At 36.1% G+C, this 141,756-nt stretch overlaps 5 protein-coding genes, 2 long non-coding RNA genes and 1 pseudogene across 11 annotated transcripts in view; 2 read left to right on the top strand and 6 right to left on the bottom strand.

Annotated features, from left to right (window-relative positions):
* The window catches only part of LOC132062977 (uncharacterized), a 14,228-nt gene extending 7,392 nt beyond the window's left edge, over positions 1–6,836 (bottom strand). Inside the window, exons 1-2 of the long non-coding RNA XR_009416290.1 lie at positions 6,708–6,836; positions 5,066–5,790 (exon numbers count right to left, since the gene is read on the bottom strand). This is a non-coding gene — a long non-coding RNA (uncharacterized LOC132062977). The remainder of the gene's footprint in view (positions 1–5,065; positions 5,791–6,707) is intronic.
* A 27,007-nt stretch (positions 6,837–33,843) lies between these two features.
* LOC132065663 (uncharacterized) lies at positions 33,844–83,180 on the top strand. Of its 2 annotated transcripts, XM_059459152.1 has the most exons (35): positions 33,844–34,100; positions 35,010–35,177; positions 35,324–35,413; positions 36,994–37,130; positions 37,233–37,323; positions 37,436–37,518; positions 37,642–37,748; positions 56,370–56,522; positions 59,008–59,072; positions 62,470–62,557; positions 62,656–62,734; positions 62,877–62,985; positions 63,097–63,156; positions 63,288–63,406; positions 64,427–64,805; positions 64,915–65,099; positions 65,214–65,286; positions 68,272–68,422; positions 68,513–68,682; positions 68,896–69,237; positions 70,010–70,177; positions 70,298–70,591; positions 71,041–71,217; positions 73,733–73,996; positions 74,231–74,329; positions 74,452–74,636; positions 75,761–76,096; positions 77,984–78,137; positions 78,286–78,396; positions 78,809–78,976; positions 80,771–80,894; positions 81,018–81,173; positions 81,259–81,368; positions 81,448–81,507; positions 82,690–83,180. In XM_059459152.1, exons 1-35 carry the CDS (start codon positions 33,906–33,908, stop codon positions 82,891–82,893), a joined length of 5,454 nt encoding a protein of 1,817 aa, XP_059315135.1. In that variant the 5' UTR covers positions 33,844–33,905; the 3' UTR covers positions 82,894–83,180. The 2 variants fall into 2 exon arrangements, with proteins under 2 accessions (XP_059315135.1, XP_059315136.1); XM_059459153.1 differs by lacking the exons at positions 33,844–34,100; positions 35,010–35,177; positions 35,324–35,413; positions 36,994–37,130 and having other exon boundaries at positions 37,647–37,748.
* A 1,676-nt stretch (positions 83,181–84,856) lies between these two features.
* LOC132065662 (putative disease resistance protein RGA3) lies at positions 84,857–88,464 on the bottom strand. The gene is made up of 2 exons (XM_059459151.1): positions 87,769–88,464; positions 84,857–87,512 (listed from the first exon to the last, which is right to left on the bottom strand). The coding sequence occupies exons 1-2, from the start codon at positions 88,193–88,195 to the stop codon at positions 84,979–84,981; spliced, it is 2,961 nt and encodes a 986-aa protein (XP_059315134.1). The 5' UTR covers positions 88,196–88,464; the 3' UTR covers positions 84,857–84,978.
* A 4,926-nt stretch (positions 88,465–93,390) lies between these two features.
* Positions 93,391–99,302, bottom strand: LOC132062328 (putative disease resistance protein RGA3; annotated as a pseudogene).
* Positions 96,888–100,453, bottom strand: LOC132062975 (protein NLP3-like). Of its 2 annotated transcripts, none has more exons than XM_059455428.1 (4): positions 99,674–100,453; positions 99,276–99,408; positions 99,130–99,177; positions 96,888–96,916 (listed from the first exon to the last, which is right to left on the bottom strand). In XM_059455428.1, the coding sequence occupies exons 1-2, from the start codon at positions 100,287–100,289 to the stop codon at positions 99,314–99,316; spliced, it is 711 nt and encodes a 236-aa protein (XP_059311411.1). In that variant the 5' UTR covers positions 100,290–100,453; the 3' UTR covers positions 96,888–96,916; positions 99,130–99,177; positions 99,276–99,313. The 2 variants fall into 2 exon arrangements, with proteins under 2 accessions (XP_059311411.1, XP_059311412.1); XM_059455429.1 differs by having other exon boundaries at positions 96,889–96,912.
* Positions 100,454–102,012: 1,559 nt separating this feature from the next.
* On the bottom strand, positions 102,013–106,116 carry LOC132062327 (uncharacterized; the record flags this gene model as incomplete). The annotated part of the gene is made up of 3 exons (XM_059454916.1): positions 102,013–102,517; positions 102,980–103,112; positions 105,860–106,116. Coding segments are annotated over 3 exons (447 nt in total), but the record flags the coding sequence as incomplete, so codon positions are not given.
* Positions 106,117–119,412: 13,296 nt separating this feature from the next.
* On the top strand, positions 119,413–121,189 carry LOC132062974 (uncharacterized). 3 transcript variants are annotated; one of them, XR_009416288.1, is made up of 5 exons: positions 119,413–119,489; positions 119,577–119,853; positions 120,430–120,558; positions 120,631–120,709; positions 120,802–121,189. It is a non-coding gene; the product is annotated as an uncharacterized LOC132062974 (long non-coding RNA). The 3 variants fall into 3 exon arrangements; XR_009416287.1 differs by lacking the exon at positions 120,802–121,189 and having other exon boundaries at positions 120,631–120,756; XR_009416289.1 differs by lacking the exon at positions 120,802–121,189 and having other exon boundaries at positions 119,440–119,493; positions 119,581–119,853; positions 120,631–120,756.
* Positions 121,190–123,772: 2,583 nt separating this feature from the next.
* LOC132065659 (uncharacterized) lies at positions 123,773–128,479 on the bottom strand. Its single transcript, XM_059459141.1, has 6 exons — positions 128,293–128,479; positions 127,697–127,836; positions 126,214–126,566; positions 125,480–125,576; positions 125,106–125,393; positions 123,773–124,950 (listed from the first exon to the last, which is right to left on the bottom strand). Exons 1-6 carry the CDS (start codon positions 128,426–128,428, stop codon positions 123,973–123,975), a joined length of 1,992 nt encoding a protein of 663 aa, XP_059315124.1. The 5' UTR covers positions 128,429–128,479; the 3' UTR covers positions 123,773–123,972.
* Positions 128,480–141,756: the final 13,277 nt, after the last annotated feature.

Here is a 141,756-nt window from a genome sequence, read left to right as displayed (position 1 = left end):
AAAATACTTAAATTCGGATTTTAGGCAAACCCCCAAATTTGGGTATGAACCTTAATTTTCAATCCCATAAATTAGCCACTAATTAGGAAGGAATCATGCAATAATAGATTCTAATCATCAATTCCATGCCTAATGAAGCTAACCCAATTAATAAATCGGGATTTAAAAGCCTAGAATGAAGAACCATTGAACCCACTTTTAATCATCAAACTCTTAAAGAACTAGCATGATAATGGATTCCTAAGGTAATAAAGTAATCATGGAATGGAAAGGAAAGTGAAGGGACTTATCACAATGATTTCCCCCCAAAAATCGCCTTGAATTGCTCCCACCAACTCAGTTTTTAGAATAGTAATGAATGAGGCACTTAGGGCTTTTAACACTCATTTAATGAATCTATCTGCCTGATACCCGCTCCTGCGACAACGATACAGTTGCGGCGGTACCGCTTTAGCATCCCTCAGACCGCGCGGTCAACTAATGAATGCACCAGGCGCTTTTGCGGCATGGCCACCGCTATAGCGGTGCCACTATTGGGGTAATGGTGCCGCTATTGCGGGGCACGTACACCAGAATCCCCCCAAGTTTCACAATCCGAACCTGAAATCCCGACTATCACCCAAGGCCATCTGCTTACCTACCATACATGCAAATACACATAAAAACACACTACGAACGCACTTGTGGCCCAAAAATTCCCAACAGAGGTCTCGTTGACCTAGTCAACCCCCAATACCTCAAAACTAACTTCCCAACCCACGTCTCAAAATGCACCCGAGCTCATTGAGAACCGAAACAAATATATACACACATTCTAAAAGACTATCCGAATCTCTCGGAATCGACGGATTCCCGAAAAAGGTCCATTTACACAAAGTTAACTTTTGAGTCAACTCTTTTCCGCTTTAAGCCCAAATTTCTCAAAAAGCCACCCGAATCATATACAAACACCTCGAGAAGCATGTCAACAGTCCCCTAGGGTTAAATGTGAGATAAACCAGCTCGGGGAATGGTCAAAAGTACCGAAAAGATTATAACGACCCGTTGGGTCGTTACACAAAGCGACATATTATATGTTGCCATATGAAGTCTGTCATCTCCTTTTCGCGGATCTTCTTGTAGGCTCCTGCTTCCACCCATTTAGAGAAGTATTCAGTCATTAGTAGCACGAACCGTACTTGTCCCGAATCGGCAGGCAGAGACCCTAACTATGTACATCCCTCATTTCATGAATGGCCAAGGGGGACGCGTTGGTGCAACATTTCGCATGCCCGACATTTATCACATCTTTGAACGAATGCCTTTGCATCTTCTTCCATTCTGGGCCAATAGTATCCAGCTCTGATTAACTTCCTCATTAGTGACTCTGCACCAGAATGGTAACTGCATATTCCTTCATGGACCTCTCTCATTACGTAGTCAGCTTTGTCAGGCCTTACACATCGTGCCATTGGGCAATAATAGCATCTCCGGTAGAGCAGGCCATCGAAAAAGCAATACCGAGCAACTTTGGTTCGCAGAGCCCTTGACGCTTTTGTTTTGTTAGGAAATTTTTGTGTTTTAGGTAATTCAAGAATTTGGTTCGCTAGTCCCAAACTAAGCTGGTGGAATTAACCTCATCATACCTACCGAATCCAGTGTCGAATGGAGTAGCTGGACTACTGATTCAGAGTTTGGCCTACGGACTCCGTGGAAGAGCCCAAGTTGGTAAGGGCATCCGCTTTTATGTTTTTTTCCCCGGTTACGTGCACCAGCGTCGATTCTTGGAATCTGAAAACCATTTTCAACACCCTTTTTAGGTACCGCAACATGCGCTCCTCCTTTGCTTCGAATACGCCGTGGACTTGGTTTACCACCAGCAGGGAGTCGCATTTTGCCTTGATGACTTCATCACCTAGTCCTCAAGCTAACTCAAGACCTGCAATCAAAGCTTAATACTCTATTTCGTTATTAGTTAAAGGTGCGCTATCTATTGCCTGCCTCAGAATATCTCCGGTAGGGGTATGTAGGACTACTCCCAAACCGGTTCCTTTTACGTTAGATGTTCCATTGGTATAGAGCATCCAAACCCTAGGTGTAGTCCCCGGTACCAAGAAAGCTTCCTTTTCAGCTTGGGGATTTACACTTGAACTGAAATCGGCGACAAAGTCTGGAAGAACTTGAGACTTGATCGCACCTCGTGGCATTTACTCAATATCAAAATTCCTTAACTCAACTGCCCATTTTTCCAATCGCCCCCAAAGTTCGGGTTTGTGGAGCATGATGAGTGCCTTGTGTATATATATTTAACTCACACTTTTATCAAATTATAGGATTAAAATATGTCGATCCCACAGAGATTGGCTTATCTAATCTACAGACTTTTCTTATTTTAGTTTCTATTTGGGAAAATCAGAAAGAGTTGAGTGGTGAATAAACTAACTAATATTTGTAAATAAAGAAATAGAAAAATTATTTTGTTTTGCATAAATTTGATAAAAGGTTTTGGGATCCTGACTTTACTTGATATTCCTGTTATGAAGTAAATTCTTCTATTCTTCAGTTTCTATTTCTCAAAAATGTATAAATGCCTCTCACAATTATATTTATATATATTACTAAAATTGTACAATTAAATGTACTCCTTACGGTTATACAAACTAATCATCAAAGTAGTAATATTAGAGAACCAAAAATATATGCTTAAACCAAAACATGCTCCTTTTTTAGTAAGTCTCTTTTGGTTACCTTACCTGTTATAACTAATTTATTTTATTTTATATATATATATATATATATATATAATTCAAAACACTTACAACTTCTCGAAAATTAATGACTCTACTTGAATTTCAAGTCCTGATGAACCTTGCGTCACTTACCTTGTTTATATCTTCACTTTTATTTTTGCAAAAGTCACTATTAGACATCTATGAGTTTTTAGAAAAATCAAGAATATTAAAATCAATCATTTACAATAAACCATAAGCTTGCCTTTCTTGTCAATCTCCACTAATGTATAAATGTTGACTTTAGAATCTTTTAGGACTTTTATTGGCTTGTAACGTTAAAATTTGAGAGATGGTAGGATATAGGAATATTTTTTAAAATAACTTAACTTTTTCCGACATGATTTACAAACTAGATGACTTTGTACAAAATTAAGAGTAGATCACTGCATTCAACTTACTGCAACTTTCACGGGCGTCATATTGCAACCCGTTTTATTAATTCTCATTTGTGTTTTTTTTTATTTTTTATTTCCATATACAATATCCCCTTTATTTCAAAACTTGTGACTATCAAAGTGTGAAATTCTCATCCTTTCATGCTTGTTATCATGGCCAGGAAATGGATTTCGGCATGGAAACCTTCTTCGATCTTCTTCTTCTTTTTTTTTCTTTTTCTTTTTTTTTTTGTATATTTGCGTGGTGAATACGAAGAAGAAAAAAAAAGGGATAACTACATGATATAACAAACATATAGTGGGTATTTATATTTAGTAGCTATACTTTAATTTAATTACTTTTCATAGCAAACATTTGTGTATTAATATCATTTAGTAACTATATATATATATATATATATATATATATATATATATATATATATATATATATATACACACAAAAAAAATAGAATACTCATCTCCCTTTGATAAATTTCTTTGTTTCTTCTTGCAGAGTCTTCCAACACCATCGATTCATTTCCATGGCAAGCCAAAGTTACTTTGATTCTCCCACGGCGTTAACCACACATTACCCAATTCCATTATCTCCACCATTGCCGACTTATCTAAGGACATAGAAGAATAGAGCATTAATTGCTTCTTCTAATTCAATATCGGATCGGTTGCTAGCAACGATGTCATGCCTCCCGTCGCCGCCGTGGCTCCGTCGTGACCACGGCTTGTGCATCCTCCGGATGGTTGGTGGTGTTGTTGTTGTGGTTCGCGGAGAAGTATGCTTCCGTGATGGCTGTTGTTATTGGTGTTGGTTGTGGTTTTATCTCTCTATTGACCAGGCTGCTTTGTTGTTGTTATTGTGAAATTTCGTGCCGATCTAGCGGAAATGGTTGACGGATACGTGGGAGCTAGTGGTTGATGTTGTTGTATACACGAATAAAGCGGTTGTATTCACGTTTTTGAGCTTTTTTTTGTTAAATGTTTAGATTGTATTCATTTTTTATAGTGTATTTATTAATTTTTGTGTATCTATGTTTTTATGTATTCGCTTTTACTTGTTATATTCATCAATATAGCGAGCTCGTTTATGAATATAGATAGTTATTTCATGAATACAATGAAAAAGTAGCTACAAATGAATACGATTGAGTTTCATGAATACGACATAAAAAAATTGTATAAAATAAAAAAACAATACAACAATTATTGGTGTAATTATTGGTGTATATGTATTCAATTTTTACTCGTTGTATTCATGAATACAACAAGCCAAATTATGAATACGGATAGTTATTTTATGAATACGATTAGAAAAAAAAATTATTGTATTCATGAATACAGTTAAAAAAAATTGAATACACATGTGGAAGCTGGACTGATTTGCTACAGAACGTAAATATTGAAACATTAGCTATGCAGCTTGTTTAACCCCCAAATGTTTGCTATTTATGTAAAATGCCCAAAAAAAAAAAACGGATATTAGGCCCAAACTTTGGAAACTAAGGATACATTTGTTTCTTTTGGTAAGTTAACAAAAGGCTCAAACGATCAAAAAATGGCCTAATTCATTTTCCAAAATCAGCAATTTTTTTAGGATTTCGCCTTGACCAACAATAGAGGCATGTTATAGCTATTGATTGCATTGATTTAAGTATGTTATGACTTTTTCTTCAAACAATCAGATTGTCATTACAGCAGGACACTTAATAAGCAAAAATACACATATACAATTAGAAGCTTTCTTTGCTTTATGAACTTGAAGTGATCCAAGTGTGTTGCCAAAAGATGATCTGAAGTTATGTATATGCAAATTATTTGCTTAAAACCTTTTATGTAATTTTTTTTTCCAGCAAAGATGTAACAAAGATGTAAAAAGAAGACAGCATTTAGAAGTACCAAAACAACATGCAGTTAAACATTCATTACAAGGTTTGTCATTTGACATTTTCACACTAAAACAAACAGGTACAAGCTGCCTTTTATGGCTATTTACAGCAAAAAGATGTTACATGCTGCCAATCAAGCGTTTCTTTCTTCTTTCAACTAGCACCAACATACTAACCATAAGGTTAAACAATGTACAAGCTTCCTCTTATGGCTATTTTCAAAAAAGATGTTACCTGTTGCCAACCAAAAAATCTTCTTCTTCTTTCAACTAACATCAACACATCACCAACATTTTCAAAAACAACCAGCACCAAAAAGGACTACCAACATTTCCAACTACATAAAGTAGACCATAAGATTATCACATAGAAAAAGTAGAGTAGAGTTTTTACCATCCCCACACTTAAATTATTCATTTTCAATAATTCAAGTTTCAATGACTACATGTTCCAGTACCTTCACCAGTGAGAAAGTTAAATGCAGCATCAAAGTTTTCATTTCCCTGATTTTCGGGAGGAACGGAGGGTCCTTCGCCATAGAAATTAGCAGGATTTGCAGTATTCATTTCTGGAATTGTGACAACATCTGACCACATGGAGAGAGGCTACATGCTAAATGGTATGAAAATTTTATTTGACCCACCTTCTTTATGCATATTGAGTGTTGTTGGTGGTAATGGAGCCGACAGAGGAAATTCCGGTGTTGGATACAAGCCTGCACAAATCTGCCACTACTCGGATCTGTAAAAGAATAATGCAGGAAAATTGATGGGTCAGAAAATTTTACAGCATTGCATTAGAAATGTTGCACGTGAGATTTCCTGTCATTTGGATGGTGGGAGAAGTAGACGCAACCTGATTTTGCAATGTCTGGCAAATGTAAGATTGATTATTTTTTGTTACATTAATTTCAGTTAGAACATGAGACATATTAGCCGCTAACATTGCTCCTCGGACTGCTTGTTCATTTTTATAAACCTCCCATTCTCTTTTCATCTCAGCTTGTCCGTGCAGTAGCTGTTGTAAATAAATAAAATTATCAGGTGAAACAACCATAGATGAGGTATCCAATTCTAAATTTTCTGATTGCTGGAGCCTTTTGTGTTTTGTAGTTGGATTTTTCGAAACTCTTTGTTTTCGCTTCTCCGGCCCTCGAGGAGGTCGCAAGCCATTTAAATAGCTCTTACCAAGTGTGGCAGATTCGTTCATTATTCTAACCAACCTATCCATGTTCACACCAAACATACTCGCAAGGCGAGTGATTGTAGTCGGAAAGGGTAAAGCGTTGTCGAACAGGCAAGAAATCATTTCATCGCGAATTATTCGACCAACATTTATATCCATATTTTGCTTAATGGCATACAACAAAATGATCATTTTCATATTAAAGTTTAACATGTTCGAATATGGAGTAAGACGAGAACTAATAAACTCTCCCCATGTTCTTGATTTTTCCAACATACACGATCTAGTTATACTCGAAGGTTTACTTTTCGTTCCAGAAATAAGCCAAACCCCTTTAGGACATAATGTCACAATACATCCTCTAAAAAATATTTTATCCTCATCTTCCATTTTATATTTTAGTTCATCGTCATTAACATCCCTCCAATTATAAACCTTATTTAGAGCAGTTCGGTTAAAAGGGATAACCTTACATTGAACTCTTGAAGTTTCTTCTTGAGCATTCATATTTGCATAAAATTCTAATACCACCTCTCGAACATAAGGCCCTGGACTTGGTACAAATGACTCTCATCCTAATGAGTTGATTTGTTGCATCATCTCTAGTAGGGGAATCATGACTTAAGTAGCACTAAAAATAAAAAGTTGTACCAAACTAGTGCAAAAAAAAAAAAAAAATTCCATTAATAGTATTCACGCACGAATTTCGTGCGTGAAAGGACCAAAGTGCAAAATTTCACTTTGGCCCTTTCACGCACGAAATTCGTGCGTGAATGAAGCCCCATAAATCACCATCTTCCCCACCAGATCGCGACATCTCCCGCCCCCACCCGCCATTAACCCCATTTTTCGGTGGTCCCCCCTTTAAAACTATAATTTCGTGTTATTTTTCAATCCAAAACTTAATATTCTTGGTATATTGAAGTGTAGGAACAAGTTTTAAGGTTGGATTTCGGAATAGAGCGGCGTATAACACATTTCAAAAACTCAAAAAAAGCTTCAATCTAGGTATTTCACTACAAATTTTCTATTACATTGTTAAATATATTATTATCTAAGCATGGTCATTGTATAAGCGTGGTGGATTACTCGTTTTGCTTTTCTTTTTTTTTTTTGCGTTTTTTGGGCGATCCGTGCCATTGTTGGAATTTGCCCATTTTTTCATTTTTTTTTTTTATTTGTTTATCTATTGTTAATTAGTTAATTATTTATTGCTTGTTTATTTAGTATTTGTTAATTATTGGATTAGCGACTTAAGTATTTATTAATTGTTAGACTAGCTATTTCAATTGTTAGGCGGCTAATTATTTATTTTGTTTTTGCTAAGCCAATTGTTTATTTGTTAATAATTTCTTAATTGTTTTGTTTCATTAGTTAATTAATTGTTTATTTGTTAAATATACGATAATAATTTATTAATTTTTTGATTAGTTACTTAATTGTTTATTTATTAAATATATGATAATAACTTGTTAATTATTTGATTTGTTAGTTATTTGTTTATTTATTAATTATTTATACTAATTGTATCCTAACTAATTGTTAATTATTTAACTCATCTTTATATTTTAGGAATGAAAACCCTTAGTTTAGGATTCATAACCCGTAGCTTAGGATTGAAAACCCTTAATATAATTTTCTATAAAAGATTACGTAACTAATATTACTTGTTAATGATTTATTTAAAATACGTAAAACAGATGGGTCACCACAATCTTTAATAAAATTTTCGATAAAAGATTACATAACTAATACTAATACTAATACAACTTGTTAATGATTTATATAAAATGCGTAAAATAGATGGATCACCACCCTCTTGATCGGGGGCCCTTCGACCGAGAGTTCTTGTATCTTCGGCCCCGAGCATAGGTCGCGACATATATGGACATCCGACACACTGCAGCCGAGTCTCGGTCCGTACCCGGTACAGGGGACTCGGCATGGGAGATCTTGGGTGCTCGCCCCACATCCTCGTGTCGGATATACTACGTCGGGGCGGTATCTACCGGTGCGTCGAAGTTGGTCGGGTACAGCACGATAGGTCGCTAGTGACGGCATTGATTGAGAGGTGGCGGCCGGAGACGCACACATTTCATCTCGCACCGGTGAGGCTACCATTACCCTTCAGGATGTGGAGGTCATTTATGGGCTACGGGTTGATGGACGCCCATTGTATATTGAGGAGCCTCGTGTTGCCGCCCTTACGAGATGATTTGATTAGGCTCGCCGGTTTCGACGCTGCGGATGGTCATATTTCCGGCCAGAGTCGGCTTTTGTTGTCGGCCCTTTATGCTCACTTGCGCCTCACAGACATGCAGCATCCGATTGGAGAGGACACGCCTCAGGCTGATGTTGATCGACGTGCGCGTCTATACCTACTCATCATATTCGGGGCCATCCTATTCCCGAACACTTCGGGTTCGCATATGAGCTTGAGGTATCTTCGGTATATCGACGATCTCGCCGAGATAGGATGTTATAGTTGGGGGCGCTTCTTTGGGCTACATGTATCGAGGCTGCCGATGTTCTATGGGCACGAGGGTAGAGGTCCCTGCATTTTGCTCGATCCTTCAGGTTATATATTTAAGTGCGTGTTATTATACACAAAATATTTTTTTTTTAAAACGACGACTGAGACCTTTTTTTAATTGACTATATCGGATATGGGTGTGGACTAGGTTGAGACCTTTTCGGACCCATACCGACCTCCCTCCCGGCCCGACTATCTTCTTGTCCCGATGCCATACGCGCGGAGATGGTCGCGAGGCGTACGCCGGCGTGTGGAGACGCACCACTGACCTTCTCCGTTTAGGGATCGGCTAGACCGCGTGACGGCGCGACGGTATGTTCATATTTTGGATTCACACGCTGAACCACATAACTACTATTTTAGTCTTATGTTGTTAACTAGTTCAATTCTTTTTACGAGGCTTTTATATGGACGCGGTATGATCATATTTTGGATGAGGCTGTGGCGTTTTGTAGGCTGGTCGGCACGTGTGGATGTCGCGGTGTCCATTGATACATATGGATATCGTTGAGTATCACGCGCCGATCGCGTGTTACGGCGGTTGGGTATGTACGAGATATACCGCGGCTACAGATTGGAAGCATGACCACTATGTGAGAGATGAGCGTGCGGGTATCGATGATGCACGGCGTCTCCATATGCAGCAGCAGGTCCAAAGTTGGGATGCGAGGATGACGAGCCTAGCGGTTGTCGGACATGACATATCCATTTGTACATGGAGTGGTACATACGGATCACTCGCATCATTATTGGCAACCCCACTAGGCGTCGTCCAGATGGATTGGGATATGTGCTCTCGAGAAGCGTACGCGCGTATTTGGTAAGTTTTATTAGTCTTAAACTTAAACCATCGTCTTATGTACTACTTTACAAATTTATTAAATTGTTAATATTTGCAAACATATGCGGTACGGACCGTTCGGACGATGCGCTATGAGAGCAACGCCGTACGGAGTCCCGAGACGGCGGAGTATGCAGCACGGATGATTGAGCTTGCCGAGACTGGTATGAGACAGGCACATGACTTTGAGCGTCTCCATGAGCGTGTTCCCGGTGCCCCAGGTAGGCCGTGGTCGCCGAGGAGCTGGTGGCCGTCGCAGAGGTGGTAGGGCTGGCAGAGGTGATGAGGCTCCATCGACTACAGATATCCCATCGACTTCTCATTCCCGGCCGTCGACTTCACAGACACCTCTATATACGCCGGACCTTTTTTCAGGTTATGTGCCCGGCCTTGACTTTCACATCCACCGGTTCGTGATCCACGGGGTGAGCGGCCGAGTTCGTGATCTACGGGGTGGCTACGTTTGCGGTTCGACGACACCATGTTCGAGGACTTCGTGTTTGATATGGCACCATGCATCACCTGCCGCAGGGGCCGCTCAGGAGCCCTCTCACCAGGCATCTCAGGAGGCCGTCGACACACAGGTTTGACTTTTACAACAAAGTAAAGTAATTTATTAATTATTTGTTTATTTAAGGTTCATTTTACAATAAATCAAATCTAAATTATTTATATATTATTTCAGGTTCATTGTTCTACGCCTGTGGGTCCACAGGAGCGACCCATCCGAGAGACTACCTCATATTCACCACCCCACCCATCTCGGAGCCTACGGACCCGTCTCGGGATCTACTCGGGCGCCCGTTGACACACGGGTTCTATTAAATAAATAACGTTAATGTATTCAATATAAATAATGAATGGTACTAATTATTATATACTTTTCGGGTTCATCCTTCGGCGCCGAGGTGGCGACTCCCGACGAGGTAGAGAGTCGAGACACCGGACCTAACTCGGCTGAGGTTCGAGTGTGCCGGTGGGATCGGATCCCGAAGAAGCACGTTCTAGTTAAGGGATCACGGGTCGGGCGAAGAGATGATGATCATGAGTTGGAGCGCCCGGTTATTAGGAGGAAAAAGGGCGATGGAGACGATGACGAGCCGGTGGGGATGGTATGAGCCTTAGGCCTAGGGATAGTCTCGGGCATACTACATGTGGGACCATCCTCGATAGTGTATATACATTAGTGTTGTAAAATTTATCGTAAATAATATATATTTTTTGCATATTTAGTCTTTAAATTTATCATAAATTTTTTGCATATTTTTTCACTTTCACGAACAAATTCTGTGCGTGGGTTAAATATGTTTGTTCCACTTTCACGCACAGATTTCAGGGTTTGGGCGTAAGTTTTTGAACTTTCACGCACAGAATTTGTGCGTGAAAGTGGAAAAACATATTTAACCTTTCACGCACAGAATTTGTGCGTGAAAGTGACAAAAATTTTTACCCTTTCACGCACAAATTCCGTGCGTGAAAGTGTAAAATTTTTTTTCCCACTTTCACGCACAGATTTTAGGGTTTAGGCTGAAGATGGTCACTTTCACGCACAGATTTTGTGCGTGAAAGTGTATAATACGATTTTTGCACTTTCACGCACAAAATCTGTGCGTGGAAGTGCAACTACAACCTGCATTATTTGCGCGTTTTGTATTGCGCACCAATTTAATGCGCACTATAAGTATTGATTTGACAACACACCACGCATGACAATTTCAGGAATCTATGACACATAAAGGATTGATTTGACAATACGTTCTTTGTATTTTTTGACCGTTTTGTATTGCGCACCAATTTAATGCGCACTATAAGTATTGATTTGACAACACACCACGCATGACAATTTCGGGAATCTATGACACATAAAGGCTTGATTTGACAATACGTTCTTTGCATTATTTGCGCGTTTTGTACACCACGCACCATTTTAATGCGCACTATAAGCATTGAGTTGACAACCCATGACAATTTCAGAAATTTATTTAACTTGAAGGCTTGACGAGTGAAAAACTCATCAATTGCATAGGCCTAAGTCTTACAAGTCATAAAAAAAAAAATCAAACTTCATTCAAAAATGTCTCAAAATGCTTCGCGTGTTAAGGTTTCACTATTTTGGGATGGAGATATCGTCGAGGACAATTACTCCATTCGTTATAGTGTCAAACCAAAAGCCCATGTTAAATTTCCAACAACTTTAAGTTATGAAACACTAGTCGGTTACTTGCACGAAAGAATGAAAACTACACCCATCGAGTTTGGAATCTCAATAAGCTGCGAGATATCCACAAACAATATCAAACGGTGTAGTGCGTTATGGCATGCACAATATCAACGATGATGAATCTTTGAGTGATTATTTGGGATCGCCGGAAGAATATCGTGATTTAGTATTCATTAATGTTCTTGAGATGTATGTTGAAAAGATACTCAGGGAACAAGTCCCTCAAGTCAGCCTATTCATGGTAACACTTATGGGGACTTTAGTTCTTATGGAGACATTTTGAGTGGTCAAGTGCATTTGGAAAATCTAAACTTGACAATTTAATCAAGCTCACAATGAAAATTGGTAAATATGGTTTTGTTATATTATTATTATATGTAGTAGCATGTGTTTGTTGTATGAATTGGTAAATAACCGCTTTTCAAATCTTTATAGGAACTATTCTCAAAACTCACCAGTGGTACCAAATATGGATGTTGGTCAATCCTCTCAATTCGGTGGAGTTGATCATTCTCCACACCATGACAGTGCTTATGAACAACAGTAAGTTCATCACCTTGATATTAAATTATCTATATATATGTATGATGTTGGTATTTAAAATATGTTACTTTTCATGTAGGAGGATGAATGCACTTAATAATGAAGATTTTCCTAATTATTATGAGTCATCATCAAGTGATGACGATGAAATACCTAATAATGCAGAGGTAACCGATGATGAAGACGATGATGATGTTCAAGTTGGTATGACCAACAATATTCCTCAAAGCCAAAACCAACAACAACCAATGCACCAAGACGTACCACCACCGATGGCTGAAAACCCAACTTCTGAAAGCCCAATTCGGTGGCATTCTAACAATATCCCTTATCTTGATAGCTGGGGTCGTGATGATGCATTTGTCTTCACAAGAGAAGATTATGATAGTCGCTTAAAAACTGGATTGAACCTAAGGATCTCAACAAAGATCGATGCTACCTTGCAAAGGGAATGTTGTTCGCATCCAAAAAAGCTTTGCAACGGTTTTGTCAAAATTTATTGTTTTAAGGACATGAGAGAGTTTAAGGTTGATCGGTCAACCTCAAAGATATGGAGGCTAATTTGTAGACGACGGTATCAAGTTTCGTGAGTGGTTGCTTCGGGGAATTATTCGCTTTGATGGTATGTGGGCTATCACAAAATTTCGCGAAAGACACACTTGTGATATGGAAGAAAATCGAGCAGATCATTATAATTTAGATACAAACATGATTGCTCAAGTGTTACTTAAAGACATTGCCGAAACGCCAAGGTAACTTATCCTACCTAGTACATTATATGTCTTATATCAATTGAAAGATTATTACTAAAAGTTGTTTGTTTAAATTTGTGCGGGTTCCCCATTAAAGATTGTATTCGAAACGTTCAAGCCGTATATAGTAAAACTATAAGCAACAAAAAGGGATTTCTCGGCGTAGACGCGCTTTTGAGATGGTCTTTGGAAATTGGCATACTTCTTTTCGATTTGCCGAGGTATATGGCGGCCCTACACAACATTTTAATCCGAATACTTTGTTGTAGAGTGGCGACTTATAGAGGTAAAATCTTCAACTTCGTATTTTGGACATTCAAACCATGCATTGATGGTTTTGCTCACTTCCGACCAGTGATATCCATAGATGGTACGCATGTATATGGTGCCTACGACATCAAACTCTTAATTGCAATAGGAATGGATGCCAATGGGTCAATATTTCCTCTTGCTTTCGCAATTGCCGCTATCGACGAGCAACGACACATGGGGGATCTTTTTGACCCATTTGAAAACTCATGTTATTAAGGATCGTACGTACGTATGCGTCTTTGTCGATCGTCATAAAGGCATATTGCACAATATGGATAATTCACGGGGTGGCAGCCTCCCTTTGTTTACCATCGATATTGTTTAAGGCACTTGAAGGCGAATTTGCAATCAATGTTTCACAATGGCACTCTAAACAAATTGATGTGGGGGGCTACGATGGAGCATCAACAACGAAAATGGGCTGCGAAAATGGATCGATCGTCGGTGAGTGAACCCGCGTACGTTTGGTTGATGAAGCTCGATGTTGAAAAATGGACGCTTCATCTTTGATGGAGGAAAAAGATGGGGCATGCTCACAACAAACGGCTCAGAAGTCTTTCAATGGATTGCTGAAATCTGCTCGAGGACTACTGTCACCGCAATGGTGAGAATGACTTTCAAGCAAGTGGTGGAGCGATTTGTTGTTAGGACAAAGCGGAGAGGAAGCGATATTAGCCGACGGCGGGACATGGATGCCAAAGCCTTCAAAACTATGGAGCATTATAGACAAAAATGTGAGCGTCACCAAATGACCGAGTATGACCCAATTCAACATGTGTGTGAAGTTAGGACGGGTTATTATAACGGTAAGGGTGGAAACGTGCATACCGTTTATGAGGCAACAAGAATATGCACTTGTGGTAAGTGGCAAACGTACCACATGCCGTGTTCTCATCTTTGTCAAGTGCTTCGAGAGAATGAGAAAACGGTAACAAATTATGTGGCGGGGGAATACAAGGTCCAAAGTTACCTTAGAGCATATTCCGGCCAATTCCACCCACTTGGTAATGAAGCTTATTGGCCAAACGAGCCGTTTTCGATGGTTGCTAACAAGGATTACATTAGAAAATTGGGCATTAACTCACGGAGTCGTAGACCCAATCAAATGGATGTTAGTGAAAGAACTTACTCTCGCAAGTGCTCTATATGTAAGCAATATGGCCATGACAAGCGTTCGTGTGGGCAACAAGGCCGTGGTAGTACAAGCACGTCTCGAAGTAATAGAGCCTCTAGAACTTGAAGATTGTATTGTTATTGTAATTGTAATTTATTATTGTATTGCTTTGAATTAGTATTGTAATTAAATGGAATGAATTATTTTTTAATTAGTATAAACCTCTCGTATTGGATGAATTATTATTAAAACACTTAAATCAAAACCCTATAAATATTACAAGTTTCAAAACTTGCTTCGGGGCACTTTAGAACCCCTAAAACGACGATCCAAACGTTTAGGTGGACTTGATGTAATGAGCCGACATTATTGTACGCAAAAAAAGATATTAAGTTTTATATAAAATATTGATATTTTAGAATTTTGAAATATGACTAATCTTTGCCCAAAGTATGAAAAAAAAACGTGTTTGGAAAGGTAACGCAAAAAAAAAAAAAAACAGTTCAGCTCCTTTCACGCACGAATTTCGTGCGTGAATACTACTAATGGAATTTTTTTTTTTTTTGCACTAGTTTGGTACAACTTTTTATTTTTTGTGCTACTTAAGTCGCGGACTCTAGTAGGGGTGTACATGGACCGGGTTGGTTCGGATTTTTTAAACACCAAACCAAATCAATTGCGTCGGGTTTTTAAATTTATACACCAAACCAAACCAATAAAATTCGGGTTTTTCAACCTCGGGTTTTCTCGGGTTATTCGGTTTTCTCGGGTTTTTCGGGTTTTTTTCCGGAATAGTCTTGACACAAAACATATAACTTTTACTTCAAATATTTCTTTAGTCCTAGTAAGATACAACTATATAATTAAGGTGTTTCTTAAGAAAATAAAACAAAACGTGAGAAGAGTGATGACATTGTATTAAAATATTCAACAAAAGCTAATATAATCGGTTAAAATAAATATTGCTAATTAACAAGCCATAAAAGAAAATGACCATAATCTAATAATACTAAGTCATGCTAAAATAAGTATTAATTACATGACAAAGAAAAAAAAATTAAGTTATGTATTTTTACTCTCTAAATCAATTATGCAAAACTAAAGAATAGATATCCAACATTATTGTCATTCCTAGTGGTAAATTGAATTTCTTTTGTTAGCATTAGTGTTGAGTTGGTTTTGGTTTGGACTTTCTTTGAGTTACTAATATCCATAGGATATAAAACTTATTGACATTCAAAATTCTAAGTTCAAGCTTGAATAATATGATAATAGATAAAAAACACTACGAAAAAATTTAAGAAATATTTATAAATTACATTACAAATAAATATTTTTATGTATAAAATATTTTAAAAATTGAATACATGTACTGTCGGGATGGTTTAGTTCGGTTTGACTTTTTTTAGTTAAAACCAAACCAAACCAATTATGGTCGGATTTTTTTTTTCAACACCAAACCAAGTCAAACCAAACCACTAATCGGGTTTTTTTCTCGGTTTGACTCGGTTTATCGGTTTGGTGTGGTTTATCGGTTTACTTTTGTACACCCCTAATCTCTAGTGCCAGATCTAGTTATTTTCTACTAGGACTCATACAATATTTACGCTCAGTTATAGTTAAGGAAAAGTCCTAAGTATTATTTAATGATGAGATTAATTCAAAGAAAAGAATAAAATAGCTAGCCACCAATGGCCCTCGTTTCTTTAAGTTAAATTAAAACCTCTGGTAATGGTCTTACTGTCAACAACATTAATTATCTTTTGTAGATGAAGGTTAGATCTGATTTGGTTTATATTTAATTTTTGTCCTAATTGTTTTTGGTACTATAAATCTTCATACAATACTAATAATTAATAAGTACACAAATTCAATTCAAAAAATAAAAAAGAGAAGTGTTTATTATTAGAGGATTTAATTAAATTTACCAATTTTTTAACTTAAAATGTTTAGTTTTTTATTTGAGATTGGTGAGATTTGAAAAAAAAAAAAATAGGCTTGGAGAGATAAAGGAGAAAAAGCAACGGTGAAGAAGATAAGGGCCATCATTCTAATGGTTGATTTCCATATTGAAATTAATAAATGATATCTTTGTAAATAAAAAAATATTGACAGGTAATTTTATCTTAAAAAAAGCTAATTTCTATTTTAGGGAATTGATCATTGTACTTTATACATAATTGAGGATAACAATTATTTTTACAATGTAGAAGCAGTAGACAATTTATATTTTATGTATGCATTTCGTAGCATTTAAAGCAGGATATATTCGTGCATAGCACGAACATAAAAAATAGTATTATTTTAAAGGCTTAAGTGACTAAAACGCCCCCAAACTTGGCACGAATTGCAACTTTAGTCCCCAAACTATTCTTTGCACTTCAAGACACCCCTAAACTTGACAAAATGGGTTTTAATTCATCCAATTTGCCACGTGGCACGGAAAGTGTAGTCATACGCCAACGGGCGCGTGGATGTGCCATATCGAGCTTTTTTTTTTTTTTAAAAAGAAAAATCAATTTTGGAAAATTCATAAAAAAAAAAGTATAAATTTTTAAAATCAGAAAAAATTAATTATTATTTTTTTTAAATGTGGAAAACCCTTTTTTTTTTTAAATAAATCTGGACTGATTTTTTATTAAAAAATCTGGAACTTCTTAAATCTTGAAAACTGAGAGACCCGTTATTTTTTTTAAAAAAAAAAAATCTGGAAAATTTATTTATTTTTAATTAAAAAACTTGGACTTTTTAACAATCTGGAAAACTAAATAAACCCAATTTTCTAAAAAAATAATCTGAAAAATTGAATTTTTTGTTAAAAACCTAGACTTTTTTAAAATCTGGGATACTGATTTTTTTAAGAATAAAGTGGAAAACTGATAATTTTTTTCTAGATTTAAAAACTAATCTAATTTTCCGGGATTATTTTTTTTAAAAAAAAGGGTTTTCTACATTTTTTAAAAAAATCAATTTTTCCAGTTCTTTTTTAAAGAAGTGTCTTAAAGGAATCATGAAAATCTGGATTTTTTAGGACACTTTTAAAAAAATATCAAGTTTTCATTTTTTATATAAAAAAAAAATCCATTTTTTTACAGATATTTTAACTAAAACTGTAGTTTTTCAGTTTTTTTTTTTAAATCAAATATTCCAAATTTAAAATAAATATTTCATTGTTCCAGATTTTTTATTAAAAAAAATCAGTTTTACATTTTTTTTCAAAATAATTTATCTATGTGGAGGACACATAGGATGAAAATGCCATGTGGCATTAATATTTTGCACATGGAGGCCACATAAGCCTTATTTTACAAAGTCAATTGGACCGCGAGTGACTACACTCATGTCTCCGGGTCATGAGCTCGGGGGTGTAATAAAACCCATTTACCCGAGTTTAGGGGTGTCTTGAAGTCCATCAATAGTTTGGGGACTAAAGTTGCAAAACGTACCAAGTTCAGGGGCGTTTTAGTTACTTAAGCATGAATATAAATGTTGGTTGACCAAAATATCCTTCAAATATTGAACGACTTTTATACCCTTAATAAACTGTAATCCTATTTTTTCAACATATACTTCTTATGCCTAAAAACCTAAAAAAAATAAATATAAATATTGATTATTAGGAAGAAGAGTTGATGAAGGATAACGTGCATTGGAGTTGGATAAGAAATTTAATATGACCAAATTCCTTTATAGTATACCGTTACAAGTGAATGAAGAACTTAATAATTAATTGGTCAAGACCACTTAATATTAACAAACAGAAAATTGAGATTTAATTCAGTTAATAAATTATATCAAAAGTAAAATATTATAGCTAACTAATAAAATTTTATGCTAAATGAGAAGCGAATGCATTAAAGGACAAAATATAAGAATTGAAGTAAGATTTGCTTTTTAGTTGATTTGGCCTAAGTTGGATGACTTTTATGTAACAAAAGTTTGAACAGTAATTTTGTGTTATAAACATTAAGTTGGATGACTTTTATGTAATAAATAACAGAAAAATGACTTCTGTGAATAAACTCAAAATTGAATGACCACTGGTTAGGATATTTTTGTGTAATTAATACGGATATACTTAAATAAAATAGGATGATGAGAAAAAACAATAATAGCTAACGTAAATTTGATTGATTATCTTTTGCAGGTTGGGAAGTATAAATTTCCTATGTTGAAGGAAAACGAAATAGTTGAAACGGTTTCTTCGTATAAACATTCCATCGTGAAAATTACTATGAAGTCAGAAAATTTTACGGCGAGGGGAGGACTTGGTTTTTTAAGAAATTTATTATATTTTACTTTATCAACTTAAATTTATTTAAAATAAATAATAAATATTCTTAAAACTGAAAGATATTCTTATAATTAATTTTGTTTATCAACTACTTTCAACATTTTTACATTTGTAAATGACAATGAATAAACTTAATCCTTAATATTAGATTATCTTAGTCGTAACATGATTCCCTATATGAGAAAAAGAAGAAAAACATATATGCCGAGAACAAAATTTTCAAAGATGTTAAGTGAATATAATTGTATACTATAGTAACATATGTAATTATAAACAATATTGCCTAATAATTCTTGTGATGATTGGGGTTGATAGGAAATAACGTGATGTAACGACCCGTTTGGTCGTTATAGTCTTTTCGGCATTTTTACCTTTTCGAGCATTGACTATAGCATTTTGACCCGAAGTTGACTTCCGGGTAAACGGACCCTTTTCAAAAATCTGTCGAACCGAGAGGTCCGGATGGTTGCTTATGACTTGTGTGGATATTGGGTTCGGTTCCCAATGCACCTGGAAGCATTTTGGGACTTGGGTTGGAAGTTAGAACTAAGGCGCCGGGGGTTGACTCGGTCAACAAGGCCTCCGTTAGAAATTCCGAGGCCACGAGCGCGTTCGTAGCATATTTCTGTATGGGTCTATATGTATGGTTTGTGAGCAGATGGCCTCGGGAATGACTCAGGATTTCGATTGAAGACTTAGAAAAATCGGGGGATTCCGGTACGTGGTGCCCGCAATGGCGGCACCACTGTTGCGATGTGTTGGCTGCTGGGGAGGCCATGTGTATTGCTGGCCAGGCCGCTATGGCAGTCTTGAGGGCGCTGTAGCGGCCCCGCTACCGTCATGGCGGTGACGGGCCAGATACTTCATTAAATGTGATTTAAATAAGCCCTTAAACCCTCATTATTACCCATTTCGAAATTAGAGCTTTGGGGAACAGTTCTTGGAGATATTTTGGAGACATTCTTGGAGGTAAATCTTGCTTAATCCTCTACTCTTCCTTAATCACAATCATCTTAGATTTCTCCCTTTCCATTAACAATCCCTTAGTGATGGAAGTTGAAGGACGGTTTTGATGAACTTTTCCTTAAGCTCATGTATGAGGAAATTGATGATGTTTATGTTAGAATTTGACTAATCTAAGCTTATTAATCATATATCTTCCACTTTTAGCGTTGAATTTCGGAATCAAAGACTTAGGGTTTATACCAAATTTGGGGGTTTCGCTTGAAATCGGAAATTAAGCTAATCTTTGAGTTAAATCAGCAATTAGTGGTTGGGTTATGGTCACCTAGTACTTAATTTGGAATTTTGCTACCGAATTTTCCGTTTTGCCGTTGTGGGCCCGTTTCCCCAATTTCTAGGGCTAGAGTTGACCTAATTTGAATAGTAGCAATATTAGTATCATTCTTCATGATTTCTAATCTAGAATTCGATTATGCTTAAACTACATTGGTTCTGAGGTTCAGCGGAAAGGTAAGGCAAAGGAGTGAGTTGTTGATGTTGCGGTTCGGCCATCCAGGTAGGTTATGGCTTACCCTTGGTGAGACTTCGTATAGCAAAGTACATATTTAGATTATATTGTCAGAGACAGTATGTGAACCTTCGGGTATGAAATCGGGTTGGATATTGCCTTAGGTTAGGCTCTGTTGTGTGTTTGGGGCTAGCCACCCCGTTATGTGTGATTTGATTGTTCTATTGTGCCGGCTTAATACCATGAGTCGTTGGTAGATATTGGATTATGTTTTATCATCTTGATTATTATATTATTGGCATACCCACTATTGGTATTTGTACTTGGATATATTGTTGGCGTACCCACTGTTGGTACTTGTGATTTGGATATATTGTTGGCATACCCATTGTTGGTACTTGTGATATTGAGCCTGATTATTGATGTGATTCATGCATTGCACGCACCTTCATTTTCATGATACACTGTGGAGATATTGATGATATTTGATGAGCTGGGCTCAGTTTTACTTGAGTGACGTGAGATGGCCGATGTCCGATATTCATCCCGGAATCATTGATTGAGTGAAATTGATACTTGCTAAAACTCTTTTACTTGAGTGACGTGAGATGGCCGATGTCCGATGATCAATTCGAATCGTTGTTGCACGGGCCGATATCCGATGTTAGTTCGAAATTGTTGTTAGTGTATGGACTCGCGGGTCCCCCGGTGGTGCCGGTGAGAACCCCCGTGGCAAAGGATTCGGGGTCCGTCCGTACGTCGGGGAAAAGATTCGGAATGGGTGGCAACGGACTTAACGGAATCGCGCCCTAGGTTGTGCTATCGAGACGTCAATATTTCCATCCGGAGTACATGTGTACACCTCATTTGCATGGCATTGCATTGCATTCATCCCTTCATTGCATTGCATTGCATTATGACTTTATTGAGATGTTTGGTGTTGTATTGTGATGTGGATTGGATTGGATACATACAGATTTGGCATATTTGAGGATTAGATGCTTTACATAGGTGATGACGGATATTTGGAATTAATTGTATTGTCATATCCTTGTTGGTTTATTTGCTTATCTGCTTTATTATCTGAATTGTGTTAGCTATGCTTAGTCGGCCGATGATGCCTACCGGCATCAAGCCATTTTTTGTCGTCTTCGCACTTAACTTCATTCTTTTATGAATGCGAGTATCGAGTCGGATCTGACCACTTCGATGACGCGTGGTTGATCGTTGCTTCGACTTCTCTTGAGTCTCCAGGGTGAGCATGGCCGTCCGCTGCCTTAAAGACTTTCTATTTTTATGTCCTATTCTATTCGGAGACATAGACACTTTATGTATTCGTATTCCGGATTGTAGTATTTCCCTTTAGATGCTCTTGTATTATTTCCATTCCATTGCTTAATTTCATAAATTTATATATTTATTCATTGTTGGGTTGAGGGTTCGCTTACCGAGGTGGAAAGGTAAGTGCCCGAACGACTTAGGCAAAATAGGTCGTGACAAAGTTGGAATCAGAGCCCTAGGTTAATCGGTTTTTAATACAAGAGCGTGTCTACTAGAGTATCGTGGATCGGTACGATGAGCTCTGTACTTATCTGCGGGAGGTTATAGGACATTTAGGAAATCTCACTTTCTTTTCATTCTCCGTCCTAATTTATTCAATTTGGTATCTGGAAAGATCAAATTGGTATCTGACTATCTTCTCTTCTCTCACAGATGGTGAGGACTCGAGCTACGACCGCTCGAGGTCAGGTGCCAGAGCCCGCAGCTACGGCTGGCACCCGAGGGAAAGGACCCATAAAGTCAATTCCCCAAACGTCAAATATTTCACATACAAGAATAGAGTTAAGGGCATCTCATCCCTTTATGAAATGTTACCGCTTCTCTAGCACTTGTCGCAAGCGGCGACATAATTTCTTGCATCCTTTAACAAAGTAGGCCAGAATAAACCAACTTCAAGTACTTCAGCGGCTGTCTTTCTTCCTCTATAATGTCCTCCTACAGCTCTATCAAGGCAATGACTTAAGACTTTGTTCATTTCTGTCTCTGGTACACATCTTTTGATTATTTCATCTGCACAAAATTTAAATAAGTAAGGATCTTCCCAGTAATAATGCTTTACTTTTTTTTAAGCCTTTCTTTTTGTTTGTAAGAAAAATCTTTTGGGATACATCCGCCAGCCAAATAATTGGCAATGTCAGCAAACCAAGGTGGTTGATTTACAACTGTTGTGATTGCATAGATATCCTCATAGGGAAATTCCTCCTTAATATCTGATGTCTCGGTAGGAGGGTCCTCTAAACGTGACAAATGATTAGCAACCTGATTTTTTGATCCTTTTCTATCTTTTATTTCAAGATCAAATTCTTGCAAAAGGAGTATCCATCTTAACAATCTAGGTCTTGCATCTTTCTTTGTTAAGAGGTACTTTAAAGTTGCATGATCAGTGAATACTGTAACTTTTGTTCCTATCAAATAGGAATGGAATTTGTCAAATGCAAATACTACTGTCAGTAGTTCCTTCTCCATTGTAGTGTAATTCTTTTGAGCTTCATTGAGTGTTCTACTGCGTAGTAGATAGGCCTGAAGATCCTATCTTTCTTTTTTCCCAATATGGCTCCAACTGCCGTGTCATTCGCATCACACATTATTTCAAATGGTTGGCTCCAATCAGGAGAAACAACAATTGGGGCGTTGGTCAATTGTTCTTTGAGGATCTCGAATGCTTTCCTGCAATCATCTGAAAATTCAAACTTCGCATCTTTCATCAATAGGTTAGTCAACGGTTTTGAAATTTTTGAAAAATCTTTTATAAACCTTCTGTAAAAATTGCATGCCCTAAGAAACTTCTAATGCCTTTTACAGTGGTAGAAGCAGGTAATCCTGCTATAAGATTAGTTTTAGCCTTATCCACTTCTATCCCTTCAGCAGTAATTTTATGTCCCAAAACAATTCCCTCTGTTACCATAAAATAACATTTTTCTCAGTTAAGAACTAGATTTGTCTCTTCGCATCTTTTAAGCACCAAAGTCAAATGATAGAGACAATCTTCAAATGTCTTACCAAAAAGTTTTCAGTCATGTCTGAAAAAAATTGTCGACATGCAACGCTGAAATTTAGCAGGAGTGTTGCATAGTCCAAATGGCATTCTTCGGTAAGCATATGTAACTTAGGGGCATGTGAATGTAGTCTTATCTTGATCTTCTTGAGCAATTGATATTTGATTAAATCCAGAATATCCATCAAGAAAGCAGTAAAAATCATGACCTGCCACTCTCTTAAGCCTTTGATCGATAAAAGGCAAGGGAAAATGATCTTTTCTTGTGGCTTCATTAAGTCATCTGTAATCAATACAGACTCTCCATCCCGTAACTGTTCTTGTAGGTATGAGTTCATTATTATCATTTTTTACTACTATCATACCTCCTTTCTTCAGTCCTACCTGCACAAAACTTACTTAAGGCCTGTCAGATATCGGGTAAATGATACGTGCTGCTAGAAGTTTCACTACTTCTTTCTTGGTGACTTCTTGCATTGTTGGGTTCAGTCTCCTTTGGGGTTGGACTATTGGCTTGAAATTATCCTCCATGAGAATCCTATGCATGCAAATAGCTAGACTGATTCCTTTGATGTCAGCAATAGTCCACCCTAAGTCTCTTTTGTGTTCTTTCAACACTCCAATCAATTTTCTTTCTTGTTCTGTAGTCAAAGAAGAAGAAATGATCACAGGAAATTCGGATTCTAGAAAAACATATTTCAAATGAGAAGGAAGAGTTTTAAGTTCAACTTTTGTTTGAACTTCTCCTGGTGAGACTTCCTCCTTTTTATGAACCTTTCTCCAGTGTTTCAGCTTCTTCTTTTATTATTGGGTCATCATTACTTGTGGTACCTGAATTGCCCACACATCTTTCTAATGAATCAGTTATTAACTGATCATCTTTGTATTCATCTGCAAGCTCATTTAGCAAGTAAATAGTAAAACAAGAAGATGATGACTCATCCTCAGGAAATTTCATTATTTTCTGCATGCCAAATATCACTCTTTCATCAACAACTAGTAGTATCAATTGTCATTGATAGACATCAATAATTGTTCTTCCTGTCGCGAGAAATGGTCTACCCAAAATCAATGGTACCTCACTATTTTCCTCCATTTCAAGTACTATAAAATCTACCGAAAATACAAATTTATCAACTCTAACAAGGACATTTTCAATAATTCCTTTCGGTTTTTTAGTACTCTGATCAGCCAATTGAAGAGACACACTAATGTCCTTTATTTCACCAAGTTCTAATTTTCTAAAAATTGAAAAAGGAATTGGATTTATTGAAGCACCTGAATCACATAATGCTTTTTCAAAACGAACACCTCCCAAAGTGCAAGGAATAGTGAAACTACCTAGATCCCCAAGTTTCTGTGGAAGCTTATTTTGAAGTATAACATTCCAATTTTCGTAAGCTTAATCTATTGTGAGACTTCTTCTAATTTTTGTTTACTTGACAAAATATCTTTAAGAAATTTAGCATGTGAAGGCATTTGTGTCAAAGCGTCTCTGAAAGGTATGTTGATGTAAAGTAGTTTTAAAATCTCCAAAAAATTTAAAAATCGTCTGTCCAGTTTTTCTCTATTCATCTTTTAGGGAAAAGGTAGAGGAAACGAGTGAGGATTTTAATCAATTCTTCTTCTTGCACCCTTTTTTCTTTTTGAAAACTCATAGTTGTTTTCATTTTCACCTTCGTCTGCATGCACTACTTTATGTGGTTTACCTTGTCTATTAGCATATGGATCATCAAGGTCTTTACCTGACCGCAATGAAATGTCTTTGAGGTGCTCCCTTTGATTTTTCTCAGTGTTGCTAAGCAGAGCATCTTGGATTTTTCCAGACATAAGGGTTGCTAATTGACTTACCTGAATTTCCAAATTTTTAATGGCTGAATGTTGACTTTCCATTTTCTCGTCAGCTGCCTTGATGTATTTGTATATCATGTCTTCTAGGACTGGCTGATGATTCCTTTGAGGTTGTTGTTGATATTGTTGAAAATTTTATTGCACTTTGTTTTTATTCTGGAAACTAGGTGGTCCCTGTATCTATTGCTTCTAAAACTGATGGGAGTTTTCAGCGCCATTGGGTTGCCCCACTGGAATCGTGGATGTTTTTGAGCCATAGGACTCCCGTAGGGATAAGTTTTGTAACATATTAAGTTTTCCTGCTCATCATTCTGATTATTGGCTTGACATTCATGATTAAGATGACCCTCCCCACAAATGTCACATCCTTCTAATTGATGCAGTTATTGTGGATTTACCGTAAAGGTTTCGAGCTTTTGTGTTAAAGATGCAACTTGTTGAGTTAGAGTATTCAAAACATCCATTTGGTTTACCATGGCTACCTTTTTAATCGCCGCACGACCAACTGGCCATTGTGCTGCATTTTCAGAAATTTCATTTAACAATTGTAAGGCTTCATCAGTGCTTTTTCCCATTATAGAACCTCCAGCAGCAATAATTAGGCTTGCCCGTGATAGAAAATGTATAGTAGCATATGGTCTAGGGTTCCACGATGAGGACATTTTCTTAATAAAGTTTTTAATCTTTCAATAATTAGGCTCTTCTGGAGCCCTTAATTGATTTCGTTAGACACTGCTGGTGTCATGAAAGAAAATTTGATGAGATATTTAACACAAGAGTATTTAGAATATTTCTTCTCAATTATTCTACCTCTTCTGGAGGTGAATTGTGATATCTCCATAATCAAGTACACGTCTGTATTTATTAGCTTTACTAAATGTTGTCGTATTTACTTCAGGGAATATATCTGTATTTGTAAAGTCTAGTAAGAGTTCTCATTCTTCAGGAATGAAACATAATCATTTGAACGTGTCTCAAGCATATCAAATTATAATAGCTTATAGTATCTTTCAAGATATTGCTACTTCAGGAGCAAATCGAAGCATACATAAATATAGAGAGTTTTTCTCTAACGTGTCTTCCACTAATACTATATATAATCATAATAACCCAGTAACAATATTATCACTTCTTGTGATTAACGAAGACATGAAATAAATTACCACTTCTGGTGGTTATAGGCATAAATGAATTTAGCCATAACAAGACTAAGAAAAATATTACCACTTCAGTGATCGTCTTTATATATATTTGCAAACTCTGCTGGAGTTTGAGTATATTTATTAATATAAGATATTTAAATTAGAAAACTGTTGTACAATTAATTCTACATATTGATACACGATCCAAAGTCGAATCGGCCTATAACATAGAATTTTCTGACAAAGCTATTGCAATGCAGATATTAAACAGCACAGATGTTTTGCTTAATTTGAAAATACAATACCTAGTAAACCTTTAAGATAAGCATGTGCTCTGGAAAATTGGATATGCATGAAGTTTGTAAGCTGTATGCTATTTACACATGGATCCCACAATAAATAATGGAACTTGTTAATATTAACAAGGCCTTTAAAATTTAAAGGTCAAATGGAATTGTAAATCTCTTTTTGTAAGCAAGTGATGGTTACTATAGTTGTTAAGTTAGAAGTACTCCATAGCAACAGATTTAAAACCAATCACAGGAGGAACAATTGCAGTAGAGTTTGATAGGAATAACACCTTAAGGATATACTTACTGAGGCGTCTTTGAAAGTAGCCAATAATCTCATTTAATTGAGGATGCCACGACCAGAGATCATGTTTACTTGTTTCGCGCTGATAACGAAATAAGAAACAAATTATAAGTAATCACAAATAATATTAGAGACTCGTCTTTGATAACGTGTTATCAAATAATAAAGCAAGACCAATAATATTAGTAGAGAAGGAGATAAGAGAGAAGAGTTCTTTATTTCTCTTGAGGGATTGTTTTACAGTGAAAGAGAACCCCTCTATTTATAAGGGAAAACTGACTTAATCCCAAAGTTACAAGCCTAATTTCTCTCTTAGAGAGATATTTATCTATGATATGATAGACATCCATTACAAAAGATATTTATTTATAACAACAAGAAATATATACTTCTTAATATTGGTCTGATTTAATAATTCAAAAATATTTAAAATTTTATAGCGAAATGCACAAATTCTCTCTTCTTCATTATCTTCATTATACTAAGATACCAGTAGGGGTGGCAAACGGGCGGGTCGAGTCGGATATGGACTGGATCGAAAATGGGTTGACAAAAAACGGATCAATTACCCGACCCGCCCATATTTAACACTATTAAAAAATGGGTTACCCGATGGATAATGTGTATATCCATCTTATCCATATTATCCAAAGCTACTTCAAAGATGTTGGCTTCATGTAGCCAATATGGAGAAGACTAGTTTACCATTTTGTCCACAAATCTAATCCCTAGTACATAGTAGCGCCTCAACATTTGTGGGAAGAATAGAACTTCGAAACTTTTCAATGATACGACCTCCAAGAAAATCTTTTTTGGAAATTATCCACCCAATCCCACTCCCCAACCAAATCCCAGCCCCACCCAACGACCACCCTCGAACGCACTTCATCTTCACCTACCCACCCCAACTTCACCCCATCACACACCACCGCTCCACCCAACCCTCACCCACCTCCCTCCCAAAGCGTCTATTTCATATATGACTACTTTGCACTTTGAAGACAACCCAAAAGGTGACTATGTTTGTAAACTAGCAACTTTTTAAAAGTGACACAAAAAATGGCTATTTTTGTAAATTGACTATGTTTGAAAAGTCATAAAAATGGTTATTTAAAATGGGTTGCATCGGGCGGATAACCATATTTTTTACCCATTTTGCCACCTCTAGATACCACCATAAGACCGTCATTTATTATAGCTCAACTTCTTCCACCAACCACTCACCACAAAACAGTCCATACCAATGAAAAATAAATTCAGAAGAAGGCAGAACACCAGCTAAGTAACAACAAGAGGAAATGATGTCACCAAAGATAGAGCAACGCCGAAAGATTTCAACTTCACTAACCTGAAAAACTCCATGAAAACAAATACAGAAAACTCCATGAAAACAAATATTGTAAACTCCATTAATTAAGTTTGAATATTGGGATTTTAAAATTCAAAATTCGAAAAGTATTGTTAAAGGTCTTGGTTCAATAGCGTAAAAACATCTTAAGGAAGCTAAGTTGGAAATTTGACCTCATTGGAGTGGTTTTAGAGATTATAGTAATTTTATATCTATGTATATCTCCATGTATCTCATGTATATCCTCTTGTATATAAGAGTATAGTTTTCTGGTATTTCTGTGTATCTCATATATATGGACTAGTTATACATATATCATGTATAATTATGTATATCCGTGAAATTATTTGTTTGATATACAATGATATACACAACTTGACATATAGTCGTCGATGTGATATTTGCTAGGTCAATTTTAGATCTGAAATTTAACTCCAAAGTAGTCCATACCTCAAATCTTCCTCAAATTTTGTATATAACTTCACCTATGCTTTATCAAGGAATTCCAATCACATCACCCCCCCAAAAAAAAAGCTATTTAAAAAGTTCAAATTCAAGTTTAAATGATTTCAAGATTGGGGTTTTGATAAGATTTTATTACTAACGAATTGAGAAGACTTTTGTGGTATTAATGAGAATTTGATGGTTTCAGTGATCTGACAATGGAGAATCAAAGGAATTAGTCCAGTTGGTAGTAGGTGCATAAATTCTACAATATTTCTAAAAACGAGATCTGACTATCCGCTGTTATTTTTATGGGCTGCAAATGCTAAGCTTGATCTTAGCCAGAAAATTTGTCAATAATTCTCTTTTATTAAAAGACAATCTGCTATAATTGACTTTGAGAGTGTAGGATCCTCGTAGGACGATTTGACTTTTCTCCACATGCAAGAAAGCCTTCGATTTTTTCTTTCAAAACTAAAGTTTAAGATGCCAATTTAGGTTTAAAGGAGACATCATTGCCTTAAACTATCTAATGGAGTTTCACTTATGTTACCTTTAATGAAATTTATCACTCTTGACAACTTAGATATCGTCTCAAGTGTAATTGAAAAGTAGGCATTTTTTAATGCAAAAATAAAATATAGAATTTGTCTTGAGCTGTAAATATTTTCATTTGGTAAATAAATCTTTACTTACTTAAAAAAACATTGGTAAATATTAAACATTTGGAATTGTTTAGTGTTATTTTTACGAAGACTAAAATCCCCAAAGAATGGAGGTGGAGTATAATGATCCCGTTGTACTAGGACAAGGCTAATTTTCAAAATTACAACAACTATATAGGTATTAAACTACTAAGCTACTATGAAAGTTTGGAGAGGGTGGTAAAGAAGAGGATGTGTCCATTTATGAGAACCAATTCGGATTCATGCCGGAGCAAGCAACTACGGAAGCCATCCATCTTCTAAGGAGATTGTTGGAACAAGAAGAGAGACTTACATACGGTGTTCATTGACTTAGGAAAGACATACGATAATGTTTTTACGGAGGTATTATGGATATGCTTGAAGCTACAGGTGTACATGTGGCATACATTAGAGCGATCAAGGACATGTATGATCGAGCCAAAATCCGAATGGAAATTGTGAGAGGAGACCCGAAACAAATTCTAGTCGAGATGGGATTTCGCTAGGAATCAACTCTTAGCCCGTTTTCATTTTTCTTGGTGATGGATGAATTGACATAGCATATCCAAAAGGAGGTACCATGGTGTATGTTATTTAGAGATGACATAGTATTGATTGACGAGACATACGACAGAGTTAACGATAGACTGGATGTTAGGTTTCAGGTTGAGCAAGACTAAGACAGAGTACATAGAGTGAAAATTTAGTGACGCATCTCATGAGGCTGATATGGAAGTGAGGATTGATTCTCAGGTCATTCCCAAGAGAGAAAGCTTCAAGTATCTTGGTCAATAATCCAAGAAAATGTGGAGACGACGTGGATGTCGCATACCGTATTGGAAGGGGTGGATGAAATAGAGTCTCGCATCCGGTGTCTATGTGATAAGAAGTTTCCATCGAGACTTGAAGGTCAGTTCTATAAAGTGGTTGTTATACCAACTATGTTGATGTGACACAGTGTTGGCCAGTTAGTAATTCACACGTTCAGAAGATGAATGTAGTGGAGATGAGGATGATTAGATAGATCAACACACTAGGAGACATTAGATTAACAACGAAGCTATATAGGGTAAGGTGGGAGTGACTTTAGTGGTAGATATGATGCGGAAAGCGAGGCTGAGATGATTTGGGCATGCAAATATGAGGATCACAAATACCGCTGTGAGGAAGTGCGAGAGGTTGATAGTGATAGGTCTAAGGAGAGGTAGAGGTAGAGCCGAGGAAGAATTGAGGAGAAGTTAGTAGACATGACATTGTTCATTTTCGCCCTCACCCGGGACATGACCATAGATAAAAGCACGGAGGGTGAAAATTAGAGTAGAGGCCTAGAGGGTTAGTAAGTAGTCGACACTTTCGATTTTTCTTGTGGGAGAGCATGGTTCTAGCTTAGAACACCTTATTTGCTCCCTCTTCTACTTATCATTATCATTATCATTATTATTATTCTATTACTATCTTATTCTTTGAATTGTATTACTACTGTTGTTTCTTTTACATGGGTTATCTTTATTACTTTTGTGTTAGTACTTTTCTTTTTACAATATTTTCACCACGACTTTTACTTTTGCATTTGTCAAATATATTTTTGAAAACGCTTTTCTTGAGCTGAGGGTCTATCGAAAACAGTCTTTCTACCTCACACAAGGTAGGGGTAAGGCTTGCGTACACCCCGCCCTCTCCAGTGCTCACTTGTGGAATCACACTGATTATGTTGTTGTTGTTTATGCATATCATGTTTCTTTCTATATCTTGTTCCAACTTTAATAGGAGGATTACTTTACTCACCGAGTACCGCTATGATGTACCGACGTCCAGTTATTTTTCCTTGAGACCTACATTAATTTATTTCATGTAAATACATGTTATATAGATGAGCAAACGACGAGTTATGATCTCCTCTCTTCAAGCTGCTTTGATGAGCTCTGCTCCAATCATGAAGTTCATGAATCCTTTGCTATTAGTCTTTTCTTTATTCATGCATTTAATTTTAGTTCAGGAATAGTCGGGAATCTGTCCCGAGTAATCTGCCTATTCTTTAGAGGCTTTATAGTAGATAATTTAAAGTCATAAGTTAGGGCCTGTTTGGAAAGCCACCCAAGTAATTGGAATTGGGTGTAATTACACAGTTTGGCCTGTTTGTTTGACCAAGTAATTACACAGTTAGGTGAAAATTAGGTGTAATTGACAGGGTGTAATTACACTCTCCAATTCTCGGGGGGGGGGGCCGAGAATTGGGTGTAATTACAGGGTTACTTTTTAGTTTGTTTATTTTTTTACTTAATTTCTTTTTATTTTTAATTTCTATTATTTTAATATTTTTTTATTTCTATTATTTTAATTTATTTTTTATTTTTACTTTTGAATTATTTTTACTTTTTAAAATGTATTTTTCTTTTTATATTATTTATTTTTCATTTTCCTTCTTCTCATTCCCAACTTTACTTCTTGTGGTTCCATGTAATTGCTCATATTTTTATTTTATTTTATTCATTTAGCATAACCTTGTTATTATTCTAATATTTGAAACTACACCTCTTAATATTGGAAAGAATGAGTCATTAACGAACTTGACATATAACGAGTGACGTTATTAAAGTAGAATTTCATTGTGAATGAGGTTATAGATTTATATTTTTCCTTTTTTTTGAATTATTTACTTAAGTTACGTTGGAACTTACTTATGTAATGTTGGACTTTGACATAAGAGTATTATGTTGAACTTTTTCTTTTGGATTTTGAATTTAAGTTATATTTTCAATTTTAAGTTATTTGCTTTCACATTGCATGTTGTTTATTTTTCACTTACATTTGATGAATTTTTTGTGTCAAACATTTGAATAATGTTATGGCATTATATTTATTAATATTTTTTTTTCAAACATCTAATCCATGACGTTCTCACAAAAAAGTCTTCTTTTAAGTTTTATAATTAATTAAAATTAAATATTAATTTAAAAAATATATATCAATTATTTTTGTTACAATATTAGTTACAAATATATGATTATTAATTAATATATTTTCAAGAAACAATGTGTTATTAAATAACTAATTTAATATCATTTATAAAGGCAATATTTTTTAAATATTAATTTTAAATTTTTTATAATTAAATTTTATTTTTAAATTAAACTGACTGTGTAATTACACTGGTGCAACCAAACAACACGCTTGTAATTACACTGTAATTACGTTATGACAAACAAACAGGTCGTTGTAATTACACTACTGTGTAATTACTAGGCTGTGTAATTACTACCCTAGTAATTACACCAATTCCAATTACCAGGTGGCTTTCCAAACAGGCCCTTAGTTTAGATTATTCATATGATCGTTATCAGATTTTTGAGTTACAAAGTTCAATTGTGCGAAACGATTTGAAACTAAAGTTTTTGAGTTGGAAAAGTTTTTTATTTTATTTTTTTATTTTTTATTTTTTTATTAATTTTTAAATGCTTTAATTTGCATGATAAGATAGAAAGTAAGATTAGAAAGGTACAACTCGATTTTGTTTAGATAGCAGATGCGTGTCACGTCTCAATAAGATAGATATATTCCCTCCGTCATAATTTAAGTGTCTTATTTTTTTTTAATCTATCTCAAAATAGTGTCTCTTTCTATATTTAATAAATTGATAATCAAATATCCTGCATGACAAGTTTAGAATTATAAGATTCAAATGACATTTTAATGCATTATATATCTTTAATTTAAGATCACAAATTTCAAAAGTCTCTTTTTATTTCTTAAATTTTATGCTCGGTGACATTTAAATTAGAACGGAGGGAATAATATTTTTAAAAAACCAAAAATTAAAATTACTGAACTGAAATTTAGCATGAGTACCCCTACCTAAAACTTTAAATAGCAGTCCAAAAAGATACTTCCTCCGTTTCAGAAAGATTATCTTAATTTGTACTTGATACGAAATTTAAGAAATAAAGAAAGATTTTTGAAATATGTGGTCTAAAATAAGTCTTTAAATTTATGTGATTATATATTGATCACATAAAATTAAATTATTTCTAAATATAAAAATATGTCAATCGAAAATAAGGAAAATAAGTAGGCGTTTGGCCATAGATACCAAAAATAAATTCACTTTTTCTTTTGGAATTTTTAGAGTTGGAGTTGTGTTTGGTCATAGTTTTTGAAATTATAATTATAAAAAAGTGAGGTTTTTTTTGAAAAATAATTTTTTTGAGTTTTTGATATTTTAAAATATGTGAAATATTTATTGCCAAATGCTCAAAAGTGAAAAAAGTAAAAAATTTTTTTTTCCAAAAAAAGTGAATAATTTTTATGGCCAAACGGCACCCAAGACATTTGTTGTTAACTAAGGGAGGACTTCCTATGTGTTTGCCAATTTCTTGAGGAAAAGGTTAGGTAATATATACTTTAAACAAACACTTTTAGAGAGCGGTACAATACCTAGAATCAAACGATCTCTCCAAGGTTTTCACAGAAAAAATGGCGGACTCTTCTTCTTCTTCATGGTCAAGTATGTTGTCTGGAAAATCGGATGTTGAGAAAGAGGAACTTCTTGATCGAATGCTGACAAGGCTCGCACTTTGTGATGACTCCAAATTACAAGACTTACTCACTAAGCTTCTTCCTCTCTCCATTGCTTCCCTTTCATCTAATGCCCCTCTTGTTCGCAACAAAGTAACCTTATCATTTTTCTATGCTTTTTACTCAATTTGGTCTCTTCATTTTCTATTTTCTTGATTCTTGATTACTAAATAGGTCTTAAAGTATTCTATTTTCTTGATATCAGTAGTAGGACTAATTTAAAATAGTCATTTTCCCCCAATTGGGTCTCTGAATTTTCTATTTTCTTGATTCTTAGTTGCATCATTAAGCTCATTTTTTTTTTTTGTGATGTTAACCATATTTATACACTACTAAAATGGGTCTTTTAATATTATGTTTTCTTGAATTTCTTTATATCTGTGGTAGGAGTAATATAAAGTAATTAGTTTTTCCCCGTCTCAAGACTTGTACCTTTTCTTGACTCTTAATTGCACCATCAAGCTTTAGTTTTATTGTCATGTGGCAAGAGCAAGAATCAATCGACTAGCTTGTGAACTCTAGTTATTTAAGGGGTCGTTTGGTTGGTGGGATAAGGATAATAATCCCGGGAAAAGATGTGGGATTGTTTTATACTGCGGTTGGTGATAGGTATTAATTATTCCCAGGACTATGTTATCACACCACTGTGGAAACAGCCTCCTGCAGAAATGAACGGTAAGGGTGCCTACTATAGACCCTTGTGGTCTGGCCCTTCCCCAGACCCCGCACATAGCTCCCATCCCACCAACCAAACGACCCCTAAGTACTTTAAACATGGGCAACAGGCTTCTAGTTTGGGATGATTCACGAGTCTTGCACTTTGTATGAATTTGTTTGTATATAATCAGTCCCTCCATTTTTGAACGTGTTCTTTTTCTTTAGTTGCATTCTCAAATATGAGTAGCGTGGTAGGTCTGTTTGTTTCTTAAATTTTCTGATAATGCTGTTTGTTCATTAATTTTTTGAACACGTATTAAGTTGTAGTTGTATTCTTTCCATTAGGTACTTGAGATTCTAAGCCATGTGAACAAGAGAGTGAAGCACCAACATGACATTGGTTTGCCATTACCTGACCTGTGGCAGTTATATATGGAATCTAATGCCTCATCAATGGTTAGGAATTTCTGCATCATGTATGTTGAGATGGCAGTTGAACGCGCAAGAAAGGAGGTCTGAGTTAAATATTGGCTTCACATGAAAAGAAGCTCTCACTTTTTTTTTTTTTTTGGGGGGGGGGGGGTGAGGGGGGTGAATTTGACGTCATTTTGCGAGGCAAATGTAATTAACTTTGCTAATTCTACTATTTGTTGTTCCAGGATAAAGAAAATATAGCACCTAATTTCTTAGCTAACATTTCAAAGCTACCTCTTCAACATCAAGACATACTGTTGAGGGTCATAACCAAGGTAATCACATCTTCTTCATCTTGAATATATATGATTCTCATTCTCCTTTTAGTTGTGTATGGTTGTCAGGATCTGCAAGCAAGATGTAGGGAAGAACAGTAAGGAAAAGGAGAGTGACTCTAGTGGAGTTGTCCGGTTGTCCAAAAATTTGTGCAGAAGCTAGAGACTTAGAGGACTACTTTTCAAATTTAAGCATATTTGCTACACACTCCCACATAGCAGGGTCCGGACCATATGTGCACAAAATCTTATGAATATTCTTTCTAACGATTTTGATGCATATTTTCTTAATACAGAGGAAATGAATATACATACATATATATTCATAAATTAAAATGAATGTATATTATAAGGACAATATTGTTTGTAGGAAAAATGACTAAAGTACACTATTTTTTCTTAAAGACATTTGGCATAAATATTACTGACCATTGTTATCACTTCATGAGTGATTGACAATGTATAAGACAAAGATGCAGCAATAAAAAAGAAGACATGTTATGGAGTAGATAGATTCTCCTAGGAATTTCTTGTGAGTTTTGCAAGGAGAGGTTTTGCTGGTGCATCTGCCGTCACTGGACAACATGGGGAACTAAGGGATAAATTTCTTGCTTAGGATACTGAAAAGTTATTTTCTCACACTTTCACTGCTCTTTTGTGACTTCCAAATATCCTCTTCGGTGTTCTTAGCTTGCGTTTCTCTATGCTTTCTACGCTCTGCTTTCTGCTTAAGGGATATTATTACCATAAAATTAGCTTTCGATTGGAGCATCTCCACAGGGTTATATTATATTCTGTTTGATGAACATGTGCATCTTGCAACTATTAAGTTACCAAAGCATGTATATGAGGAAAGACCAACTATGACTCAGTGAGCTTGTATTAGGTAATGGTCTAGACAGTAGCTAAAGCTTTCTTCAGAGTATAAGTTTTGTTGTAGATGCCGTTAAGTTGCACTTTATTTGCCTAACATGACCATGCAGTTGAAACAGTCAGGAATAGTTCCTGGAAAACATTTGCATGATACTAATGATCTCTGTAGACACTGGTTTCAATGCCTTTGAACAAGTTAAACATGTAAAGAATACATTTATTATGCACCCAAGGGTGTGGTGTAGTGTCAATGAAGTGGGTTAGAACCATGAGGTCTCAGGTTCAAATCCCAGCAAAGACAAAAAACACCGGGTGACTTCTTCCCATGTGTTCTAGCCGTGGTGGACAGAGTTACTTGGTATTTGTTGCTGGTGGGAGGTGGCGGGTCCCCCATGGAATTAGTCGATGTGCCCACAAGCTGGCCCAGACAACACGGTTATTTAAATAAAAAAGAATACATTTTATTATAACTGGTAGATATCAGAAGTTCATATGGTGCTTATATTGGCATCAACATTATTCGGAATCTTACCTCTAAAAGTGCTATTTGAGAAGTGTAAAAATTTCAGACTGGTTACTTCAGTGAAGATCCTTTGATAAATTGTTAGTAAGTGCTTTATCAATCACTTTGGATTTTGTTCACAAGACAAGAAAAAGCGTTGATCATGTCTGTGTTAAGTTCTAGGTGAAATCTTCTCTGATTTCAGGTGATTGGAGAGTGCCATTCTGCTAAATTAAGTGATGAAGTAGCTGCAAAATATAGAAGCTCTGGTGATCTGCCAGACCACAAGATATTTCTGGAATTTTGCCTTCACACGGTTTTATACCAGCCAACTTCTCAAAGGTTGGGCTAGAGTTTATATTAGTATACTATATTAGTTTGGTGATTTTGACACTTGAGAAGCTAATTGACTAATTTGTTGTAATATAAAATTTATCATTACAGCGGCGCTTGCCCTGCCGGACTTTCGGTTACTCAATGTGATCGTGTCACTGGGAACCGACAATTGACAAGTGACTATTTAAGAAATGTGAAGGTGATTCGGTAGCTTAATGTACCATTCTATAAACATTACATGGATAGATTGGTCCCCATCTCTGTTGACGTTCGGAAGAAAACTTATTGTTGGTCGATCTCTCATTATGCAGTTGGGAATCTTGAATATTGTTCAAGCCATGGAACTGCCTACAGAACTTATTTATCCCCTCTATGTGGCTGCCTCTGCAGATTGGTACTTCTTGTTTCTTTGAAGCTGATTCTGTGGAACCTGATGTGTTTAGGTTTTATTTTAGGTAGTTGAATGTCTTTGCTCCCGTTTGTGATAACATCAGCTTCTTTGGTTGTTTTTTGAAAGTCAAGAGTCTATTGTTAAGAGAGCAGAGGAGCTTCAGAAGAAGAATGCCTCCAGTGTGAATTTGGAGGATGCAAACCTCGTGAGCAAACTGTTTGTGCTATTCAATGGTATGCTATGGATTATGTTAGAATGCAACTTATTTTACCCTGATAATGTGATGCTGGTGATTGAGACATTGAATACATCTTATTAGCGTTGGAACTGAAAGAAAATAAATCTCTGTTAGTGAATCTTTGCATGGGGTTGGAAGAGCGGATTTCCTATACTTACAATTCCCTGATTTCCAGACTGTGTTCTGCACTTTGATCTTCAAAGTTTGTGGGGATTTTTCATCAATTGAGTTTTTCTATGTTTTGGACATGACCTTGTTTACCAAGGATTTGTAGAAATCCTTGCTTGTAGTATAATTGGACCAACAACATCAATGTTTTGCCATTCATTTGAGCTTTGTTTTAATAAGTATTTTCACTTTTTCCTTATCTTTTGGGGCATCTACAGAATCTGAAGCTGTTTTAATTCCTTTTGGTTACTTGGTAGCAGAAAGGTTCTGCACTGTTCTCATGTCATTATTCATTGTGCTTTGGTTCCACTGACCTTGTTCCTTAGGGTGTGTTAAAAAAAAATCAACTCTTTGGTTTTGGTGAGGTTTCGACTAACTTCCAACACCAGTATTAGTTTACAAACTTATGGATCGTTATGATGGTTTGTTTTTAGGCTTAGGGTTTTTAGCTTTAATAGCAAATCCTAGAGGTATCTTTTGTGTTACAGGTGAGGGCGAGTGGTAAAATTTGAGCCTCTTGCTGTGTATGTTACCACTAACACTTTGAGTCGATTAGCTTTAGTTATCTCAAATGGTAATGGGATCTACCTCCAAAACCAGATCATTTGGAACTTTGGGAGAGGTCCATGATAAAGACGTTGTTCCTTTACAAAGGGTTGATGCGACTCTAACAAAGCTCTGACATCATGGAGGTATGGTAATTCTTTTATAAGCGTGGGGCTGTAATCTTATATTACAACTCTTGGAGATACTATTTTGCCAAAGCATTCAAGGCTGACGGGGTGACAAACACAACTAGACTGCCTGACATGACTTCTAGTCTTCATTGTGATGTTTTCCTTTCCCAAAGTAATGCTTCGAGACTACCAGGGAATTGAAAGTAGACACTTCTAAGAACCCAAAACATGGTATGCTATTAAAAGGATAGCTTTATCTGTTTTCTAGTAGAATAGTTTTATAGTTCTGCGCAATATTAACTTATTTCATCATAAGAAATAAACAACAATATGCACAATAATAATCTTGGTTCATTGCCTTCGTTAAAAATGCTCTCTGGCCCAGTTCTCAAGGTAAGAAAAGAAAGCCCTAGTCCGTCACTCTTTCTCCTCAAGGTAAGAAAAGAAAACCCTATTCCGTCACTCTCTCTCCTCAAACATACTTTCCGATCATCCCATACCCATCTCCGTCATGACTCAGCACCAATTTCGACTATCTCTCTCTTCTCTGGCCTTTTCCGACCAACTCTCCACTGATTTTTCTTTATTTCTCTACTCCAAAATAGATCCAGAACACTGCTCTCTTCGTCTAAACACTTTCTGGTCGCCGGCGAATTCTGGTCGCCGACGTACTTCTGACCATTTACTGATCTCAACTATTTTCGACTCTTTCTCTCCTCTATAGCCTCCCATAACCAACATCGCACATATTTCTCTCTCTTTCTACTCCAAAATAGCTTCCAACCACCTTTCTCATCTCATTCAGACCTAAGCTATAGAAATCTGAACTCCCAGCAATCACCCACTGTGATTACTGATCAATAGCCTAAATCTTCTTCTATTATGGATTCCTATAAGATTTATTTTGCAGCCGGTTTTAAGTCTTTCGATATTACGAGGAATGTTTCTCGTTCAGAGGTTTGGTATGATTGGGTTGAACGAGGCAGAAACGTAATGAGCAGCTCATGTTTCAACCAGAAGACCATGGAATGGTTGTGTAATGTATTAAAGGAGGCATCACTAGTTAAAGGTAAAGTCGTGAGAAGATGGAGGTCCCAGGAACAGTTTTCTCAGTTTTTTTTTTCCAGGAATTATAATAGCAAGGGGAGATATATAAGTATCATCAATTTGCAAGGAAAAAGCAGGTCGGTCATAATCATTCCAGAAGTTGCGTTCAATGTGGGTTGGTTGGAGCTGGCCAATAAAATTGAGAAGTTCATTTTTCACTTTGCACCAAAGACACTCCCAAACACAAGATGGTCGTTCCTGAGACTGTCAGAAGGAGTAAATGGATTACAAGAGAAATCAACGATGCTGTAGCAATAGAGAAGGGCGACACTCTAGTTATTAAAGGTGGGTCCAGTCCAGCCCAGAACGAACAGTTACGCAGGAGCATTTATGGCTCTTTCCCTGTGAATTGTATAGAGGCTCCGACTCTTTCAGAAATTCGTAAATGGGCAAGTGCTAATTGGAACCAAGCGCATGGTTTGAACATCTACTAAATGGGGAACAACAGTTATCTTTTCGAGTTTGCCTCAATCATAGCTGCTGAACATGTTTTTAAGGGGAAAATGGATGTGGAAGGAACAAAACTTGAACTTGCAGTGGTGGTCGCCGACAATAGGGCAATCCAGTCCAGGAAGACTTTGAAGGAAACGTGGATCAGGTTGGTAGGCCTACCGTTGTAGCTATGGTCGCATAAAGTTTAAAGGCCGTCGGTGATTATTGTGGAGGGTGGGTGAGAACGGAGGAGGAAACTGAGCCCTGTAACCATCTGAAGTGGGCTAGAGTTTTAATCAAGGGTGGTGGAAATCACATTCCGAAGGAGATGAAGTTAGAATTTGAAGGTACAGGTTATGTAATTCAAATTTGGGATGAATCTCTGGTGAGATTTTACGTCGGAGAAGAGAAGGCTGAAAGGACTGCTGGTTTGACCCAATGGATAAAAGGTGTAGCTGGGGTATCCGGGTCCGCAACAGCTGGCGACAGTGATCACCACGTGGGTTGCTCAGAAAAATTTGAATCCTTCAAAAGTGCACGTGAGATGGCACGTGAGGATCTTCCCTAAGGACTGAATAAAAGGGCTTTGGGCTCGCCTCTTTTGGGCCCTGATCCTTTGGCCCAAATTGTAAACTTAAATATTTCTGAGGAGGCTATCATTAGGCCCTCAGATTCTTTTAATGTTGAAAGTGAGGCCTTCTACGATTCGAATAGTCCACTCCCAGTATATTTGGAGATTCAACAACTTTCTCCAGTTATCGACGAAGGAGAATTTCGCCAAGCCCTCGAACAGAATGACATGCAAACACAAGTGGAGTATGCTCAACTGGAGGCTAGTGGTACTAGAGGTGGGATTATCTTATTGTGGGATAGTAGTATCTGGGAGGGAGTAATTTGTGAGGTGGGATCCTACTGTATTACTGTAAGTTTCTGTGGCAAAACACAAGATTTCTGCTGGCATCTATCAAGTGTGTATGCTCCAAATGGTAGAGAGGAAAGGGAAGAGGTGTGGTGGGAATTGGGGGCTGTTAGAAGCTTCTTGGATGGTCCTTGGGTGATAGCTGGAGATTTCAACACCCTACGATTCCCTTCAGAAAAGAAGAATTGTAATTGATTCAACAAAGCTATGGAAGAATTCTCAGAATTTATAGTGGATATGGAACTGGAGGATTTACTCTCATGATATTGTATTGGACAGGTTTTTGATTTCAGTAGAGTGGGAAGTCTCTTTGAGAAACATTAAGCAACACTTCAGAGAGGATCATAGTCCTTTGAAAAAACTGAAAAATCTTAAAAGAACTGGTGGTTAAAAGAATGGTGGGAGCAAAACTGTTCAAGGCAATTTGGGTATGCAAAAGCAAAGTGTCCCCAATCAATTGTCTGACTTAGAAATGGTTCAAGAACAAAGAATGTTGTCTGAAGATGAGGCTTATTTGAGGGCATCTCTAACAGTAGAGTTTGAGGAGATTGTTAAAAGGGAAGAAGTGGCATGGAGGCAAAGATCCAGGTCTCTATGGCTCAAAGAGGGTGATATAAATACCGAATTCTTTCACAGAACTACCAATTGTCACAAGAGGTACAACAACATTGATAGTTTGTTGATCAATGGGGCCATGGTAGATGATCCATCAGAGATTTCAGAGAGAATCACCAACTTCTATCAGAACTTATACAATGAAACCGAACTATGGAGGCCAAAGTTCAATCTGAGAGAACAATCTATGTTAAATGAGGAGGACAATGTTTTACTTCAGAGCCAGTTTGGAGAACAGGAAATAAAAGATTGTGTCATATCATGTGCAGGGGATAAAGCGCCTGCCCAGATGGCTTTTCTATGGCGTTCTTCATCCATTGTTGGGATGTGGTAAGCAGTGATGTGATAGCTGCTGTTCAGAATTTCCATACCCAAGGTTATTTCGAAAAGCGCTTTAATGCTACCTACATAACCTTGATCCCCAAGAAGGTGGGAGCCAAAGAGTTGAAGGATTTTAGACCAATTAGCCTAATTAGCAGTTTCTACAAGATCATTTCCAAGCTCTTGACTGAAAGGCTCAAGAAAGTGATGTCTAAGATAGTGGATGCTCAGCAAATGGCTTTCATCAAGGGGAGGCAGATCATGGATGCTATTTTGATAGCAAATGAATGTGTGGATGTGAGAAAGATATCCAAGGTTCGTGGGATTCTATGCAAACCAGACATAGAAATGGCTTATGATCATCTCAATTGGGATTACCTATGGAAAACTTTGGAGAACATCGGCTTTGGTCGCTGGTGGATCAAGTGGATATAGTTTTGTGCCAGTACAGTCAAGTTCTCCGTCTTGATCAATGGTTCACCTTCTGGTTTTTTCTCTTCTGAGAGAGGATTGAGACAAGGGGATCCCTCATCCCCTTTTCTCTTTATTCGGGCAATGGGAGGACTCAGTGACACGTTGAAAACAGCTCAAATAAATAACAAGATCAGGGGTTTCAAGGTCAATGCTGGTGACATCAAGGTCCCTCAATTTCCCACCTTTTATACGCTGATGATGCACTAGTTTTCTATGATGCAGAGAGCGATCAATTGAAGCAGCTAAGAGTTATCTTTATCCTTTTTGAAGCTATTTCTGGGCTCCACATCAATTGGGAGAGGAGTTTTGTGTATCCAGTCAATGAAGTTCCAGGTATCAACAGGCTGGCCAACATTCTGGGAGGAAAAGTAGGAGATTTACCCACTACATACCTTGGCATGCCACTGGGGGCAAAGAGTAAATCCATGAATAATTGGGATGCAGTCTTAGAGAAATGCGAGAAGAAATTGGTAAATTGGAAGAGTCAATATCTCTCACTCGGAGGTAGAGTAACTTTGATCAACAGTGTACTAGATGCCTTGCCAACCTACATGATGTCTTTATTACCATGCCAGTTGAGGTCATCAAGAAGCTGGACACTTTGAGAAGGAAAGGAATTTCTAATGGCAAGGCAACTGTGAGACAAAGAAGCATCACCTCGTAGATTGGTGTACAGTTATCTCTGGCAAGCAGGGGGGTGGGTTGGGAATTAAGAACTTGAGGTTACAGAATCAGAGCCTTCTGCAGAAATGGTTATGGAGATTTGCTTCAGAGGAACAATCCTTATGGAAAGAAATAATTATGTCCAGATATAGGATGGAAAATCAATGGATAACAAAGGAAGTAAAGAATCCATACGGGGTTGGGCTGTGGAGAACTATCAGGAATCAGTGGCCTAGACTATGGCACAATTCAAAGATAAAAGTAGGCAATGGTGGGAAGATATCTTTCTGGAATGATGTCTGGGTAGGTCAACAATCACTGAAGAGTTTGTTCCCTGATATTTACATTCTGAATCAACAGTAGAAGGCAACAATCTTGGAAGTTAGAGATAATCAGGGATGGAACCTCAGCTTCAGGAGAATGCTCAATGATTGGGAAGTGGAAAGGCTGACACTCTTGAACAGTTTAAGGATTACTCCAATGAGGTGGACAGTTTAGTTTGGTTGAAGGATAAGCAAGGAAGATTCTCAGTCAAATCTGCCTATAATTGCATCAGTAACATCAGTCCTCAACTTGGTTTCTGGCCATGGAAAATGATTTGGAAAGTTAAAATTCCATACAAAGTGGCATGCTTTACATGGTTAATGGCTAAACCAGTGTTTTGGACGGCGCGAGCTCAAAGGCGACAAGGCCTGCCTCGCTCTAAGGCGCGGCGCGCGGCGAGGCGCTCGCCTTTTTGAAGTGCGGCGCCAATAAATACCAAAAAATTAAAATATTTAATTGCAGGCGGACAAATTCCACATTTTTTTACATTTCTGTAACCACCAATCAAATGTTGTTTGTGTCGAGTAATTCCGCCATTGAAAGTTTCTCGACAAAAGATACATGTGACTGAATCTTTTGTTGGGCCTTTGGCACCATAATTCCAACCTATGTCTTTTTTGCTAGCGTCCGACGATTCCATTGAATTTGAACCTACTGTTTATAACTGTGTAACAAAATTTAAACAATTATTGAACAGAAAAAATAGGAGCAAAACAACCAATGCCTCACTGGTCCAAACAGAGAAAAAAAAAACAGAGGAAGAAACAGAGGAGAAAAAAAAACAGAGCAATTAACAGAGGTGAAAAAAAACTGAGGGTAAAAAAACAGAGGAGAAAACCAGAAAACGAAGAAGAGAATAGAATCAGTCAAAAAAAAAAAAAAACCAGAGGTGGCCAGAAATAGGACAGTTGTCGCCGGAAAAAAAAGAAGAAGAAAGAAGAAGAACAGATGAAGAAGCAGAAGTCGAAAATACAGGAGGAAGAAAGAAGAAGAAAGAAGAAGAACTGAAGAAAAAGAAGAAGGAGAAAGAGACATACCTGAAACCTTGAAGGAGAAGAGAGGAGGAGGCAAACAAAAAACCCTAGCTGCTATTTTTATTTAGTCCTCCACTTCATTTAAGTCCTCCACTTTTTTTAATTGTTTTTTTTAAAACCCTAGCTGCTCGCCTCGCCATTTATTCTCGCTCGCCATGGCGCCATCCTCGCCTTTCTCGCCATTGGCGCGCCTTTTGAAGGTCTGCTCGCCATGGCCATGAAAGGCGCAGCAGCCACGCCTTGCCTCGCCTCTCGCCAAAGGCGAGAAGGCGCTCGCCTTTAATAACACTGGGCTAAACAAGCCGTTTTAACACAAGACAATGTGATGAAAAGGGGTTTACAACTTTGCTCCAGGTGTTTTTTTGTGAAACTGAAGCTGAAACAATAAATCATCTTTTCCTTCACTGTAAAGTGACTGAACAACTTTGGCAGTTCTTCATCAATTCAAGAGTGCTTAGTTGGACTATGCCAAGGAATACAGTTGAAGTTCTTGCATGCTGGAACAGAGATGGTAATTTGTCAAGCCATAGGGAGAGATGGAAGATTGTTCCAGCTTGCATCTGGTGGACTGTCACGTCCCAAAATACCCGCTAGACGTGATTGGCACCAAAGAAACACCACCAGCTGTGCGAACCTATATATCATACCCTTAATCATTTACGAAAACACTAAAAGAAAATAAGTGCGGTGTTCAACAACGTTATTAATGATAAAAATGCGAAATAGTCGCCAACCAAATCCATAATCGATTTATGAAAACCAACCAACGCTAAGATAAAAAATCTCTAGCCCACATCCTACACTAAGACATGGAGCATCTAACGTAGTTAGTTATACGAGTTTCGAGTGTCGGGCATGTAAACCCAAAATAAAAAAAAATAACTAGAAATAAACTAGATAAACCGAAACGGCCGCTCTCCACGAACAATGCGCGGCTCACCTCAAAGAAAATCCACTCACGAAATCTTCAACTACCAAACCTCATTCTCATATTTAACCGTACGGACTACGCAGGTAAGGAGTTAGTTATACATAAATATAACCGCAAGATCCCGCTCACCACTTTAAATACCCCTAACAAGTGTTAGAAAAATACAAACACACAACAAGCACAAAATATTACATTACATGAATATATCATTAAATGATAAGAACCAAGGCCCAAACCACCGTTTATCAAGTATATTATATATCTCAACACAATTTACACTAAGGACCACATCGTCATAAAGCATAGCTTAAAGAATTAATCAACACCATGAATCCACTTCGCAACATACACAATGTGCCAAATATGTTGGGAAGCATACACAATGCTAAGGAAGCATACACAATGCCCCAATATCATTAAGAAGCATACATTAATGCTAGGGAAGCATACACAATGCCTAATATCATCAAAAAGCATACACACGCGAAGGGAAGATACACAACGCCTCAATATCATGGCTCGCGGCTATATCACATCACAAAACAATTTATGAAGAGAGTTTTAGATTATTTGAAAATAAAATATACGGGCGGCTCTTAAGGACCACCGATTCTCGCTTAACACACGCTCGCCCCAACACATGGACCAGCAAGACAAAACATATTTTTAAAACAGGTTTTGAAAAGCAAGTACTCAAAGTTTAAAGTCTCACTTACCTCAAATTCACAATTCAAGCACACTTCCCAATAAATCAAAACTGTGTTCTCGAGTCTCCGGATTGCCTCAAACTACACGAAAACGGATTTTGAATGGTCAAAACCCTTAGCGTACACCACTTCTATATTTTTAGAGGCTTAAACGGTTAAAGTCAAATTTTAAAGGACGAAAACGCCCTCCGGTCAATGTATTCAAAATCCGACAAGACATATGTTTTCCAAGGCCTTAACGAGGATTCCAACGATATATGTAAGTCTAAAATCCGACACTATTTGCCCTTTCAAATCAATGATTTTGATCAAGAACCCAGAGCTAAACTTTCTCAATTCCTCAAAATATCCCCATATTTTCACCATAAAGATTCACCCATAATTATGTAACAAACTTAAATAAAAGTTAGAGTCATTACCTTAATGAGTTGGGTGGAAAATCTTTATTTTTCTTCTCTCCCTTCTTCTCTTTTTCTCCCTTTCTTCTTGCGCTTTTTTTTTTCTCTCGTTCGGCTTCGTTGCTCTCGCTTTTGTAATTCACGTCTGATTTTCTTATTCCCTTTTACTCTTTATTTTTTTTTTCTTTTTGTGGGCTTGGCCCATATCTCTTTTTCCTTTTTTTTTTCCCCCTAAAGGACCCTTTAATCCTCATTTTCTTTTATTTTGTACCACTTAATTCTTCTATATTTTTTTATTTTTATTTTGATTAAATACCAAAATAACCCCTTATTTAATATGGGTTATTACATTCTCCACCACTTAAAATGACGTTCGTCCTCGAACGGGTCTAATTCATACCTGTCGCGTTAAATAAATGAGGATATTTATCGACTCCCAAGTAGCCTCCTCGGTTGGGTGGTTACGCCATAACACTTTGACTGAAGCTACCTTTTTCGACCTCAATTGTCGTACTTGCCTATTTAGAATAGATATGGGACCCTCCTCATAAGTCAAATTCTCATCGAGCTCCACATCCTCTGGCTGAATCTTTTGGCTATCATCACCAACATATCTTCTTAGCATAGACACGTGAAATACAGGATGAACAGCAGACAATCTAGGTGATAAAGCAAGTCTATATGCCACCAACCCAATTCGATCCAAAATCTCATAAGGACCAATGTATCTTGGACTTAACTTACCTTTTCGACCGAATCTCATAACTCCTTTCATAGGGGATACTTTTAGAAAGACTTTTTCCCCCTCCACGAACTCCATATCACGTACTTTCTTATCCGCATAAGACTTTTTTATCCTTTGTCTTGTCAGTCTCTCGAAGCCGTTCTCGTATCAACGCAACTTTTTTTCCAAGGCTTCGCCGAACCAAATCCGACCTAATAGTTGTGCTTCGCCGGCCGAACCATCCAACCGGTGAACGACACCGCGACCATATAGAGCCTCAAACGGCGTCATCTGTATACTCGATTGGTAGCTGCTATTATAAGCGAACTCTGCCAAAGACAACTGATCGTCCCAATGACCACCAAAATCTATCGCGCAAGCTCTAAGCATGTCCTCTAAAATCTCGAATAACTCGCTCAGATCGTCCACCGTCGATTTGGGATGAAAAGACTCAACTCGACCTCGCGAACCCAACGACTTCGAAAACACTTCCAAAACTCAGCAAATCGTGCACCTCGATCGATATTATAGAAACGGGCACACCACGAAGTCGAACTATCTCACTCGAGGTAAATATTCGCTAACCGCTCGCGGTATGGGTAACCCGAAGGCATAAAATGAGCGGATTTTGTGAGTCTATCCACAATCACCCAGACTGAGTCATGTTTCTTGAAAGTATTCGGCAAACCAACTACGAAATCCATCGTAATCCTTTCCCACTTCCACTCTGGGATAATCAAGTTTTGCATTACTCCACCGAGTTTTTGATGTTCATATTTAACCTGCTGACAATTTAAGCAACTTTTCACATGTTTCAAAATATCAGCCTTCATACCTTTCCACCAATATAATCCACGCAAGTCTTGGTACATCTTCGTAGCACTGGGGGATGAGTATCGCGACTATGAGCCTCTTCAAGAATTACTGCTTCCCATCACCCACCATAGGAATACCGCGATTCACTATGACAACGTAACACGTCTTCGCCATTAATAGAGAATGACTTTACGCCCATTTTGCACTCGATCTCGTAGTTCAAAAGACGGATCTTCATATGTGCAAGCCTGACTTGTCCCACTAAGGACGATTCGTGCCACCATACCGCAAGTAACCCGCCCCGCACCGCGATCAATCCGAACTCCGTGGTTGGCTAATGCCGAATATCCTTAGCCATGAGTCGTTCTTCGCTAAACCGCCAAGCCGCCCATATACTTTCTACTTAAGGCGTCTGCCACCACATTCGCCTTACCAGGATGATACAAAATATTAAGATCATAATCTTTAAGTAACTCTAACCACCGTCGCTGTCTCAAATTTAGATCTCTTTGCTTGATTATGTATTGCAGACTCGTGATCGTATAGATTTCACCACGCCACCATAAAGATAGTGACGTATGATCTCGAAAGTGCAAATACAATTGCGGCCAATTCTAAGTCGCGAGTTGGATAATTCTTCTCATGTTTCTTTAGCCGCCGAGACGCATCGAGACGCATAAGCTACCACTTTGCCATTTGCGCATCAAGACACAACCCAACCCGACTCGAGACGCATCACATAAATGGTGAAATCACCTCATCAGTAGGTAAGGTCAAAATCGGTTCGTAGTCAATGCAACCTTTAATTTTTGAAAACTTTCTGAACATTCATCTGACCACTGGAATACGACACCTTTCTGAGTTAAACGTGTCAATGGAGCGGCTATCTTCGAGAAACCCTCCACAAACCTCCCGTAATATCCAAGTCCCTAGTCACGATGTCGCGTATCTCGCGGGAGTAGTGGGTTGAGCCAATCTCGAATCGCTTCAATTTTCTTTGGATCAACTTCAATCCCATCTCTCGGGACACTCGCGTGTCCTAAAAAGGAAACCGTGCTCAACTGTGAACTCACATTTTGAGAACTTGGCATAAAGCTTTCGTTCCTTCGTGTCGTAGCACAATTCTCAGTGTTGTCCATGCTCACCCTCACTTCGAGAGTAGACCAAAATATCATCAATGAACACAATCACAAAATGGTCTAAGTATGGCTTGAATACCCGAGGTCCATAAATGCGGGGGCATTAGTCGGCCGAATAACATCACCAAAAATTCAAAGTGCCCATATCTTGTCCGAAAAGCTATCGGGAGATGTCCTCGCCCGATTCTCACCGATGATAACCTGATCTCAAGTCGATTTTGGAAAAATGAGTAGCACCCTATAGCTGATCAAACAAATCATCAATACGAGGCAATGGATGCTTATTCTTGATAGTCGCCTTGTTCAGTTGCCTGTAGTCAATGCACATTCTCATCGTGCCATCCTTCTTCTTCACAAATAACACAGTGCACCCCAAGGCGTTACACTAGGCCTAATGAACCCCTTATCAAGTAGCTCGTGAGCCGAGCCTTCGTTCTCTCAACTCGACCGGAGCCATACGATATGGAGGAATAGAGATAGGTCGAGTCCCCCGGAACTAAATCACCGCCGAACTCGATTTCTCTCATGGGGGTGGCGGGTAAATCTTCGGGAAAAACATCCGCAAATTCGCGAACAACAGAACACTATCAATAGTAACATTCTCCGCTCGAGTATCATGAACGGTGGCAATAAAACCCAAACACCTATGATTAATCATTCGGGCGTGCTTCTTTACATAAGATATTATTTTTTCCTTGAGTCGCACGAGTCATGCCTTTCCACACTAAAGGTTCTCCAGGAAAATTAAAATGTATAAGCTAGCATAGCAATCAACCAATGCATAACATGATGCCAACCAATCCATGCCCATAATCACATCGAAAGTTTGGACATAATGGTAACACACATAGATCAACTACGGTGTCCCCGCCCCGAACGTATATCACACAATCTCTATAAACTCTATCCACTAATATACTCTCCCCACCGGGGTTTCCACCACATATGACACATTAATAGACTCAACTCCCCGTTCTAAGAATATAGCAAAAGAATTAAGATACATACGATTACGTAGAACGGGGATCAAAGAGCAACGCACCACGAGAACCGATAGTAATAATACCCGTGACTACCGCATTGGGGACGCCCGACATCCCGTCCGGTCATAGCAAAGAATCCCGTGGTCCACCCCCTCCCCGAGCAACCCGCGCACCCCCGTCGACCCCGCCCACGAGCACCCCGGCGAGCGGCCCTAGCCGGTTAAATCCGACCCCGCGTAGCTATAGAGTTCCCCGCGTCGGTAAGAGCTCGACTAGCACCCGAATTTCCTTGTGACGCAGTTAGCAATATGCCCCTTTTCACCACAAGTAAAACAAGCCCCATCCGCCCCAAAGCAACGACCATCGTGATTTCTACCACAGAACACCTGATGATAACCCGACCGGGCGAGCCGCTACCCTTCTCTCCGCATCCGCCGGGCCGCCGGCCCCGTCTAGCCGAAAGCCACTAGAAGACCGCACCACCGATTCCCGACCGAGCAGTCCGGACCGCCCACGATAAAAACCGCTCTTGCCCCAGATGGGGCACTACTAAACCCACCCGTGTTACGTGACTTTTTGCTTTCACGCTCAACTTTGTCCATCTCTAGATAGGACTCGTAACGGAGAGCATTGTCAACTACATCTGAATAGGTACCATATCGCACATCTCGTACTACAGGACCACGATAGCGATGCTCAAGTCCATCCACGGATCGCCTCACCTTCTCTCTCGGATCCTCAACCAAAGAAGGCACATACCTGGATAAATCTGTAAACTTGGCCTCATACTCTGTAATGGTCATAGTTCCCTGCCGCAAATTATTGGACTGACGTCTCATGTCATCTTGCTTGCTTAATGGAATAAACCTGTCCTTAAATAGTGCTAAAAATTCTGACCAAGTAATGGGTGGTAACCCTGCTTGTCTACCTCTCTAAATCGAAATCCAACAAGACTCTGCAGACCCTCAGAATAAGAAAGTGGCAAATTCCACACTACGAGTCTCCTTCGCCCCAACGTAGTCAATATCTTTTCACAACGATCAATGAACGAGGTTCAATGTTGGTGAAGCATCGCTCGGTGGCTTAAGATTCATGAAATTCTTAAACTCCTCGATTGCCCCGTAGACCGGACAACCTCATTGAGGGGCTCGAGGTGTCCGATTAGTCGCAACATTCAATCGAACTTGAGCTTGTTCGTGAAGTGACTCCGAGGACGGAAGTCCACCATGATTAGCGCCAATGCCTCCAACACATTAAACAATCTCGGTCACCACATCCGCGGGCAAAGCAATAAGAGGGCAAGCGGCCCGGTGTCGGGAGTGTTTTGAACCACTTGTTCGCACTTGCTTTCGACGCAACTCGGGCCGACCCCATTCACAACTTCAGCCGAGGAGTGGCCCGAGTCCTAGCCCGAGCTCTAGTCCGACGAGCATTAGCTTGTTTACCACCGCGGGTAGCACCGTCCACACCACGTTTAGCAGACGAAGACGCGCGTTTTTAGCCTATCGCGAAATAAATATTACAAGGTTAGACTTGATTCAACTCACGCACGAACAAGGAATGAAAGAAGGGAAAACTTCCTAGATGTCTAGTAGCCTCAAGGTCATAAGTATGGACGCCTACATACCTATGAACAAGACTCTACTAAACACTACTCCATGACCCGGGACTTAAAGCTTAAGTTCTGATACCAACTTTGTCACGTCCCAAAATACCCCTCGTGACGTGATTGGCACCCAAAGAAAATACACCGCCAAAGTAGCCATATATCATATCCTTAATCATTTACGAAAGCACTAAAAGAAAATAAGTTTGTGTCCAACAATGTTATTAATGATAAAAATGCGAAATAGTCGCCAACCAAATCCATAATCGATTTATGAAAACCAACCAACGCCGATAAAAAGAATCTCTAGCCCACATCCCACACTCACAGAGCATCTAACGGAGCATCGTAAACCCAAAATAAAAGAAATAAATAGAAATAAACTAGATAAAGCAAAATGGTCGCTCCACGAACAATGCGGTGGCTCACCTCAAAGACAGTAATCCACTCACGAAATCTTCAACTACCAAAACCTCATTCTCAATAAGATCCGTACGGATACGCAGTAAGGAGTGAGTTATACATAAATATAACCCAGTAAGATTCTCGACCCGCCACTTTAAATATCCCTGAAACAAGCGTTAGAAAATACAAACACACAACAAGCACAAAACATTACGCACATGAATATATCATTATATAATAGCAACCAAGGCCCAAACCACTGTTTATCAAGTATATTATATATCTCAACACAATTTACACTAAGGACCGTCATAAACAAAGAAGTTAAAGAATTAATCAACACCATGAATCCACGGCAACATACACAATGTGCCAAATATGTCGGGAAGCATACACAATGCCCCAATATCATCAAGAAGCATACACAATGCCCCAATATCATCAAAAAGCATACACAATGCTAAGGGAAGCATACACAATGCCCCAATATCATGGCTCACAGCTATATCACATCACAAAATAATTTATGAAGAGAGTTTTAGATTATTTGAAAATAAAATATATGCGGGGCCGGCCTCAAGGACCACCGATTCGCAAGCACACGCTCGCCCCAACACATGGACCGAGCGGACAAAACATATTTTTAAAAACGGGTTTTGAAAAGCAAGTACCCAAAGCTTAAAGTCTCACTTACCTCAAATTCACAATTCAAGCACACTTCCCAATAAATCAAAAGCGCGTTCTCGAGTCTCCTGATTGCCTCAAACTACACGAAAACGGATTTAGAATGGTCAAAACCCTTAGCGTAAACCACTTCTATATTTTTAGAGGCTTAAACGGTTAAAGTCAAATTTTAAAGGACGAAAACGCCCTCCGGTCAATGTATTCAAAATCCGACAAGACATATGTTTTCCGGAAGGCCTTAACGAGAGGATTCCAACGATATATAGAAGTCTAAAATCCGACACTATTTGCCCTTTCAAATCAATGATTTTGATTGAAGAACCCTAGAGCTAAACTTTCTCAATTCCTCAAAATATCCCCATATTTTCACCATAATGATTCACCCATAATTATGTAACAAACTTAAATAAAAGTTAGAGTCATTACCTTAATGAGTTGGGTGGAAAATCTTTACTTTTCTTCTCGCCCTTCTTCTCTTTTTCTCCCTTTCTTCTACTACGTTTTTTTTTTCTCTGTTCGGCTTCTATTGCTTCTGCTTTTGTAATTCACGTCTGATTCTCTTATTCCCTTTTACTCTTTATTTTTTTTTTCTTTTTGTGGGCTTGGCCCACATCTCTTTTTCCTTTTTTTTTTTTTTTTTGATTAAATACCAAAATAACCCCTAATTTAATATGGGTTATTACATGGACAATATGGAAGGAGAGGAATCAAAGATGCTTTAAAGACAAAAGTATCACCTTCCAGAAATTGAAGATGAATTGTCTAGTGTTTTTCTATTTTTGGTGTATTCATGAATTCCCCCAAGAGGTAGAGGATATAACTAGTATTCTAGATTGTTTATAGGGCTTTAGGTGGTAGGTTTTGCTTTCTCTAACTACTACTTGTAATTACTACTGAAAGTACACTTTTGGTGTATTTTCTTTGTTGATAATAGATATGTTAACTGTTCAAAAAAAAAACAAAAAAAATAATCTTGGTTCAAACCATTAAAAGTTCTGTATTCCTTGGCTTAAACCATGTAATAGACTCAGAAAATCAAATATTCACAACAACAATTATGCCTCAAAGAAGTTGGGTTCAGCTATATGAATTTTCACTTTTCCACTAAGTTGAGCGGACTCTTCGTTTTTGATGTTGCACTCGTCTTGACACGGGACGGGTGTGGGATACGTCTCGGATACGGTCAACCAACTTCGGATTCTTTGACCAAAGTCTATGGACAAATTTGGTGGGAAAATTGAGATTTTTGAAAGATAAAACAAATTTAAGACATGGGAAATGACATACCTTCAATATTATAGTCCTTTTGTCCCATATTCATTGCTTCATGTTTCAGGCCAAACAGAGAGAAACCAAGAATTGAAGGGGTCGTGTTCTTTATAGCTCTATTTTTATAATTTTGAATTTTCTTGGCCGAATCCCCGCACCCGTATCCACACCTGATCCCTACTCCCGAATCTTAAAATTTAGATTTTGTCGAATCCGACACTCAGATCCATGGCGGTATCATATACTTGCACCCGAGGCCGAGCAACTTAGCTTTTCCATTTGAGCTGAGGGTCTTTCAGAAACAATCTCTCTGCCCCACAAAGATAGAGGTAAGGCTTGCGTACATCTTACCCTCTCCAGACCCCATTTGTGAGATTATCTTTTGGGTATCTTTGTTGTTGTAACTTTTCCATTTAAGCTCAATTCATGTAAACCATCATATCAAATAAAAACAAAAGTGAAAAATAAGTTAATTATATATAAATTTTAGTAATAATAAGGCGAAATACATAGATGGCACCTTTAAGTTGTCCACAACGACCAAATAGACACCTTAACTTTGCCTGGATAGACACATTTACTTGACACAGGTGTGTCTCGTGGATACCTCAAGCTGATATGGCTAAATATATGTCTTTCCCCCAAATTTGAGCCTGTGAAATGTTTAAATTCTATTTTCCTTTTTTAAAATTATACGGGCCCCACATTTTCACCATCTTCGTCATACTTCTTCAAATCTCCATTCACCATTAAAGTATCATGAAAATTTCAACCTCAAAGAAAATATATAGGGTCTAAACAAATGTTTAGCTAAATTTTGACACACCTAAATTTGACCCATAAGAACTAGATAACCCCCAAAAATAAGATATAAAAGAAACAAATTTCTGCTCTAGAAAATAGAAATAGAGGGGAAAGGAGGGGGGAGGATGCAGGAACAACGACGGGAAAGGTGGGGGAGTAGCATCGGAGGTAAAGAGGTGTTGAGGGAATGATGAGGATGGAGAGGTAAGGAAGAGCAGATTCAAGAAGAAGAAGAGGGGTGGAGGGGAGGGTTTTTCTATAAAAAATGGAAGTTACAATTTCTTGAAAGAGATGTACAAAAAATTGCATTTTTCTTAAAAAAATTACTATTCTATTAAAAAAACACGTATCATCCGCTGATTTGTCCATTTGGTACGTTCTGCGATTGCAGCTCACGCGTAAGGTCTGCTGGATCCGGGTGTCCACGGGACACACCTGTGTCAAGCAGAGGCGTTTATCTAGTCATTGACAACTTAAGATGTCTATCCGGTCGTTGTGGACAACTTAAGGGGAACATCTGCTATTTCACCTTATAACAATATTGGAAGTCTCTTACAAGACTAAATCCTATCCCCTAACTATCTTTTTCTTCCATTGTGCCCTATCGTTAGCTAAGTCTGCATTGATTAAAAATCAAATATTCACTAGTATCAAAAATTGTAGGGAAATCTTTTTCTTCCGAATAACATGCTGAAAAATATTAAACAATTTATGGAAGCAAATCGACTTCCAATACAATAAGGCAAACTCTCATTTCTCTAACATAAATACTTTTAGCTTACTTCAGATACCGTTACTACCATAAGAACAATATCATTTGCACCCAAGGGTGAGTGGTCAATGAAGTGGGCAAGAACCATAAGGTTTCAGGTTCAAATCTCCGCAGAGGCAAAAACACTAGGTGATTTCTTCCCATCTGTCCTAGCCTTGGTGGACATAGTTATCTGGTACCTGTTGCTGGTGGGAGGTGGCAGGTATCCCGTGGAATTAGTCGGGTGCGCGCAAGTTGGCCTGGACTCCACGGTTATTTAAAAAAAAAAAGTAGAACAGTATCATTCAGAAAGTAGAAACATACACGTGAAGTTAAGTTCGTACCGCCGAAGTGCAATGTCCAACAAAGAGTTGCACAATAAAGGGAACTAGTCTAGTTATTAACAAGTTATTAACACCCCCCCTCCCCCCCCAAACACACACAAAAACACGCGCGCGTCCACCATGACCTGCAACTACTGTGAGAGGAACATATCTGCAGAGGTTCTTGTCACCATTCATTCACTGGTGTTACTGAAAATTATTTTTTAAGAGCTTATATCTTTTCTTGCCTCATATTTTTCTTCTGATGCATGTCTTTGTCAGCAAGAAATTATTTTGCTCTATCAGTTGCAAATAATACTAACGACGCAGCTGCTTTTGTAGGTACCGCTGGAACTGACCAAATTCCACCAGAGTCGAGAGTCAGTCCTGGAAATCCATCTTTGAGAGCAAAACTGATGTCTATTTTTTGCCGATCAATTACAGCAGCAAAGAGTTTTCCGTTGACTTTACAGTGTATTTTTGGCTGCATATATGGTAAAAATCCTCTCTTTGTGTGCATTAGTCATTTCTGTAAGGGGCCTATAAAATCGTGCAAAGCTTCATTTATGGTTTGCGTTGTTTCTTCAAGATCGTTTGCTGGTATTTTAGCTTCTTTATACGCATGAAATGTAGGATTTAAGCTCATGTAGACTCCTACACTGAGATTTCTACTGGCCTAGAATGATTATGTTTCCCATCTGTGATGTGTCGTTAAATTATTTTGGTCCTGATATGGATAACATATGTTTTTTTCTTTATGCTTATGATATTCTCTAGAGTGGGATACATAAAGGATATGTTTGTGCTTGCTTGGTCTGGTTCTGTTGCAGAAGAGGTACCCTTTCCTTTGGCCCACGGGTTCAGTCTTGGTTCTCAGCAATATAAAGGGGTTCCTCATACAGGAGTTGTCATCTAATAAAATAAGATAAGACATTATTCTCCACTAACGATAAGGGAAGTAATTATTCTCCTATAACAAAGTGGATATTGAAAATCACAATAGAAAATTGGAATAATTTCAGAGGCTTTCCTTGTCTGTTCAATTTATTGTATTTACTAATAAAGTATATCTATTTAGTGTTATTATCCGCAATTTTCACTGTATTCTCTATTCTTTCTATCAACGTGATAAGTAGACAAATGAAACTCTCCGGTGAGTTCCCATTAGAATGTCAGTTTTCCGTCTTCAACGACCATCATCCCGTGAAGCCATTGGCCATATATGTACTGAACATCTCTTTGAGCTCTCCACGTTATGTTTGATTTTTGAAGCTCATATTGATTTCGGCATTGAGTTATATATAATCGAAGATCTGGAAGCAAAAAACAAAAATAGAAGGTGAGTGAAAGTTTACAATAGAAAGCAGCGTTTGCAAAAGAGCTTATAATTTATTCTTTAGTTAACTCGTACACAAACTCCAGGATAAGAATTCAAGGTTTTGCAATTAAGAACTTCAGGATAATGTCCTGGACTTCGAACTCTCCTGATTCTCTGATTCAGTGGGTCTCTGCCACTCCTTAAGTTGAGGTAGTTTTGTCAAATATTATTTCGATTCTAAAAATAACTATTTTTAACTACATTTGAATCTATGGTTAGTTCAGTTAAGGGTCCGAAAAATGGCTATTTGTGAATTTTGTCCCAAGACGAGTAAGCTGTTTCTAGCATACATGTCAAAGTGGGCTGGTCCGGGCTGAGCATGGTCCCTTTAGGGGGGGGACTGAGGGCCACCGGTCGGGGATGAGGCTTAACAGGCCGCTACGAAGGGTGCTTAATACCACCCGTGGTCCATTAAGTTAATAGGCTGTGCTGGTTTTTTTGGGGCTTAAGCCTGGCTTTATTTATTTTTTTGAGTTTTATGTGATTTTTAATGTTAAATGACAAGTGTTGGACTATAAAAAGTTAAGTGTTGGAGACAACAAATGTGAAAACAAAACCTCTTTTTTTTTTGTTTTTTTTACTTTTTAACACTTGCAGTTTTGTATTTCTAGTGTCAACTTGCAACCTCAAGACTAACATCTGAAATTAGATAAAGAAAATTCTAAATTACAGTAGAAAATAAGGAATGCCTTAACTTACTACATCAAAAGAACCATTGCTTTTTGACTAATTGTTTGGTATAGTTGGTCCTGCATCACAAATATCCTCAAATTCGGACGTTCAAAACTATTTTATGAGTCAGAGTGATCTTCCTGTATTCCTGGATTTCTTCACTTCGCCTTAACCCCATCTCTGTAATCCATTGTTCTTTCGGTGATTATCTTTGTTCATTTAGCTGCATTCTTCATTGTCTAAAAGTACTTTTTGAGACCATGGTTGAAACAGGAGTATTCAGCACACCCGAGGCATAGTGGAAAGAACTAGATATACCAAAAGTTAAAGAATTTGTAGAGAATTATGATTCTCTATTATAGACACACAATCTTCTCTACAAATCAGAACCTCATTGGTGGACCAAAAACACATTAAAATTAAGGAGTCTATTCTTAGAATGTACAAAATCAAAATCAAGCTCTTTTGCTTCAAAAGTACTCCTATTTCTTTCCTTCCGTACTGCTCATATAAGTGTTAACTTCCTCCTAAATGTCTGCTCTAACAGTAGGAAATGTTTCTTGGTTGTAAATCTCTCAAGGTCTCCATGTGAAGTGCTCCCATAAAAACTTACATCAAGTAACTAATTTGTCAAGTTTCAAAAGTTGACCTGCATTAAAGAAACTTCCCTTGTTGTTTTGTAATTCTTCTATACACCGAGCCTCTCAATCAATTTGAATCTTCAAGTGGTGTGCCAAGAGCTTTATGTTCCAGCTTTCTACTTATGCTACCTCAAACTTGAAGCAGGTTTTGTGATTTGCATGTTATAAAATGCTGCATCTTACTTTTTTATTGCAATAGTATATCTATTTAGGATTTTTCTGTCATTTCTTCGAAGTTCCACTCTTACTACTGTAGAGGAAAATTCATTTATACTTCTTGCTTTTATAGGAAGTAATACAACGTCAAGGTTGAAGCAGTTGGGAATGGAGTTCACTGTATGGGTCTTCAAGCATGTAAGATTTCATTACCTATAAGTAGGCGTTTGGACATGCGATTTCATCTCATGAGATGAAATTCCAAATCATCCAAAAAGGCATGATTTGGGATTTCAAATCATGATTTCAAAATTTTTAAATGTAAAACTTGACCCATAAGTTTATATTTTGTAAAAAAAGACCCATAAATTGGTGGATATATTTACCAACCATTTATATCAAATATCAAATATGCTCAGCGTGAAGAGATTGTTCGTGCCATGTGGGAGGATTATATTAAAGAGTAGTTATATTACTATTCATGTTAAATGTTCCTTTTTATTGAACTAAAGTTTGATCAATTGATGTTGTATTTTTTAGAAAGGCCTTCTAGTAGCGTATTAATTTTGTTATGAACTATGACTTGCTCATTTGGTAAAATTGTATAAGAATTGGGAAAGTTTTGATGGTTTTCACAACTTGTGGGACTTTTATGTCTATAAGAAAAAATACAACTTAAGAAATCCAAATTGCATGTCCAAACATGATTTCATCTCATGATTTCAAATCATGTCCAAACGGCTCCTAAGAATCTCCCACAACATACTGAAGCTCAACAATCCTGTCATGTGCTACTAAAGGAGCTCCAGCATTGTCCAACATAGGTTAAAGAAACATGTGGGAAGTGCGATAACAATTAGGGGTACTTAAGAACATCTTTTTCTGAAAATTAAGACTCCTTTTCATGATTATATAGGATTGGAATTCCTTTACTAGATAAGTCGAAGTTCATTTCAATAGTTCACCATGAAGGTGCCAAAGTATATGCGCGACGTGGCTGTGAGTACTCTTCTTGGTTTCCTGACCAGTCTATGCAATTATATTTGCAAACATGATTTCTTTTTACACCAAATGCATAAATGGAGAATGAAAGAACTTTATATTCCTTAATTTCTTTCCATTGCATTGGAACATCCTCCTCATCCTATTATTCCAAATTGTCTAAGAAAAGGCTACCTTTGCATGCTGCTTTCATCTGGGGTGCCATGCTTCCTTACTCTTCAACTCAGAACCACATGATAGTGCAACAATAAGTAATGTACATCTTTCTTGAACTCGTTGCATAAATAATACTAACTTAAATTAACAATCTGTTCCCTGTGTCTAAGATTTGCTTGCTCTAACTATTGTATTCCAGATAGCTCTCTATGTGGAGGAAAAGTGACTTCCTTTTTTACTGTTACACTCCATATCTTCTACCCGTCATCCCGTCTTTCCCTTTAGTTAGACATAAGTAATAAGGTCACCTAAGCCTACTTAGACTTGGTCCTCTCTGTACCTAGTGTACATGTAAATCTTTGTATAAACTCCAGTTCCTACCAATACTAGATAACTATTCTGAAGCATAATTCTCAAGTATTCCCTGAATGTTTCTTGTGATGATCTGCTAGAGTTTTTCTTTTTAAAAGTTAAACCTAGAAATTCGTTGTACTTCAGTTTTGAAACTTGGTGGATAATGAGTCCATTTGTATATTTTTTTCCACCTAAGTATCAGATTTGGTTCACTAGTTAGGGTTCAAATTCGCGTTACACCTACGACATAGTTAGCACAATACTACCTTTGTTGTTGAACCAAAACTTGAGAGAAGATCTCACTTAGAGGCATCCTATCATTAGCACTTGTGTGCAGCCGTGGATATGACAAATAATATCCAATTACCATTATGAAAAATCGAGCCAATGAACCTCATGGATTCATCTTTCTCCTTCATACAAATAATATCCAATTACCATTATGAACAATCGAGTCAATGAACCTCATGGATTCATCTTTCTCCTTTATAATGCCTTTATGGATACATTATTCTAAAGGCTCGTTGTTTAATGTGATCATCCATAACATGATGTCCTATATATTGCACTAAGAGGTTTGTTTAAATTGGCTTTTTAAAAGTAGCTTATAAGCTAAAAGCTAAAAGTCATAAGTTGGGAATGCCCAGCTTTTTTTATTTTTGTACTTTTTTGGCCTAAAAGTAAGTGCTTAAAAACACTTTTTATCTTTCCCAAATACCACAAAGAGTAGAAAAGAGCTTACAAGCCACTAAGCCCTTAAAATAAGCCAATCCAAACACCCTCTAAATGCCTTCTTCCATAATGCATCCAACATTGGTTAGTATGTTAAGTGTTAGTCTTAGAATCGAGTTTTAAGTTATTAGTTACTGTCCAACAAGAAACAAGTATAATATGACTCTAAGGTTTGACACTTGCAAATAGGTGTTTTTGTTCTATTATTATTAGTCTTCCATCTATGTCCGCCTCTCTTTTATTTCTTCGCATGTATTAGAACTTCGCTATGTTGGCAAAATGCCTACAAGAACTTTGTTATCGGCCTTATTAACATTTTGCTAAGTTATATGATACCCTGACACTGCAATCAAGCCTCAAAGAATAACTAAGAATGTGGTGAAATTAATAAGAGGAAGTCAGAAATTCTCGAATGCCTAGCACTAGACGTTACAACTGAAAATTGCATATTGTCTAAGGGGGATTAGAGAAGAATGAAACACTAACAGGAGGATTGAGAAATATCATGGAGGCAAGATACAAAGGAAGGTGGTCGAAATACAGTTTTTTTCTTTCTTCAAAAGAGGTACTAATGCTGATAAAAGATATTCCATCATGGTGTAACAACCCAGCCCGCTAATGATATTGTCCACTTTGGGCCTAGGCTCGCACGACTTTAAAACGCGTTACTAGGGTGTAAGGCTAGCTTAGTTATATATCCAGAATCTCTCTTGTGTTTTGCCGATGCGGGACTTTCCTCCTAAGCTGGGGTGTCACATACACCCCCTTTTATGGACTCAATGTCCTCGCTAAGGTTTGCCCCCGTGTATGGGATTTGCCTAGACTTAGCACTGAGGTTTGCCCCGCCTACCCGGGATTTGCCTAAATTCAGTTGAACTTTGACCCACCATCGACAAGGCTGACACAAGAGTGGCTCTGATACCATATGTAACAGCCCAGCCCGCTAATGATATTGTCCGCTTTGGGCCTAGGCCCGCACGGCTTTAAAACGTGTCACTAGGGTGTAAGGCTTGCTTAGTTATATACCCAGCATCTCTCTTGTGTTTTGCCGATGTGGGACTTTCATCTTAAGCTAGGGTGTCACACATGGACAGTCATGTTGATTGGAGAGGTAATTGGTGATTCTTTGGTGATCAAAGTGGAGATTTTACAATTTCATAGACCTCTTCTATTGAACTTGGGAGTTGGTGATCCACTTTTCCTTACGCTGAAAATGCCATGATTACCTGAGGAAGACGGTCTTTGACTTCCAACGACAATTGCTTTCTTCTTATATACACCAATTCTGATGGTTACTGAAGCAATGTCTTTGAACTTATTTTCTCTGACAGTTTATTACCAATAAATGCAGGGAGCAATGGACCAATTGAGGCTTATGGGCCCTGTTATACTGACAGGGATTCTGAAATCTCTTGATGGTTATTCAGCATCAGAATCAGGTGCTATTGCTTATATAAAACTGAACTTTGTTCGGCTAAGCCATTTGAGATTGATATAATTGGTTTACTATAATTTTTAACAAGTAATATCTGTCCAGATGTTATTGCACGCGAGACGAAAGCATTTGCCTTCCAAGCAATTGGCTTGCTTGCTAAGAGGATGCCTCAACTTTTTAGGTATGCACATTTTCTGATACCTGTTTACTTTTCACTCCCTCCCCTCTCTCCTCTTCCCCGGGGCCTTTTTTTTTCTTTTTTTCTTTTATAGCTAAATTAGATGTTATTTTAATGTGCCATTTTCATTTTGAATTTGTTACAGAGATAAAGTTGATGTTGCTTCAAGGCTGTTTAATGCCCTGCAATCTGAGGCCCAATTTCTTCGTCTTACTATTCAAGAAGCAACAAATTCCCTTGCATTTGCTTACAAGGTTCTACATTCTGAGCTTTTTATTTATACCCTTTTCAAAAAAAAAAAACACTATGTTTTTTATTTATGTTTTCTACAGTCTCCACCCTTTTGATGGCTATTTGGTTTTCAGGATGCACCAAAAAATGTATTAAATGATCTGGAGGCGCTCCTTCTTAGAAGTTCTCAAGTGGTATCCATTTGTAGCATTGATTCCTTTATTTTTGTTGTTCCAGTGTTATGCTTGTTCCTGTTAACTTGAGGGGCTGTATCAAATACGGATGCGAGCTGTTATATTATTCTATTTGTTTTCTTTTTCACAAGGAGGAAGGCGAAGTGCGCTTTTGTGCTATGAGATGGGCAACCTTGTTGTTTGACATGCAGCATTGCCCAAGCCGATTTATTTGTATGCTTGGAGCTGCTGATCCTAAGCTCGATATAAGGTTAGCTTATGAGGTTTACTGTTTAACATTAAGTGGACATTCTTGTTTATTAGCTAATTGTTGGATATCTTTCTAGAATATTCACTTACGACCATAGTAGTACTTTTGCATATTTAGTAGGCGTTTGGCCATAAGAATTATTCACTTTATTCCGGAATTTTTTTCACTTTTTTCACTTTTCAGCGTTTGGCCATAAGAATTCTGAATACAACTTGAAGTTGTATTCCGGAATACCAAAAACTTGTTTTTCAAAAGTTTTCACTTTTTTCACCTTTTTACAACTACATTTCACCAAAAACTACAATTTCAAAAACTATGGCCAAACACAACTCCAACTCCAAAATTCCAAAAAAAGTGATTTTTTTTTTTTTTTGGTATCTATGGACAAATGGGGCCTTAGAATATTTGATGAGACAGGTTCCCTCGTTCTGTAGCTTCATTATGCTTCAATTGTAAGTCTATTCAATGCAGTGACATCATTACCTTCTCTAAAATTTCTATTAATCATTTAGTGATGTTGTTCCTTCTGAGTGAAGAACCTATTCTGTTTTAGTTACCTTATCAAAAAAAAAAAAAAGAAAAAAAAAGTGGGATTCCTTTCCTAATGCTGAAAATGAGACCGCATGGAGTGCAAAGGCATGAAGTTTTTCCTCCACTGAAAATAAAGCTAGCCCATAGGTCTGAAGATTCTGAGGTCCAACATTGCAAAGATAAGGCCAGAAGAAATGGCTCCCTTATTTCCCTAAGTCTTTATCTGGAAAAACTGTCTTAGACTTCAAATATTTGGCTGCTCATCTTCTTTGTCCTTTCAAATGGGTACTGCATAATAGATTAGTGGTAGTGATGGAAAGAAAGCAGGAATTAACTCAAACAGAAGACATGGTATTCCTCATTGTTGAAATAGTTTCTGATCAAGTTATGTGCGATTTATTTGTTGCGTGATTTCTTGCATGGGTTAATAGTGCTATCATCTCCTCTTTCTGTACACGTCTTCAAATGTGCAACTTTTGTTTTCTGTAGGGAAATTGCATTAGAAGGTTTATTTCCTGATGAAGATCAAAGGAAAGCAGTAAGCAAAAGCCTCAACTTAAAGTACCCAAAACTCTCTGACATGCTAGACTGTATTATCCAACAGCAGCCTTCGGTTTTGGATTCTGCTAGTGTGGGAGGATCAAAGCTTCTTTTTCCATCTAAATCTTATGTGGCTATGATCAAGTTTTTGTTGAGGTGCTTTGAGGCAGATATGAAACAGTATAATTTGGTAGAAGGTGCCCATTTTTCGGCTGCAGTTGAGAAATTATGCTTGCTTCTAGAACATGCAATGGCTTACGAAGGCTCTGTTGACCTGCATGCTAATGCCTCCAAAGCGCTTATATCTGTTGGATCTCATGTGCCCCAGGTAGGCTCACATTTCCCTTGAATGGTAGAAGAAGAGGACTACACTAAATTCTCATTTTATATCTGATTTATGGATTCAGGAATTTTTGGTTTTCTAATATTACTGACAGGTGATAGCTTCTCGATATGTCAATAAAGTCGCATGGATGAAGCAATTTCTGGGACATATTGACTTTGATACACGTGAATCTATATCTCGCTTAATTGGAATTGCTTCCTGTTCACTTCCTCTTCACAGTTTGTGTGATCTTATTAGTGAATTGATCGCCTTAATCGGTACAGCACCTAAGTTAAGGTTGTAGCTTTGAGTTTAAAACATTCAGCTGTCTATCACCTCTTGTGGATCATCTCCCTTGTTGGAGCAACTGCATTAGTTTCTGACGGTATAATCCGTTATCAATTCTTCCAGGTTCGAGATGCAGCATGGCGTGCTATGTACTTTAGGATATGTTACTGCAAATTGCATGTCAAGAACCGTTTCTGTAAGTTTTTATCCTTCGGGATTTCTCCGATGTGCATCCAATGCTTTTGTGAAAATTCATCGTCAATTGATGTAAAATGCATAGTAGAACAGCAGTGTACTTGGTTCAAAGGGATACCTTGTTAGCCGAGTTTAGTTGTGCATTACTATTATATATAAGCCACAATCCAAGAACTTTTGCCCTCCTCACTGAGGGCAATTTGGACCTTGCAAGAATTTTAAGGACCATCTTTGAAACCCCACGTGTCCTTAGATATCAATCAGGTTGATTTTTTTTTTTTTTCCATTCTAATGTACTAAGAACCCGAATAATACAAATTGAGAGAAATGCAAATGGGCTGTTGCCTATCTCCATGGTACTAGCTAGATTTTGAGGACTTTCTACAGCCACATGCCCTTATTTTACTCTGCCAGTTACATTTATTATTATCGGCTTTTACCCATGTCAAAAGAAGATATATACAAAACGTCATTCAATAAACAGAACAGTGATCTTATCTTTTAAAAACAGCTTGTCCTTAATTAGGTTGTGTGTGATTTTAGTTCTTTTAGTACTAAAAGGTTAGTGATGGTCTACTTTTTAAAAACTCCAAAATGTCTCTCATGTGTTTCTAATGCTCTGTTTTGAGACTTGCAGCTCCTTTCTTCGGTAAGTTTATCTCCTTTGTTACATTATTTTTTCTTGTGGATTGTTTGCAGAGGCGGATGGAGCACAATAATTAGGGTTTCAATTTGAACCCCAAACTTTCGATGCAGGGTATAAATTTATGTGTAAAAATTTACTAAAATTACAATAATAGTAGATATGAATCCATAACTTTAGAAATATAATGGTTCAATGCTAAAAAATTTAAAAGTTTGATAGAGTTTAAATCCTAGATCCGCCTCTGATTGTTTGGTGTTATGAAATTATTTCAAACAGAGTGAAAAGAGGAGAAAGATGGGAAATCTATCACTCTCTTGTTCTGCATCTCTGAGTCTGTATTTATATGCACTTTTAGTGAAAACTTTGAACATTTCAATATTTTTTAACGCAAAAGACTTGGACAGGAAAATATATTTCACGAAAATGGATAACAAGCTTGAAAACACCAAAATGGCGTGGTGGAGGGAAAAAAAAAAAAAGTGCACACCAAAGCATCTAATTCCAAGCTTGTATAATTGATTTTGATATGTTGTAGATACTTGAAATTTTTTCCCAGTTTGTTGTGTTGATGCTAGTTTTAAGTAGATCTTTGTTTGGTACGAGGGATAAGGGATAATTAATTTCGGGATTAAATTTAAGATGAGTTTATCCCATGTTTGGTTGGAATAAAACCTCGGTATAACTAATCCCAGAATTGCAGTGTTATTTGTATCCCGTGAGAGGGTAGGATAAGAATCCCGGGATAACTAATCCTGACATAATTAATCTTGCGATAACTTGTTCCCCAACCAAACGATAACAACGACATACCCAATGAATCCCACAATGTGGGTCTGGGGAGGGTAGAGTGTACGCAGACCTTACCCTTACCTTAGGTAGGGGTACATTTCCGGAAGACCCTCGGCTCAAGAAAAGGCATAGGAAAGGTTAGATACGGGCAAACAATTCAAAGCAATTATGCAAATGAAAACAACGAAAGTGAATAAGCCATGATAAACTATTCTGTGCAAACAGATACTCGCAGAAATCAAGGGACAAGAAACTAAAGATCAATGCAGCTACTCGCAAGAAAGGATAAACGCGACTACCTACTAGCCTTCTACGATCCGAGTCCTCCATATCCTCCTATCTAAGGTCATGTCCTCGGTAAGTCGGAGATGCGCCATGTCTGTCTAATCACCCTCTCCCAATACTTCTTCGGCCTACCTCTACCTCTTCTTCGAAACCGTCCATGCCGACCTTTCGCACCTCCGCCCGGGGCATTTGCGTCTCTCCGCATCACATGCCCAAACCATCTCGACCTCGCTTCCCGCATCTTGTCCTCCATCGAGGCTACTCCTACTTTGTCTCGGATAACTTCATTCCTTATCCTATCGCTCCTAGTGTTCCCGCACATCCATCGTAGCATTCTCATTTCCGCCACTTTCATCTTCTGAACGTGAGACTTCTTGACTGGCCAATACTCCGCCCCATACAACATAGTCGGTCTAACCACCACTTTGTAGAACTTGCCTTCCCCAACCAAACGATAAAGACATAAATATGAGACATGCTACATCAATTCGGGATTCACAAAAGAGGAATACAGGATTTAAAAATGCGTTGGAGGATTTGGAATTTGACTCGCAAGAAAAAACAGGTTCTTAGAAAATATATATCCTTGGTTGTAATTCTAGTTAATTTGATTGTTTTCAATAAGAAGAAATAAGAGATTTGGTGAAAATTTAAGAATGTGATGCAAATAATTTTTAATTAGAATTATTAGTTTTATAGCTTGAGTTGGGCCCGGGCTTACAACAACTAGTATATACTTTATGTATTATAAATCTGGTTGTTCTTTTATTCAATATGACCTAAAGCAGTGCATCAAGAGGTTGTGGCACACTGCGTGTGCATCATTAAAAAGAGAGTCATTTAACTTCCAATTACTAATCAACCTTCTGTAGAGAGTCAAAGTTGGCACTGAAATATGCTGATCTCATAAATGAGTCAACCAGTTATGCAGTGCCATATTTTTCAAAGTTTTTCATACTTAATTCTGCGTGTTCTATAGTGTATTACACCTATTTATAGGTGAAGGTGTATTGTGTAAGAATTAAGGTAGGATAAACAAAATTAGTTCTCTCTATTACTTTCCTCCCCTCAGGTTTTCAACATGACTAGAGCTTATTCGAGCTCTATAGAAATTTTGAAGTTGCTTCCGCTTTAAGCTTCTTGTGGGTAAACCTATGCACTAATTGTTTATTTCATTATAAATCTTGTATTTATTGATTTTGTTTCGATAAGCTTTTCCGTTGGTTACATGGATCTTTTCCTTGCTTTCCTTTCTACGTGTGACAGATCCCAGAAGCTTTACTCCAGAGTACACTTAAATGTCTGGTCGATGTTGTCAATTCGGAGACTGCCACGTTGGCTTCTTTTGCAATGCAAGCGCTGGGCCATGTCGGACTTTGTATCCCATTGCCTCTTCTGCTGGTAGACTCTAGTTCAGGTAAGTTTGTATTTTTTTGAGGCCACTATAGAATCACTGTATGAAGCATGTTTGTAGGATAATTTTACTTAACCAAGCTTAAAACTGCAGCTCCCATATTGGTAATCTTGCGTGAAAAATTAAGCAAGCTGCTTGCTGGTGATGACGTGAAAGCAGTTCAGAGAATTGTTATTTCTTTGGGACACTTGTGTGTCAAGGAATTATCATCTTCGCATCTAAATATTGCTCTTGACCTGATTTTCAGTCTAAGCCAGTCAAAGGTAAGTGAAATTCCCTCCATTGATGGCCCTAAAGGTCTTTCTCTATGTTCGTAAAGTGCACAAACTCTCTTTTTCTCAGGCTCGCAGCTCGAGGAAAACACCTTAATTTTAATAATATCACTGTTAAAACATCTTTCTTGTGCTTCTGCGCGGCATACATTGAGTTGTCATTATTTCTTTTCCATCTTGGTTTCCTATTTTGTTATTGATTAGGTAGAAGATATCTTGTTTGCTGCTGGGGAGGCATTGTCATTTCTATGGGGTGGTGTTCCTGTTACTGCTGACATGATTCTTAAGAGCAACTACACTTCACTTTCCATGAGTTCAAACTTTTTGATGGGAGATGTGTCTTCTACAAGTTCTAGCTGTGTGGACTCTGAAGCCAATGAAGAAGGCCATAGTACAGTTAGAGATGCAATCACTAGAAAGCTTTTTGACGATCTATTGTACAGTAGCCGGAAACAAGAGCGCTGTGCTGGCACTGTCTGGCTTTTGTCACTGACAATGTATTGTGGTCAGCACCAGGCTATCCAGAAACTGCTTCCCGACATCCAGGTATCTTCTATTTAAGTTGACACTGACAGTTCCATAGCAAAAATTTATATAACATTCCCGGGAAGAATTTCGAACTGGTGTGGGGTTTATAAGTCGTAATTGTTGTTGGATATCTGGGAGAAGTACTATGACTATTGCTTTTCAGCTCTATTAGCCTTTTGTATATTTAGCTAACATGATAAGCTGTAAAGTGTGTTGATTCTGGTGTCAGTCAATCCTTTGGCTGCCAGGAATTTTTTCTTTTGATTATTGGAATTTATTATTAGTAAAATCTAGAAACTATTACAAGCTTTGACCTTCCTAGGGATTGGATTCCCTATTTGGCTCACAAGTAGATAATACAAAAGATGGCAATACAACATAGTACAGAAGTAAACCAAACTTGGATTTTGCTTCCATGCTTAGCTAGCCTGTATGCCAACTGGTTAGCTTCTTTCTAGATGTACTGAATCCTTGAGTTTCCCAATCTAGTTAGGGATAACCTGCAGTCATCAATTACGTTTTGATAGTAATTATTCCCGTTAGAGATTATGTTTATTGTTTCAATAGCGAGTCTCAATTATGATAGTCACAGTTTTGTTTTAAAGAGCAATGTCGAGACAGCTTCAAGTATTTGGCTACCAGGACAGCTTCAAGCATCTCTTCCCCTGATAAATGCAATTTCAATAACTAACCAGGGGGGTGCCTTTTAAACTAGCCTTTTATTTTGATGTTTGCGAAGGAAAACATTTTACCAGAGCCTTTTGAACCACTGACTCTTGTGCTATTGTAGGAAGCATTCTCTCACCTTCTGGCTGAGCAGAACGAGCTTACCCAGGAGCTGGCTTCCCAGGGCCTTAGTGTTGTATATGAGCTTGGTGATGCTTCTATGAAGAAAAGCTTAGTGAATGCTCTTGTTGGCACTCTTACTGGCTCTGGGAAGAGGAAAAGAGCTGTTAAGGTCTGATGACTGCTTTTGTCTTGCTATAATTCTTGACAATTTTTCCTCGTGTCTTACACTATGACTACCCAATTTTTGCTCTGAATTTTTTTTTTTTTAAAAAAAAATTCGTGCTTCTAGCTTGTAGAAGATTCTGAAGTGTTTCAAGAGGGTACAATTGGTGAAAGTCCGAGTGGAGGGAAACTAAGTACTTATAAGGAGCTTTGCAACTTGGCAAACGAGATGGGGCAGCCGGACATGATTTATAAGTTCATGGACTTAGCCAATTATCAGGCATCTTTGAATTCTAAAAGAGGTGCGGCCTTTGGGTTCTCCAAGATAGCCAAGCATGCTGGGGATGCTCTGCAACCTCACTTGCATGCTCTTGTTCCAAGACTCCTTCGTTATCAGTACGATCCTGATAAGAATGTGCAGGTACTTCTACATAAGTGCTTGTATGAAGCTGATATTCTGTGTATTCCTAGTTAAGTAGGGGCTTAATAGTATTCCATTCAAGCAACCCAAAAATCATTTTGGCTGTTTTAGCTGATATGTTAACTATTTAGTTTGTTATGTTATGTTTTCCTCATAATTTATGGTAAGAGGGAGATAAAGGTGGTTGCCGTGCAATTCGTTATTGTTAGTTTTTTGTATTAAGGAATTTGATATCTGACTGTCTGTGATCGTTTGGCAGTTGTAGATGCTAACTGAGAATGTTTAGTTTGTTATTATATGCTTATGCTTTTCTCAAAAGTTGTGGTAAGAGGGAGAAAAAGTGGTCTGCATGCAGTTTGTCATAATTATTATTTATGTTAAGGAAGTTGATATCCTACTGGCTTTAGTAATGATGCGCATTTTTGAATTATTTTATCGTTTTCCTTTAGGATGCGATGACACATATTTGGAGATCACTTATTACAGATTCAAAGAAAACAATTGATGAGCATTATGATCTTATTATTGATGATCTTTTAAGTCAAAGCGGATCCCGACTTTGGCGATCACGAGAGGCTTCTTGTCTAGCACTTTCAGATGTGATCCAAGGACGTAAATTTGATCAGGTAAAGTCATTGATTTGTCATCTTATGTGCAAGGAAATTGCATTTGTCTGTGAGAAACCGCTATAAATCATGATTAAAATGATATTCAGCAAAAGATGATCGAGAAAGTTGGTCAAAGTTTTGAATTTATAGGGTGGAAACAATTTGCATATATCACTCTTGTCAAAAGAAAAGGAAACAAGAAAAAGAGTACACTTGATCTAGACTTGCTCTCATAGAGAGGGAATTTGGAGGATCACAGAAGTACTTCTCTGTACAGAAACCTGTTCCCACTGACACTTAATTTTCTTCATGTACTGGGTCACTAGCTTTGCATCTCTTTACCAGCATCAAGGTTATGTATGTGCATTAAAATACTGGTGTTTGGCATGTTAACATGAAGATTTACCTGATGTGATGGTAAAAATGTCCACAAATCCCAAATACGTTTTATTATTTATTATTCCCTTCGTTCCATTTTATGAGGCATTGTTTCATTGGCTACGGAATTCAGGAAAGAAAGGCTTTTGAAATTTGTGGTCTAAAACATGACATAGACAGTTCTGTGGCTATAAATCATATTATTACGGGTAAATGAGAAGTTTAAAGTTAAATTGTTTCTAAATATAGAAAGGTATTATTCTTATTTATGACAGACTAAAAAAGAAAGAGTCACATAAATTGGACAGAGGGAATATTGTTATTGCTATGTTCTTAAGTTGGCAAGTCCTAGCGCAAAGGTAAACTTATCTGAGGTTTCCAGAACCCTTGCAATTTGACAGAGCAGACTACCCTTTTTGATTGTAAATCATATTTGCTTTTGAGGTCCACTTGGTCTACCCTCATATACTAAATATTTTCTGAACTTAGCTATTGGCTTCTGTATTACAAAATTTTGCTCAACATAATAAAAAAATGTTTGTGTAGTTTCTTTGGTCACATTGGATATTTTGTTGATACTTCTAAAAGCTATACCAAAAGGGATGACTGATATCAGGATCAGAAAGTTTTATGATGTGGTGAGATATTGTAGAATTTGAGAAAGAAGAAAAGGCTTTGTTGTATTTCAGTATGTCATTGTATCCCATAAGAAGGGATATTTATACAGGTGAATCCTAACAAACTAAGAAAAAACAATCAATTACAATAAAAGGAAATATTCTATTCCTATAATTACGTTAGGAAAAGGAAAAATAGTCTCCTAAAATCATGCTAATTTATCAACACTCCCCCTCAAGTTGGAGCAAAAATGTTGCAAACGCCCAACTTGCAAATCAGAATATGAAAAGTATTTTTGAGAATGGTAACATTTGCAACTTTATTGTTGCAGTACAAGGAAAGTTGCCCTTTTTCCGACAATCTCAATTCTTCCAGTAACTTTTGTAACCAAAGAAGGGTATTTATACAAGTGAATCTAACTAATTGAGGGAAGACAATCAATTACAATAAAAATAAATATTTTATTTCTATAATTAAGCTAGGAAAAGGAAAAATAAAGTGTCATAAAATCATGCTAATTAATTAACACAATCAACTGATATAAATCATTGAGCTTCCTCGTGATGCATTTTAAGCTATTTTACTATATTTTCCTGTCGAAAGCTTTCTATGTTTTCTGACTCTTGTGTTTCACAGCCTAGAGCATGATCAGAGAAAAAAAATTAAATATATCCGAGAAGGAATCACTAGTTATTCTCTTTCCTCATTTTTTGTTACCTCTTATGATGGGCAACATTCTTCAACCAGACTGAAAAGTTGTTTCCTGAGACAGTAAACTTTACACTAATTTTTAATAAATTTAAGCAGTTGCCTCTAGCTAGTAAATTTCCTTTTCATTTTTTTATGTGAAACCGAACTCTGTCAATGAAATTTGGCAATGTGGTTTAAGAGTATCTGACTTTTGTGAGAGTGATCATTTAAGTGGTTTTGGACATGTATCTTTTGATGATGATGGGCACAGTCTTTTGTAAATATATATCTACACTTTTAGAGTTTCCATAAATAGCCCAGATGGCTATTTTTCCCATTTCCTCCAAAGATTAACCCAATTTGGTTTTTTCAAACCTGTTTTGAAAACGCTTTTCTTGAGCTGAGGGTCTATACAGATCTGCGTATACCCCACCCTCCCCAGACCCCACTTGTGGGATCACTGGATATGTTGTTGTTGCATAGTAGATTCTTTTGTATAGTAGAGTGGTTGGCTCCTTTAGCTTGCCTTTCCCTTTGTGGGCTGCATGCTAAATTTCTATGTGGAACCGTTATCAGCTCTACCTCTTTTTAGTTTCTAAGTGACACAACCGAGGTACTTTCTTGATGTAAAATATGGCTTACCCTTTCCGCTCTGCATTGCTTGTAGGGGAGCAATTGATAAATAAGCTTTCGTGGAATTTTTCGGTCTTGCGTTTTTGTAGTTTGGTGCTATCATCCATATCCTTTAATTTGATTTACTTGGTTGTCTGTTTATCTATGGTATCCCTTATTGCAGAGAGCGTAATTGTTGCCTTATTTGACAATGTCAGCACTGCATATGATATAGGTTGAGAAGCACTTGAAAAGAATATGGACTACTGCTTTCCGTGCGATGGATGACATAAAGGAGTCTGTACGAAATTCAGGTGACAGATTGTGCCGGGCTATTACTAATCTAACACTGAGGTTATGTGATGTTTCTCTCACACAAGTCTCGGAGGCAACAAAGGCAATGGAGATTGTGTTGCCATTACTGCTATCTGATGGCATAATGAGTAAAGTCGAAAGCATTCGCAAGGCATCCATTGGAGTGGTTACAAAACTCACGAAGGTTTTATTCTAACTAGAAATTGAACAGTTGAATCTGTCTTGTAGACCCTCCAGTTTCTAAAATACACATAATGCCATGTCTTTTCCTTCTTAGTTAATCATTTCAGTCAGATCATTATGGTGCTTCTGTTCATACTAGACTGCAGAATTTTCCTTGCTTCGTTCTGCAATGTTCTTGCATTATTGCACCAGAGTTGAATGTTTAAGTTCTTATCTGGTGGTTGAATAATTGCAGGGTGCAGGTATTGCACTTCGGCCACATCTACCTGAACTAGTCTGCTGCATGCTTGAAAGCTTATCAAGCCTGGAAGACCAAGGGTTAAATTACGTTGAGGTCTGGCAAATTCTGTGGTTTTTGATACTGCTTTGGTACTTCTCATTGTCTGCAATATTAACTTATTTTTCTTTTCATTTTCTATTTTTTCTCCTTTTCTTCTGGCCTCTCCCTTATCTCAGTTGCACGCAGCAAATGTTGGTATACAAACCGAAAAGCTTGAAAACCTCCGTATATCAATAGCAAAGGGCTCTCTAATGTGGGAAACTCTTGATCGTTGCATTGATGTTATTGATTCCCAGTCATTGGAGTTATTAGTACCTCGTGTTGCTCAGTTAGTTCGTATTGGCGTTGGATTAAATACCAGGTATATTGCAAGTCCCATATGGTAATTTACATGAAAATTGCAATTTTAGTGGATTTAGTATGCATTTATCTAGTTCTCTCTCTCTCTCTCTCTCTCTTTTTTTTTTTTTGAGAAGGTAACATTTGTATCAAAATCACCGCACAAAGATTGTGCTAGTAACTTTGTACTTATTCCACTGTGAGCAAAAACTTGTCCTTGTGATTCTATCAAATCTAATATGGATTCATCATCATTTACATAATTTTCTTTACACCAAAACATAAACAGCAAGATACACTTCATTTTTAACTTCTGAGTAGAGCTGCTTTTGCCTTCGACACACATGGCATTCCTTTTCGTCCAGGCTATCCACTGAATGCTAACTGGGATGAGGTTCACCATTTTTTTTAATTTTTTTTTTTTTTGCCTGAAATTTTCCCCTTATTGTACCAGTGCCTCGGTAGGTCAGTTGTTTTTGGCATAGACCACATGATTCTATACTCGAAAATAGTTGCAACAGTTGAGAAGTGACACCACAGTATAGAAATAAGTGTCTATTAGACTCTGAATCTCCACAGCATAAGTAACATCTAGAGCTCAATTGGAATCCTCTTTTATATAGGTTTTCTTGAGTTAAGCAAGCTTGTTTAGCTACCGGCCAAGCAAAACAAACTACTTTGAAAGGGGCCTTGATTCTCCAGATCTGTTTCCAAGGCCAACTGCTACCTAGGTTTTCTTGAGTTAAGCAAGCTTGTTTAGCTACCGGCCAAGCAAAACAAACTACTTTGAAAGGGGCCTTGATTCTCCAGATCTGTTTCCAAGGCCAACTGCTACCTCCCTGGCTGTTCCTTGAGAGTAAAGCATAGGCTGATTTGACTGAAAATGTCTTGTTGCTAGCCCCCCTCCATGACAAGGAATCTGCTGTATCTGTTGTACCCTGGAATAACTCCAGCTGGTTTAGTAATTCAGCTACCATCCCTGCATGCTCCACAGCTCTCCAACAATCTCTGTATTGTCTGTGTCACTTGAATGATTATTTACCTTTTGAACTCAAAAATTGAAGACATCCCCCTTTGTTTTGAGGTGAACTGCCATTGATCTAGTTCTTAATTCTAATATCACATTATATGTTCTCCTATTGATAGGGTTGGTGTTGCAAATTTTATAAGCTTGTTAGCGCAGAAAGTTGGTGTTAATATCAAACCTTTTACAACCATGCTACTGAGACTTCTGTTTCAAGCTGTTAAGGAGGAAAGAAGTGCTACATCAAAACGTGCATTTGCAAATGCTTGTGCCACAGTTCTGAAGTATGCAACTCCTTCCCAGGCCCAGAAGTTGATTGAAGACACTGCTGCTTTACATCTTGGGGATAAGAATGAACAGATTGCATGTGCAGTTCTACTGAAATGCTACTTTTCCTCGGCTGCTGATGTTTTGGGTGGATATAATGATGTGATTGTGCCAGTTATATTTATTTCAAGGTCAAACTCTTATCTTTCCTTTCTCTGTTTCGTAGTCTGTGATGGTAATTTCTTATGTTCATAATTACATTTCTATTCTTTGTTTGAACAAGATAACATGGCGATACATAAGCAGTGGCAACAAATTCAAACTATGCTTGCTCTTGTCAATTGGGACAATGCCAACTTCTGTTGACATATCAGATGTTTTTGCTTTTAGTTTCTCCGTTACCTATGCTACATCTCTGAAATTGGCTGTTGGTGGCTCCACTATCAGTCTAGCAATTGACTGCTGTTGCTTGATTTCGCTATTCTGCAAGTTTTCAGACGTCACTCTCTTCCATGAAGTTGATTTCTTCACATACACTTATCAGGTTTCAGAGTTACACAAGAAAGAGAGAATAAGTGTTAGGCAGTATCCCTGAATTCAGACACTGCTCAAATGATGCACATCCATAGCCTGATTACAGCTTGTTGGATGTAATTCTTTTGCAAGTCCAGTGTCGTACACAGATTTTTGCTAGTAGACAGTAAATTCTTCCTAAGTGCTGATTTTATCTTGGGGAAATCCTCTATGAGATGTCAGCTTTTCTAATGTTTGGAGCTTCCTCTTCTCAATGAAAACAACTTAGAATCAATGAGTCTGCAATGTTATCTTAAATAGCAAGATGATGCATCTGTTTCGCAAAACTGGCTTTCTTCAGAGCTGAAATTTTTAACTGTCAGAACCCATTAATGCTAGTATCCTCTAGAAAAATGAAATCTGATATCTAGAAATTTTACAGCCAAAGCTAAAAAATAGTACTTGAAGCCTTAGAATTGCCTAGGATACGAAGCAAGAGAATAATTCAGAGTCTCTTCATCAAACTTCATTTAAGTGGAGTATATAATCTGTTTCAAATGCACCAAATGGGTTTAATTCGTCTCTCCGAACTGGTATGTCTTGGAAACCGGTTATCTGGGATCAAGTTCTGCACATGAATGGCTATTTTATTGTCCGGCTCTCTGCTTTTGGATATTTGGGAGAAGTTTGTTATCTCGAGGTCAGGATAACACGTGCTTTTAACGTCAATCTTGCATGCTGTTTTTGCTGTCATTTTTTTTCTATCAGTTATCTTTAAGAATATCTTCTTGTTTCAGTATTTCTTCCACCAAAATTTGTACATTTTCTGTTTTCAAGTGTTGTCCTTCAACTTCCAGTTAATTATTGGCATTCTACTTTATGGTTTGAAGTCTGTTTTCCGATTTCAAATGGTCCTTATATCTTTCTTCCTTAATGGTTTTGATTGAAGCATGTGCCTCATTTGTTGGCTACCTAGTTTAAAAGTCACATGCCTTTTATCTTTGAATAAGGCAAACGAGTTATCTTTGTGACTGTTTTTGTGAGTTTATCAATTGAATTAAGCAAATGATTCATCTTTGTGACTGTTGTGTGAGTTTATCGCATTGAAAAAGGAAGCTATGCAGTATGACAACTGAGGAAAATGACCATTTGATGATACAATATATTGAGGGCCACCATTTTACACGTATTTTTATGTCATTTTAGAGAGAGAATTTTATGAAGTTCTTAAACTTCTAGTGGTCGGACAGCCTGATGTAGTAATCAATGTGAACTCTGTAACTTTCTGATCTTTCTACCTCCACCCCATCCTTTATCTATTTTTTTTTTTGAAAATAGTAACAAGCACCTCCATCCCTCTCTTTTAATTTCTGAATTTACTTCGGGGGTTTTGAGGTTCTATTTTTATTACGTGTTGATATTTGTAACAATATTTGCATAAATTAACCTGCTGCTTGAGTTTGCGGCTTTTGTCCTATTGTTATGCCCAGTATTTTAAACTTCTCCCAACAGTATTTTCAGTGACTAGCGCTTATTGGTTGACACCAATAAATAATCTTATGCAGATTTGAAGATGAAAAATCTGTTTCTAATCTGTACGAAGAAATGTGGGAAGAAAATATGAGTAGTGAACGGGTTACTCTTCAATTGTACTTGGGGGAGATCGTTGAGCTTATCAGTGGAGGAATTATGTCATCATCATGGTCTAGTAAACGGAAGGTATTAATAATGTGCCTTATATTCACTCTCATTCCAAGACAAGTGCATGAAATTTTAACCATCTGCAGTTTTCTTCCTTGCACCTTAGCAGAAAAGGTAGTTTGGATTGTCTCTGGAGTTGTACTATCCTGTTTATATTCTCATGCAGGCTGCTCAGGCAATCAGTAAGCTCTGTGACACCCTTGGTGAGGTGGTTTCCTCACAGCACCATGTTCTCCTCTCATCCCTCTTGAAGGAAATTCCTGGCCGCCTATGGGAGGTAGCAGTTGGTACTTTTATCTTTTTATTTCCTTGGGTGAACTGGTATTATTTCTTCTATTTCGCTCTATCCCAGTTTATATGGTAGGCTCTCCATTTTGGGATGTCCCAAGATCTTATAACATGATTCCGCTAATAATAGGGTTATTTTAAACATTTTTCACATTTTTTAAGAATTTCTATTCACTTAACTTTTTCAACTTTTGAACTTTGTAATATTTTCTCAGCCAAACTAGCTTTTCAATTGTTTTTTCAATATTCTTTTTTCCATGCCACTATATAACAGTTCTAGTCCCTGAAGTCTTAATTTATCAGCTGGATCCTTTTACTTAAGCCTGTACAGAATATTGTGTTTATTGTTTAATTATTGTGATAATGATTATTTAACAGAAAAATGCATTGATATGTTGCAGGGAAAGGATGCAGTACTCTCTGCATTATCTGCACTCTGTATGTCGTGTCATAAAGCAATTTCTGCTGCTGATCCTAACGCTCCAGATGCCATTTTGAGTCTTATATTATCTGCATGTGCAAAGAAAACAAAGAAGTATCGTGAAGCAGCTTTCTTCTGTCTTGAGCAGGTAAATATGCACTCTGGATGTTTGAGCACCTTTATTCATGCAGGCAGGAGCATGCGAATTTTTTGCCTGAAATATCTGACAGCAGTTAATGTGAATAATTTTCATATTTTCGTTTTTTGACCAGTGATTATGTAGAAGAGTCATTCCAAGACATACTTTCTTCCCTTATGAGGGATAATGTCAAATAGAAGTGTTCGATCTTCCAATGTTTTTAGTTCAACCACCAATGAAAAATAAATTGGAGGATAATTAAACACCTAAGGGGTTTGGTTGATGAAGGTTTGATTGATGAACAAGTTATACAGAGATTATAAAATGGTGATCAAGTCTTGACGGGATTATTTAGTGGATACACTTTTATTGGTATATGTTTGGTTCGTTGGACTAAAAATGGGTACTGAGTATAATATAAAACATGTGTTTGGTTTTACACTAGATAAACGGAAAAAACTTATTTTCAATTTTAAACCTGACTTTTTAAAAAGACTTTGGGAGTAGAGCTTTGGAAAAAGGCATCTTTGTCATTTTAGTGTTTTATCCCGGGATTGTATTCCCATATTGAGTGTGGTATAAAACTAATACAACAATTGTGTAATATATAATCCTGGGATTGCTAATCCTGGAAACAAAAGTTTGACCAAACACGGGATAAAATTATCCCGTTTCTTATCCCGGAATTGTTATCCCTTATCACACAAATCAAACAACCCTTAAGTGAAATGACTTAAACTTCATAGTCAACTTCATAGCCGATTGGTATCACATCATTCAGACACATTCTACATTGGTAGTTTAAGACTTTGAAGATTCAATCTTTTAGCGCCTTCCATAATCCAATAAAATATGCTTTAGAAGATGTAATTATAGAAATGGCATTTTACTGTGAAGCAGTATTGAAAAGGTACTGATATGCATGATGCTATGTGTCTACTTTGCAGAGGTATATTCTGCAGCAGTATATGTGCGCTATAGGTTCAAAGCCTCACTAAAACTTTTGCTTGTACTGTTAGTAAAGCTTGTTGTAGTTAATTTTTGTCAAACCTTCAGCTGCGCACAACCTCCCCCCCACAACACACACACAAAAAAACCCCTCTTCCAGGTAAAAAGACCCCCAAATAGATGAAGAATGCTCAAAAAACTTAACCTATGTCAAGAATGTTCAAGAATTTGCACCGAAGGGATGAAAGGTGAAAACGTGTTGCAAGAAGTTAATAACCGGATAGCTATAACTGGATCTAATAAAAGTAAAGATGTCAATCAAATAGAACACTTGCACGTGTTGTTAAGCTGGAGCACTGGTTTTTGGCAAACTGGAGCCGTGTCGCGAGGACTCCTTTCTATTCAATCAGAAATTCCGGACAATGTTTTCTGTGAGAGTTTTCTACCTAAAGGAAATTTTATATCATATAGTACAGTTAAATGGAGCGACATGGTTATTGAGGATTCACACAGCCGACACCAAATTGCTTGGATTGAGGCATAGTTGTTGTTTGCATGCTGTAGTTGAAAAAGCAAGGAACCAACATTATACTGCTGTACTGAAAGTTACAGCAAATCAAATGCTCTTTAGGGTATAAGTTGGGAAAAATAGGTGGAGTTAGTACATATGTTGTATGCTGATAGCGATGATCTTTGCACTGTTGCTTGCTTTCCATATACACTACGGAATAATCTGAGTAGAAAGTAATTTACATAATGCTTGTCTAGTTTAATTTGATCATTTGGTGTAATGTTTTAGCTTCCTCATGTTTCATGGCATTAAATACTATTTCCTTTGGTCGTCTCTCCTTTCAGGTTTTAAAGGCATTCAACAATCCAGACTTCTTCAATAAAGCTTTTCCACAATTATTTGACATGTGCAGTCTGCAAATTAATACAGGGACTGATCAAATTAATTTGTCAAGTGATCTCACAGGAGGTATTGCATGAATTGTTTTATTTGTCTTCCCTTATGGTAGATGTACGACCGTTAATGATGCATATTTGAGCGTCTTAGAAGCTCAAACTCATTTGTCTAATTATGCCTTTTTATTATTTACAGGAGACGAGAAGGAGGATTTTTCTTCTGCGCATGATAAGATAGTAAATTGTGTAACAGCATGCATCCACATAGCACGGACAACTGATATTATTCAACAGCAGAAGAACTTGATTGATTTTTTCTTAATTTCACTATCACCAAACTTTTCATGGCCAGGTATGCCCCTCATAACATTACTTATCCTGACCAAGATGGTGAAACAGTTATTCCTGTCCTGATGTGCTTGTTTTCTTTTCTGCAGTTAAAGTGTCTGTTTTTTCGTCAATTAAGGAGCTATGCTCAAAGCTGCACACAGAAGTTGGTTCTCAAGATACTTCTCAATATGCGTGCATAATTGCTTTCGCCCATGAGGTGATTCATATCCCAAAGTTGCATTTTTTCCGTCACTAATACTGCACCGGGATTCTAATTAAAATTTTGGTCTCTCCAGTTGTTCTGCAAAACCTCTGTGAAAGTACTTGAAATTATACAAACAGTAAAAATTGCCCAGGTATGTCATCTTCTTTATGCTGTTAGGCTTATCAGAAACAAATATGGATTCCCTCTTTCACACGTGTCATTACTACTATTTCATCTCGTCCACTATCAACACCTGATTGTCTGTTGTTACGTTGAATGGAGATATCTCCATGCTGGTGTCTCTTCCTGCCTTTATAAACTGTTTGGCCAAACCTCTGAGAAGCTAAAAGTGCTTAATTTTTACAAAGGGTGCTTATTTTAGAAAGTTGAGGTGTTTGGCCAAGCTTTAGGGGAAAAGTAAGTGCTTTTAAGCAGTAGCGGAAGCAGTTTTTCAGAAGCTAAAAAGAGTAGCTTTTCCTCCGAAGCACTTCTGGAACATTGGCCAAGCACAAAGTACGGATCTAAAAGTGTTTTTCAAATTGATTAGCCAGACATGAACTACTCCCTCCGTTCCATAATAAGTGGTTCTTTTAGCTTATGCACACCCCTTAAGAAATTGCTCACTCCTAGAAACTTATGAGTGTTTTTACTAACTTACCCCTAAGTATTCTTGAAAAAGAAATGGTAGTTAATGAATCTTGATTATTTAAATAAGGGCAATTTGGGTATTCTTGAAATCCTAAAGCACCACTTACTTTGAAAAGCCTAAAAAACCACTTATTATGGAACGGAGGGAGTATTACTTTCCTAACATTCTTTTTCTAAAAGCACTTTTCAAAATAAGCCAATTTTGGAAATTTGGCCAAACAGGCTATTACTCTTTTTTCAGTTGCGATATCCTCCTGACTTCAGTAATTCAGCTAATTTTCTCTGCCGGTTAGGATCAATTATGTATAGCTGTTGTATACTTGTTTCTGCGGTCCTGTCTTCTGGTCACCCAATCTTATGTCTAGGGTGATAGAACTTAGTAACAGTTCTGTAGATTTAATGTTCTTTCTGGCCTCACAAGATTCCCACTGCATGCATTTAGCAATGTTTCTGCATTGAATAAGAAACGTGAATTATGCCTGAAATGAACTGTGATCTCATCATTCATTTGAGAAAAGTCAATGTTATACAATACATTTATGACTAGTATTTTCAATTATAGAATTCATTTATGGAAATGGAAAGGGGATATCCTGTGATTTCTTGCTCAGGTTTGTTAGAAGGTTTTTGTTTGTTTTATATTTCATTGTGAACCTAATACATTTTCATCCGTGCGCAAACTCAGGTTCACATAGCAGCTTCAGAGTGCCTTCTGGAAATGGTGAACTTATTGAAAGCTACTGGACAGTTGCCTGGTGGAGAAGTGGCATTCAGCTGCGAGTTTGTGCAAGTCTATGATGTGGAAAAGAACGAACATGCTAAGTCTTTGCTGAAGAGATGCATTGACATCCTCGAAAACCTCGAGAAAGAGCACAAAGTTTCAAGCTGAATTCATTGATTATATGTGGACTACAGGGGATACATTTGCTTGGAATGCAGAACTCATTGCAGCTGCATTTGGATCTGCTATAGGCTGCACTCTCTCGTGGGCAGGAGAAAATAGGTAAGGAAAAAAAAAGGAATCAAATACAAAGATCTTGAGCTTGTCACGCAAAGGCGAACACTACCTTACTATAATATAATGACAAGCCATTTATTAATGGTAATATAATTGGCAGAGATCAATGTAACTTTGAATTTTTTTATATGTTAATGAAATTTCTGATGATTTGTTTTTGTTGTAAGCATCATTTCTTGTTATTGATCTTGAACAGTGAAAATGTATGATTATTTAGGATGTCAAATTTGCTAAGTTATATTCTGGTGACTATCTAAAAGTTAAGGATTAAGTGATAACCTACCGATATAATTGCTACTTTACATTCGATATGTATAAAGTTTAATTCTCAACAGGGTTTCATTCTCTTTCCTCTACATGCTTTCCCAAAAGAGACTATGAGTGTAATAAGAGTAGATGTCGACAAAAGGATTACCCTAAGATGTGGCTACTGAAAATGAATTAAATCAGTCCCATTCGTACTGACTTTATTCTACAACTTATCCTCAAAGGAATTACTTACTGCCACAACCATTGCTCCCTTTTAAGTGGTGTATTATTGTTTCCGTCATGAATGTTGCTTCAAAATATATTTCTTTTTCCATGTAAAACTTTTGTTTCAAATACATAACAATATAAAATTAGTGGATGGCGTTTAAAGATGGTTATGTCAATAATAATTTAGTTTGTGATGATTAATACCTTAAATAACCTAGCTAGTCGCTATGAACTTTTCACTTGCACATATATCATATGCATATTATTATAAATTTTTGGAGTAATTTCTCAAACGGTCACTCAGCTTCATGAGTTTACATACCAACACATCATTTTATTTTATTTTGTATTAATAAAGTATCTTAACTATTCATTTATTTCTATGAAAGTTGTTCATGCTAGAAACTTAAATTAAACCACCGGGCACTACCATTATTTATTATTCTTTGTAAAACGACCAGCAAATGTAAAACCACCAGAAAATTTACTCTTTTTTCCTACTTCATTAACTTACACTCTAGTAAAGTTGTTGATACGGGATATTTGTGTTTAGAGTGGGTGGATGTATCTGCAATCGATCGTATTTAGTGTTAGGTTTAATGATAACTACATCATACATGTATGTCATACTTTGTTTTTTTTAAAAAGGCCCAAAATAGAAAGAAAAAACTGTCATTTGTCTGATACTCTTGTACTATTATTCAAATGGATAAAATGCAGATTACTTCGATAAATCTGGAAAATTTTGAAGATTATCTATTGCTAAATTTAGCATAATGGATACAATTATCTACGTTAATAATTAAGTACAAAGAAAGAGAGAGTTTTCCTGTGGTGTTATCTAAGTTTTCGACATGAGTGACTTTCAATTAAACAAATAATTAAGTGACTTTATTGATATAAAGCAAAGAAAAATGACCTTGGTAGATAAATTCATCACGTTGAGTGACCATTTGAGAAATTTAAATGACCTTGGTCGATAAATTCATCACGTTGAGTGACCATTTGAGAAATTTACTCGTAAAACATTCTTATATGCCCCAATACATTTATTAGTATACTGTATTAATAAAAACTTATGACTCATACTCTTGAAAATAAAATTTTACATTATTTGAAGAAAACATAGTAAAATTTTTATATATACACATGTTTCCCATGAGAAGTCGTCAACTAAGAGATTACCATCAAACTTAATGCCATAGTTTTCCTATTAAGTGAGACAACTTCATAATCAGGTTCTGTTTAAATAGTCATTATTGGCTTGAATCATATTAGGGATGCTAAAACATACATTGTTGATACCTAGTTCATTTTTTGTTCTGTTTGAGTTAATTACTTATAAAACACTAGCAAGTAGAGTGAATGGATTTTACATTAACAAGTATAATACAAATAGACCTTGGCTGTTGAATGTTTTCCCAAAGAAAATCACAAATTTACACATCAAAGAACCTCAAGAAGAATAACAGATCAAGACTAACCAATATCCACATTTGGAATGTGAGCAATTTTGTGCCAGTCCTCTCCCATCCCGTTCTCACACCGCTTTATCATTGCTGGGCAGCCATAAACTTGTAGACTTGTGAGGGCTGTTTTGTGCTGCAATCCCTCGGGTAAAGATTTTAGCATCTTACAGTTTTGAACATATAAGTCGGTGAGGGAAGTTAAACCTTCCATTCCTTGCTCGAGGAGACTCTCTAGTGCGTAACAATAACGAATTTCCAGACGCTTCAAAGCATTGAGACTAGCCAGGCTGCTAGGCAACTGTCTGAGTTTTTTGAAGTATATAATACTCAAGGACTCAAGATTCGCAAGTTTGAACATTTGTTCTGGGAGTGTAGTTACTTCAAGGTTATGGTCAATAGAGAGGGAAGTAAGAGTGCTAAGCTTAGATATGGAGCTAAAACTTGTTGCATCTAATTTGCCCCAGACATCTAATTTCTTGACAGAAGACAGGGTTGGAAAAACAAACATAGGACAATGCCAAATCTCCATTTCTTCAAGCATGGAGAATTGATCTTCTCCTACCGTTCTCAACAATCCTTTCAGATTGGGAAACCTTTCTATAGCAAGTCGTTTCAAGTACGGGAATCTTATTGTGGGGAATCCAGAATGACCATTATCCTCTTCAATATACTCCACCTCCGCAGACCCGTTGTATAACTTTAGAGTTTCTAGACAAGGCAGCTCCCCAAAGGGTGGTAAACACGAGCAGTTTTCACATCCAATTTCAATAGAGACAACATTTTTCAAAACTGAAGCATTCATCCAATTTGGGAAATGAAAACCTCTGAAGCCAGTGAGCTTTAATGATTTCAGATTGGGGTGTGGTCTGAGGGCTTCAAGCACTTTTTCATCCAAATTTTTTTCTGATTCAAATCCATATGCCCTAATATCCCAACTCATGCTTAAATTGTACAAATTTGCTTTTGTAGATAAATTAGCTTCTTTTGCATCCTTATCATTCTTCACTCTCTCAAGGTGTGTGATTGAAAGTGAGCCATGTAGGTTTAGGTTTCGTAGTTCGCCAAGTAGATAACCTTTCCTCTGACCCACAACAAAGCACTCTAGTGTCTTAAGGCATGTCAATGATCCTATTCTTGGTGGCATAGACGTCAGTAGACAACACTTGAACAGGAGATTTCTAAGACTCCGTAGTGTACTTGTTTGTTTTGGCAAATAGGAAAGTGAGATACAACATGATAGATCGAGAGTCTGCAGATTTTGAAGCTTGCATAACCTCTTTGGAAGGCTACGGATGCTACTGCCAAACAAGTTCAACAACCTTAAATGTATTAGATCTCCGATGGAAGATGATAACTGCTCCACCTTTGAAAATTTCATATCAAGAACCCTTAGCGAGGCAAACCTTTTCAAGAGCAAAGGAGAGTAAGAAGGCACCTCTTCAGCAAAACCAATGGACATGATATTTTTCTCTGCTACTCTTACTTGACGAATTTTGCTGCTCCTTGTGTTTGTTGAGAACAGAGAAGTAGCCAAATCGTGGATGAGATCATGCATCTTGAAATAAGTATTACCAAATTTATCTTCTTCGACCTCTTGGAAGAAAGACCTCAAGTATAGTTCTTTCCATACTTCATTACCCACATCCTCTAGCTCCAAATTTCCTTTTGATAAAATAAAACCATGTTCCATCCAGAGAGTGATGAGATTTTTCTTTTCCATTTTAGTGTCTTTTGGGAATACTGCACAGAAAGCAAAACATTGCCTCAAATCAAGTGGAAGGTGATGATAACTCAGTCTCAAAGCACCCAATATTGAAGTTTCATCTTGCGGTAAACTCCAAATCTCATTGTCTCTCACATGTTCCCATTCGCTTTTTTCTCTCTTGAAGCGTAAAAGACCTCCAAGAGTATTGGCTGCTAGAGGCACACCCCCACATTTATTCACAATCTCCTTTCCAATGGCCATAAGGTCGGGGTTTGTTTCCTTTTGGTACCCAAATGCACGTTGCATAAACGACAACCAACAATCTTCTTGAGACAAATTTGATAACTGATATGGTTGCAAAGTTCCCATAATTGATCCAACCTTTCTAAGACGAGTAGTGGCTAGAACAGAAGCACCTCTAGCTCCAACCTTTAAGACTGCTTTTAACTTAGCCCACTTTTCTTGATCATCATTCCAAACATCATCTAAAACAAGCAAGTATCTTTTTCCATTCAACAACTCTTGAAGCTTCTTTTGGAGGGGAGCCAAGTCCATGTCACCAATAGGCCTTCCTTCAATAGATTCTACAATTGCCTTTATCAACCTTTTCTCATCAAAATCATCTGAGACACAAACCCATATCTTTAGATTGAAATGCTCAATCACTCTCTGATTATTGAAAACCATTTGCGCAACTGTCGTCTTTCCTAGTCCCCCCATACCAAGTATTGGGAGCACCGGAAGGTCTTGGGCATTATTAACATTTTTTATCAGGATTTTCACTATCTCGTCCTCCTCTTTGTCCCTTCCATAGACTTGTGGTTCCGCTAAAACAAAACCTGTTCCAAGCAATGCGGACACAAGTATTGTTACATTCTAGCTCACTAGGAGGAGTCTGTAACCGGGAATAATAGAATATGTTCGCAAAATAACGAGACAAGTAAGGGTTGACATGGAACAAACATGTAGAGAAAATCTCTAAAACTTATCTTCACCCCAAAATACACTATCTGGTAACTACAAAAAATTGAATATAAACTAAGCTTTTAGTAAGTACTCCACTATTTTTGGCTAGAAACTGTTTATGAGGAGCACCTGTTTCACGTGTAGCAGCTTGTTTCTCCGCAATCTTTTCGCGCAAATGGAATTTCCTTCTTTCCTCAGCAATTGCATCTAGTTTCTCCATAATTCCTTTCATTCTTTTTCCAACCTTGTAACGGAAAGTGATAATATTTGGACGAATACACCCTAATAGAGACTGATTAAATCTTGCTGCCTCAGTTTTACATTTGTCCAATATGTCATCGACTTCATATGCAGCAGCATTGAGTTTCTGCAACCAATTCTCTATTGCCTCGTCCTTCAATTGCTTCTCCAAAGCATCTTCAAGCACAACTTGGATCGTAGAAAACGTGCTCGAAAGCTTTTTGAACTCATTTTCAAAACCGAAAATCAATACAAGTTCCCCTTGGATAAAAGAAGTCAGATTGTCTAGTAAAACTTGAAGGAAAGCTTCTGCCATACGTTGGAATTCACTATAACATATAGTGGAGAAAGTACTCTTAGAGTAATGGAATTGTAACACAAAAGTATAAAGCTATTTGAATATATTGGGCAGTCCAAAGTGACTGATATATTCAAAAGCTTGGGTCTGGATTTGCAGTAATTGATCAGTTTGTGAACTCAATTATTACAGGTAAACTGCAAGTGGCATGACTTTCATTGCACCTATAGCTCTCTCGCTGCCCTCTACCGAGACTTTTCTTTCCCCTTTGACTGCCAAAATGGCAATTGGGGCGGGGCCGGCAAAATATCCCAATTTATACACACTCTTTCCCATTCGGTCTTTTTCTATGTAGCAACAATTTAACATTTAAATTTTCATTTTACCTTTAATGAAATAATTTCTAGCCACAAAATTTTTTTGACTTATTTTAGACCACAAGATTAAAAAGTTTCATTTTTTTTCTTAAACTTCATACCTAATCAAACACCTTCGTATAAATTGACACAGAGAGAGTGTTTTTATGCCAGGGGGGGGGTGCGGGGATTCATTTCTCTTCAAATCGGGTGTCACCAAACTAAGATCTCTTCAGTGATCAACTGGTGCAACATTTGACTAAATATAATTTAGGGAAAATGGTCAAATATACCCCTTTATTTTAATTTATTGGCTAACTTTGCCCTCCGTTAGCCAAAGTAATCAAATATACCCCTCCGGTTACAAGTTGGGGCCAAATATACCCCTACCGTTAGCAAAGTTTCAAAAATATCTCTCATTTCTAACATATTCCCACATAAGCAAGTCTGATCATTGGAATTAAGTGACATGGATGTCACATGGCATTTAACTTATTCTATGTGGTGCCTACATGACAATTTTTTAAAAACAATCTAGAAAATTGATTTTTTAAAACAAATCTTGAAAAAAATGACTTTTATTAAAAATTTGAAACTTTTTTGTTGTAATAAAATCTGTTTTTTTAAAATATATTCTCGAAAATTGGATATTTTAGTTAAAAAATCTAGAAAACTGTAAAGTATTTTTTTTTTAAAAAGTGTCCGATTTAAAAAAAAAAAAAAAACTGAAAAACTGATTTTAAAAAAAATCATTTTCCAGATTTTTTAATAAAAAAATCCAATTTTCCAGAATATTTTTTTTAAGAAGCGGGTTGTAACACCCCGAATTTTTTTAAACTAACTCTTGAATTTTCGATTGACCATATCTTGATAGTAAGGATATATTTTACTTCGCACTTCCTAAATGTGAACTTGACGATATTTGAAACTTGTTTGAAGTATTATATGGTGTAGTTATGTAAACTACTCCTACTATGATTCTCTTAGTAAATTATTAAATGGATTACATATTTATGTATTTAGGACAACCCCTTTTTGTAGTTATCAAAAAAAAAAAAAAAAAATTGGGCAGCCACCATTTCCTCACCCTTATCCAAAAGTAACGTATATACCTTGTTAGCTAATATCCTCTCCACCTCCTCTTAATATTTCATTTTTTCCAAGAAAATAAAACCCCAAAAGCCCTCTCCACTCATCAAATTCTCCCACTAAATCAATCATCAAGACTTGTTTTGGTTGAGCCACAAACAACTCCACACGATTGAGGTAAGTTACAAAACCCATTTTTTGAACTGGACAGTTGTTAGTGTTTTTAGCATATTTCCTTGTATAAAATTTAGTTTTTCCTACAACTTTCGTTCAGGCTTCAAAATCTAGTTTTGCTTGTATTTACTCGAAAAGGGGATGCTACAAGTTTGGTATCAGAGCCTAGGTTTGTGATTCTAGGACTTTTGTAGTGACTTGTTGGTATACTTGTTTCTTTTTAACATGTTTTGTTGCGTGTATTGTGCATATGCATCATGTCACACCCCAACCTTGGGGGAGTGGTGGCGCACTCGCACACGAAGGCCCGAGCGAACCAACCATGGCATCGTGACATGTAATATGAAGAATGGGCCAACAAGGCCGCAATATGACACTAACAAGAACCAAATGTATAATCCGCACGCAAGAACCCAACAACAACCTCTCTCTCTCTCTCTCTCTCTCTCTCTCTCTATATATATATATATATATATATAGCTAAGGCCAACAAGACTATATCACGGTCATGCCAACTGTACAGGGGGCCGACAAGGCAAAGCAAAACATATATACACCGACGGGCGGTCCGCAAGCCTCTAAAAGAGCAACACAATATCAACGGTCGGGATAGGGCCCCGATATACCCCAAAACAATACATATACATATGCATTTGTACCTATAGACTCACAAGCAGCAACTCCGAAGAAGTGGAGTGCGACACTTAATTGTTGATCTCGGTGTCCTACTGCGGAGGCACGCCGACCTGTCTATCGGCACTGTGGGCATGAAACACGCGCATAAAAGGCGTCGATACGAAATATACCGAATATGTACGGCGGTAAGCACAAGCACAAATAATGTAAATAATATGAGAAGAGATTTACAAACAACTTCGAAACTCTGTTCAAAGCCACTGAGGGCGACCATAACCACAACATAAATGTAAATGCGTGCTCGTAAAATTATTCCTCACTGTGGAGGTATATATCATATCATATAACAATAATAATAAATCCCTCAGTGGGGTGAGCTCATCATCACAATATCATCTCTGCGTAACTGATCGGTGGCGATGCGCAGCTACGTGCCTACCTGGCCCCTACAACACGGCTCGATAAAGAAGAAACATATCTAAGTGCACATATAAGTGCCTACCCGGCCGACTATAGCGCGGCTAGGTAATGAAAATAAACACATATATATAAGTGCAATGCAAGACCGACCTGAGAAGAGATATCATGACAAGAGTCGAAGTGACCTATCGTCGTTATCTTTCGACTGTTGTTATTGACCCTACGTTCTTTGGTTTCCAACTATGAGACAACCAGCACAAGAAACATGGAAGTTACGTAGTATGGATTTTTTTGAAGTAGACATCATGTTCAAGCTATCAGTAACCATGATCAATATGAACGTCGGAAAAAGAACGAACAAAAGAATTTTAATTCTCTTTGAGCGATGAACAATGAAGGATGAGAATACTTAAATCTTCTTCGATGTGAGTTATTCATGAGAAAAGGGCAAATTTAATCATATTTATCAATTTGAAGTGGAGCAGTTCGAATTCGATGAAACAATCCAATAAACGTTCATTCGAGTTCTAGTCATGCCGAAAGATATAAAGAAGGACCCTACATACCTCGTTGATAGAGCTATACGCGTCTGTCGGGTCCTTGAATACCTTATGAATGACTACCTACACAAAACGAACTATTCAAGATCAAAATCAAACTCATAGCTCATGAAAATCTTCACTTAGACATTTAAGCAAGCAACTCGCGAGCATAAGTTCGTAGGCACTTTTGTAGCTCAATTTTCCCGCAAAACGCTACAAAATTTTACTTTTCTACTTCCCCTCATCAGTACGATCCTATCCATACCACCATAACTCCAAGAAACATGTTAAGACTATATAAAAGCCAACAATCAAACCAAGTCCATAAGAGTTCATAAGAATTGCAAAAGCTTATTCTATAGGGGTTTCTACCTAATTTCTTGGTTTAATTACTTGTAAGGCTCAAAGAGATGAAGCAAAGGTTAAATCATACCTCAAAAGTTAAATAATACTCTGCAACTTAAGTTATTTCAAGATGAAGCTTTCTTCCGAAAATCGAAACAACGAGAAATCTATGATTCCTTATGTTGTAATCACTTGATTTGCCTTTGAACTTAGTTGTGATTGATGGAGAATAAATTTGGGAGAGTATGAGGGCTGTTCTAGGGTTTAATATTGATGAAAATGAGGGCCTAAAACGTTGGGGACTCTATTTATATCACTTAAGTTGGGCTCACTGCCCTGTGGCAATTTGCACCCTTGGACGGAAATGCAGATTTCTCTCTACTCGGACGTCGTATTGACAAACGGTTAAATGCGCTGGAAACTAGACTTGTAGACCTTCGATTTTATAGGTGGATCACCCCATAACTCCAAGTATATTGAGAGAAAAGCTCTTTCACATCTAACCCAAATTTCAGTGAAATTTACAGACGTAACTTGCGACGACCTTTGTCGACTTTCGTATCACAACTCGTTTTTAACATACGAATATTATACTATTTAAATACCTCAAAACATTACCTTCTTAGCATTTTAGCCACCTTACGATACGATAACACATGAAAACACGAGGTGTAACACATTATGTACATGTCCCTAATGCAATGTGATCTCCCCTTATGTAGGAATTAAGCCATGGCCTCTTCTTCCTCTAATAGACCTATGGAAGCCGCTCGTGAGGGTTTAAATAACTCTAATGCCCAACCTCACTTACAAGAAGGGGTTAGAACATTTTTCTGATTCTAATTTTCCTCGTACTAGTGAATCTGAAGTGGAAATAATCAGGGTGCAAGAGTTGGGTCACATTCTCATATGAGTCATAGTACTCCTGTTGTTGATCCTCCTTTTCAACAAATGGCTGATTTCTTTCATCACATGGCTAGAAGAATGCCCGACCCTAATGAAATGAACTTTGAGAAAATGAGAAAAATGGGCGGAGTTGAGTTTGAAGGCACTGTTGATCCTACGGACGCCGAGCAGTGGTTGGAGCGCATGGAAAGAGTATTTGAGCAATTAGAGTGTTCAGACGCTACCAAATTTAAGTATGTCGTCTCACTGTTACAAAAAGATGCTTATGACCGGTGGGTAAGTGTGCCGAATGCCAAGGCAAAACCTCCTGTTCCTACTTGGAATGATTTTGTGAAAGAATTTCATATGAAGTATGTCCCACATGCTTATCATGATGCAAAGAAAAAGGAGTTTCTGAATTTAGAGCAAATGGGTATGTCTATTGCTGAATATCAATAGAAGTTTCTCAGGCTTTCTCGTTATGCTGGTGGTATTATTACTAATGAAAAAGATAAGTGCAGGCGATTCGAAGACGGTTTGTATAATTCCATCAGAAAATCTGTGGCGGTCCTAAAACATGAGAACTTTTGTAAATTAGTTTCAGCTGCTCTTACTTGGGAAAGGATCGACAAGAAACAAAAGCTAGTAGAAATGAAAACAAGTTTAGAAAAGTCGATGCGGATTCAGGAGGTCCATCTAAAAGGGAAGGTCTGACAATTCCAAAGCTGGCAGTGTTCACAAGTCAACCCAGCATAAGCAAAATAGATCAAATTTCTCTACTACTAGCACTCCAAACTATGGCCAAGGCAAGACTCGTATACCCACTTGTCCACAATGTGCCCCAGACATCTAATTTCTTGACAGAAGACAGAGTTGGAAAAACAAACATAGGACAATGCCAAATCTCCATTTCTTCAAGCATGGAGAATTGATCTTCTCCTTCCGTTCTCAACAATCGTTTCAGATTGGGAAACCTTTCTATAGCAAGTCGTTTCAAGTACGGGAATCTTATTGTGGGGAATCCAAAATGATCATTATCCTCTTTAATATACTCCACCTCTGGTACCCGTTGTATAACTCTAGAGTTTCTAGACAAGGCGACTCCCAAAGGGTGGTAAACACGAGCGTTTTCACAACCAATTTCAATAGAGACAACATTTTTCAAAAGCGAAGCATTCATCCAATTTGGGAAATGAAAACCTCGAAGCCGGTCGAGCTTTAATGATTTCGTATTGGGGTGTGGTCCGAGGGCTTCAAGCACTTTTTCATCCAAATTTTTTTTCGATTCAAATCCATATGCCCTAATATCCCAACTCATGCTTAAATTGTACAAATTTGCTTTTGTAGATAAATTAGCTTCTTTTGCATCCTTATCATTCTTCACTCTCTCAAGGTGTGTGATTGAAAGTGAGCCATGTAGGTTTAGGTTTCGTAGTTCACCAAGTAGATAACCTTTCCTCTCGCCCATAACAAAGTACTTTAGTGTCTTAAGGCATGTCAATGATCCTATTCTTGGTGGCATAGAAGTCAGTAGACAACCCTTGAACAGGACATTTCTAAGACTCCGTAGTGTACTTGTTTGTTTTGGCAAATAGGAAAGTGAGATACAAAATGATAGATCAAGAGTCTGTAGATTTTAAAGCTTGCATAACCTCTTTGAAAGGCTACAGATGCTACTTCCAAACAAGTTCAACAACCTTAAATGTATTAGATCTCCGATGGAAGATGATAACTCGCTCCACCTTTGAAAATTTCATATCAAGAACCCTTAGCGAGACTAACCTTTTCAAGAGCAAAGGAGAGTAAGAAGGCACCACTTCAGCAAAACCAATGGACATGATATTTTTCTCTGCTACGCTTACTTGACGAATTTTGCTGCCCCTTGTGTTTGTTGAGAATTAGCCAAATCGTGGATGAGATCATGCATCTTGAAATAAGTATTACCAAATTTTTCTTCTTCGACCTCTTGGAAGAAAGACCTCAAGTATAGTTCTTTGCATACTTCATTACCCACATCCTCTAGCTCCAAATTTCCTTTTGATAAAATAAAACCATTTGCCATCCAGAGAGTGATGAAATTTTTCTTTTCCATTTTAGTGTCTTTTGGGAATACCGCACAGAAAGTGAAACACTACCTCAAATCAAGTGGAAGGTTATGATAACTCAGTCTCACAGCACCCAATATTGAAGTTTCATCTTGCGGTAAATTCAAAATCTCATTGTCTCTCACATGTTCCCATTCGCTTTTTTCTTTCTTTAAGCTTAAAAGACCACCAAGAGTATTGGTCGCACAGAGGCACACCCCCACATTTATTCACAATCTCCTTTCCAATGGCCTTAAGGTCGGGATTTGTTTCCTTTTGGTACCCAAATGCACATTGCATAAACGACAACCAACAATCTTCTTGAGACAAATTTGATAACTGATATGGTTGCAAAGTTCCCATAATTGATCCAACCTTTCTAAGACGAGTAGTGGCTAGAACAAAAGCACCTCTAGCTCCAACCTTTAAGACTGCTTTTAACTTAGCCCACTTTTCCTGATCATCATCCCAAACATCATCTAAGACAAGCAAGTATCTTTTTTCATTCAACAACTCTTGAAGCTTCTTTTGGAGGGGAGCCAAGTCCACGTCACCGAGAGGCCTTCCTTCAATAGATTCTACAACTGCCTTTAACAACCTTTGCTCATCAAAATCATCTGAGACACAAACCCATATCTTTATATTGAAATTCTCAATCACTCTCTGATCATTGAAAACCATTTGCGCAACTGTCGTCTTTCCTAGTCCCCCCATACAAGTAGTGGGAGCACCGAAAGTCTTGGACATTATTAACATCTTTTATCAGGATTTTCGCTGTCTCATCCTCCTCTTTGTCCCTTCCATAGACTTTGGTTTAGCTAAAACAAAACCTGTTCCAAGCAATGCGGGCACAAATATTGTTACATTCGAGCTCAGTAGGAGGAGTCCGTCACCGGGAATAATAGAATATTTTTGCAAAATAAAGAGACAAGGAAGGGTTGACATGGAACAAACATGTAAAGAAAATCTCTAAACTTGTCCTCACCCCGAAACTAAGCTATTAGTAAGTACACTATTTTTTGGCTAGAAACTTTAAGAGGAGCACCTGTTTCACGTTTAGCAGCTTGTTTCTCAGCAATCTTGTCGCGCAAATGGAACTTCCTTCTTTCCTCAGCAATTGCATCTAGTTTCTCCATAATTCCTTTCATTCTTTTTCCAACCTTGTAACGGAAAGTGATAATATTTGGACGAATACACCCTAATAGAGATCGATTAAATCTTCTTTGCCCTCGCCTTTACATTTGTCCAATATGTGATCGACTTCATATGCAGCAACATTGAGTTTCTGCAACCAATTCTCTATTGCAATTCACTTTCTTTCACTATTTTCTAAACAGCAAAAGCAGCCTGAATCGAAGGCGAATTGGTTTTTGTTCTTGACGGGAATAAGGAAGGTGATTTTGTGAACTTCAAGTCTTCAATTTGTTTTGCACTTTTAAAATATTGAGATACTTACGGGTTGGAGAGAAGCCAAAAATTGAAGCAATGGCTATGATCTCTTGTCAAGAATCCATATTATTTCTATTGTTTAAAGAAGTTTGTACTAATTAGTCTGAAATACACGTACAACGCACATGTTCGAAAACTAGTTATTATAAATTTTGGGTTATAAATTTTTGCTGACCATGTACATATAAAAAATAATAGTATTCTCATTCATAACTTTGAAATGGGCAACTCTATTACATAAAAGGCAGGCAAGACCTAGGGGCAAAGTGAAATAAAAGAACAAGAACAACAACATATCTGGTGAAATCACATAATGGGGACATTTCCGAAAGACCCTCAGGGAGGGGTAATATGTACGCAACTCCCATGTACAACACTTACCCCTATTTTGGGAGGTTAAATCAGACTTTCTTTCTCTCTTTCAACGAAAGACCTCGGCTCAAGAGAAAGTGAAATAAAAGAAACTTAGGGGAAAATAAAATAATTACTTATTGGACTCAAATATATAAAAGTAATAGCTAGTAGGTTAATTACTAACTCAAGTCCCATGTACAATTCGAGACACAGAGAGTACTATTCCCCATGTAGGGTCGTGATCAAGGCTAGATGCTAAGATTCCTATGCAAGCCGGGATTTTTGTCGCGCAAATGGAACTTCCTTCTTCCATAACTATTTATCATCAATTGCATCTAGTTTCTCCACAATTCCTTCTTTCCTCAGAAAGGAATTATGGAGGTCCTCGTCAGCGTCACTCTCTGTCTTTGAAAACAACAACAACAACAAAAGAGTTAGCTCGCTAGCTCAGTGAGTAGATAACACTTATCCATAATCGTTTAAATCGGAGAAAGTCAGAAAACATGTCAATATACTGTATTCAGAAAACATATATAGTAGATATGTCCTTTTTAGTAATGGTAAAAAGTCAATTCATATCATGAATATATCATGTATACACTATACAGTATTCAAATAACAATGTGATAATAAAAGGGAGTTTGCCCATCATGAATACCATAAGTATAAGCTCTATAAGATATTGCATCATAAATTAATACATACATTGGGAGGTCTAAAACGAAATCGGTGAGCCTCCTACCTCAATGGATATGCTAAGAGTCAGTTTGGATGGGCTTAAGACTTATGACTTATGGCTTTTGACTTATTTTTGTTATTTTGGCTTAAAAACAAGTACTCAAAAGCACTTTTCTATCTTACCCAAACACTACAAAAGTGCTTAAAAGCTATTTTGGCTTAAAAGCACCTAAAATAAGCCAATCCAAACAGGCTCTAAGTAAACTATAACCGCGCTTGTGGGAGAGACAAATCATAACGATGGCCTACTCGAGGTATATGAGCATCTGCAATGATAAGGTGCACCAAGTCTAACGAATCCGCCGTTACCTAGGGGATCTGTCAAAATCTCCCCCCAAATTAATAAATATAAGAAAAAATAATGACCCTGAATTTTTATGACGAAACTTGATTCTTCTCTTCTTCTTTGTCTCTATACTTTCTTAGGATGCCTGCATTTTTCCACTGAACAAGTGCTTTATCTTCTTTCTAAAAACTTTGCTGAAAGAAGCTTCTTCCGAGTTGCTCAATTTGACCTTAAGGATTTTGCATAATAACCCTCTGCCAACTCCACTATTATGGGCTTCGGCCCACCATTTAACTCACTCCTCTGTTCTTTTTCTTTTTACTAGTTCTTAGTTCTTACTAATATTTTTTGGCTGATGACTCAAATACCTTTTTTATATGTAGTGTCAAAGCTACCTTGTCATCTTGCTCTTCTGATAAATTCCATGTTTTTCTCGACTTTATCAGTCATGACAAGTGGTCATCTCATTCTAAATGAGTGTTGAGTGCCTCATGAAAAGGCGTTGTATTTCTACTCTTCTATTGTGTTCAGATATTGCCAGCTCATAACTGCACAAATAGAAGTCTAAAACCTCTGACAAGACAGCAAGCTAGAATCCAATGCAGCAGCTGAGCGTCGAGTGTTTTGGCTACTAAGACCACATAGTTTAAGGACTTATCCCTGCGTTAACAGAAGGAGCAGATGAAGAAAAGATGAACAACATCTTCAAAAAGCAAGATATCATAAAAGACATGTCCTACTTCGGTTTCCATTATATAATCTAAATCTATCTCTGAGTAGTTCCAGGCAAAATGAAACCACTGCTCTAACCAGGTAATGAACTGGAAAGAACAAGGGCGTGTTTGTTTCAAAGATGGTGAAAACTTTTTTCTGAATTTTTTTTCAAATATTCACCAGAGTCCACCTAATATTCATTAGCCTTCAAGTTTTGGTCTTCCCTGATCAGTTTCAGTACAAATAGTATTTGCCTACCAATTAATTAGCTGGCAAATGGCTTATGACCTAATGTCAGATCCAGTATGTCCTCCAATTTTATGAACTATCAATGTGACTTGGACTCCCAGAAAAACACAGGGTAAAAAAGAAGGTAAAGGGACAGACTTGAAAGAATTCACCAGATCAAACATTCAATAAGATAAATATATGTTAGGTTCTTATATAATTGAGCAAGTAATGAAACCTTTTCATTAGACCCTAATGTGAAACATAGTCCAAACTGAACTGGAAGTTTTTTCATTTTTTTTTCCTTTTACATGACTCAAGCACTTTTCCACTTCTCTCAATCAAATTGATTTTTCTTTATCCAGGTTATCAGCAATCTGGACTTATGTAAGAAGGACCTATCACAATGACAAAACATCCTGAATAATCGACTTGGTTCAATGAGGTTCTATGCAAGTTTTACATCTTTACTTTAAGTGGGATATTTTAGATCTATATTTACTATAAATGTACACAGATCTACAAGGATCGACAGACGGACTCAATCATCTAGCATGCCATTTCTCTGTGTAGACAGATTTATGGACCCAATTCAATCTTGGAGATGATTTTCATATACTAATTAACAACTACGTAAGCATTCCCCAATTACCTGAAATAGCTTGGTATCTTCATCCTGGAATCACCTTTTCTGAAGCAACTGAGATCAAAATAGCCCAAAAAACTTAAAATTAGGGTTCTATTTCTAATGAGTTCAACGGATATGTACAATATAGGTACACCAATAGATAGTGTCACCTGAAGATGGAACATAAAATCCTTCATGAGTGATCGACTTAGCTAACATGGTGATCAACCTTTCTAGTCTTATGATGTGGCCATCTAGATATACCATATGCTTTACATATCCGTTTCAGTGTTGATCGACTAACTGCAACAACAAAAAGTCCAGAAAAGGGATTTTAGTAAACCTATGAGAAAAACATCGGGTTGATTTCTCAGATGGTCACTCAATTAATAGTTACTATCTCACAAAGTCACCTTTCTTCTTTATTCCAATTTTCTTCAACAAAGATAAAAACTATTAGTTGAGTACCATATGAGAAATGAACTCGAAAAACATGTCGTCTAAGTGGCATATAGATGCTATATAATAACGTGAAAAGGGATGCCAAGTGTAAAGTTAGTGAAGTTACCATGTAGAGATTTAGCAGCATCTTCAAGAGTCATGCCAAAATGCTGCTCCAGAGTCTCACGAGTGATCCCATAATCTTTTACTATCCTCTCTTTTGCCTTGTTCTTCTTTGAATCAATAATCTGAAGGTTAGTCGTCGTTGCTCCACAGAGGAGGTTACTTTCTCCATTTGTAGCTTCACGTATAAACAATTGTCTTCCACATCTAGCAATATCATCGCTATGCTCCACTTGGTCAGTTTCCACATTCGGTTGCTCAAAATGTGAATTAAGTTGCACCAATTCATTTGTGTCGTCCTTTTCAATTTCAAGGCCAACACTTGCTCTGTTTGGTTGGCGAAAAGAAGCATCAAGTTGTGCTAGCTCTTCCGAGTTAAATGGTCCAAGATAATATATAGCAGGAGAAGAATCAACCTGAGCACTGGTGACATCATTCGACATTTGACACAACGAATGAATCGCTGTCGACGCTCCTACATCCTCAAGTGATTGAACACTCAACACTGCACCCATATGCTCAAAACTTGGAAACATATTCTGGGTTGTCGACCATAAAGGATCATCGAAAATGGCTTCTGGGTGCAACCAAATACTAGATGATTGAGTAGAACCAATCATAAAAGGTTCAAGTGCTTCTAGAAGTTCTACTCTTACTGAGGTCAAAGTCGATATCGGTAGCTGATGCTGCTGCCATGACTACACCCAACACGAAAAAAGAAGAATCAACACACTATTGTATCAGCAAAGAGTAAGCTAAAATCAGGGAAAAGAGAGAGTGTGTGTGTTTGAATTAAAACGTATAATTTAGATATTCAAAAACGAAAAGTACTACACGATGTGCTTCTTCTAATATTATTATGGCAGAAAATATATCTCAAAATATTGATGAAAATTTATTTAATTTGATTTTTAAAAAAATAGAATGAACAAGTAATATGAGACGGAAGGAGTGATGGTGTAGTGATGGATGGGACAACCAAAACAGGAAGACCAAACTCAATATGCAATGATTTTAGTGAAGCTAACGCGTTTAACTCCAAAATTAGCTTTAAAAACTGAAAGTTATGCAAACACCAAACGGTTCAAAAGGTTGTGGTTCCTCTTTGTCGTAACTTTGTAACACGTGTTTCCCTCAATAAACCTTTTGACGTTTTTCATTCCATTTGGTGTAAAAGGACCAAAAAGTTATATTAATTTATGTGATATAATTTGAATAGGCAAGGGGTTTAAAAAAAAAAAAAACTTTTGAAATTTATGATCTAAAATAAGTTATAAATATTTGTGTGGCTGTAAATCATTTCATTAAGGGTAAAAAGGAAAAGTTTGAAGTTACCGTATTTCTAAATATAGAAATGTATCATTCTTTTTTGGACAGACTAAAAAGAAAAGTGTATCACATAAATTGGGACAGATGAAGTATGAAAGGTGTTTGAATCAGAAAGATTTTTAAAACTTGTAGTCTGAAATAAGTTATAGTTATTTGTATGACTATAAATCATCTCTTTAAGTTAAAATAAAAAATTTAAAGTTAAATTGTTACTAAATATAGACATATACCATTATTTTTGAAACTGACAAAAAATAAAGATTGTTTCTTTAAAATGTACTATATTTATGTAAAATTACATATTTAAAGGTGTACATGGTTGGTTTCAGATTTTGTGTACTTATTTTTTTTATTGTTATTATACTTTTCAAGAAATGGTAACGGTATTTTTTAGGGTAAAACCGTAAAAAAAGGTAAAGTTAAGCTATTTCTAGTAGTTCAGGAGTATTTTTGACAATTTTTCACTCAAAATATCAATTGGGACTTAAATACTCAAAACAAAAGGTTGGTTTGTTACATAAATCTATTACGTAACATTGATTTAAAAAAAAAAAAAAAAAAAAAAAAAAAAAAAACTATTTTAATCAAATTTTTAATGATCTGTTTTTGTTGTTGTCATCATTTTCTTTGATGTTATTTTTCAGACTATATTAATCCTCAACTTTTAGGTGGTTATCAGAATATAACTACCTAAACTAATCCTCAACTATATTAGAGTGAACCCACTGGTAAAATTGCTGCGGTACATTTGATATGTACAAAGTTTAAGTGTTTTTTGTGAAAATGTCGTGCTTTTCTATATCATTAATTCTTTGAGCTACTAGCCACTTCACTCTTCTTTTACATTCTTTTACCTCCTTTTCATAGAGATTTCGTTCCATGCTTCATCCTAACAAAGTAACAATGATATGCAAAGCTCGATTACAGCTCTCTCTAGAGCTAGTAGTTTGGTTTAGACAAAATCTAAAGCAGATGTAGCGATCTTCTAACAAACGTATCGATGTCAATAGTTGATACTTAATAGTCTCCCTCCTTTTTCTTTTAAGGAAAATAATGTATTGGTGATGGGAAACCCCTTACACAAGCTTGATATCGAACCTACCCAAATTACTTGATAGACTCATTTGAATGAAGGATTTTTAATATCAGGATATGGATCTGTACTACAAAAGGATGAAATTGAAATCCATAAGAGTAACCAGAATGGAACAGCCTCACTTGGGGGATTACACTGGGTATGTTGTTGTCGTAACCAGAATGGAACATCAAAATAAATACAATAGCAATTCAACTACTGAAATGGCAGTCTCTTGCTGTAAAACAATTGGGTACTGTATTGACTATCTCGTCTCTCTTTTTGTGCTTCACATCCATGAACAAGAATCAAGCCTCTCTTTTAACAAAACCCGCCTTGGTAACAAAGTCGCAATTTCATTAACCTGCAAGTGGTTGTCTCGAGGTCTTAGGACGGCTCATAAAGACCCAACATATGCCCATCCACACACCTCAAAGCAGCAACCTACAAGAACCATATACAGTATTATGTGATAGGTCAGCTTTCATGGACATAAATGATGGGGGTGGGGGAACTAATGCTGATTGCAGCACCAAATTCTGAACCAATATGCAAATAACGAGCATAAACCAGTAATATATTACCGGTCAACAACTATAAGCAAAGCACATAAATATGAACCAATCTAAATAGGAGTAACAATTACAGCTTTATAGCAGGGGAAAGAAACTTTTGACCTTTTAAATTATAATGGTTTGGAGCAGCATATCAAAGTTCACATTTATGCTAGTTCACACCAGAATTTGCAATCTCTTTTTCGGCTAAAAAGGGAAAAAGAAAAAAATAGAATATCTACTTGATGAAACAGAATATAACAGCTAGCAACTAGAGTAAATAGTACCGATCATTCCATAGTAATATTCGTACAATAACAGTAGAAGAGCAACCTTCTAAAATTTTGGTTACCTTTCCATGGACTTCATACTTGATGGGGCCATCTAACTCAGCACCTAAGGCCAATAGCTTGGTCACTGAGTTGTTTATATCACCAACTGTAAAGGACAGAAGGGATGAGTATCCCTTCTGCACAACAATGTCACTGTAAAACTAGAATTAGCAGCTAATCAAGTTGTATGATGTTCAATAAAAATAAAAATAAAAACAGAATCACTAACAGAAAAGTGACCAATTGATACAACATAATTTGAATCAGTATGCAAAGACAACAATCGTCATAGACTATGATTCAGAGTTAATGTGCCAGTTTGAGCTGCAGACTAAAACTTGAAGCAATTGCATGCAACATTGTGAAGGCTACTTAATGAAGTTTTGACAGAAGAAAAAGAAAAAGGAGCTGGTCATCAAACACATTCTCGGCTCCTGAGATCATATTTTGACAGATGATTGGACAGAGGAGCAATGACTAAAAATGCAGCTGAATACAAACCACAGAATACAGAAGCAAAGGATGTTAAACTAGGCTTACCATATATCCGAATGCAAACTAAGCAGAACTCTAAACTAAGTGTTGAGGTTTATCATAACTCGACCTCATCTTGACAAATAGTTAGATTAAAAAACAACTCCCAGCATTCTCTGGAAATTCTGCAATGCAAAAACAGATGTTCCACTGTTTCCAAATCTTCTTCACACAAATAACATCTATTGCTTAAAGCAAATCCCTCTTCCGTAAATTATTCTGAGTCAGACATGCCTCCCAAGTGACAATCCATCCAAAAGCAGGCAACTTTAGCAAGAGCTTTTGATTTCCAGATGATCTTCCAGGGCCAATTGGATGTTCCCTGACCATTCTGTTGTAATAACAGCTTATAACACTCACCAACAGAGAACATTTTTTCCTTGCTGTTCACCCAAATTAGTTTATCCTCCTTGTTTTGATCAATCGACGTAGTGTACAACTGTTGAGTGAGTTGACAGAAAGGTTCCAATTCCCAATCATAGGGATTCCTTCTCAATACTAGATTCCAAACAGAGATGTAAAAAAAACTCAGAAACCTATCCACCCTTAAGCACAGAGCATCTAAATAAATCTGGATAATTGCTCTTCAAATCTGTATTCCCAATCAAAACATCTGTCCAAAATTTAATCCTGGCCACTGGCTCCATTACCCACCTCTAATCTGGTATATGTAAAAACTCATCCCACATCCCACCAATGCCTTTCCGAACAGTCCCTGTTGTTCTCAATTGTGAAGGATATTGTTTCCAACCATTTTTCTTGCCATAAATAGCATCTATGAGCTTTTTCCAGATTTCATCACCACCCCTATATATATATATATATATGTGTGTGTGTGTGTGTGTGTGTGTGTGTGTGTGTATATATATATATTTTTTTTTTATTTTTTTTTTTTTTTTTTTAATTTTGATCAAGTAAAAGTTTCATTGATCACCACCCCTATTATATCTCCATAGCCATTTAAATAATAGACTCTTGTTATGCAATTTCAAATTCCTCACTCCCAAACCTCCCTTATTCTTTTCATTTGTAACCACTTGCCACCTTACTAAATGAATCTTTCTTTTATAGCATTATCCCATAAGAACTACCTTAGTACATATATACTAAATGGGTCACTAGAAGGCTGGAATGTTACAGCTCGTATGGATGTGGTAAAATAAAATTTAAAATTTAGATCTTCCTAGACTTTTTGAACACTCATTACAGCTTAAGAATCTGATCCAAGAAGTGTCTTCTGTCTGAAAGCCCACAAGTATCCAGCTTAATCTAGATACTCCCAAAGGAGATTGAGTGAGCTGCTTTGCATCATTATCTACAATGCCTATAAACTAATTATCCTGCCAGAGTTGTGCAATATCTAATTCCTCAATGGAACACCAGCATAATATCAGATTGGTAATATGATGCTATAACAGAAGGAGCTTCGATGAGTAGCTCTTGACCATTAGAAAATTATTGAAACCCAAACTTGACATAATCTACAATGCCTATTGTCTAGTCTAACATTTGATTTTAATCCTCCTCACAAACAAATTTCCTGCCAGAACTGTTCATATGTTATTCTTTGATCTAAAACTAGCATAGCACATGTAATTCACTATGATGTGAAAAAAGAAAAAAAAAAAGATTTTCTAATCTGATTAGCTCTAATTAAAGAAATAATTCTTTTTTTAAGTATATTAACCAATGGTCTGAAAAAGGCGTGCCGCTAGCAAAATTATTAGCACATTAGGTAGCAAAATGAAAATCTGAATTGAAGCAATTTATGTAACTTCCTTAAACACCCAATTTCCTTTAGAAAAGATTATGACTGGAGAAAGTTCTCACAAACCACTTTTTCAATCTAAGACACTAAACTACCCATACCCAACAACAGAACCCAAAATGAGGACATTATCAAGGCAACTGCTTGTAACTTGTAAGGAGAGAAACACTAAATGATCCAAAAAATTCTCAAAAGCCACTAAATTTTAAATATAAATACAACAAACTACCCAGCACCAGAACCCAAAATAACAAACGTTAACACATCCTTCTGAAAAATAACATTTTACATGGCATTTAAGAGAATCGGCAAGGGAAAGAAACACACTTAATGAATAAAAATCCTGAAATTCTACAGCAAAAACACTAATTTCAAATATAAGCACACTAAACTACCCAACCCCAGAAGCCCAAATGACAACTTTAACATATTAGATGGGTATTCAAGACAATTGGCAAGGAATCGGAAAAAGATTCTAAAAACAAAACACTAAATTTCAAATATAAGCACAGTAAACTATCAAAATGTGAACTTTAACACATGCTGATCCACAATCAACTGTTTAGATGATAATTCAAGAAAGGGAGAGAAGTAGTACCTTGATGAATGCATGAGAGCAAGTTTGAGGGGGCCAGATTGGAGCTCAGCCCATCTATGAGTACACACATTAATGGTCAAATCCAAGCCCTCTGAGTAGAATCTTGCTGCTTTTGGTACGTCCTTGTGTAGCTGTAGTATCCATCTGAATGATGCCGCCATTTTCACCCCCAAAAACAGACCAACACTGAGTTTTTTTTTTTTTTTTTTCAGGAACCCTGGCAGGGTCGTAACACACGGCTCGACCTGGCTCAATTTTCGAAATAATAGTTAACGATAGTGAATTGTTCGAGAAAATGGCAAAAACGGTCTTTTACTCTTGACATTCAAACTTCAAACTAGTCTCTTAAGCATGCACCCAACAGCTTTGGTCCTTGAAGTTTGTTAAAAGTTTTAACACTTTTAGTTTTCCTCAAATATTTATCCACTCTTTTTGTTAGATTTGACGATAACTATAAAAAGAAAAAAAAAATTAGTAGGAACTCATAGTTAGACGTACAGATTTTTATATTTTTTGCTATTTTTTATTTATTTATTAAAGTCTGGTGCAGCTTTTTGAGGTGTATAGTCAAACCTCTCTATAACAACATCACTGGGTTCAAAAAAATTTGGCCTATAACAACATTTTCATTTAAATAATATTTTACTCTTATAGGAAAAAAGATACATAAAATCTAATTTTTTAACTTTTTTTATTGTTAAAAATCTTAAGCTTAATTACATTTTGCATAACAAAGGAAAATCTTTTAATGATAAAAATATATGTTTATATAATAATTTTTGTCATGAATAGTGTATTAAAGTATCAAAATATTTGACCAAAATGTCTAGACCTTTTATTGGTAATCTTCGAGATTCTATTTCTATAAAGATAATTAATCATTATATTACAAAAAAAAAATAGATAGTTGTTATAGAGGGATAATTTTACAAAGAGCGTACTGTTATAAAAATGCTTGTTGTTATAAGTACGAAGCTATTATAGAGAGATAAAATATAACATAAAAAATTGGTAACATAAAAAATTGATTGTTATAGAGGTGTTGTTATATGAGGATGTCATTTTTTACTGCAATTTCTTATTTTGGTTTGGTGTCTAGTGCAGTTTTTTGTGTTGCATTTTTTAGAATTTGATAGGACTTTCTTGGTATTTAAGATTAAATCTTTTTTAAGATTAAATCTTTTTTTCCATTGTTTCCGTCAAATTTAATGAACATAAATTAATATTTGATAGAGACAAAGTGTTAGTTTTTGAAGAACTTAATGGATTAAAGCCGCTTAATGCATATCTAAAGACTACTTTGAACCTACCTTCAAAAAGGGACTATTTTTGTTGTTTCCTTTGAATAGTTCTCCTTATGTTTATACAAATGTAAGCAGATCTTATCTCTATTTTGGGAAGATATAAAAATTATTTTCGATAGACCCCCAGATTGGACATCAATTTTTCTTAATTGTTTTTGGAACATTAGATATTTATACAAAAAGTTCTCCGAATTACTAATTTTTATAACTAAAAAGTTTTACGAATATTTTTTGAAGAATTCACAATTAAAGAAAATTTGTTTAAGTCTTCAATAATAGCATGTCATGTAAAACGAAACAAGATAAATATATTTTGGAACATCGATTTTCTTAATTGTTTTTGGATCAGTAAATCTTGTTCTATTTAGCTATCTAGGTAAAAGTTCTCCGTGTCATTTAGAATTTTTTTAACTGACAAAGTTATATATGTAAAGAGTGTTTAACAAATACGCCTACGAAATGGCAAAATAGTCAATTAACTGATTACATATAATTTGTTTAAGTCTTAAAAATGAATTATGAGGAAAAAAATATTTTTCTCAAAAACTATTAAAAAAAAGAAGAAAATATTTTTCAAAACCCAACCCCATCTACCCAGCCCCTCGTCCCCGCTTCTAAACAAACTCTACATACTTTTCGCCGGAGAATGAATAGTTTTTGTGGAAAAAATTTCTGGTAAACCTTTTTAAAAAAAACTCAGATCTATTTTCTTTTTAGGCTGAAATTGATTATATTTATTTATCATTACGTTCTAAATTTTGAAAGAATGAAATCTAATCAAGCTATAGTGGGATAATTTGAGTATAGTCTTGGAGAATTTTAGAAAGCCATTTTATGTGCAATTTATTATAGAACTTCCAATCAGATTTTATTTTTTTCATGTTTTTTAATAAATGTTTTAGTTCGTTTTTGTGCTTAAATAATTTACTTCTTAGCTCATTTGTGTAACTGGGTTCTTATATTTGATCAGTTTGAGTGTTTTTTGTTGTGCTTTTATATACGTGAGTGAGTTTTTAAAACACCGGAAAAGTATACAGTAGAAAATTTATGAAACCCAATCTCCATCATCAAGCACGCCAATGGTAGTTTCTTTTTGTTGAAGTTTTTTGATTTCAAGAGCTCCATGTTTTTCTCCATCCCAATATTTAATATAATGTATTTTCTTATAATTGTTCTTTGGTATGTGATTTTCTGCTGTTTCTACTAGGATTTTTTAGTAATGATGGAAGGTTTGTTAATTGTGGAATTGTAAGTGGAGAAGAAAGAGAAAAAGAATAAAGGAGGAGGAGGAGAAAATAAAAATAATAAAAAAAATCTGTTTTTTTAGCATTTTCACGCACCTATTTTGTGTGATTTTCACATAATCTTGATGTTTAAATAATGATTATGACTCAAAGTGTTTAAATGAGACATGAAAGATGCTGCCAACCTCTCCCCCAAAGGGTTCAGCCTATATTTTTTAATGAGTTTGTAAGGCACAAGGCCTATTAAGCAAGAATTCATAGAAGGAAAACTAAGTATGACAATTGTTGCCTCAAAAATAATGGAGCGGAAGGTCGGGATCTCTATCATGATATCCAACTACAGGAGACTTCCCCAATCGTTACGTATTATCTTTTCTAAGTTGTCTTCTTGCCTTCAGTCAGAAATTTAGCTTGAATTAAAATATTAGGAGATACAAAAACATTTAACGGAGAAAACTTAAAGAAAGAAAGATCTGGCATCTCAAAAGGGTGAAACGTCATTTTTCCACCAGTCCCAACTCCAAATGCCAATTGCTCCTATCAACATCCATATATTGTTTATTATTATTATTATTATTATTATTTCATTAAAATATACCTTTGAGTTATTACTTTATTATTATTATTATTATCAATTATTATTATTATTATTATTAGCTCAAGATTTGAAAATTAATATTATTATTAAATTGCCTCCAAAAACAAAATAAAGGGAGAAAAATAATTTATCAGCCATTGATGCAACAATTATATTTATTATTACTTAGTATTCCAAATTTATCAAGGTTTATGCAAACAACAATGCCTCCCAACCTTAAGTATGAAGCACAAAAAGTTAACAATACATCTTAAACTCTCCCCTGTAAAATTTTCAAGGCCGAGACTAACTCACGTTGTACAACAGAAATGTACTAGTTTAGTATTATATAAGGGATGATAAGCACACAGCTGAGGGTCAACATGCCTGCCTGGCATGTGTAAATTAGTCATTTCATTCACTTGATTTTGCATATCACTGTTGCCTACGCCTAATAACTCAACGCGTTTATTGACATCTGGAAAATTGCCGCCTTTATCACTGCTGTTGTTTCTTCGTTCTACTGCATGCGTTCCCTCTGCTGTGTAAGTGGAGTTGTTTCCCTGTTTTACCCTTTTGCTGTAATTCTCTGCAATTCCCTACTGTTCCTTTCTGCTTAGTTTATACAATTAAACACATAGCTTTTTTATGTTTTTACTTGGGCCTTTTTAAATATCACAAATAAGTTTTAAAATTGAGTTGAAGTAACTATTTTTTTAATTAAGAGGGTGATAGTTTTCATTGCCACAGTTAATTTTTACTAAACTTTATTTTTTACACTTTGCATAATTTATTCACTTAAGCACTTTTTGGTATATAATTTATTAAGGGATGCTTAAATCAAATATTGAAGCCCACGAATTTGAAGAAATCAGCCCACTTCTTTCAGCCGAGCCCAATTGCTGCGACCCGGCCCATTTCCTCTTTAATTCATTAGGTTTGCTTTCACTTCCCTCAGCCGCACCTCTGTCGTCTTCTTCTTCTTTCCATTCCCATGAAGAAACCTTTTCTCTTCATCGATCTTCAGTGGTTTGTCACGCCATTTCGAGCAAATCTTGTATTTTTTTTTCATCCCCCATCTCAAGGATTGATACGTCTCTTTCTCTCCTATCTTCAACGATTTTTAGTCAACACAAAAGACCAAATGATTCTGAAATTTCAGGGAGAAGATCAACTTTTCAGAGATTTGGTTTGATTTTAGCAGCTCTCGGGTTTGCGTTTGGAGCCAAAAATTTTGAAATCCGAAACCCTAATCTTTGGCTATAAATACCAAAGTTTGAGAACCATTTGGGGGGGTTCGAAACGGCGAGGAAATCAGATCCAACGAAAAAAAGAGGGGATAGTCGTAACATAAAAAAAAAAAAAAAAAAAAAAAAAGCAAAAATAGTTAAGAAATTATTCTGATTTGAGGCTTGTTTAATCCGAGTGAATTTGGGTTCGTCGCGTTCGAGTATAGATCCGAGACCCGAAGGCCCTAGCTTCACTGCACCCGAGAAAGGTAATTTTCCTCTACATCTTAGTTTGTATTTTCATTCAACTTTGTGTTAATTCATGTTTAGCCGAATGTTTGGTATGTCGAGTACCTACTTGCTTTTGCTTTATTTAGTTTCTTATTTTCATTCCTCTGTATATTTATGTGTTTGTATGTGTTATGTGTGTTAATTTCTGGTTTTAGTTCTTGTTTAGTTTTGGTCTGCTGTTTAGTTAGTAACTTAGTCTTTATTATGTTATTAGATTAGCCTTTTATGTTTTAGCTTAGTTCAGTCCCTATTTAGATGTTGCTTGCTCTACTAGGTTTAGTTCATTCTCTTAATTGGTCTGTGTAGTCTAGTTACATGCTCATGTTTAATATGGTATGATTAAATGTTCATGATTAGTTGGATTAATGTTAGTTTAGTGGAGTATAGGTTATATGTGACTAGCATGTGGTCTGTTCTTGTTGATTGTTGAGTTAATCTGATGTGATACTATATGATTAGGAGAGGTCCTAGTCTGATTTGAGATTAGGCTTAAAGTTTTATTAGTTCATTAATTACATATGGCATGTTTAACTGTGACAGGATCGTGTCTGCTTCAAGTTTAGTTTAAAATAAGGTCTAAGCAATCTAAACTTAGTTTAATGTCATGTTGAATGTTCTTATGTATTATTTGGATAAAAATGCTTAAATGGTTATGTGATAGTCTGATAAGCATGTTCTAGGGTTGGATTTGAGACATGAGAATCTAGTATATATGCCCCAAATTGTGTTAAATGTGCTATGATAGGTTAGTCATCTATGTTTGAATATGGTATACTTTTTCTGCATCTGTTAAATGTTTCTATTTGTTTAATATGTACTCCCGTGCAATATAACTTATTCGTTGGATCCTGTAAACACCTTTCTTGTCGTTGATGGCATTATAACATATTAATAGTATAATAGTTTTGTGTTTAGGAAGGCAGTGGTAAAGCTTAGATTTGCATATAGGAATCTAACCCTGAAACTGACTCACCTAACTTTCAGAATCCTTAGCGTACAAGGTTGTTATATGTCGTGTTTACTTGATTCATCTGTGATATGTTCAGTTTACATTTGCCTCCCCCTAGAGCTACCAAATGGTCAAATATTGCACTCTCTTTATAGCATGGGAGCCCTTAACTTAATTAAGGTGTTCAAAACATGTCCTGCCAATTTTGCTATGGAAAGTACCATATGTGTAAAGGATCAGAAGTGATGTTCAAAGTTTGGTTTTGTGTTTTCGGAAACTTTGTGTTGTCTGTTAAAATCAAATGGTCCATTTCATGCTAATGTTCCTCCTCTTGCCTCCACAACACTATGGTATCCTCTAAACCCCCTTTAAGGACTAAAATAAGCAAGCTGATGTTCATATATATGTCCGATAGATATCCCTGTACATCTGTTTATGCTAAGCCTTTAGGAACCTATGAAATCTTGTTTGAATATCTACATATTATCTGAAAGCACATCCTTTGCGAGTGAATTAGCTTGGTGATATTGGAATCAGTCCAATAAGAATGTTAATTGTTTAATTTGTTTATCTCTGAACTGTGGAATAGCATGTAAACTTTGTCTGTCCTACTTCAAATATTACCTACCTAAATCACCTGTTATGTGGTTTTGTCATTTCTTAGAATTCTAAAAATTTCGTCCATTATTTTCCTTATAAAATCAAACTGCTTCATTTCCTACATCCTTTCATCTGTTTTGTTTTTACAACAAATGGAATGAGTTGGGTAAAGTTGTTTCACATGGAATGAGTTGTTTCATAATCGATATTGACTCTCACCGCCGCAAGCAACTTCGTTTGAGAGTAATAATTGTTGCATAGTTAAACTTGTTGCAAATGTTATCAATAACGCATTTATTCTCTGCTGCAAAGTAATGCCTCTCATGCTCTCGAAAATGCACCCACAACTAGATATAACACATATGTTTAGTTATTAACAAGAGGGGAAGAAACAAAGGGATTCAATGATATCGTGATCAATATACTTATTATGCTTTATATATTTTTCATTGATTTGATGGGAAATTCTCGTGACTTATCGAGCAATTGTTTTAATTTTTATAGATTATATATTTAAGAATACTTCAAACCAAGTTAATTATTGTTTACTAAATGTTAGAGATGATGGATTAGAGTTGGGGACATATGATCTTGAAGTGACGTCTTAAAGAGTTTGTTAATTTAATCTATTGATTCATAAGTTAAGGATTTTTTTTTTAAAGTTATTAATTTTATAGAAGTTTATCTCTAACTATACTTTAGATCCATAGTAATTTTTAATTACATTCACCTATATTTAGGTGTAAATTTAAATAAAGAATTTATTGTTTACTGAGCATTAATAACAAATTTTGAATAATAACTTTACATTTTTTAATTTAATTGAGGATCCCTTTTGTGAATTATGAAATTACTTGATTTACCCACCCTTCAAATAAAAATGATATTTCATCCTTAAATTATTAAACCTTTTTTTTTAACAAAAGCACTTGTTCAAGTTTATGTTTGTTAGAACAATAATTTTTCATAAACGTATGATGGTTTAGATTATTGCTAACTTCAAAATTGAAAGATTTTTTAAGTTTCTCACCAAACTTTAAAGCAATTATTTATGTATAACTTCCCCTTTAATTCATACGAGATATTATTTAAACAAGTGATGCTAAGATATATAGTTTATATAAAAATAAAATTACAAACTTTTTAAAATAATTATTTCCTTGTTCAAATTTAGAAATGCACTATTATTTGCAAAGCTCTTACTTAACATTATCTATATTTTTTAGAAAATACAGATGGGTCTTTTTTCTCAAAAATTGTGACTTTATAAGGTATTAATCTATTATATATATTCAACTTAATTGAACACCTAATATATACTTAATAAAATGTCTTAGAAAGCATCTTGAAATCTAATATATACTTAAATTACATAATGTCATAAAAAAAAACTCCTAATATATACTTATTTAGAACCACATTTTGGCTCCAAAAAACGCAAAATCAATGAGTTTATTGGTCTGTGGCTCAACACCACTTTGAAACAATGAAGTTAGTTTAGTTTCATTTTTATTAATATTAGGTGTCCTAATTCACCATTGAAAACCACATGCCTTACTAGTGACATTGCGACTCCTGCCTTTAAATAATTCATTGAATCACCAATGTGCGAACATTCCAATCTGTCAATAACTTGGGAAATTCCATCACCGCTATAAAACAAATGGCTCGATTCTTCATGAGAACATTACGGGTCATACACATTTACCACTCCTCTTCAATCATGAACTCGAGAGTGACAAAATGTGTGACATTAATTTTATACCCTCTTTGCATAAGTTAAGCGGAAATATACAATAGTCGAATTATCAATGAATTAGCTAGTCTAACCTTGTCGGCATTTAATTTAATTGATTGGTACCTCTTGGACATGTTGTTGTAAAAGTTGAGGTCCGGGATTATGTTGGAATCATAGTACTTAATGAAAAGATTTTGCCTCATAAATTGAATCGAGGACTTCATCTACATACTAAAGTAAAAGTAGTAAAAACGATTTTTTAGTGGAATAATTCGTAATTTATTACTAGTTAGGATTAGACTAACAAAATAAAAAGGCGTATATTTTGAATTAATTGTCATAAAGAAATACCTTGTTATATATAAATTTTGAAACTTGTCTCACCAAATTTTACTTGTCTCGAATAATAAAGAATTAAATGGTTCTCCCACTCTTTTTGGACTTGATTACTACCTTTTTCTTTCTTTGGGCATGTGCTTGAAAATAACCTTCTTTAGCACTTTTGGCCCAACATCAAGAAGAGAGTCTCAATTGACTTACTGGGAGTAGCAACAGGTCTTCTTGATCTAAACGGTGTGCCTTGGCAATTGCTTTGCCCTCCTCCGAACAACATGAACGGGGGGTATAAGGTGAGGAAAGATTCTTTGATGGATTGATACCCTTTGGATATCAACCTGCATAAGTGTTTGTGGCTTCTTGAGCCTGCACCAATTCCTCCACCTTTCTAATCAAATTATCCATTTTGTCCTTGCGAGTGGTGCACTCCAGCACGTGAGGGGCACCTTAACCGGCACCAACATCGGCAAATCTTCTACCACTCGATCCACCACCGCTAAAATTACCACCAAATCGGAAAAATCACTTAATCCGGGCGGAGTAAATCCACCAATATTAGCATCATCAGAGACTTAATTTTTTCCCCGAGCCATACTGTGGGACATCATCACCAAGTCCGCGCCTATACCACCAACAACAACATCATCGACAACACCACCAACAAGATCAGCCACCATACACAACATCACAACCAGTAACCATACACCAGACCGAAAACTACACATCATCAACCCTGAGTGATGGTAAAGTAGTCAATTAACTGATTACATGTAGCGGATTCTTTGGGCACAAAGGTGACAAGGATGGCATCTCCAACTCTCTTATTGTTGGGACAAGCCATGGGAATTTTGACAAGAAAATATATCATAATTTAAATCCTAAAAAACAAATCCTATTTAAAATAAATTATCGGGTTGTTGCAAAACCCCATCTGGACAATGTCCAACAAATAGGTAACTTGTTTTATATCTTATCTTGTAAATTTTCCAAACGGATGGGTAATGCTTGTTGCAACCGAGAATGAATATTTTCCGACGGATGGGTAACTTGTTGCTGAGTTAAAAAAAAAAAAAAAATCAGATGTTATTTCATCTTTGGGTAACTTGTTGCAACAAGTTAATTATATGGACATTGTCATTACGAGATCTAAAGTTGTTGAAAGGTTTAAATGTGTTGTAAAAACTAGTTTCATGTTATTGATTATAGTCTTGGGTAACTTGTTAGAAAGTTAATTATTTTGGACATGTTCCAACAGATGGGTAACTATTCCAATAGAACTTACTCACTAGTAAAAAATTTTTATAACAAATTTTCAGGTAACTTGTTGCCATGTTAATTATCTGGACATTTTCCCAATGTAACTTGTTCGTTGTGTTGTTGCGTGATTATAAAAGGCTTTGCAACACCTAGTCATTTGTGTTCTAACTGGGTTCTTAGGGGGTTGAAAAGGTTGACAGTTTGTGTTGTTTTTTGTTGAGCATCTAAGAATTCTTGGATAGGTAATGAGTATTCCTTGACTTGATGCACGAGGTGAGGAATTTTCAAAAAGCCTAGAAAAAAAGATGCCATAAAAATTAAAATAGTGATTGAAATAATTAAAAAAAAAAAAAAAAGGTAAAACATTGAAGAAAATTTACCATGAAAGCCCAAGGAAGCCATATAGGTTTTGTGTCTTCCCTGGCTTCAAATGCTTCATCAAATATTTTGATCAAGCTAAAGCTTTGAAAACCCAGGCATAGTTGTTGAAGGCATCATAGTCTCAAGAAGTTTAATCAATCCAAGCGGTATGTTGTAGTTTCGTCTCTTTGTGAAACCAAACTAAGCACGGTGCCTCGTTCTTTTTTGAGAATGTTTTGGACTCCAAATCTTGCAACAATTTCTTTTAGTGTAGCTCTTTTTAAGTTTACCAAAGAGACATCATTCTTAGCTTTGGAACCCTTTGCTTTCTTGTTTGCCTTGGGTGTGGAATTGTAAGTGGAGAAGAAGAGAGGATAACATCTCAAGAACTATGGCAAACTCCTTCATGCCAAGGAGCGATGATTGAAAATCTCGTAAAAATAATCTTACGCTTCAAAAAAAAACCATTGTCATTTGAAATAGCATTTTCACAAATCTAAATAGGGCCACCTAGCCACAAAGAAATTCTGATTTTCTACATAACGAAGGTGTCAGCCTTGCCCGTGGTTGATCTAACCACAAAATCATGACAAATCCTTATTTCCAAAATATCGCGCCGTACTTTTCAATGGACTTGACGACCTCCTCAATCGAAGGTTTGGGATGAGACAATACTAGAAAGACAAGATTGGCATCCATATTATGTTTCCTTTTTCTTAAGGGTTCTGTTGATTCTTCTTCTTCATTATCATTTTCGGTCTGATCTTCTTGTAAGGCACTTCATCCCGCCATCTCCTTCTCTTCCCTCTCTTCAAGAATTCATCTCCCAGAAGGATTTTTTTTCATCATCTTTTTCACTTTCTTCTCTAGTTTCTTCACTTTGTTCATTTTTATCACTTTCTTCTTCAAAAAACAGAGGTTTCGTGGGAAGGTCGAGTTTCATCTTTCCTCATGTTGATTGACAAATCCAAGTTTATCTAATGGTGTTTGCACCTTAGCTCTTTTACTACTTTCTCCCTAGGTGGTTTCTCTCTTTTCTTTTAAGCGGAGCCATTTTATCTACACAGGAGTCAGAGTTTTAATTGGTTAGTGCAACATTCAAAGTAAAAAGGAAAAGGAATATGTTAACAAGTAATTAGGAAATATGTTGCAACAACTTATTACATGTTGAGAAAATCTTAAAGAAAGATAAAGATCTGTTTTGATTTTTTACAACAACTTGTTAATATGCTACAATTTTTCCAAAACCTCAACAATTGTTTTTGATTTTATCCGGTAATTTTGTTGGATAAAATCAAAACTTTTCCTAAACCATAGCATAGCAACCAATTGCAAAAACATCTAAATTTAACTACAAAACATCTACATTTCACTTGAATACACAACCATCACAAATCTTCACTTAAACAAAATACACCAAATAGGATTTTTTTTAACCATGCAACCTCGGCGAGATGTTTGCAAGTTTGTCAAACAAATACGAATTCTTCTGACAACAACAACAACAACAACGGCAAAAACATTTAAATTTAACTACAAAACATCTATATTTCACACAACACACACAACCATCACAAATCTCACTCACTTAAACAAAATACACCAAACCGTGCAACCCCAGCAGATGTTTGCAGACAGCAACAAGTCTCAAGATTTGAAAATTAACCTCAGTTGTTGGAAAACATCAACAAAATTGCAAGCCTTTTTTTTTCGAAACAACAAGGAGAAGAAGAACAAAAACAATACCAAAAATCATAATTTCACAACCAAATACTATTTACAAAGAAAACAAGTGCAACAAATACACGAAACTACAATAAAACAAACAACATTCAAGAAAAACCCATACTCTTCTTCATCTTCTCTAACCAAAATCATCATTTTCACACTGATTTCAAAACCCTTTGAACAAGTGAAAAAAAAAAAGTTTACGAGAATGAATAGAGAAAACGAGCAATGGAGAGAGAGAGAAACAACAGCGGCGCGCGCGCGGAATGAGAGAGAGGAATGAACAACAATGGTGGTCACGGTTTTTTGCGAACGGAGAGAGAGAGAGAGACATCTTAAACTTTTTTTTTAAAATAAGATGAACAAGTAGTTGGGATCGTGGGGGAGTGGGTTGGATGGAGTTTTGTATAATGTGTGTGGGTTGGAAGAAGTTTTTGTATAATGTGTATGGGCTTTTGTGTATTTTGTAAAAGATTATAAGTTTTAAAAATTATAAGGGTCCCAATTTTAGTTAATCACATTTTTTAAGACAACGGAAAATCAAACTTGTCACCATTTCTAATTATCGAGACTTTTTTGTCACCAAAACTTAAATCTTCCTTGTTACATCTGGAAAACGGAAAAGGGCCGCGACTTTGAAAAATCACTTCGTTATACTTTAGGGCCAATTATGTTTATCGTTATACTGCATGCCCTTCATTCAGCCCGCAAAATTATTTTACCCTCAAATAATTTTTTGTACTAAAATAACTCAATGGCCAATTTTTTTTTTTTCAGCAAAAATAATATGGAATTATTTTTATATTTTTTTGGAAAAATTATCCGTATTATTTTTTCCGAAAAAAAAATTGCATTGAGTTATTTTAGTGAGTAAAAAATTATTTGTAAAATAATTTTTGAAAAGTAGATGATTGAAGCTAATTTTGATGAAGTTAGAAGGGTATAATTCGGTGATCTTTATAAAGCACCTAAAGATAAGTGGCTTATTTTTCAAAGTTTGTTTTAATTTTGACAGACAAAAAATATTTGGCTTTTTGCTCTTTACCTGTTTCTAAATATGAGGTGCTAACTTTGTGGCTAGCCTTCTGTTTACTTGTTGTCAATTTCTTGCTTCACGGAATTCTTGACTAAATTTTTATCTTATACGTGATAATGCTTGATCTCACTTGAGAAATGGAACAAAACAATCCCATAGTTAATGGGATAAAGTCTAGAAAGAAGGCACAGTCTAATCTCATATCGGCCCATTTCAGATACATTTTCTGACCTCTCTCTGCATTTGTTACTTTAATATTGTGAATCTCTTACTTTAATTATCTATTTCCTTCCTTAAAACGTTTACGTGCTAACCTTTCTAACTAAATGTGGAGCTGCTTATCCATTCAAAAGTGTTCTTTTTCTTGGTAATTTTCTGGCAACTGAAATATTATTTTCTTTCCCAACAATTTACGTCAAAGTAAAATTATATGTTAGTTGTAAAGAAAGTAAGAAAAGAAGACAAATTATCTCATGTAAATGTGCTACCAATATTATCATAGTGTATTATCATTGTACAAGGATGGAGTACTAAAATATTCCTCCAACTTTGATAATATGCATATTAATACTTCAAGTTCATACACTGCTATGATTCTTGTCGCACGTTTGTTCATATCGTTTTGATAATTGTCGGAAAAGTTGTTCACATGATGACTTAACGTATCGTATGTCTGAATATGGTTGCTTTGGGGGGCGTATTTCCTGCTTACTATTTGCGGCGCAATATGATTTATTGTTACAACATTATTATATACTTGTAGAATACACTCATAAAAATGGAGCAGAGACTTAATATCGCTGCAATCACACCGATGAGTAAAGCCTGGACTTGTAAAGTCCAGGTCGTAGATAAAAGGCAAAGCAAGGACTTGTAAAGTCCTTTAAGGTAATTAATTATTTGTATATAGATAAATTCCGCCCATGGCAAAGCAAGGATCAGCGGACACACTTTCAGACTATTATTGTCCAGGATGAGCACGTAAGTCCGCAACTACTGTAACTATATAATAACATCCATCACCATTTGTGCCAACATTTGACCGCTATCTACTTTCACAAACTGCAGGAAGAACAGGTCTGCATAATACTGTACGGTGATGATATTGGACGCTATCACAAGATGTTTGACCTTTTCAATACTTATCTTATGTAATCTGCCAAAGTTCGCGAGCCAAAACCTTATTCATTACGGATCAATACATATGAATGGGTCGTCGACAGTTTCACTATTGTCGACTGTGTTGAAAGGCATAACGAGAAAGAGGCAGTTTTACCTCCTCCGACAAGGTTGAATATGGTTTCCTTCCTGGATCTTGAACGACAACGTCTATGCGTCGAATTTGGTATGCTAAGTCACCATACTTCTTCCAACTTCATATATTGCTGCTCTATAAAGCGCTTGTGTCGTACCTGATTGTTTAGTGTTCGCAAATTTTGAAGCCTCTTACGAGCTTTGTCAGGAGTAGTATTACTTCTTAAAAAAACCTTTTATATCTTTCCAACTTTGTTTTTAAGAATTTTTATACTTGGTAAGTCCTTAATTATAGCATTTTGTTCTGCTCTCACTTGCCTAAAATGTACCACTTCTAAAATACAATAACGGCAGTTAAGTTCAAAAACCAAAGGCTAGCCGACCCAAGTTTCTGAATGTAGTTGTCTATTGTAATCCAACTATCATTCACCACAACAGCTATGGGAAAAAATATTCAAGAACTTGTCACAATCTAACTGCATATTGCACTGTTTATCAAACCAGACTTGCTAGTGGTCGTGGCAAATTTTGGCATGATGAAATATACTGCCAGCCAAACTAAGTAATTCCAGGAGGCTATAGTTATGGACAGCAAGTAAGTTGCTCTCTCTTTTTTCAACAAAAAAAGGGCACATAAATGACTGCCATATTTATCATGACTGTGCAGGAGGAAACCTTTCTTGTTTGTTATGTGGGAAGATCTTGCTGACAACGAAGGAACCAAGCTACTGAGACAGTTAAAGGAATACCCTAGATCTTTTTGCGAAGCGGATGGCTATGACTGAATTCCGTAATGGTATGAACATGATATTTGTTCTCATAGCAAACATTGTTTCGCTTTATTTATCCAACATTTTCACATACGCAGTGCGACGACTGTCAACAAGGTATAACTCGATGATCTTAATCGATCCACTCTACGTGCAGGTGACTGCCTTAAGAAGCTGGTATGAAATAACTTCTTTCCAAATCTCATAACACCGTATTTTTCCATTATTTATTACTTGGATAAAACCGTATGATATTCTTGTCTTCACAGGGTGAAAGACAACGAGAGAATTTTATAAGCGTACACTTTGAAAAGCTTATCGGAATAGCCTTCATCGCTCAATCTTGCCCCTATTGAAGATGATATACTACCCATTTCCGCCATAGCTTCGCATTCTACTGTGAGTTTGTTAACTTACATGATAACTTTATTCTCAGAATTATCTGCCCGGATAGTTTTTTATTCAAGATATAGTTCTTATACTAATTTTGAGGATTTTCACACACACACACACACATATATATATATATATATAGTCTAAATATAAGAAATTATGGCTTCAGTTAAACCCATCATTTTGTTACTCTTCTCATCTTCTGCTAGCTTCCGTACACAACAAATTTTACAGCTTTTGTTTTGTGTGCTTGTGTGTAGTTCTGGATTCTTTGTTTTCCTCTCCGTCGTCTGATTGTTTTTGTCCTTGCTGTATGTGTTTCGTTTTACCTTTATACAGATGCATGACTTCTCAATTAATGTATCAACTGAATTAGCTTGTAAACAGTAATGTAATCACCATTATAAGAAGAGAATGTAGTATTTAGCTGCAAATAATAAGTGATTATACTCATGCATGGCTTATGCAATAGTTACTGCCATCTTGCAACCTTTTCTTAATTTGCCTTTTGATAATTCATTCACTGTTTGCATCCTCTGTTGCTGCAGCTAATTCCTTGGTATGGTATAACACAAACTTAAATAAAGACATTCTTACATAGGTTTTTGCACCTCTTTGAACAAACTAAATATATGTTATATGAAATAGCTGCAAACCTTTTATATGGAACGAGAAATATCATTGGCAGATCAACTCCAACAATTTAATATGGGAATGTAAATACCATGTCCGATACAAACTACAAATGGTGGTTCAATGCATCAATTGCAGTCTTCACATGGGAGGTTCAATGCATCAATTGCTATCTTCGCAGAATGTTGATATGCCAAGGTAATAACTCTTACTTATTACATGCTGTCACCATTGATAATGCCTATCATTCAGTCTTAACTTCATGGAAAATTTTACAACATGTTACATCACAGGTGTCAGTTTGAGATTGAAATTACAGATGCCAGCGGCACAACAGCAGCAACCGTGTCAGACAACTTGACTGAAAGACTCCTGTCACTGACGGCTGAGCAGATATGAGATTGTCGCTGTGAAGGTGCACATACATACAACGATGTAATTAACGATGTAATTAATTTATCATGTTATTATCTAATATAAAAAATACACACTGATTGGCTTGCCTTTCTTTACCGTTATGGCCAGAATGAATTGCTGCCTTAAAGATAAACTTTTCAGGCTTCAGTTACAAAAAACGTTATCCAGAACGCCAGACAAAATAGCTGGTACCTTGGTCGTTCTATCATATACTCCAAGGGAAACCATGTTTTTGCCAGGATCTTCAACATCTACATCCACGGATGACAGAAGCAAGAAACAAAAAATGGAACCAACTACTTCACCGAAGGCTCATCAGAGGTTAGAACTATCAACTGACCATTTTACCAAAAGTGTTTAGAAATTTGTTAGTAGGACATGATATTGGAACTGAAATTATCCCAAATTGGTGTTCATTGAACTCTTAGCAACAAAAGTACCAACAAATGCTTTGAAACTATATATTATACCTCTTTCTATGCATTCAATTACACTTTATACTGCATGAGCATAGTTATTTCCCAACATCGCATTGATATGAATGTAAACAGTTGCATACACCTCATAAATGACTAACTTTTTTGTTTATACAGAGTGGAGAACAAAAGCTACGCGTGACGACGTTCACCCAGATGGTGTGGCATGTACAGCTGCATTTTGCTAGGCCGCACTCATCGTTACAGTCGCAGTGCTTGGTGGAGCTTTAGTGCTTGATAGCTTCAAATATTTACCCCGCTCAACAAAATGCTCCGATTTTTTGTGTGTAGATTACTGTAAATAGTGTGTACCTATGTTTGTAAACACAAGCGCTGCACATTTTGGATATGAGAAACAGTTGTTTCACTTGGGCAATTTTTGTATAACGTCTTGTCTACGAGTCTTTATTTTTTCCTTTAAGTTTACCTGGGAAAATATATGTCCATCATAATAACATATTGACTGTGGATTCGCTGGCATAGTACAACGAGTATTATACTGTATTTCCGATTGCATGTAAACTCCTACAATGGAGTTCTTCAAATTCGATGGAGCTTTGCTCGGCATCGCTTAAGCTATACATGTTGAGGCCAAGCTATCTAGGAAAAAAAGACAATAGTGCCGACTGTTTTCCTCCATCAATGTACTTGTCTTTATGGGAATGATAGGAGACAGTAGGAAACACATAAAATATAGCTGGCTTAAGGCGCTTTTTGGTGCTCTGTTCAGTAGACCAGAGATGTTTGTGCTTTTATGTATTGGGGAATTTGGTAAATAGTTGTGAGGTTCTTTTGATTCAATATAGTTTAAACTTTTAGTGCGTAGGGAGTAGTGTGGGGTCTAGAGAATCTGAATAGAAATAACTTCGTCACATTATAGAAAAAACTCCTGCATTTTTGTTATCTAATTTCTTGACTTTATTGTAACTTTATTTATGATGAACAAAGTTTTGTTGTTTTATTTCATGGAAAATTATGAGGCCAGTTGGATGTACTTGTGAAATATACTGAACTTAAAAGCCAAAAAACATACTTCCCCATGCCAATGGAAATGCTGTTAAGTTTGAAGTTGTAATAAAGTGAAATTTCATTTTGCTCCTGCAAGCATATCTCATAAACAGCCATGCTAGCAAGTTAAAAGAATCACATTCACATACGCGATAAAAATGGTACATTTCTTGGATAGCAACGACAGCTACCGACGACAACTGCAGCTATGCAGTGCTTTCTTCACCCGACTATATATTACCCATTGACAAGTTCAAAACTATATTCAAATGCAATTTTATTTCAGCACAAAAGTAATCAAAACTCCTCAAAATGCATGCCCACGCGCTGTAGCAACGCACCCTTCACATTCTCTGAAATATAAAATACCAATCGAATCTCAGTTGAAACACAAAATAAATATTAGACATTGGGCCCATGCTTAGCACGGGCAATTCCCCACTAGTGCTAAAAGAATCAGTCAAAAAGAATCCACCGAAACAATAACAAAGAAACAAAAGGTCATCTGTTGGATTATTTCCTCGATTTCTTCCTCGAAGATTTGGATGAAGCCTTTGATTGCACATTGCCTGCATTCTGAGAGGCTCCTTTAGGATTAGCTGGCTGGTTTGATTTCGTATCACTACTGCTCGCCGCCTCTTTAGCCACTGCACCCTGAGAACCTCTAATTTGAGCTGCTCTCTTGTCCTTTCTCTTTGGTCTGTAAGTAGACCTCTCCCTCTTGGGAAGCCACCTCTCTGGATCGGGCGGAGGTCCTGGATTAGCTGGGTCAAAGCCCTTTGGATATTTTGGCTTTCTCTTCCTCTTTTTCTTCGCCTTATCCTTACTCTTGGCTTCGTATGCTTCAGTGGTACCAGCGTTGGGACCTTTCTCGGCATGCTTGGCACCAGAAGTTTTCTCCAAACTGTCAACATCTATTGCTTTTAAACCAGGTAGTGGCTTTAACTGCTTCTCATAAGCTTCTGCTTTCTCAATGTCGCCATGGGCTGCAGTCTGGATTAATCCAACTAAAGCCTCAATACTTCCGTGGCTTTTCACTAGCTGCTCAAAAAGGCGTGCTGCCTCCTCTTTCCTTCCATGCCTGAGCTTGAAAGCAGCAGCTTCTTGCATGATGACATTGAGCTTATTGTCTTCAGTCATGGCATTCGACCACCACTTGATTGCAGAATCAAATACAGCATCGGCACCATCAATATCGCCAGCTCGTTCTTTGAGAGAAACAAGAGTCGCAACAGTTGCAGGCTGGTGCTGAATGTCGGGTATTTTCGCCAAGGAATCAGCTGCAATCTGCGGATGGCCGGCAGCTGCAGCAACCTGAGCCCTTGCAAGCAGGATAACCTTGGACCTGTCAGGAAACTTATCTGCATACTGTCCAAGTATTTCTTCAGATTTAGCAGCCTTGTTCTCTCTCACATGTACAGCAGCTTGAAGAAGTACAGGCATCAAGCTACTAGGGAATATCCCAGGTAGAGCACCAACAAGTTCTCTAGCCTGTAATGATCCAGTAACAAAAATAAACATCGGAAAAAAAATGTGGTAATAAACAGTAGCAGTTGGGTGTCTATTCATGGTTCCCTTGTTTCTAATGCATCAAATGTTAAAAGGAGAACCATTGCAAAACGGATGTAGCATCTCAGATAATATACCTGATCCATCTTATTAGAATGAAGTAGCAGCAGCGCCCTATTGGTATATATTGCTTCCCTTTGCTTCTGTGAGAGCTTCAAGTCCAGTCCACGAGCAAGCTGGAACTTCTCTGGTCCATCACTTTTCTCTATTAGCTTATCAAGTTTCCTAAGGCCATCAGAGACATCTTTAGGACCCTTTAAAGCAATGAGATTATTTACTGCCACCGCAAGTGAAGACTCGTCAGCCAAATTTCTTTTGACAAGATCAGTATAAGATGCAACAGCCTCTTGGGTGTTCCCTAGAATCTGGAGAGGAAAAAAAGAAACTTGCATAATTGCAACTTATCAAAGCAAAAGAAGACTAGTCAAACTCGTGTCATAAGATAATTCACCTGTTGTACATATGCAATTTGAACAGCTATAGGTGCCAATTCAATTTCAACATCATCATCAGCTAAGTTCTCTTCCATTAGTGTTTCCTGACCAATTCTGTAATTTCAATGTCCACAATAAGATATTCATCTTTAGTTATATTTTCATTACATTCATGCAGAAACTGGAAGTTTCACAGAGAATTGCAAAGAAGTGCAAAATTTTACCACATCTGAATTGAGACTTCTAAAAGTGCATAACCAACATTTTTCCCCAAAAACAGGTTCTAAGAACTGAAGTAAACCTTAAAAAGACAAAGGAACAGAAAAATTCATTTTACGACTATTCCAAATGAATAGACCAGAATGCAGTTTGTCCCTTGTCACATCTCACAAATAGATATTCAGCTGCCACTCTCAAAAAAACAAAAGATATTCCAGTTTGCCCTAGGATCTCTGGCAGCAAATGATAAACCGCATTCAATTGTCTACAAGATACAGCGAGGAAATCATCTTACAATATACAACCTCGTTGAACATGCCCCTATTTAAATCTCCACCCGACCCCCCCCCCCCCCTCCTCTTCTAAAGTAAGTACATTTTGATGCCAACTTAAACCCTCTAAAATAACTTCCAAGCGATGAAATATCTGATCCTTTTTTACTAGTTATAAATTGTGCATCATCAAGTGTTAAGAAAATGGATAAAAGTCTTAACAAGTCAGGAATTCAAAAGCTTATTAGAGGCAAACTTGCCTTCGAGCTGACAATAACAATAGTTCTGCATCTTTATACTTCTCCCTTTCAATTAAAGAGCAGGCAGTGTTGTAAGCCAATTCAAAACTGCTAGTTGCTTTAACTCTCAGTGAATCCAAGGTTCCCTGCACTTCAGAAGCCCTTCCAGCAGACACCAGCCCAGCAACAAGATTTATCTCCAAGGAATCTACCGCTGACTTCTGAAGCTTTTGATAAATATCAACAGATGCACCCATCTTTCCTAAACGATATAAAATCTGAGACTCCAACAGCATTGACTCAGTGCTTCCTTCATGCCCCTTCAAGGACTCTAAAGCCTCCTCCAATTTATTTTGCCGATATAAGCAATATGCCTTTTCAACAAAAGCATGACAAGGAGAAAAGGAAAATGTTAATGAGAGAAGCAAAATCCAATATTGAAGAGAAAGAACTTTATTTTTCTTTTCATCAGGTACAGGAGATATGCAGTAAATATAAGGCAAATATACGTAAAAGAATTTGCATCAGGACAGGTGCTGGAACAACCCAAGCAAATTTGGCACTGAAAAGAAGATTATGAAATGGTTAACTAACACCAGTAGAAAAGATCAGGAACTGATGACTGCTCATATATTTCCTATTATAAGTCAGTCAACTTCCTATTTCTTAATTGGAATTGCCCTTGGGAGGAAGCCATAAGGATGTTTCAGTTGTAATAGTATAATTTAGGTATTCAATACGAGACTATCAGCTGAAAAAATTGCTGCCTCTAACATCCTGGGAAATTAACCTTTGGTAAGAGTATCCTAACTAGCTTAACAACATACGTTGTATCTTCTTCTCTTTCTCTTCTCTTTTCTATTTTTACCCTTAATGAGACGATTTATGGCCACAAATATTTATGCTTGTTTTAGACCACAAGTTTCAAAGTCTTTCTTTGTCATACTCAGTGCGCAATCAAAGAAAATCACATAAATTCGGTCAGAGGGAGTAATATTGTAAAAGCGTCGGTTTAGGCAAGTGATATGGAGCAAAAGTTAGAGAATGCTGTAATGTACAATGACTTCCGCCCATAATAGAGAAGTCAATTTTCCACCTGTTAATGAAACACCATAAAGTAACTTCTTCAGTGGAAACTTCATGTCATACCAAACACGCCTTAGCACTATTTTCCAATTCCAACGTCAAAGCAAAATCTAGGGCCCGTTTGGCCATGGATAGTTTTCACTTTTTCCGGAATATTATTCCGGAAAACTGTTTGGACATAGAATTGTTACAATTTTTGGAATTCAACTAATTTTCCGGAATTCAAAAAACTCCAACAAGCTATTTTCACAATTTTCACTCCTAATCACTCACAGAAATTCAAAACAACTCAAATTTGTATTCATGTCCAAACACAACTCCAATTTCCAAATACCATTTTCAACTTGAAAACAAATACTACTTTTTACCAAATTTCCAATCACCTTTAAATTATATATGTGTGTGTGTGCTGCAGTACCTTCAAGAAGCTAAGATCAATAGAAGCCTTTTTGCTACACTCTTTAATAGCAGCCAATGCTTCTTCTATACAATCTGCTTTCACTAAAGCCACCACTTTACTCCGTATCGCGTCCTCATCTCCAGGCGCAGCCGCAAGAACTTCAAATAAAATCATAAAAAATCACAAACCATGAGGTCTCAGGTTCAAATCCCAGCAGGAAAAAAAAAAAACACTAAGTGATTTCTTCCCATCTGTTCTAGCCTTGGTGGACAGAATCACAGAATTACCTGGTACCTGTTTTTTAAGAAACATAACAAAATGCTTTTTTTGGATGGATAAATTGGAATTCAATAGATTATTACAAATTAATAGATTTTAAGTGAAAAAGGACCTGATTTTGAAGGGAATTGTTCTTTCCCCTATATTTCCATGAGAATTACTCAACATTTGCACCAACAAAACCACTATTATCATAACTAACCCTACTTCTACTAACTCCAAAAGCAAACCCAGAAGCAAAACCCACATTCCCCAGAACCCGACCCGACATGACCCCAGAAACAGATTGATTAAATTTGAATTTAAAAGATTATAAGTGAAAAAAAGGAACTGACTTTGATCGGAAATTTTGACGGCTTGATCATATTCGGATCGTTGGATATGGCGATTAAGTGAAGTGAAGAGATCTTCTATTGATATTGCTGCTGCTGCTGTTGTTGCCCTTGCTTTCTCTTTCGCTTTCGGAGCCATTTTTGTGATCCACTCTGTTCAGAATGAATGAAAATGTAAATGTTACAATTGAAGGAGGGTTTCTTGGCTGGATAAATCTCAAATTTGGGCCTAATTCGGGTAATCGATTGGGTCTTTAAGTTTGGGCCCAATGCCTGCTTAGTGGGGCAATTCTGCGAATTGCCCTTGGGGTGGTCTTTAAGTTTTGCCCCTCATATTTGAAATCTTTAAATTTTTCTTCATTAAAACTCAGGTTCATGTTCAAACCCCCACATAGTTAAAATTTTAAAAAAAATTCGCAAGGCCGAGTTTAAATTTCGCTATGCCCCTAAGATAAGCACTGTGAAGGAATTACTAAAGTTATCTGGGACCCGCATCTCATGCCTTATGGGCGGACTTGGCATAAGTATGCCGGTCCCAGATAACTTTGGTAATTCCTTCACAAGTTTATGTCGGGTCCGGATAAAAGTTTGCCCATTAAAAGTATGCCCCCACGGGCATAAACATTAAGGAATTACAGTTATCCGAAGGCAAAATACTTATGCCAAATCGCCCACATAAGGCATGAGTATGTCGGGTCAGGCATAAATTTAGTAATTCCTTAACAAGAGTATGCCGGGTCCGGCATACACGCGACCCAAACCTTGCCTTACAATTTTTTTTTTTTAATTTATGCTTGAGTGAGGATTCGAACTCAGAACCTCATGATTTTTGCGCGAACGCTCAGAGTTACAATACGAAGGGCAAAAATTAAAGACCAGCAATATGAGGGGCATAATTTAAAGACCACAAATATGAGGGCAAAATTTCACAGTACCACCCCACAAGAGGCAATCCGCACAAAAATGTGCTTAGTGAGTCGTTGGCCGCGTTTGCGTTGGATTCTATTCTCTTTTTTTTTTTTTTTTTTTTTGCCGGATTGGCCTTCATTTGGGGTGGTCTTTAATTTTTGGCCTTCAAATTGGTGGTCTTTGAGTTTTAGCCTTCGCCTAATACTCGAGGTTGTGGGTTCGAACTCCAGTCTCAGTATAAAAAAAAAAATCGCTAGGCAGAAGGCAGAATTTGCATGTGTAGAAGGCAGAATTCTGCCCATGCAAATTCCAAATTCTGCCTTAAGGCCCAAATTCAGAATTTGTATGAGCAGAATTTGCAAAACTGTCCATGCAAATTTTCCGCGTAAGCAAAAGTTAAAGACCACCAATTTGAGGGACAAAAATTAAAGACCACCCCTAGCTAAGGCCAATCCTGCAAATTGCCCTAATTTTTGTCCCTCAAATTGTTGGTCTTTAATTTTGCCCTTCGCTAAAAAATCCATGGGTTTGGGGTTCGAACCCCTGCTCACTCAAAAAAATTAAAAAAAAAAAAATCACAAGGCAGAGTTTTGGATTTAAGGTAGAGTTTTGGGTAAAAGTCTGCCTTAAAGGCAACCCTCTGCCTTAAGGCCTAACTTTTACCCGAATAGGCCTAATTTTGCTTCAAACAGCCTTGCAATTTTTATTTTTTTTTACTGAGCGGAAATTCGAACCTAGAACCTCGGGGTATTAGGGCAACGACAAAAATTAAAGACCAACGATTTGAGGGGCAAAAATTAAAGACTAGTGCCTTTGAAGGGAAATCGTGCAAATGACCCGATTCTATTACGCGATCGATCCTTCCCAAGTTGGTCTAACGAACCTAATTGTGTGTGATATCAATTATGACCAGCAATTTGAGGAGCAAAATTAAAGACTAGCGCCTTTGAAGGGAATCCGGCAAAAAAATGTCCCAAGTTGGTGTAATGAACCTAATTGTATGTGATATCAATTATGATAAATAGATTGATCTTAACATAAAAGTAATTGTGCATAGAAGTCAATCTATTGACCAGAGGACTCATACTCAATTGATGTTTAGGTTCTCCAAAAAAGTCGATTTTACCGCCTTTATTTCCCAGGAGAATGGCTTTGTGGACAACTTGTATTCTAATCTTTTGCACGGAGCCGGATAAGTTCATCTTTCTTTTTTTTTGGCAATTCTGCGAATTGCCCTTCTTTTGGGGTGGTCTTTAAATTTTGCCCCTCATATTTGAAGTCTTTAAATTTTTTCCGGCTTATGAAAAACACATAGATTGGGTTCGAACTCGGCTCGGTCAAAAATTTTAAAAAATTCGCAAGGCGAGTTTAAATTTCGTATGCTCTCTTAAGATACGCATTGGGGAATTACCAAAGTTATATCGGATCCGACATACTTATGCCTTATGGGCAGACTTGGCATAAGTATGCCGGGTCCGGCATACTTATGAGCAAACTTTTAGTTAAGCCTTAACTAAAAGTCTTTTCCTAGTTATGCCTTATGGGGCAGACTTTTAGTTAAGGCATAAGCAAAAGTATCTTGCATAAGGCATAACTTTTCATAAGACGTAGACTTTATCTTATAAGGCAAATTTTTAGTTATGCGCCCAGGAAAAGTTCCGCCTTATCGGCATACTTTTAGTTATGTCTTATGGGGCATACTTGTAGTTGTGCCTTGACTAAAAGTACGTACATAAGGCATAACAGGAAAAGACTTTTAGTTAAGGCTTAACTAAAAAGTTTTAAGTATCTTGGGACCGGCGATAAACTTGTTAAGGAATTACCAAAGTTATCTTTGGAACCTGCATACTTATGCCAAGTCTCCCTTACAAGGCAGTATGCTGGTCCGGATAACTTTGGTAAGACCTAAACCTTGCCTTGCAATTTTTTTTTTTAATTTATGCTTAAGTGGGGGTTCGAACCCAGAACCTTACGATTTCTGCGTGAACGCTTAGGGTTGCGAGCGCGAAGGGCAAAAATTAAAGACCACCCCGAAAGAAGGGCAATCCCGCGCAAAAATGTTTTTTTTTTTTTGCGCGGATTGCCCTTCATTGGGGTGGTCTTTAATTTCACTTACTTCAAATTGGTAATCTTTAATTTTACCCTACTTTAACACCCGAGGTTGTGGGTTCCAACCCCGGCTCGGGTAAAAAAAAAAAAAAAAATCGCTAGGCGAGAATTTCGCAAGACGGACTTGAGGCGAAATTTTGCAAATCGCTCAAAGAAAATTCCCACCGAGGGCAAAGTTTAAAGACCACCATTTTGAGGGGTAAAAATTAAAGACCACCCCCAGCGAAGGGTAATCCTGCAAATTGCCCGTTTATTCCTACAGAACTTATGTCGGATATAAAACTTTGCCTTGCGGAATTAGATCATAGATAAGGGTAGGCCGAATTTCTTTTTTTATTTTTGATATAAGAAAATTTTCAAGTTGATTTTTTCATACAATTATATTCAACATTATCCTTCCACAAATCAATAAAGAGAAATATATAATATAATTTTGTGTGGTGTAAATAAGCTTATATGTAAAAAAAAAAATTAAAAAACTATATATATATATATTATATTAGAATAAAGTAAATATTTTTTGGCAAATAAATTATTATCAATCACCAAGTGAATCAGTACAAATTTGTAGCTTAACTTTACACAACTAACTATCTAAAGAAGAAACAAACAGACCACTCCGATCAGTAAAAGACTAAGTTAAAACAATCATGACTGTAAAATGGTCATATTTATAAGAGTTGCTCTAATATTGTTGCCGGCGGGAGCGGGGTTAGCACCTACAATAGGAACAATGGCACCGCCGGCAGGAGTAGGGTCAACGGCCAAATCTATGGTCGCATTTTTGTACCTTTGGAAAAACTTTCTGTCACCGCTCTTATTTTGCTTTCGCTTTACCATTATTTTGCTTGTAGATAATTTTATTGATATAAATGACTACCTCTTTGTAAGCCTCGTCTTTTTAGGCAGATCGAAGCAATATCACGCGAATTTCACCCGATCTCACTCTAAAAGTGAAAACACATTTCTATCAACAGCTCAGCACAGATTGACACGGATCATGAATACTTCTATCAACAGCTCGGCATTACACAGATTGACGCGGATCGTGAAAACACTCTCATCCTTAAGTGAGTAACGTGATTTATTCATTTAAGGGATTTGTTGGGAGTTATCAGTGAATTTTTAGAATTACGATATCTGTAAAAGATGGTCAGATTAATATGCCCACTTGGTCAAGCTCAACCTAATAAATTTCAATGGTACCCACATTCAACCCAAATCTTCAAATATCAATATACCTACTTTGTGAAGCTCAACCCAACTATAATATTTTATAATTTTCTTCAATTAAATCAATGCAGTTACAAATAAGCAATGAGTTGGATTTTTTCAGCATGGATTCATAAGATCAACTATACAGAATGTAGATCGAATAGTGGCTCAATGACCTCATCTTCATTATTCATAATGAATCCCAATTAGAAAAGCATATTAAAACTTTAACTACTCATTACTACACAAGTATCACGAAGCTTCTAAAATGGGGATGAAACTTCTATCTTTGGTGTAAAAGTAAAGGTTTGAAATGAAAAAAGTAGAAGGAAATAACAAGAGACATGCCAAAGTACATATAGAGAATATAAGTGGGGGTCCCTTACATGTAGAGTTGCATATGAGTAGTCCCTGCCATGTCTACCGACAAAAGGAATTGAGGGAATATAATGACACGACTAACATTCCTTCCACTGTACGACAATTTTTGTTCTCTTGCATACTCATAATCATTCACATTTTTGCAGGTGTGCTTTTGCCTTTATATTTTCATCTATCTATCTACCACATGCAGGTCACTAGAGAGGAGTTGAATGGAGAAGAAAATTAATTCAAACGTTGAGTTGAGAATTAAGTTTTGATTGGACAGATCTTGTACTCAATTTGTATGTTTTTGTTATACTACTAGTTTTAATTAATTTGTAAACGCGAAAACAAATGAAGTGATGAATCAATGAAAGATAAATGGAAATAAAAAAAAAATACTTGTATTTGTATATTTACACTAAATCAATAAATATGTAGCTCGTGTCTATTTATAAATAAGTATGTCTTTATTACATGACTAGTTTCAGCGTACGCGCTTTGTACGTGTTTTTCATCTCAATGAAATGCACTGAACAAAATAATTCCAAAATCCACACGAGTCACATAAACTTTCACTAAAATTGCATAACCTCCAATATCATTCTTAATTAGCATAATCTTCAGAATATACATATAAACAAATGGATCTTTTTATTGAATATGGGTAAATAATCCATGAAACGGGTTAAAAACATTGAAAAGATTTGTCAAATAACACAGATGAAAAATTGAAGCTAACATCTTCTCAATTTATCTCCCCTCAAATGTTCATTGTTACCTGAGGGTTTAGTTACTAAACCAAAAACGAAAATGAATTTATCGTTTTCGTAACTTTATCGAAATATGTGTGGGCAAATAAAGCATTACTAAAATGTGAAATTTTAATAGGACAAACAAAGCTCAAAGAATATAATCACTTTAATAATTTATGAAAAGGTATTAAATTCACTGAGTGCGCCTATGCGCATTAATTTAGACATTTTTTAATATATAATTAATTTTAAAGTCTTAAATATTAGTGAGAAAAGTTTTAATAGATCATATTGAGGGGTCATTCAGTTGATGAGTCTTTAAACTTATATAAGACTACAGATAAAATATAATGCATCTGATAATGATATCAATCTTCGTATTAAAATTGTAACAGGCGACTTAGTTCCTAGAAGTTGTAGGAAAGGGCATAATCATTTTGCTAAATTTACAATTGGTCTCATCGTCCACAAGAAAATAGAAGAGTTCTTCTATTGTAATAAATAAATTTGTCGAGAAAGCAGACAATTTGAACCATATTTGTGCTACCGATTATTTTTTTTTATTTTTAGCTATTCTATATTTCAAATCTTTCCTTATATTTAAATTCAAATCTTTTCAAAATGTTTGTTTACGTTTTTAAATCTTTCTCTTGTCTAGTCCTTCCATTTTTAAACTTTTACACTTATTTCTGGGTTTTTATATCTTTTTAAAATCAATTTTAGTTGATTTAGAATTCTTAAACTAAAGAAGTAAATTACTGTTTCTAACTATAAGGAAAATAATCCTAATAGGAATTTTGTACACGTAATTTAGTTGATTTCGAAGTCCTAATTAGGGCTGTTCAAAAACCGAACTGCTACCGATAACCCAGCCGCAAAATTGGCTTATTGGCTTAATGGTATTGCGTTATCGGATTAGCGGTTGGGGAATGGATTAAAATTTTATAGTTAACGGCTTATCGGTGCGGGGGCGGATTACTCAATTTTCTTATCGGGTAAACCGTTAATCCGTTAAGAATTTGTCATATTTATATTCATACCCCTAACATATAAAATATGTATTGTGATTGTAATTTGTAAACCTAAAGCCAAAGCCTCAACCTAAAATATGTATCTCTATTTCTGTTAATTGTGAAACCTGGTTGTTTTCTATCAAATAGTTCATTCCCTGTTTCTTGTTTGCCTATATTGTAGTTTGCTAATTTTCTTGGAAAAATGTTGCTACTTGCTACGTTATTGTTACTAATATTGAATCCAACATTTCAATCTTCTTGGTTATATTCCTATCCATTTTTTGGGGGATATCACTATTTTCTTTATAACCTGGACAGTGTAAAATAAGGTAAAAATATTACATTTTGAGTCACTTTAAAGGCAGGTAATTTCCTTGACTACATGTGATTTTATCATTCATTTTTCTCTTAGATTTAACCGATACACCGCCCGATAACCGTCCGATAATTGCTAATCCGATACCGAACCAACCGATATCTTATAGGTTGGCTAGCGGATTAGCACTTTTAAAAGCCGATAACCGTTAAGCATAATTATCTGTCCGATCCGCCCGATAATCAGCCCTAGTCCTAATTATTAGGAAAATAATTATTGAGACTATTTCTAATTAGTAGAGAAATAATTAAATAACTATTTTGTATAATGTGAAATTTATTTTTAAATGGTGAAAAAGGCGAATGGCACGCTTTTAATATAATACAGAAGATAGATGATAAAAATGTTATACGACTACATAATAAATAAGCCACAAAAAACTTATAACATGCATAAATTAGTTGAACTAAAAAGTTTTTATGCAAAAAGTTTAATATCTTATATAATGTTTCACGTGCTTAAAGTACGTATTCACACAATTATTCAAATAAATTAAACATGTATTGTAAAACATTTTTCATTTACTTGATTTGTCCGGAACCTTTAAATTCAGATTCGTAGGATAAAGGTCATTTGAAAATTCAAGTTCTGGATTATTTAGTATTGGTAATATTTGATGCAATTATCTTTATTGTAATAGTTTAGTTTAAAATAAAAGTATTTCATGTTTCGATAATTTTTGTGCAACTTCAACCTCAAAATATTTATATTTGACCAAGTCCCAAGTGGATAGTTTAAAAGTTGCAAAGTTTAAAAAGGATCGAAGAGAGTATTTTTTTATATACCAAGTGTTTATATCAAGCCAATAAATATAATATATATGTCTTGAACTCTTGCATATATACTTTTTAATATCATTTAGCTAGGAACCAAAATCCGTGTTTGTTTGAAATCTATTTGAATTGATTCTCCCGGTGAAAGAAGTATTTGTTTGAAACTCTATTTGAATTTATTTTTTCCCCACCAAAATAGCCTACATATCAGCGGAAGAATTCCACAAAACAGTGTATTAAATTTACTTGTACCTTGGATCTCAAAGTGGACATATATATCCAATTTCATTGTGACTTTTACTTTAGATTCCAAAGTCTTACATAGTCCAACTTCAAATAAGGATCGTTATTAGGTGAAATCTTAATTAAGATACTAACACAGTTTTCTTATTAATTTAAAATCATAAATATTTAACTGTAACGTGAAAGGAATTACAATTATGTTAGATCATTTAATAAAGAAATATTTGTATAATATAATTAAAATTTTAAATAAAGTACTAATGTTAAGAGTTACATATTTCAAATAAAAAAAATTAATAAATTTTTTTTTAGTTGATTTCCAAGTCTTAAATATGAAGAAAATTAATATCAAACAAATTATAGGTATGTTAAACGGTTCAAATAAGAATTTTCTTTTGTATAAGGTGAAATTTTAATTGATTTTGAAGTCCTAAATATTAGGACCCCAACATAGTTCATATAAGGAAAAAATCAATAAACAGAATTTATTAGTTGATTTTAAGTACAAAATGTTTTTTTTCTTTTTTAAATATTGCCCAATTTGAAACCTACTTTTAAAGATTAAAAAGATTGATTTATATTAAGTTGAACATGTGGCTATTATAGCTACAAGAAATTCTAGATGACAAAAAGAGGAGGAGAAGAAGTAGAGAAACATATACCTCCAAGAGTTAATGAATATATGTGGCTAGAGAGGAGCTCTTTTTATAAATTAGCAATATTGGTATTTAGATATTTTTTGAACATGATGAATTATCTTTTAATCCAAAGTCTCAAACAACATAACTTCTTATTCCCAAAAAATATTGCGTTGGATGGGTAACAACTAATAAGAAAAGAAAAGAAAAGGATATCACCTTAAAGAAGAAAGAAACCTGAATAATAATCACAAAACTATATATTGAAGCTACGTTTGACCAAAGAAAATAATACTAATACTAAGTTGTTTAGATATTTTTTCAATCGTGACTTTTTTTTTAACCCAAGGCCTTAATCAACATTGGCTTTTATTCCAAAAGAATAATTGAATTAAATGGTCAATAATAATGGAAAAAAAAAAAAACTAAACGTGAAATCAAAATATTCTTACAAAAGCATCAAAAACAACAGTAAACTAAATCAATGAAAACTATCAAAGGCTATAGAACAATAGAAAAAAAAAAATGAAGTTTAATGAACTGACCCGCCATGGTATATGGAGCAATTCATATGTCGTTGGCAAATTTGCTAGAGATGAGCAAGTAGTTTTTATATTATTAATTAGGTGATTATTATGTTTAAGTATGGAAAGAATTGACATAAGAGTAAAACCTAGTTGGTTTTAAATTCCTAAATATTAGGACTCCCTACACAATTTAAATAAGGAAAGATTTATAATTAAAATTTTCAGTGTTAAGTGAAATATCATAAATATAATTAAATAATAATTTGAGGAAAATAGTAAATGACAATTTTGTCTCTTTGTAAAAGCTTTAATGAATGGCGTAAAAATTAATCAACATTTTAAAAGTAGCTTTCACTTTTTTTAATATAGTATAGATAGATTAGTCAATAATAGATCCTTACTTTAATCAATCATTTATCTAAAGTAAATTCACATGGTTGGATATAAAGACCAGTATAAATAAATTTTCTTTCATCAAAATAGTGCATGTGGTCTCGACTCTTGAAGGTACGCATAGCAAACCTCATTCCATTTCCCCCATAAAAAGTTGATGAATTAGTGCTCTTTTCTCATACAAGTATCACCGAACATTTCTATGGAATAAAATGAAAAAACTAAACACATGTTTCTATAGTATTTCTTTGTTAAACCATTTTTAAAAAATAAAATAAAACTGGTGTTTTATATAATTAAGTTTTAATTCTAGTAGCAAGAAGCATGCATAGTAGATTCATGTTAATCATAAATTGTCAAGTAACACAGTTACACAGGTACAACACTCATATATATGCAATAATAAAATTATACATGTAAATAGAAATAAAACAATGCTAAGGTAAAAAAGAGAGAGGGGATAATTCAAGTTTCAAATAATAAGAGTGAAAAATGACAATGTTCACTTTGTAACACTCGTCACACAAAGTTTTTAAGTTTATTTTTCTTTCTTCATACTCCCGTTCTTTCTAATATCATTTTCATTCTAACTTTCTTTTTTTCTTAACCTAAAAGACTTGCATGGATTAGGAATTTAGGATTATTTTAGTTCTTAAGATCAAGATCGCTAGCGAATAGGCTATTGCAACATATTAAAAAAAATAGGAGTTTTTTCTGATAAACTTTTTTGTTTTTGTTTACGCAGTCAAGGACTTAAGGTGACCACTTAGAGCCTATTTGGATTGGCTTATATTAGGTGCTTTTAAGCCAAAATAATTTTTAAGCACTTTTATAGTGTTTGGATAAAATATTAAAAAAATGTTTTTAAATACTTATTTTAAATCAAAATAACAAAAGTAAGTCAAAAGTTATAAGTTAGAGGGCCCGTTTGGCTTAACTTAAAAAAAGCAGCTTATAAGCTAAAAACAACTTATAAGCCAAAAAAAATAAGTTGGGCTACCCCAACTTATTTTTTTGAGCACAGCTTACAAGCCAAAAAAGGGGCTATCCCAACTTATTTTTTTAGGCTTATTTTAAACACAAAATGACTTATAATGTTAAGTGATGACCCAAACATAAAAAAAAAAGTCGAAAACGAACTTATAAAGCATTTTAAGAACTTATAAAAAAAGTAAAACTTTAATTCATAACTTATTGCTTTTGGGTTTTGACTTATATAAGTCATAGCCATAAGTCCATCCAAACGGGCTCTTAATGGTTTGGTCTTTGCTAGGCTATTTCACTTACCTAAAAAGGTAACCATCGAAAGTCCATATCATCACCTGATGATAAGTCAAACAATTAGCTCAATCATTTCCCAATAAATGGAAATGTCAAAAAATGTATCATGTTAATTAATGGTCCAATAAAAAGCTTTAACACTTTCGTTGTAATTTGACATGCTCAAAAGTCAAAACATGTAATTAGCCACTCTAGCTATATTCTATTTAAGTTAGAGAAACTATTGAAAGTAGACATTTACCTATCATACTTAGGACCCGTTTCGCCATAAGAATTATTCACTTTTTTTCGGAGTATTTTTTCACTTTTTTCAAAAATCAGTGTTTGGCCATGAAAATTTCAAATACAATTTAAAGTTGTACTTGAAATTTGAAAAACAACCAAAACTTGTTTTTCACAACCAAATCTTGTTGAAAAAATACATTTCAACAACAAAATATTATTTTCAAATACTATGGCCAAACACAACTCCAACTCCAACTCCAACTTCAAAAATTCCAAAAAAAGTGAATTTGTTTTTTGTTTCTATGGCCAAACGCCTACTTAATGGTTTTGAAATGACCTAATTCTGCAAATATATTTACATCATCGTATCAAAATAAAATTTAAGCGATTAATATTTTTACATACTTCTTCATATAATTCGCCTCTCATTCCATAGAATGGACAAGACCTTAATTAGGAGATTAGTTACAACTAAAGCATGGAAAGTTCCTCTTGAATTGATTAAAGCTTTGGACTTGATGTGGGGCTAAATTCTCAACGAACCATAACCAACATAGCTAACATTGTTTAGACCAAGAATATTTCTTTGGTTATCTTCCTTTTCTACCATATCCATAAACAATCCACAAATAAGCCAACTACTAATTCGTATCCTGGGATTTATTGTGCGGTCCAAACCCAAAGTAGTGCTCTTTAGTTAGTTCTTTTTAATACATAGTAGGAGATATTGTTAGCCAACACTAGACTTATTCTCTAAAATGCTCTCATGAAAAGAAAAAAAAAAATTAAAAAGTTCTATGTCAAACGGTCCTAACGCAACACTTAACTCAAATGACAAGTGACAACGCCTAAAAGATATGTCTCATTTGAATACAAATGATATTTGAGCAACGAAATGTCTGAATATAGTTTAGTATTTTCAAGTATTTGGTCATGAGTATTTGTAAATATCAACTTTGGCATTTGATTCAAGTGAAATAGTGGCAAGTACTAAAATTTGTAATTTAGTCATAAAATTCTATGAAATTCGAACTTTAAAAAGATTGATATTCATGTTTGACTGCTTTAATTTTGTATTCACTGCTTTTACATTTACTTTACTATTTTTAAATGATTTAAGAAAATGACTTCTCTATCTTTTTTTCCCTTAATAAAGTACCTTCAGGTGTAGTGAAAATTATTGTTTTCATGAATTTTCACCCACAGTAGATTTTTGAAACTTGTAATAGTACGTTTTTTTTTTTATAGAAGTGTCATCTTTTCTTTCCTTTTATTCAATCCATTTGGTGTTCATAAGATTTTTTATTTGTCTTTCCCTATATATATCTTTGTAGAATTGGACAAACCGTAAAGGCAAAGCCAAAAATAAAGCTATGATGACTCCTATAGTTTCCCACTAAGATGAAGAAGTACAGAACAAGAAACCAGTTCATGTCTTTTTCTCATATTTTTTGACCTTTTTCTTTTGCTACTTATAAAATATTAGTGAAGTGGCCAGTGGGGTATCTATTTCTGCAATATGTTATTTCTGCAATATGTTATACTTAATTAATTGGGAAACCGATTATCACAATTCCTGTTATGAAATTAGCTCACCCGCCTGTAACAAATCACTACTCCCTCCATCCCATTTTATTTACTCCCTTTGTTTCATATTAATTGTCTTGTTTCACTTTTCCAGAGTCATGTTGACTAATCTTCAGAACTAAAGATTAATTTAGTATTTTAAAATTATAATTTTGATATCCAAAAAGTACATGAAGAGTATCGCAAATTGCTATTCTTGTCAGATTAATATGGTGAAAAAGTATAGTATCTCAAATTATTGGTCAAAGTTTATATAGTTTGACTTTTAAAAAAGAAAAGTAGACAAATAATATGGGAAGGAGAGAGTAACATTTTTTGCTTCCAAAAAATTAAATGAACTAATTTTTTAAGGTAAATTGCATTAGATTAACGTAATATTTTAAATTAGAAATTAGATATTCAAAAAATATACAAAAATATTATTAATTACAATTTTCTCATGTCAATATGATGAAAAAATACATAATAAAATGTTAGTTAAAATATACATAGTTTGAATCTCGAAAAATAAAAAATCTTTAGACAAATTAAGACGGATGAAATATTTACCTTACCAAAAGTGAAATGGGTTCTATCCCCTGATTTGATTGGTTAGTAATTTAACTGATACGCTGGTGTTCATGGTTACTTTCTTTTTACGCGAAAAGTAACGGAGTTGCATGCCTCTGTCCAATAGCGGAGCAAGAATTTTCACTAAGGGGGTTTAAAAATATATTGTAGTAATCAAACTAAGAAGCTAATGAGGTTCAATATCTATTATATATACATAAAAAATAATTTTAACCTTATATATACAAGATAATTTTTCATCTAAGGAGATTCGGACTAATCCCCTCACCATATACCTAGCTCCGCCCCTGCCTCTGTTATGTCCTACACAAAGATGTAGCCAATTCACGCGCTATGTGTGAGCGGGCCATACGTGTCTTTCAATCATCATGAGAAAAATAAATGAATTAAAAGTTATGGAGAATTCTCAAAGAGGAGACTAATAATTTTTGGGAGAAATTCAAGCACGAATCACAAAATACTAATTTGGAGGGATATTTGATTAACTTTA

The sequence above is a fragment of the Lycium ferocissimum genome, chromosome 7 (genome assembly GCF_029784015.1).
Source record: "Lycium ferocissimum isolate CSIRO_LF1 chromosome 7, AGI_CSIRO_Lferr_CH_V1, whole genome shotgun sequence".
NCBI classification, from domain to species: domain Eukaryota; kingdom Viridiplantae; phylum Streptophyta; class Magnoliopsida; order Solanales; family Solanaceae; genus Lycium; species Lycium ferocissimum.
The sequence above is the reverse complement of the archived record's forward strand: the minus strand, read 5'-3'. Positions and strand labels throughout refer to the sequence as shown.

Coding starts and splice junctions, on each gene's coding strand:
- LOC132062975 (XM_059455428.1), bottom strand. CDS start 100,289: ATGATTGGTTCTACTCAATCATCTAGTATTTGGTTGCACCCAGAAGCC. Junction 99,409..99,673: donor TGCTGCTAAATCTCTACATG/GTAACTTCACTA, acceptor TTGTTGTTGCAG/TTAGTCGATCAACACTGAAA.
- LOC132065663 (XM_059459152.1), top strand. CDS start 33,906: ATGGCGGACTCTTCTTCTTCTTCATGGTCAAGTATGTTGTCTGGAAAA. Junction 37,131..37,232: donor TACCAGCCAACTTCTCAAAG/GTTGGGCTAGAG, acceptor TTATCATTACAG/CGGCGCTTGCCCTGCCGGAC. Junction 59,073..62,469: donor CTGTATGGGTCTTCAAGCAT/GTAAGATTTCAT, acceptor CAATAAATGCAG/GGAGCAATGGACCAATTGAG.
- LOC132065659 (XM_059459141.1), bottom strand. CDS start 128,428: ATGGCTCCGAAAGCGAAAGAGAAAGCAAGGGCAACAACAGCAGCAGCA. Junction 125,394..125,479: donor AAATTGCATATGTACAACAG/GTGAATTATCTT, acceptor TTTCCTCTCCAG/ATTCTAGGGAACACCCAAGA. Junction 124,951..125,105: donor ATTCTAATAAGATGGATCAG/GTATATTATCTG, acceptor GGATCATTACAG/GCTAGAGAACTTGTTGGTGC.
- LOC132065662 (XM_059459151.1), bottom strand. CDS start 88,195: ATGGCAGAAGCTTTCCTTCAAGTTTTACTAGACAATCTGACTTCTTTT. Junction 87,513..87,768: donor AGCTGCTACACGTGAAACAG/GTGCTCCTCATA, acceptor TGCTTGGAACAG/GTTTTGTTTTAGCGGAACCA.